The sequence below is a fragment of the Corythoichthys intestinalis genome, chromosome 11 (genome assembly GCF_030265065.1).
Source record: "Corythoichthys intestinalis isolate RoL2023-P3 chromosome 11, ASM3026506v1, whole genome shotgun sequence".
In the NCBI taxonomy this organism is placed as follows: domain Eukaryota; kingdom Metazoa; phylum Chordata; class Actinopteri; order Syngnathiformes; family Syngnathidae; genus Corythoichthys; species Corythoichthys intestinalis.
Genome location: NC_080405.1, coordinates 31,004,961 through 31,128,401, shown reverse-complemented (window position 1 = coordinate 31,128,401; position 123,441 = coordinate 31,004,961). Strand labels below are relative to the sequence as shown.

General features: G+C 38.7%; 4 protein-coding genes and 1 long non-coding RNA gene across 11 annotated transcripts; 2 read left to right on the top strand and 3 right to left on the bottom strand.

The window, feature by feature from the left end:
* Positions 1-40,638: 40,638 nt before the first annotated feature.
* On the bottom strand, positions 40,639-61,847 carry thoc3 (THO complex 3). Of its 2 annotated transcripts, none has more exons than XM_057849898.1 (6): positions 61,604-61,847; positions 46,787-46,943; positions 46,507-46,711; positions 43,222-43,383; positions 43,047-43,147; positions 40,639-40,945 (listed from the first exon to the last, which is right to left on the bottom strand). In XM_057849898.1, exons 1-6 carry the CDS (start codon positions 61,697-61,699, stop codon positions 40,785-40,787), a joined length of 882 nt encoding a protein of 293 aa, XP_057705881.1. In that variant the 5' UTR covers positions 61,700-61,847; the 3' UTR covers positions 40,639-40,784. The 2 variants fall into 2 exon arrangements, with proteins under 2 accessions (XP_057705881.1, XP_057705880.1); XM_057849897.1 differs by lacking the exon at positions 61,604-61,847 and adding an exon at positions 49,096-49,306 and having other exon boundaries at positions 40,642-40,945.
* shtn3 (shootin 3) lies at positions 52,898-101,042 on the top strand. Of its 6 annotated transcripts, none has more exons than XM_057849893.1 (17): positions 52,898-53,161; positions 61,411-61,471; positions 76,216-76,310; positions 78,517-78,682; positions 79,178-79,275; positions 79,347-79,428; positions 79,491-79,585; positions 79,668-79,814; positions 79,924-80,077; positions 80,219-80,378; positions 82,713-82,783; positions 83,252-83,349; positions 83,451-83,465; positions 83,537-83,596; positions 83,658-83,784; positions 92,026-92,302; positions 97,412-101,042. In XM_057849893.1, exons 1-17 carry the CDS (start codon positions 53,090-53,092, stop codon positions 97,545-97,547), a joined length of 1,914 nt encoding a protein of 637 aa, XP_057705876.1. In that variant the 5' UTR covers positions 52,898-53,089; the 3' UTR covers positions 97,548-101,042. The 6 variants fall into 6 exon arrangements, with proteins under 6 accessions (XP_057705876.1, XP_057705875.1, XP_057705874.1 ...); XM_057849892.1 differs by having other exon boundaries at positions 83,534-83,596; XM_057849891.1 differs by having other exon boundaries at positions 83,442-83,465.
* On the bottom strand, positions 76,308-80,286 carry LOC130923835 (uncharacterized). The gene is made up of 3 exons (XR_009064792.1): positions 79,471-80,286; positions 79,200-79,386; positions 76,308-78,687 (listed from the first exon to the last, which is right to left on the bottom strand). It is a non-coding gene; the product is annotated as an uncharacterized LOC130923835 (long non-coding RNA).
* Positions 100,203-108,105, bottom strand: LOC130923833 (E3 ubiquitin-protein ligase TRIM35-like). Its single transcript, XM_057849896.1, has one exon. It carries the CDS (start codon positions 105,229-105,231, stop codon positions 103,660-103,662), a length of 1,572 nt encoding a protein of 523 aa, XP_057705879.1. The 5' UTR covers positions 105,232-108,105; the 3' UTR covers positions 100,203-103,659.
* A 4,967-nt stretch (positions 108,106-113,072) lies between these two features.
* gm2a (ganglioside GM2 activator) lies at positions 113,073-122,480 on the top strand. Its single transcript, XM_057849389.1, has 4 exons — positions 113,073-113,301; positions 118,961-119,113; positions 121,173-121,355; positions 122,060-122,480. Exons 1-4 carry the CDS (start codon positions 113,209-113,211, stop codon positions 122,213-122,215), a joined length of 585 nt encoding a protein of 194 aa, XP_057705372.1. The 5' UTR covers positions 113,073-113,208; the 3' UTR covers positions 122,216-122,480.
* The last annotated feature ends 961 nt before the right edge of the window (positions 122,481-123,441 follow it).

Genomic DNA, 123,441 nt, shown 5'->3' with positions numbered 1-123,441 from the left:
CCTGCCTATTACCATTAGGGGTGTTACAAAATATTGAAATGGTGATATATCATGATACTTTGTATATCAAAAGGTTACTGATATGTGCCTGCCAAGAATCGAGATATCGTTTTAAAAAGGTGTCAATGTCTGAATTAAAAAAAAAAAAAAAAGTAACCAACAAGTTACTACTAAAATCTTCCCCCATAATAGTGTCTCAGTTAACTCTAAGCCTGCATTGACGGTGCTCGACGCCCAATCCATTTAGACTGGGAATATTCGTTCATTCGAAACCAGAGCATTCACAGTCATTCTGTCTGATTTTCAGGGCATTTACAGGTCACTTGCTGTTTATTTTAGGGCATTTACAGGTCATTTCCTGTTGAGTTTGAGTCACTGCCTATTTATTTGGGTGATTCTCAGGTCACTTCCTGTTCTGTACCTCAAAATAAACAGGAAGTGACCCATAAAATACCTCAAAATCAACAGGAAGTAACTGAAAATCAACAGGTAAATGACCTCAAATGGCCCAAAATTACCTCATTGCCTGGCACTGGCTGCCACTGACAGCCATAGACGTTCAATCCATTTGAAGTGGGAGGGATGGACCCTCCCGGTTCAAATGGATTGGACGTCTGCTAGTGCTAAACTCATGCTAATTCACAGCAGAAGCATGTTTTTCTGTTTATTAGTTGTTTGTAGAATATCCTAGAATGATTTCCTGACCAATGTATCGATAATCGTTGTATCACCATATCGTCATATCATCGTTATCGTGAGCTTTGTTTCGCAAATCGTATCGTATCGTGAGGTACCAAGAGGTTCCCACTCTTAATTCCCATAGTCAACTGGGTTAGACTCCAGCACCCGGCCTTATGAATCTATTTATTTAAGAATACATACCTTTTTTTTTTTTAACTTTTATTTTTTTACTTATTTATGATTTCTTTTTAATGTTAAGATTTTCCAATTTTTAGCTGTATTTTTCTGTTTAAAGCAACACTATGTAACTTTTCAGTTTTGGTCGATTTTTGAGACGCCGGTGGGCAAAAGCAGCAGTATTTTGCCTTAAGGAAGACTGCGTTTCCCATGAGGACAAGTGCACACCCGCAAAGTGTCGTAAAATCATCAATCAATCTCCTGGTCGCCTGCAAATGGATTACACAACATTCATGTTTCCAGCGGCTGTGTGAAGGATGAATAGTAATAAGGTAATGAATCCAGTTGTGGCTATAGAATAGCATATGACGGTAGGCAACTGTGTCCCAGATAGGAAAATATAACTGGAGCGGACATGGGGCAGATGTACTGCAAATTTCGGCCCAACTTGCTGAAATGGATTTGTCCCAGTGTCCTTTTGAACAATGGGCCAAACTCAGTAAAGAGTCACTTGCCGGATCAGCAACTAGTTTTGGGTCAGAACTTTTCCAAAGTAGCAGACATGACATTAATGTATGGCCCGGATATGGCACACTTTACCCAATCTGGGCCAGATTTGTATCAAAACCGTTTTCAGTATTAAATTTGGAGTCCATTTTGTTCAATGTATCATACTGTAATGCAGGGATCTCCAAACCGGTCCTCGAGAGCCGCTGTGGGCCTTGGTTCTTGTTCATACCGATCAAGCAAAGAACTTTCAACCAATGTTGTTTGTACTAAAACCAACACCTAACTGCAATAATCTGATTACACTTATAAAACACCAGATTGGTGATAAGGTGTGGTCTTGGTTTGTTGGAGTGAAATCCTGCACCCACTGCGGCCCTATGTGGAATAGTCTGTAGAGCACTGCTGTAATATGTTTATATTGCAAATTAAATTTGTCTATTAAAAGCAATAATGACAACACTTCGTTTTCATGCCAGTTAATCCTGCTAACATATGAATGCAATATACAACAAAATAACAGTATAACATTGTTTTTTCACAAAATATTTTAATTGGAACCATTAAGTCAACATTAAAGATGACCCATTGTTAGATTGTAAACAGCATATTGTATTTGTTAAGGTTCTGGGGTAACAGGGGACCTAATTCATTAAAGATGAGAGGGAGTGTTAGATAGTGTCCGAAGAATCCAGTGGACAGTTTGGTGATAGAACAGGTGAATGAGCAGGCAGGCATTTTGCCAGGCAAGCAGTACATGATCTAGGGGGGAAAAACACAAAAATGAGCTCAGTATCAGGATTACAAGATTTTTTGTTAGCTGAAAGTCACATACCTGTAGGTGAGTTGTTGATCTGGCGATGATGTGAGGCCAAGGACCGGTTTAAGTAAGCTGTTGACGATAGTCCCAGGTGCAATCAAGGCGACAATTAAGTCAAAGCTGTCATAGTGCTGAACTGGTCCGCATCTGGCGCACTGACGTTAAGTGGGAGTTTGAGCACGTCCGGTCTGCAAGGTCCACCCCGGAACAGTGCGTAACCTGTCATTTGGACTGTCATAGTGCTGATCCGGGCCGCATCTGGTGCACTGACGTTAAGCGGGTGTGATTGTTACGCGGATATGGTGAGTTGAGGCCGGATCCGGCACGCAGTCGCCTGCTATTGGGGCAGCGAGTGAAAGGCGGGCCAATGTTGATACTGTAGCCTCCCTTTCTTTTTCCTCCTTAGACAAAACTTTTTGTCTCTTTTGTTGCATTGCCATATTTGCAGAATTCGCGCAAAAGCGTTAGCATCGACTTCCGTCTTTATAATGAATGGGGCAAGGGGGAAGTGACATATGGCGTAAAGCAGTCAGCACATTTGTAGTTTTTGTTTTGTGTGGGGCATGGTTCATGCCACCCTCCTCAAAGTAATTAGTGCCGTTGAAAGCGATACAGACCCCCTCAAGATATAAAAGGTGTCATTCAACTAGTTGTCAGTCGACATATCACCACAAATGTTATGAAAATATTTTATAAAGGTTGAAAAGTTACATAGTTTTGCTTTAATTGCTGTGAATAAATATTTTTCTTACATCATTCTTGGTTTTTAAGTGGTACGTTTGTTAAATTTAGATTCAGGCATCAAGGGGTTTAATCAAGATGGTCATAATATTATGACATTAAAGTAAAGAAATACATCTTGAACATCATGGATTTAGATACCAGGATTTCATCCTCCTCATTTTATAACACTCTTGTACTCAAACTACCATTTAATTGCTACATGAGTTTAAAAAGTCCCCCAAAATTGTTCTATATGTCAAAATAATACATTTGAAATTTAATATTGAGGAAATCATAATATTAACAAGAAAGGCAAATTTTACTCAAAAGTTGTAATCTTAGAAGAACAAAACTTGCATTTTTCAAGAAAGTCACAAAATGGAAAAAAAAATGTACACAACTACCATGTGTACTACCAAATGCCAAGTTTTCCAGCATTTTTTGTAGCCATTCATAGAACACAGCAAAAACTTTGTATTCAAAGACTGGTTGTACAAATGTTATGACACATTTGAGCCGTCACGGAATCCCGCCAAGCGGATGAGACGGCAACAAGAAGGACTAATCCTTCAGAAAGTCAAACAAGCTGACGTTTAGTTTCCGCGTGCGCTTGAACTTATTGGCGGCGTTTGAGGGTGATAGACAAACCAGAATTGCTTTTAAAAAAGATCTGTTTTTATATTAAATTCACAATTTACAACACTGAAACTAAGAAAACAGATCATCAACCTTCCTACTGTCGGATCAGCTTTAATCTTATTCAAAGAATTAATATTAACTGTGCTGGACGTCCGATACATTTCGACCCAGTCGAAGTGAATCGGACATCTAGCGCCATCATTGGCAGCAAATGAGCTAACAAGAAAATATCTTCCACTACTATCAACAGTAGTTCAAATCTAATTTTACACATAACAACAACAAATTTCTGTTGACCTGTGGTAGTGCAAAAACAAAGCCACATGATGGCCTTAAGATTTTTTTTATATACAATGTGCAGTTTATGGCTGTGAACTGAACTGCAATTCTTTGACGTCTGTTGACAAGTCAGCCAAAACAGGTGAAAGAAATGTGGAGGGAAAATGTGGAACACATGCCAGGTCTCTGGCCTCGAGTTTTCTCCGACACGTGGCTAACACGCTCACACTTTCCAGCGTGATTGAAAAAAATGAGAAAGTTGTGGCGCGACGGCCTCACGAGAGGAAATGGCTGTCCTCTATGTTAACTCATTCACTGACACTGACGATCATGTTTCAGTGCTTTTTCAGTCCATTTTGGGGCGTTCCCGGGTCACTTCCTGTACATTTTGGATCATTTCTTGTTGATTTTAGGACATTTCCAGGTCACATATGTTAATTGATACAGTGCCCTCCATAATTATTGGCACCCCTGGTTAAGATGTGTTTTTTAGCTTCTAATAATTTTTTAAAAAATTCAAATAATATGGGACCTTAATGGAAAAAAAGAGAAAAATCCAACCTTCAATACAAGTGCATTTATTAAGTGGGGGAAAAATCCCACATAAAGAAATAATTATTTGACATCAAATAATGTGTGTCACAATTATTAGCACCCCTGGTGTTAATACTTGTACAACCCCCTTTTGCCAACAAAACAAGGTCTGGGGACCGTCCCAGTTGAAGCCTTGGGACCGTGTGCTTTGGTCAGATGAGACCAAGATTGAGCTTTTTGGCAACAAACACTCTAAGTGGGTCTGGCGTGCCACAAAAGATGCGCATGCTGAAAAGCACCTCATACCCACTGTGAAGTATGGGGGTGGGTCAGTGATGCTGTGGGGCTGTTTCGCTTCCAAAGGCCCTGGGAACCTTGTTAGGGTGCATGGCATCACGAATGCTTTGAAATACTAGGACACTTTAAATCAAAAGCTGTTGCCCTCTGCCCGAAAGCTGAAGATGGGTCGTCACTGGGTCTTTCAGCAAGACAATGACCCTAAACATATGGCCAAATCTACACAGAAATGGTTCACCAGACACAAAATCAAGCTCCTCCCATGGCCATCTCAGTCCCCAGACCTTGTTTTGTTGGCAAAAGGGGGTTGTACAAAGTATCAAAACCAGGGGTGCTAATAATTGTGACACACATTATTTGATATCAAATATTTATTTCTTTATGTGGGATTTTTCCCCACTGAATCAATGAACTTGTATTGAAGGTTGGATTTTTCTCTTTTTTTCCATAAGGTCCCATATTATTTGAATTAAAAAAAAAAATATTAGAAGCTAAAAAACACATCTTAACCAGGGGTGCCAATAATTATGGAGGGCACTGTAACTTCCTGTTGATTTTAAGGCATTTCTGGTTCACTTCTTGTTGATTTAAGGTCACTTATTGTTTTTTGGGGTTACTTTCTGATGATTTTGGGGGCATTTTCAAGGTCACATCTGATATAGAGGAGCAGAAATATTAGGTATAAGTTCACCCACTTAGAAAATAGGTAGAGGTCTGAAATTTCAATCATAGATTCATTTCCACTCATAGAGACATAATCTAAAAAAAAAAACAAAAAAAAACAAGAAATCAGATTGTATGATTTTTAAAATAGTTTAAAATATTTGTAATTTACTGGGGTTCATAAGTATTTGTACCCCTGAGAATCAGCTATAATTATGACACTCAAAGAGTTGGCACTGTGCATCCCACAGTCAGTCATAATCCAACTGCTACGAGGGGCAAGACCAGAGAGCTTTTAAAAGACATCAGAGAAAAATATGTTGAGCTCCACAAAGCTGGAAAGGGCTACAGGACAATTGGAAAACAGCTTAGTGAGAATAAATCAACAGTTGCAGCACTTGTTAGAAAATGGAAAAGGCTAAGTATGACTGATAATCTACCTCAGACTTGGGGTCCATGTAAAATCTCTCTTCATTGGGCATCACTCATGATGAGAAAAGTGAGGGCTCAGCCTAGAACTACACGGCAGGAGCTGACCTGAAGAGAGCTGGATGCACACTTTCAAAGGCTCCTGCCAGTAGAACACTACGTTGCAATGGTTTAATATCATGCATTGCTCAAAAGGTTCCCCTGTTTAAGCCAGTGCACTTGAAGGCCCGTCTGATGTTTGCCAGGGACCATCTGAGTGATGCAGAAGGTCATAGGAGAAAGTCGTGTAGTCAGATGAGACCAAAGTAGAGCTTTTTGGTGCAAACTTTACTTGTCGTGTGTGGAATAAAAAGAAGGATGAGTACAACCCCAAGAACACCATCCCCACTGTGAAGTATGAAGGGTGGAAACCTCATGCTTTGGGGCTGTTTTTTCGGCAAAGAGGACAGGAAAAATACTGTATAAACCAGAGGATGAATGGTGAAATGTATCGTCAAATTTTGAGCCACAACCTCCTTCCGTCAGTCAGAGACTTGAAGATGAGTCGTGGCTGGATCTTCCAACATGACAATGATCTGAAACACACAGTCAAGCTGACCAAGGAGTGGCTGCTTAAAAAAAAGCATATCAAGGTTGAGTGGCCTAGCAAGTCTCCAGACCTCAAATCAATAGAAAATCTTTGGATGGAGCTGATGGAGTTGTTTCTTAACAACAGCCTGACAGATCTAGAGAAGATTTGTGTGGAGGAATGGGCCAAAATCCTTGTTTCCATATGTGAAAACCTGGTGAAGAACTACAGAAAGCGTCTGACCTCTATAATTGCAAACAAAGGCTTTTGCACTAAATATTAGCACTGATTTTCTCAAGGGTACAAATATTTATGAACCCCATTAAATTACGAATTAATTTATTGAAAAATCATACAATGTGAGTTCTGGATTTTTTAAAATCATGTCTCTAAGTAATGGTGAGAGGCATTTATCTCCCAGCAATATCACTGTTAGAACCTCGGAGGGCCCCGGTCATACTCATCAAACCCGGGCTCTGGTTAGCAGTATTGGGAAAGTTAATTTTTCCACATGAACTAGTACAAATTGCAAATTACAAATTTTAAAATGAACTGTTATATTCATAGTTCATAATTAAAAATTTGGAACTAAAGTTCATGATTAAAAAAACAAAACTTTTGTAGTTCTGTTCTTTCTTAGCACCAATATTTGCTACAAGCTATTATTGACAGCGTCGATATGGAACCACAGATAGCAATTGCAGTGATCCCTCGCTACTTCGCGATTCAAACTTCGCGCCCTCAGTCCATCGCGGATTTTTTTTCACTTAAAAAAAAAACAACAAAAAACATATATATATATATATATATATATATATATATATATATATATATATATACTGGACTGTCTCAGAAAATTAGAATACACAATATTCTAATTTTCTGAGACAGTCCTGTATATTGTTCTATGTAAAGGACGTCAGCCAAGGTCGGGCCCCCACATTTTTACCACGCCAAATCTGGTCCCCTTTGCAAAAAGTTTGGACACCCCTGCTTTAAATGGTGGATTAATGTACAGGACTGTCTCAGAAAATTAGAATATTGTGTATTCTAATTTTCTGAGACAGTCCAGTATATATATATACAGTAGTGCTGTCAAATTTATCGCGTTAACGGGCGGTAATTAATTTTTAAAACTATTCACGTTAAAATATTTGACGCAATTAACGCATGCACGGAATGACCCGTTCATGCGTTGCCTCAAATAGTTTACAATGACGCCGTTTTATCACATTGAGAGCGAAAAGGTAGAGAAATGCGAGTGGACACAGGCGTTCATTGGACCATGCCTTTTATTGGCTTGAGCTTTGGCAACTCTTTCATAACAAATATAATGTATTGTGGTGAATGACGTGAGGAAGAATGACAGGAGATGATCTTTTTTCTTAACATGCTTAATTGAACACAACGCAGAACATACTGTATACCATTTGCAGCCACCACTGACAGTCATGGTTGCCCAACTTTCCATTATGCCTTTGGGTGGAACAGTTAGTGGCTGCAGTATCATTTAGTGAAAGCACAACAATAAAAATATTCCTATCTCTCACAGGAGACGATCATTTTCTTAACACGCATCATTGAACATAGCGCAGAACACACTGTATACCATTTGCAGCCACCACTGACAGTCATTGTTGCCCAACTTCCCATTATGCTTTTAGGCAAAACAGTTAAGTTGCTACGCGCAGAGGTCACGGAACCGCGGACCTTGGTCCGGTTCCGGACCCCCAAGTCGTCTGGACCGGATCTCAAGCTGTCCGGACTAATACACGTTGCAACAACAAAAATCATTTTTTTCTTCGGGTTTGCAGAGCGGAGGTGGGCAACAAACAAAAACCTTAGGGGTGATGCCTGTGAACCAGCCAATGGGAGTGAAGCATTTGAAAGTTATTTTTAGAACAGCATGTCTCACACTCGCTTTCCAGACTCCGCGGAGTGACAGCCCAAAACTAAGCCGCATGAAGTTGGAGGAAGAGACGAAAAGGTACGGCAAATGACGTGCTCAAAACTACGCAAGATTGATGCAGAAAACAGTGTTTAAGGAGGAGTAGACCAAACATTTTTGTTCATTTTACCTGAGGGCAGCACAAGACCGCTATGCCTCATCTGTTCAGAGACGGTGTTCTGCCAAAATCTGCTACATCGGCGAAACGTCCTACATTAGTCGAATTTGAAACCCAAATTAATACCGTGCATGCTAAACTTGTTTTGTTTGGATGCATACAGGCAGAACGTACTAAAAAATGCCTTAAGAAAATACTTAAATGGAGTTATACCAAATAAGGACGGTTTAAATACGCTACGTGACTAATGTGGTCAACTGCTTCAAAGCTAACACAAAAAAACCACAATGGTTAAAAGTATGAGAGGGTAATACATGCAAAACGTGTTTTTAAGGCAATGAAAAGGTTCTAAAAAACTAAATAAAAACAAAAATAGTGAGTACTCGCCGCTTCTAACCGATGCGCGCATGCGTGCGGATGCTTGCGCAATTGCACCGAGCGTTGTGTAGACGTATCGCCGCGTAGTAAGGAATGGCCGAACAACAGAAGCGCTTGTAAAAAGCAGCCATTTGAAAAGGCACTATGAAACGAAGCACGCAGCTTTTTCGCAAAGTTTCCCTATGAACTCTGCCATCCGTTCTAAAAAAATAGCGGAATTGAGGGCCCAATATGATCGCTTCATTATTTATTACTAATTAATTATTATTAAATATTATTTATTACTTGCTATAAATTTATTTTTTATATTTTATTTACGTTTTTGAATGTTGTAATTATCAGCATGGCCATGTAAAGATCCGTTTGTATATTTTGGAAAAAAGAAGCATTAAAAATATTTCCGGACCCGAGATTGTTGTAATTGTTAAATTTCGGACCCAGAGGATTTTTAATTCATGACCCCTGCGCTACGGTATCATTTAGTGAAAGCACAACGAAAGACATGAACGCCTCTCACAAACGCTAGAATGAGCGTGTTCACCGTAACGTTCATGTGACGGAAATATGATGCGTTCATTCACGTTCGGCCAAAATACGAACTTGCTCCTGAACGATCGTTCATTGAACGCAGCCATGCACAACGCTGCTGATCAGAATTGTTCCGAAGCTGCCTTCAGCAACATGTGCTCCGACTTGTTTTTCCATCCTGCTTCTTCACCTTTCATCACCCTCATCCATTTGTCTGTCCGCAAATCCGACATTTTCCACTTTGGCGCGCGTCGGATAAATAAGCGTCTCAATTTGCCGCCGCCGGTCCCAGGTTCTCCTGCGGGGCCTTGAGGGTATTCCGCCGCAACGCATGATGATGTCATTCCAAGCGGACTTGGAAGAAGAAAATGGAAAAAAAGAGACTTAGCGAAAACAGAAGCGAGGAATGCAAACTAAGTGAGTGGAAATGTATTTGAGAAGCGGGGAACGCGTCCGGTCAAATGTCACATTCGTCTGACTGACTGGAGCGCCACCAAAATGTTCTGTCTGTGCACATACCAGACTAGCGCCGAGGCGAAATAGAGCCATAAGGAAAGAGGCTAAAGAAAAAGAATGACCTTCAAGTGCTTCCAAAAGAAAATTGTTGTTGTTGGGCTTGCTTGGTGAAGACATTTGAATTTGACCTTTTTCATCTAAAAGAAATGTGATATTAAAGAAATATAACAAAACTCGTTTTAAAGGGAACCACGGACAAATAAAGACTTGTAGTTCTTAAAAGATAAATGTTAGTAAAAGTTATAATAATTTGATATTCAAACCCCTCTTAATGTTTTCGTTTGGATAAAATTTGAAAAATTTGTTTGACTAGTAGATCGCCATTGTTGTGGACGACGCAATGCACTCTGGGCGGTGACGTCACTGGGCAGCGCTGCCGTACTTCCACAGTGACACCTGTTAGCTACATAAACACGTCGTCGGTTCTGCCTTTCCAATTTGAACCCGAGCGGAAAAATGATGAGCAGGACAGCACTTTCGATGTTTCGCAAAACGAGCAGCAAAAGCAATCCAATGAAAGTCTCCAGTGGGATTCGAAACAACGATTTCCATGCGACAGACGAGTGCGTGGACCACAGGACTGTATTTCCGCGTGATAGTTGAGTCATGATTTTTCCCTATAAAGCAACCGCAACCCACATGCTTTGTCTGTCTGTGCGGTAAAACCTGAAAGGGAAACAGAACTGAAAAGAAAGTGCGGCTGGCTTGACCACAGAATTACAAAACGCGGCTCACTTCAGGCAGCAACCAGACAACAATAACAGGGATTGCGTAAAAAGGTTTATTGAACACACAACAAAACACGCCATCACGAAAAGGTAGACACAAAGAGGGTCTGTCACAGTAAGTCGGGATCAATAACAAAAACAACAACAAAAAAACACGAGGGAACTGCGGTGAGAGGTAGACAAACAAAAAAAAAAATAAGGCAATGATGCAACTAGTAACGAAGGGATAGACATACTGTCAAATAGCAGCAAGTCAACATCTCGGCAAGCCGCCTAGGATCGGTTTAAAGACACTGCTAATGAGCTGGAATTGGATACAGGTACAACTTTGGGAACTCATCCCACAGCTCTGTAACAAAACAATCTGACCAGCAGCAGAATGTGACAAAATCATGCCAGTCGTCATAAAGGCCCGCTTGCTAGCTAGCACTGCTATTCTCCCAGTCTAGGTCAACTGCGTCATCACCCCAAGCGTGCATTACGTGCATAAAACATGGCGTCCTCCGTAGGTCAAAACATGTACTAAATATTATAGATTTTTAAATCAATGGCAATAATATATGTTTCGAATAACATATTATAGTAAAAGAGAACAATTGTGGGTTATTAGAGTCTTTAAGTCCGAGGTTCCCTTTAAAATGATTTTTTTTTTCAACAAAATATTGTATATTTAAAACGTGTTTTTTAAAATACTGTATGTGACTTTTTTACGCAAATATTTTAATTTTTTTTGCTCACTTTTAACATTGGTCTATAAAAATTACTACAATACAGAGATTAAAAAAAAAAAAAAAAAAAGATTAAAAAATGGCTAAATTGTACTTGCTGCGGTGACATGGATTGGAAAATAAAATATTTTAGACCTTGTTGGCTAAAGTATTCAAGATATTTTTAATGGTAAAGTTTGATTGCAAAACTACATTGGTGCAATTATATAATATCCGTTTTATAAGTTGCTACATTTGACATGAGATGGATATATCAATGCATGCCAAAATATGTATACATGTCCAATTCCAGGACACCAGGATTTATGCAATACATTAAAAACAGCATATTATGTCAAAGTTCAAAGTTGGTCAAGAATTTTTTTAAGTAGATATGTTTACCCAGGAAGAACCATTTCCATTTCAATTTCAATTACTATCAATTTTCACCTAAATTGCTTGGATTTTAACATTTCAGCCTGATACTATATCTAAAAAACTATAGCTAATTGACACTTTTGACCTCATTTTTCTTTTTCAGTGACAGTTGAATAAAATCTACTTATATCAAGAAAGCATTTTGCTTATTGACCAGTGTAATTTGGACTTTCATCTCAAAAGCTAAAAATATAGCATTATTATTAATATTTATTATGATTGTTTTTATTATTGTTTTTAAAATTATTGTAACTTGAAAATATACAAGGTTTTTCTTCACTATGCAACTTTTTTTTCTCAAAAATATTGTTCTCCTTTTACTATTTTGTGGTGTCTTTTTATCTGGACTTGTCTTAGAAGATAAGAGTATTTTCCCTGTACAATGTGCAATAATTCTTAAAATATATATAAAACCAAAAAGATTTTTCTTTTCTTTTTTGTTTTTATAAAATGTTGTATATTAAAATAAATACAAGTCTTTTCTTGGAATTTTGACTTTTCTTTCCTCTAAATTTAGACTTTTCTTTCCTCTAAATTTGGACTTTTCTTTGCTCCAAAATCTTGTTTTATTTGAATTTTTGTCACTTTTAAGTTGGACTTTCATTCCACAAAAAATGTTCCCCTTAGAATCTATACTTGTTGACTTAAAAAGAAAAAAATGCCCCTTCTCAATATGCAATTTTTACTTTTTTTTTTTCTTTAAATTGAACTTTTTTTCTAAGACCAATTTAAAATAGAATATATATCTATTTTTTAAATATACTTTATATTTTGACAACAAGGTTTTCCATTAAAATATGACTTTTTAAAATGTCCAAAATCCCCCAAATATTTTTTTTCCTTTTCTCCTTTTTTCCCCTTTTTAATTTGGATTTTCATCTCACAAGATAAGAGCAACATAAAGTCTCCATCCCAAATATGGTATTTTAACTCAATGACTGCCATTGACGCTCATAGACGTCCAATCCATTTGTACTGGGAGTGTCGGCAGCAAATGAACAAATGCTCAGTATCTCAGGTCAAATGGATTGGATGTCTACTGGTGACAAACTCATTTTAATTCACAGCAGAAGACTGATTGACTGACTGACTGACAGCTCTGTTATTCAAATGATTTGGACGTCTATTGCCACAAATATGAGAATTTCTGCTGTTCTGCACTAATCCTTTCCATTTTTGCATGAATAAAAAACCTTCACAAAAGTTGCATGTAAAGATCATACTTCCAGGTATGAGTGCTTGAATATTTGCCCGCTTTCAAGTGCTTCCAGTTTTCACATTGGCCGAGATTGAACAAAAGCGTGTGTGGGAAGAAAAATGTGGTGAGGGCAAAGTCAAAGCTGCTTTAAGCAAGGGTTGTCAAAAGTAGCGAAGTATTGATACTGAAATGTTGCATCCGGATATGATATTTAATTGCAAACGTATCGATTAGGGTTGTTCCGATCATGTTTTTTTGCTCCCCATCCGATCCCGATCCTTTTAGTTTGAGTATCTGCTGATCCCGATATTTCCCGATCTGATTGCTTTTTTTTTTTTTTTGCTCCAGATTCAATTCCAATCATTCCCGATAATTTTTCCTGATCATATACATTTTTGCAATGCATTAAGAAAAAAATGAATAAAACTCGGACGAATATATACATTCAACATACAGTACATAAGTACTGTATTTGTTTATTATGACAGTAATCCTCAAGATAGCATTTACATTATTAACATTCTTTCTGTGAGAGGGATCCACGGATAGAAAGACTTGTAATTCTTAAAGGATAAATGTGACTTTGTATATTGTGACTAAATATTGCCATCTAGTGTATTTGTTGAGCTTTCAGTAAATGATACTGTAGCCATTTAACTGTTCTGCCCAAATGCATGATGGGAAGTGCAACCATGACTGTGCAAAGTGGCACCAATTGATATATCTTCTCTGCATTGGGAAATAACATAGGGTGTTAAGAAAAAGATCAACTAGTACCTTTATTCCCCACATTGCATCCCATGATATTTCTAATTGTTGAGAGAGGGATAGTAAGGCTTTAGCCAATTAAAAAAGGCTGTAAAAGCCGCCAAAATTCACTCTACTCATTTTACGCTGCCTTTTAGCTCTATATATAGGTAAAACGGCGCCATTATAGATCGAACGCGACATTGCGTGAGTGGGTCGTGCAGCGCATGCGTTGATTGCGTTAAATACTTTAATGTGATAAATTTAAAAGAAAATAATTACCGCCGTTAACTCGATAAATGTGATAACCCTACTTTAAGCCAAAACTAAAGACTCTGGATGAGTGTAAGACATTTTGTCTGTAACATTAATACAATTAGAAAACGATTTAATCAAAAAAAATATATATTTAAAAAAGGCATGTCCGATATTTTTTTGCCAATTCCAATACTTTGAAAATGACGTGACATCTTTAGTATCGATCCTTATTTACGGTACTTACTTGGCTGCCATTGACAGTGCTCCGTGGACTGGGAGGGACGTTGACTGCCGTCAATGGCACTGAGATGTGCATTCGAAACCAATTCACACAGTTTAAACGAATTGGATTTTAAACGTTCTCAAAGGCAAGCAATGAGTTACTTTTCGGGCTCTCCCTGTATATTTATTTATTTTTGTAATCAATAATGACCACCAATGGAGAAACACTGAAAGAGTTAACATAACATTTCATTTTGGGTTTTATATTCATGAAGTATTGTAAATGTTACTGAATATTTTTTTTGAATATTGATACCAAGTTGAAAATTAGTTAGTGTCGTGACAAAAATTCTTTGTGCTGCAGTCAAAAATGCACAAAAAAATGATAACTCTGCAGCCAAGAAGACAAAATGTGGATGGCAGTGACATGAATCACGCTTGCTGGTCTCCATGGATGACGCAAAAGCACGGAGGACGCAAACAGGCTTAGCAAACATCAGCAAATATTTGCGAGCTCACACTCAGCATTCTCTGCGCTAACAACGAATATTGCCGCAGCTTAACCGTCGTCGTCCTCTGGCTTAGAATGATCACATTTTTAAGTGCTTTGACAGAAATAGGAATCCATTTGGATTAGCAGCAAAGCCTTGTGTTGTGTTCAAATCTCATAGGAGAAAGATGACTCCACTCCATGTAACTGCAGTGGTATGAAAACATTTGTGCACCCCTGACAGTTTCCATTATTTTCATTTGTACCATAATTTTCGGACTATAAACCGCTACTTTTTTCCCTCATTCGAATCCTGTGGCTGATTGTCCAGTGTGGCTTATTTGTTGATTTATAGTATTTGGGTTAATAGGTAACACTTTATTTGACAGCGGTGTTATTAGACTGCCATAAAACTATCATAATTATGACATGACACTATCATGGGCATTTATGAATGCTTATGACGGTTGTCATTCAGTGCAGGGGACTAATTTCTTAACGACTGCATTCTGGCAAAATTAACTTTGGCCTGTGCTCTTTAACACACTAATATCCCTGTCTACTCTAGATATGATACTAGAGGATAGAATGTCATCATAGAAATCCTTTGATCGGACTGCTAGCAGTACATCTTGTTTTGTATATCTATGTGTGCTTGTCCTCGATAATATTATGACGTAGGGTGGGTACATCACATTTGTTCCCGAAAATAATTTGCCCACACACTAGAATGACTGAAAAACAGACGCCTTTGGACGGATTTTTTGCAGGGAAAAGGGTACCTGACGAGCCAGAAGATTAGCCTACAACCTCAAAGAAAACCAAATCTACGCTACTTCCCAATCACTAAAGACACACGAACTGCGAAGGAGTGGATTCGTGACCCGTTTGTGAATAAACCGAGTGATTCGAGCGTGCCTGTGCAACAGGAGGATCAACTTGTAGAGATCGCAAATGACGGCGACCTTAAACGTACATTTGAGACAGCAACTCTACCGAGGTTCTGGACTAACTGGATTGACAAGGAGAGCACTGAAAACCGTGCTACAATTTCCAACATCATGTCTTTGTGAAGTGGGCTCCTCTCACTCTCCCATCATACCATAGATGGGACCATTTCGTCCCAACGAAACAAGCTCAGACCTCCCACTGCTTAAGCGAGTGAGTTATATTTTCCCTGCACCTAACACGACGGGGCTAAAAACAAATGTTATTTTGTATTTGCTGTATTTTTCTGCCGCACATTGCTGGTGTTCTGACAAATTTTGCATGTGCGTAACGTTAAAAATGGCCGTGAATGCAGCGATTCCAAAGTAAACACTACAAACTTTCTTTAAAAAAAGGAATAATAACTTACGTTTGCCATGTTCGTTGTACAAAACTGCACGCAGCTCTCTCACATAACGATTTCGTGTTGCACATGTATGTTTATGATTTAAATAGTTTTTTAGCACTGTTGGATAACATTGAGAGTCCAACTGAATATAAAAGAGGGCTTTTTCACCGCCACAAAAGCTCTGGGAGCAAAATTTTATAAAGGTGCAAAATTTCTCTGAACAGCAGTCGATAAAAAAAAAAACCCAAATCATACTGGTCCGTGGTGCAAAAAAGGTTGGGGACCCCTGATTTAGTCTCATCCAGCAAATTATGTCACTAACTCCATTTATGTCCAGCTCAGATCTTTTACATCCATTCAAAAGTGAGATAATTTGACACAAAATAACATCCGTCATAAGCATTCATTAATGCTCATGGCGGTGTCATGTCATAGTTATGATGGTCGTTTATGACAGTCTTATGGCGCCACTGCCAAATATAGTGTTACCAAGTACCATAACTAGCAACTAATGAAACAACAGTAACTGAAGAAATAATTAGCACAGAACCTGAATTTTGATTGTAATTTACATCTGTAGCGCTGCAATGCATGCTAGGACACATGTTGGACAACAACAGTTTTGACAGCAGGTGGCTGTGGAAATACATCTAGCTGTTGATAGCACCAACATATTCATAGTTAGTGTAGGCGTTCAATGTATTTCTTGTTGTTGTTTGTGCTTCTTTTCTTTCTTTTCTTGTGTTTCTTTTCTTTTCCTCTGTTTCCCCATAACCCCTTCCTGTTTGCTGCTTTGTCATAATAAACGAGGTATGATGATTGATCACAATGGGAGTATATCATACTCTCAATGTGAAACATTAAAACTGTTCAGACCAACCGGACATTTAGACTTCCATTCTCCACGTCAAAAAGCTGAACAGGACAGGTTTAAAAAAACAAAAAGTGTACGTGCAGGTTATGCTGTTATATCGTCCGTAACAATGTCGAGACCTAACCTACTCCCTTGCAGCTTCATAAATAAATTAGGGCTGTCAAAATTACCGCGTTAACGGGCGTTAATTAATTTTTTAAACTAATCACGTTAAAATATTTGACGCAATTAACGCAGATGTCCCGCTCAGACAGATTTAAATGACAGTACACTGAAACGCTCACTTGTTGTTATGGAGTTTTTCCGCCCTCTGCTGGCGCTTGGGTGAATGACCATCTCGAATATTGCCTCAAACAGATTTCAATGAGGCCGTTTATGGACATTAAGAGTGAAGGGAATGCCACCGGCCGCTTGGGGGCAGCGCCGTTCCATACTCATGTTATTTCTTCTAAACGTGGGAGAATTAGTAGTTGTGAGACGTTTATGCTGTATTCACAATGCAATGCTAATTGCTATTTGTGCTCCACACATATTTCGGTAAGTTTCTTTCTTTTAGTGGCAATAATGTGTCTCTTGTTGTATTTTGGGTAAGATATGTACAGATATATGTTATACAGTAGAGGCGAGTGGACACAGGCGTTCTTTGGACCGCGCCGTTTATTGGCAACTCCTTCACAACAAACATACAGTGGGGAGAACAAGCATTTGATACAAATACTTGTTCTCCCCACTGTAAGTATCGTTTAGTGAAAGCACAACAAAAATAATACTCCTATCTCTCCCCGAAAAAATAATGTTGACAAAAAGAAAAGCACTTCAGTCTATAATAATGAGGGCCTATTCTGACACAAAGTTAAACAACAATGCAAAATGAACTGGCATTCCATATCCAAGTAGCTCTGCAAAATACACGTAAAACTTAGACTTTGGTCACTCTATTTTTATTATTGTTATTTTTATTCTTCCTCTTATTATTATTATTATTATTATTATTATATTAACTCTACTTTTGATTGAAAATTTTACAAATGTTATTAAAACAAAAACATGAAGAGGGGTTTTAATATAAAATTACTATAACTTGTAACTATAACATTTATCGTTTAAGAACTACAAGTCTTTCTATCCGTGGATCACTTTAACAGAAAGAATGTTAATGCCATTTGTGGATTTATTGTTACAATAAACAAATACAGTACTTATGTACAGTATGTTGTTTGTATATATCCGTTGTGTGTCTTATCTTTCCATTCCAACAATAATTTACAGAAAAATATGGCATATTTTAGAGATGGTTTGAATTGCGATTAATTAATTTTTAAGCTGTAATTAACTCGATTAAACATTTTAATCGTTTGACAGCCCTAAAATAAATGTATATTTTTATCACTGAAACATAAAATGTATTTCTGTCGGGATGCCTAATCTTTTGTATTAGTGTGTTTTGATGTATTTTGCAGATTTCTGTTAGTCCAACTAACTTAGTTTCACTTCTGAAATATTACTCCGTCCATCATTTTTTGACATATGAAAATGAAGTTGCTGATTTAAACACCCAATCATTTATAATAGGAATTGTCTGAGGTGCCCAAACCTTTTCATACTACTGTATGTACAAACACGTATGCAAATGTTGAGTGGGCACCTGAGTCCAGCGTGGAATGCGCCAGAATGTTATCTTAGACCACCCAGAGAGGCAACTTGGTTGCCGTGCAACAGGGAACAATTGATAAAAGCCACTGTGATATCTGAGCTCTGTGTGTGTACAGCTGGCTTAGCAGTGACAGTGTTAATCAAAGTTTATTTCATTTTTTTAGCCTTGGGAACACATTGTGCTCATGATGTCATCCAATAACGCGAGTTCCATCTATCTTCCAACCAAACTGCTTAGGAAAATAATCCGTTTTAAAAAAGCAATGACTCATCTTGGGGAGAAAAGAAGCTTCAGTGTCAAGTTGACTTGGGACATGTCCTTATTTGGATGATTCTTAGTAATTTTGGCAGTGGAGCTCGTCACAGATTATTAAGTGATCATTTTTCATAGGTTGTAAACAGAGTAGACAGTTGGGATGACTTCTGCTAGGAGAAAATGCAACGTAATTAAAAGTGAGAAGAAGAGAAAAGGTGTTTTGTATCACAGTACTATCAATGTTAACCTCCTTTAGCTTTTCTAGGACATTCTGCATTATCATAGTTTTCACTATCAGTTGAGGGGAAATGAGCGCGGGGCCGCTCAGTAGGAGGCCTATTTTCAGAAAATTAAAATTCAAATATTTGCAAAATTAAAGCCGCTAGCGACCTAAAACCAAAACAGGCACCTCCCCATAGACCCTACTCACCTACGTCACAAAATGGGCGTGTCGCTGTTTCCGGCCGCCATATTGTACCTCTTTTTCAGACCTATTCTCATTGTTTTCAATTAGTCGAGCAAGTTATAGAGCAATTCATGGAAGCCCCGGTGTTATCTGACGCTGTAAACTCATTGGATCCGTTGCATAAAAGGCGTTACGTGGAAAAGCTTCAGTTTATCCATTCGCCAGATCCGTATTTGATGCCTAAATCGATGTTTTTCGACCCGCTGGCTTCGCCTGACATCTGATATCCTGATATTTACAACTATCTTGTCCACACAAAATCAGCCTATTCTCACGAAAGTTTGAAAAACTTTAAGAGCTTGGAGGCTTATAAATGCTACGTTGCTGGTTGGGTGAAACATGTCCTCGTACACGAAAATTCGGCAGGAATCTTGTGCTCGGAAGGTGAGTTACGAAATTTTCAATTCAAAATCTTTTGTTCTTGCTAACATCCACTGTCAAGTCTAATGTATTTCATATCATTTGTCAATGGAGCTAGGGCTTTTAATGTTTATATGGTTTAGCGATAGCACTCTCACTATATACATATATAATACGTAATAAATATGAAGTGCGATAGCACTACTCCAGATTGTCCCTAGTTGAATTTATTTTTTGGCTTTTGACCTCAATAGTGAAATTGTAAATTAATTGTATGACAACTGTCTGATTATCCCCTTATAATTATATATTTTCAGGTAGTTCATTCACAACGTCTGAGTGTATGTTGTCGGCGATTAGCCTAGCAATGATCTTAATTGTGGTTGTCAGCCCAAAACCCTCTAAATATATACTAAATGCATCTTACCAGATATAAAATGACTACTACATAATCTGTGGTAGTCGTTTGGAGCCCAGTTTTCTCGTCGAATTGCAGCAGTCAATCTCTGTCTCCTCTTCAGGTCTCTCGGAATACGGTAAAAATTCAAGTCTCTCCGTCTATCTTCTCTGTTTTTGCAACCGACCGCCACACACGACTTCACCATTTTGATTATTAATGTTAACGAGCAAAAAAACACGCCATAATAGGAGGAATTTACGAAGCGCTAATGCATTAACATGACTAGTATCCGGACAACATGGCGCGGGGGCGTGGCTGTGACGTCACGTGAGTAGGGTCTATAGGATATATATGAGTCTCCATGAGCAGCGGCATCAAAAAATTCAAAGTCGCTCCCTAATAAAATCCCGATTAATTATTTTTTTAAGTATAACAAAACTTAAAATGGCTATAAAATTCTCAGATTTTACGCTAGATGCACAAAAATCACCAAATGCACAGATAATCACCCATATTTTCAGGTTCAGTTGCAATATTTCACATATCATTTAAGTTTTTGCCCAAAATGGCGACTTAAAAAAAAAAAAAAAAATTTAGTCCAATTTTGTCATAATTTTTTAACAGCTATTAAATCACTCAATTTTTACATCAGAAATTTAATACTTGAGGAAAGCATGCAAAGTCATCTTAATTTTACTCAACAAAAGCAACTTTTGCATTTTTCTATATACAATCACAATTTATTTAGGTGGACTTCTGATGTCACTAGTGCCTCAGCACATCTTGCCGGCTATCTGGCCTTCGTCCTTTTTAGATTGAAATGTTACAAAATAAAACGCGTAAAAGTAACTTTTTATGTGAATTTTTTTGTATGGATGCAGAAATGTCTAACTTACTAGTTTTTTGCCCCAAAAACGGGCAGTTGGCTGAAAATTACCTGATTATTTGAATGTAAAGTTATTATTTTTTATTTTTTTTTTATTACGCTATTGTGTATGGATACAAAATTCAACATGGCGGCCATCACAAACAAAGAGCTTAAATTGAAAATTCTTGTAAATAAAAGCATAAATTCCGGAATTTCTATCTATATGAACGTAAAATAGTGTAGATTATTGGTTAAAAGCAACAACAAAAAAAAAAAAAAAAAAAAAAAAAAACGGGCAGTTATTATTCATTTTACAGAAATATTTCCAGCTAAAGTTACGCAAATTTTTTCCATTAATTTTTTTTCACGTTTGAAAGTGCATGCATGGTCCTATTTTATATAATAGTTATCACAAATTCTCGACTAACTCACTTGTGAGACACTCCTGCCTGCTTGCATTCACTAAAAGTTTCGTCCTGTTTCCACCTAAGTCCAGTGTTGGAACGCAGCGTTTTTGAGTTTATCGCCGTGAAAGCAGCCAAGACGCTCTGCCTGGCCCGGCCCCATATGGGAAGCCGTATTGCAACGTCTGTAGGAGCCGTCTCGTTAACCGATCGTGAAGTCTATGGCATTATTGTATCACCTGCTTACAAACATTGATTTCCAACTCTCACTTGAAATGAACAGGATTTGACTTTTAAATGCTTCAAAATCAGCAAGAAGTGAGCCAAATTCCCACCATCAACTGCGACAAACCTCTAATTCAGCAGGCAGTGATCCCAAAATATAAAAAAACCCCAACATTTTTTATTTATTTTAAATAAACTCATTGGCTGCCATTGACGGCGATAGACGTCACTGCCAGCCTCTCCCAATTAAAATGGCTTAGACATCTGTTGCTGTCAATGGCAGTGATTGAGCTAAATATTAGGTTGTCAAGGTTATTACATTCTTTGGTTTCTGGAAACAAAGCATGCTATAATTAATGCCAGACCAGTGAAATATGAACTGTCATTTTTGTCCATCAAACATGTAACACTTTGATGCTATTTGCCACATTTGTATGACGTTAGCAAGGAAGCAGCTCGAACAAATGTCTGATCTTTGTCATCGACACGTGCCCTTTTTTGTGATGCTAGCACGTTTGAAGAACAGAAAGGAGCTCAGCTGCGTGGCGCGTAATAAAAAAAAAAAGAGAAAAGCAACAAAACGTGGGTTCTCTTTACATTCCTTCCATTATCAGGAATTCGAGGTTTGGATCCGGGCCTTGCCTGTCGATGAGCGGTAGCTACTCCTTGCTCATGAATCAACCTTGTTGTGTGTACCTTCACGAAAGTGTCCTGAGAGTTGGCAGGAAGTCACATATGTACAAGCCATTGGAAATACTTGAGAACCTTATTGAGTTCCAAGTCAGAGTGCCAAAATTCCAGTCCCTGCTAGATTTGGCAATATAACTACATAGAAAACTCAAACTGACACATGTTGATGATTTTTATATAAACTAATAATAAACACATGAAAACAGTTTACATAAAAAGGAAAATCCACAAAATGCTTTGACAGACTGTCTGCCACGCGATTTAACAATAAATTGAGCTAACATGCTAATGTTAGCGAGCTGATGAACTACTTAAAGCAACACTTGGTAACTTTCAGTTTTGGTCAATTTTAGTGACGCCGGAGGACAAAAGCGGTAGTGTTTTGTCTTAAGGAAGGCTGCGTTTCCCATGAGGACCAGCGCACACCCGCACAGTGTCGTAAAATCATGATGGTCGCCTGCAGATGGGTTAAACTACTGCTTTCCTCGGATTTTCTGTTTCCAGCGGCTTCATGAAGGATGAAAAAAACTAATAAGATAATGAATCCAGTTGTGGCTATACAATAGCATATGACGGTTAGCAACCGTGTGGCTTAGTGTGTCAAAACCCCCGGCCCCACCCGAACGTGTCAGCACTGACGAGTTCGCCAGTATTTCGCCCAGTGAGAGCCCAGTATTTATTCTATATATCCTGGTAGACTGTTGGTCTCTGTTGTGCTGACATCTTTGCAGAATTCACGCAAAAGCGTTGGCATCGACTTTCGTCTTTATAATGAATAGGGAATGGGGGAAGTGACATATGCCGTAGAGCGGTCAGCACAATCGTAGTTTTTTGTGTGTGGCAGGGTTCCTGCCACCCTCTTCAAAGTTAATTACGGTAGTGTCGGTGAAAGCGATACAGACCCCTCCAAGATATAAAAGAGGTGTCATTCAGCTAGTTGTCAGTCACCATAGACTAGACGAGACGAGAATAGAATAGCTTTTTATTGTCATTATAAAGTTGTAGAATGAAATTGTGGAGCATCTCCCTTTACAGTGCAGGACAAGTAATAAATCTGGAAAGTGGCTTGAATAAAAGTATAAAATCTAAATAAATATAAAATATATATGAGATAGTCCTATGTTCAGGCAATGCAAATAACTGAAGTAGCAGCAGTTGACAGTGAATGCATTGAATATTGCACATTAATATTGCATGCAAATAAGCATAGCACATAGAATATTTGTGAATAGAAGATTTAGTCAACCACTAATTGTGCAAGTTCGCCCACTTGAAAATATTAGAGAGGCCTGTAATTGTCAACATGGCTAAACCTCAACCATGAGAGACAGAATGTGGAAAAAACCCAGAAAAATCACATTATTTGATTTTTAAAGAATTTATTTGCAAATCATGGTGGAAAAAAAGTATTTGGTAAATACCAAAAGTTCATCTCAATACTTTGTTATGCACCCTTTGTTGGCAATAACGGAGGCCAAACGTTTTCTGTAACTCTTCACAAGCTTTTCACACACTGCTGCTGGTATTTTGGCCCATTTCTTTATGCAGATCTCCTCTAGAGCAGTGATGTTTTGGGGCTGTCGTTGGGCAACACGGACTTTCAACTCCCTCCACAGATTTTCTATGGTGTTGAGGTACCCCCGTGTGGTTATGGGATTTTTGGTCACCGTTCTTGTTATCATTTTGACACCATGGGGTGAGATCAGTGGTCTTGTACGTCTTCCATTTTCTAATAATTGCTCCCACAGTTGATTTCTTTACACCAAGTGTTTTACCTATTGCAGATTCAGTCTTCCCAGCCTGGTGCAGGTCTACAATTTTGTCTCTGGTGTCCTTCGACAGCTCTTTGGTCTGGGCCATAGTGGAGTTTGGAGCGTGACTGACTGAGGTTGTGGACAGGTGTCTTTTATACTGGTAATGAGTTAAAACAGGTGCCATTAATACAGGTAACGAGTGGAGCCTCGTTAGACCTCGTTAGAAGTTAGACCTCTTTGACAGCCAGAAATCTTGCTTGTTGGTAGGTGACCAAATACTTATTTTCCACTGTAATTTGGAAATAAATTCTTTAAAAATCAAACAATGTGATTTTCTGTTTTTTTTCCTCCACATTCTGTCTCTGATGGTTGAGGTTTACCCATGTTGACAATTACAGGCCTCTGTAATCTTTTCAAGTAGGATAACTTGCACAATTGGTGGTTGACTAAATACTTATTTGCCCCACTGTAAGTAGCAGAAGTGGACAGTGAGGCGTTGAATATTGCACTTTGTAAGTATTGCACATAGTACATTGCATGTAAATGAATGTTGGACCTTGGGTGATGTTGTGTTAAATATGGCTGTTCAGGGTGGAGATGGCTTTAGCAAAGAAACTATTCCTCAGTCTGTTTGTTCTTGCTTTTAAACACCTATAGCGTCTCCCAGAGGGGAGCAGTTCAAACAGCTGGGAACCAGGATGTGAGCTGTCCTTGATGAGGTTTAGAGCTCTGCTGAGGCATCGAGAGGAGTAGATATCCATCAGGGAGCGGAGAGGACAGTCAATGATCCTCTGTGCCATCTTGCTTGCCTCTGAAGCCGCTCCCTGTCTGCAACAGTGCAGCACCTGTACCAGGTGGAAATGCAGTATGTAAGCAGGCTCTCAATGGATGAGTGGTAGAAGGCCAGTAGCAGCTTCCTATCCAGCTTGTTCTTCCTGAGGACTCGCAGGAAGAGCAGATGCTGCTGAGCTTTCTTTATGATAGCTGTTATGTTTGCTGTTCATGAGAGGTCATTTGAGATCTGGACTCCCAGGAACCTGAAGGTGTGGACCCTCTCAACACACTCACCGTTGATGTACAGGGGTGGCGGGTCGCTACCGTTCCTCCTGAAGTCTATGATGACCTCTTTGGTTTTTGTGGTGTTCAAGGCCAGGTTGTTGTCTGAGCAACCGGCTGAGAGTTTGTGGACTTTCTCTCTCTAGGGTGCCTCATCTTCCTGTGAGATTCAGTCCAACCACTGTGGTGTCACCAGCAATCATCAATATCATCACAAATATGAAAATTACGGTTACCTAGTGTTGATTTAAAATGCTAATCGTCAGCGCTTAATGTTAATCTCTAGCTAGCACCAATGCCAGGAGCATGTAAAACATTTAGTGTTATTTGTATATGCTAATTTATATTAATGCTAAACATAACAAGATTTATACATAATACTGGCTGTTTTTTTTGGGCAAGATGCTAGACAGAAGGTGCATAATAATGGTGCATAACATATGATGTAACTTTATACTTCTGAAATAAAATAGCTCTGTAACCATAGCGACAAAAAAAAAAGAATCTTAAATAGAGTTCTGTCAGAACATTAAAATGAAGTATTAGAGCCACAAAAAACAAAGAAAAAAAATAGGCCCATGAGAATAAAGAGAATTATACGAGATTTAAGTCATACATCTTAATATTACGAGATTTATTATGATATTATTTTTGTCCAAAAACTGCATTTGTACAGGGGGAAAAATCCCATATCCTTGGAGATCAAAGTCTAAATCCCAGTTCAAATGGAATGGACGTCAGTCTCGGTCAATGGCAGCCAATGATTTAAGTTGAACTGATAGTGATGAGATGGAAGCATTTTGCAGTGAGCTCCTGTTAAAAGACGTGTGTGTGTGTGGGGGTCGGGGTGTGTTGTGTGTGTGTTTTGGGCCCGTCACTCTGTGAAAAGCTGTTCTGGTCCAGCTGGCTGGCCTTTGCTCACCCATAACAAACACAGCAAAAGGTTTGAGCCCGGGCCACGGCGCCATTACGACACGTCCGCCACCATTAAGATCCCTTTGACTGGCCCACTGGCAAACATTCAGGACAGGCGAGCAAAAAAAGAAACGAAAGGTCAAGCGGACCCAAACATGGCCGTCACCACACAGTACTAGATGTTTTTGATTGTCTGGCTGATTGAATGTGACTTTTATGTATAATAAAAAAAAAAAAAGTCTTTATTTTTAATTGTGTCTTGCTGATTTTTATGTGATGTGACGGATGTTGAATCACCTTATGTTGAATTGTGCTATACATATAAATTAGCCTTGCCTATAAAGATTTAAACTGCAGTCATTCAGCGAAACACAAACTAGAGTAGGCCTATCTGTGCGTTGCTGTGGGAACTACGTACATCCCTAAATGCCCAAATTGAGTACTGCTTGTCATTTTCCCCTCCAAAATGTCATGCGGCTCGTAACAGGAGTGCCGTCAGCATTGCTGCAGAGATTGAAGAGGTGTGTGTGTGTGTGTGTGGGGGGGGGGGGGGGGGGTCATCCCCACCACCATGGTTGACTGTAAGCATGACACACTCATCTTTGTATTCCTCAAAGAATACAGACATTGCAACAGCAATCACATGACCTCATTTCACCAAACGTGGCTGTCACCACACATTACTAGAAGTTTTATCATGAGAACAGTAATGGAGAAATTGTTTTGCTCTCCCATGGGTCCTATTTCTATAAATTTTGGGGCACGTTCAGTTGACTTCGTCATTCACTGTTACGGTCCTTGTCAATGGCTGCCATTGATAGGGCTAGACATCCTATCTATGGAGGACATAAGCTGCACAAAATAGGTCTCAACATTGGTAGGGACGATATAACAGCATAACTTGCATATGAAAAACTATGTATTTTGGTCCAAGGCCAGTATTGAATGATTTATTAACCAGTGTAATGTGGTCAAATTTCCATGTATTTGTGAGGACTCTGGCGGCAGCATTCTGGATTAGCTGCAGCATCCTGATTGATTTTTTGTTAAAATCTGTAAATATGCTATTGCAATAATCCAATACTGTATACCAAAAATGAATGCATGGATAAATTTAAATGAACGTTCATTCACCCAATCCAGGCGGATAGCTTCTGGAACCGGTCTGCTGTGTGTTTCAATTATGCTCCTCACCTCTGAACAAATTACCCTAGGATCTGAGGTGTTATCTCCCTTAAATGAGAGCTGAAACCACTATTGTTTACGACAGAGCATTAATAATTTCCTGTTTGTTCAAACATCCAATTGTATGACTTTTGTTTTTCATGCATTTGATTCCTATTTCCTGTTTAAATTCCTTTTGTTTTTGATTGTCTTGCTGATTGAATGTGACTTTTATGTATAATTAAAAAAAAAAAATTCTTAATTGTGTCTTGTTGATTTTCATGTGATGTAAAGCATGTTGAATTACCTTATGTTGAATTGTGCTTTACAAATGCCTATAAAGATGTAAACTGCCGATGCTGTGTGGGTTTAAGGGGTGTGGCCTAGGGAAGGAAGGTCAGCAAATATTTACAAGAGGAATGGGCTTAGGCCGGGTCACGCCGCGGTGTCACTGAGCAATAATCCTTCACGACGTCAACATCGCCCAGCTTTCTCACTTTAATGATGTGAGCAGGTGTCGGAGCGTGAAAACGCAGGAAACACCTGAATGACACTCAAACGCTTAGGCCACAACATAAGCCAAATATTATCCCGTCCGAGCCGGGAGAAGGTCACATATGTGCAAGTCATAAGGAAGTCCTAAGTCAGAATTCCCAAGTTGCTAGCAAAAACCAAGTGTCATCACGGTCATCACTTTTAAAGGGATCCATGGATAGAAAACATGTACTTATTAAAAAAATAAACGTTCTTCTGAATTTAAATAATTTGATACGGTGTTGTTTTTGGCAACCATTTAATTGTTTGTCTTAGTCTTATGGACGATAATACTTATTAGTCTTGGTCACATTTTAGTCATTTCAAAATGTTGTCTTTGCCTAGTTTTTGTTGACATTTACTCTTCATCTTCGTCTGTAAAATTTTAAAGTTTCACCCCAAAAATAAATATAAAAAGTTTCCAACTATTTTGAATGAACATTGACAGATGAGCACATATTATTGCATCTCCAAATCTATCACGTGATGATACACACTCAGCAGGAAAGCAGTATATTATTTTCAATTAATTATTCCCACCTGGACGCCACGAACTGTATGTAAAAAAAACAAAACAAAAAAAAAAAAAAACTATCCGAGAGTTTAAAAGGACGCTCGCCGTTAGCAATAGCCTAATGCTAACGCAAACGTGAATGATATGCTAATGCTATAAGTTACATTTGGTGTGTGAGGATCAATCAGCACAGCATATTCTCTCTTGCCAAAATAAGAAGACAAATCCTACCGTGTGTGTCTCAAAACAAGCAATCGGGAGGCCGGAGAGTACACTTGTGGGTGAGTTGGAGGAGAGCAGTACGTCACATGAGTGACACAACCAGACACTGCTACGACGTAGGCTAACTACACATAAAATGTCAGTCATTGTGAACTTGTGACAAAAACTAGGGCGCATTTTCGTCTCGTCAGACAAAAACTGGCATTCATGTCATTATGTTTTAGTCTCCCAAGACGCGTTATTAGCTCGTTATCATCTCATCATTGTCATGAAAAAATTGTTCGTCGGCTAAATATTGTCGTTTTAGTCATGGTTGACGAAAACAACACTGATTTGATATTGAAACCCCTCTTGATGTTTACATTTTTATACAATTTGTAAAATTAGTTTAATGAGTAGGTCGCCATTGTTGTTGACGTCGCAGGGCGGTGATGTCACATGGTTACACTGCCGAGCTTCCAGAGTATGACTCTAGTGACATAAACATGTAATTTGGTCAACCCTTTCAATTTGAACCCAAGAGGAACATTAATGAGCATGACAGCACTGTCGATATTTCACAAAACGAGCAGAAAAAGCAAAATGAAAGAGGGAAGACGGGATGAGACATGACATTAGTAAGAAAAAAAACTGTGTTCTGCCAAAATGTGCTACGCTGCCGAAACGTCAAAAAGAGGCGAATTTGACACCCAAAGTGCTACCATGCGCTTTCAGCTTGTTTTGTTTAGATGCATACAGAGAGAACATACTAAAGATTACTAAGAAAATACTTAAACAGAGTAATATCAAATAAGGGTGGTTTTAATATGCTACGTGACTAATGTGGCCCACAGATCAACAATCTGCTTTAAAGCTACCACAAGAAAATACGACACTTAAAAGCAGTGTTGTCACAGATTACTTGAAAAAGTAATTTAATTACTGATTATGCCTCAAAAAAGTAATCTAGTTACTTTACTGATTACTTCATTATCAAAGTAACTAAGTTACTTTAAAAGTAATCTATCAGTTACTTTTTACCCGTTTTTCTCCCTTTGCCTCCTCAACAAAAGGATGACAACAGAAAAATGTCATCACATGTAATTGACTTTCCGATGATTGAATTTAAAGGGGAATATCAGAATTTCGCGCTAGTTTAGCCACTCCGTAGCCCTGAAACTAACAAATATCTGACAAACTGCTTGGAATTTGTTGAAATCAACTCCACCCACCAATTAAACCCCGCTAACTCTAAGATTAGGCCTATTGTCAAAACTTCTGAATTTCGGGTTATGGTTAACAGCATATCAGTGCCAATGTAAAACAATGCAAAGTGACTGCACAAAATTGCAAAGGTGGTGGCGGGCGGGGATGCGCGTGCACAACCCGGAAGTACTCCTCTCAACACACACGCGGTCAATTTGGCCACAAAACATGGCGGCAACTAAGCACGTTACACTCAATCGGACTTACAACACATCCCACAGATGCTAAACGAACACATCACCTCACGGCATAAATGCCACACGCATATGATGCAAACAAAGCTTGCCAACTTGGAGCGATGACTGCCCATCATTGCTACGGCAAAGCTACGAAACGGCCGCGCATGTAGGGGGTCCAACCTTTTGCTGATACCCTCCAGAATGAAGGAAAAATACTCGCCTTCATTCATGGATATACGGATCAACATTCCCTCGCAACGTTTCAACACTCGGCTCGAATGTCCACCCGCCTGGCCCACGCCTTCAGTCCCACAACACATGTGACGTGAGACCGAAACAGGAAATAGCTAAGAGGTTGTCAAGGAAACACGTACCAGGAACCTTTTATTTTAGCATTTTCTATTCAAAATGCTCTCGTACATGACTACAATATTCTTCATTCTACATACGTTATGAGGCAATGAAAAAATAGTAACGCAGAGACACTAAGGAAACTAACTTTAATCAGATTACTGGTGTAGAAAAATGAACCCGTTAGATTACTCGTCACTGAAAAAAGTAATCAGATTACAGTAACGCGTTACTGACAACTCTGCTTAAAAGTATATGAGAGGGAAACACATGCAAAAAGTATTTTGAGGCAATGAAAAGGTAACGAAATACTCAATAAAAACACACATAGTACAGTGTATCATAAAAGTGAGTACACCCCTCGCATTTCTGCTATTCTATTTACTGTAAGTATATCTTTTCATGGGACAACACTGACAAAATGACATTTTGACACAATGAAAAGTAGTCTGTATGCAGCTTATATAAAAGAGTTACCGGTAATTTGTATTCCCCTCAAAATAACTCAAAATATAGCCATTAATATATAAACCCCTGGCAACAAAAGTGAGACAAATTAATCTTTGTCTCATCAGACCATAGGACATGGTTCCAGAAATCCATGTGCTTTGTTGACTTGTCTTCAGCAAACTGTTTGTGCGCTTTCTTTTGTACCGTCTTCAGAAGAGGCTTTCTCCTGGGGTGACAGTCATGCACACCAATTTGATGTAGAGTACGGCGTATGGTCTAATTTACTTAACTTTTTGAGAAAAATGTACCTTTAAGAATTGTTTTACCATGCCATACTTTTTACTTGAGTAGATTTGTGAAGAAACACTACTCCTGCTTACTTTTGGCTACACTACATTTTTGTTCTTTGTTCTAAATATTAGATTTTACTTTATTTTTGCCAGAGATGCCGACAATGGCCCTACCAGTTGATAGTACGATCAGACATCGCAACAACAATCACATGACTCTATTACACCAATCACACATAACAATAGTCACATGACCACACACAAGCATGCAGCCGGAAGTCCTATGATCACTCAGTGAAAAGATAACATTACTCAAAAGCGCAGATTTCAACCTCTCTCCCAGTTTTTATTTGGCACCGATAGACCACGGAAAACGATATAATATAATGGATATGATCGTTTTAATTTCAAGGTAGGAAATATGTTTTCTCTACTAGGGCACTCACTCTTTGGATGGCTGATGATTCATTTCTGTAGATTTTTCTCATCGGAATTCGACGGTTTTGTGCGAGTTTTTGGCCTAATAGGTTATAGTACTGGATATTAGCAACAGTTCATGACATTGTGCTGAGAAAAAAAGTACCGTTGTTTAAAAAACAAGCAAAATGAAATTGTAAGCAGTTACTCGAGTATTCTTTGCACCGAATACTTTTTTGCTTGTACTTGAGTAAATTTTTGGATGACTATTACTTTTGATTTAAGATATGAAATGCTACTTCAATAAAATTCTTGGCTAGTCTACCCACCTCTGGTTTTTACTCCGGAAGAGTTGCTGGAATTCCTCACTTTATCATCAATTGGGGCGTGATGCAAAAAAGGCGAGCAGCTGCCGACGCCGTCACCCTGCCAAAGATGATGTTATTGTGCGCCGCCGTAAATGAAACCAGTACACAAAGTCCACGACAAAACCTTTTGAAGAGACTTAAGGGGAAGAAACAAAATGACTGTGTTTTGTCACATTTTGGCAACCCATTACTTTAACACAGACTTTTCTCCCCTCATGGGGTTCTTTTGTAAGGCTAACACATTTTTTCAAAATTTCAAGAATAATCAAAAAACACTTTTAGGCCAGGGAGCGCCAGGAAACGTTCCGAAAACCAGTCAGGACTCTTGGCACAGCCAAATATGCCAAAAAAGTGCACTTTTAGGAGGGGGCAATTTTTGGTTCTTTTGTAAGGTACGGGCTTACGCATTTTTTCAAAATTTAAAAAATGGTCAAAAAACACTTTAGGGCCAAGGAGCGCCGGGAAAGGTTCCAAAAAATCGTTAGGACTCTTGGTATAGCCCAAATATGCCAAAAAAGTGCACTTTTGGGGAGGGTTAAATTTTGTATCTTTTGTAGGGTCCGGGGCTTCCTCATTTTTCCAAAATTTAAAAAATGATCATAAAACACTTTTGGGCCACAGAGCACCGGAAAACATTCCGAAAACCCGTCAGTACTCTTGGCGCAGCCCAAATATGCCAAAAAAGTACACTTTTGGGCGTGAGTCAATTTTTGTTTTTTTTGGGCTGACGCATTTGTTCAAAATTTCAAAAATGATCAAAAAACACTCTTGGGCCAGGGAGTGACGGAAAACGCTCCAAAAACCCGTCAGGACTCTTGGCACAGCCCAAATATGCCAAAAAAGTACACTTTGGGGGGGCGTGGTGTCAAAAAGACTCCTCCCAAAAGTACACTTTTTTGGCATATTCGGGCTCTGCCAGGAATCCTCACGGCTTTCCTGGTGCTCCCTGGCCCAAAAGTGCTTTGTGATCATTTTTGAAATTTTTTAAAAGTCCGTAAGCCCCGGACCTTACAAAAAAACAAATTGACCCCCCCCCCCCCCCCCCCCCCAAAGTACACTTTTTGGCATATTTGTGCTGTGCCAAGAGTCCTGACGGGTTTTTGGAACGTTTTCCGGCGCTTCCTGGCCCAAAAATTGCGGACCTTTTCTTTGCACATAAGGAAATAGGGATTTATGCCCATTCCTCCACACAAATCTTCTCTAGATCAGTCAGGTTTCGGGATTGTCGTTGAGAAACTTGACTCCATCCAAGGATTTTCTATTATATTGAGGTCTGGAGACTTGCTGGGCCAGTCCAGAACCTTGATATGCTTTTTTTTTTAACGCAGCCACTCCTTGGTCAGCTTGGCTGTGTGTTTCATATCATCGTCATGTTGGAAGATCCAACCACGACTCCTCTTCAAGTCTCTGACTGAGGTAAGGAGGTTGTGGTTCAAACTCTGATAATATATTTCACCATTCATCCTCTCCTTCTTCAGTACAGTCGTCCTGTCCCCTTTGCCAAAAAGCAGCCCCAAAGCATGAGGTTTCAACCCCCATACTTCACAGTGGGGATGGTGTTCTTGGGATTGTACTCATCCTTCTTTTTCCTCTACATATAGTACGATGAGTAAAGACTTTCTACCATAACCCCTCTGCATCATTCAGATAGTCCCTGGCAAACTTCACACGGGCCTTCACACTCAACAGGGGAACCTTCTGAGCAATGCATGATCTTAAACCATTACACCGTAGTGTTCTACTGACAGTAGCCTTTGAAACTGTGCATCCAGCTCTTTTCAGGTCATTGACCAGCTCCTGCAGTGTAGTTCTAGGCAGCGCCTTCACTTTTCTCATCATGAGTGATGCCCCATGAGGAGAGATTTTACAAAAAGCCCCAGTCCGAGCTAGATTATCAGTCATGTTTAGCCTGTTTCCATTTTCTAACAATTGCTGTCAAATCATACAATGTGAGTTCCGGATATATTTTTTTAAAGATTATGTCACAATGAGTGGAAATGCATCTATGATTAAATTTCAGACTTCTATTTTCTAAGTGGGTTAACTTGCAAAATCACAAGGGGTGCACATACTTCTGCTCCTCAATGTATGTTTTATCTGCCATTCGGTTGTACTGCGTTCACATTACACAAACCAGAGCAACACCAGGCCATACTGCTAGTTTGTAGATAATTTGATATCTTTATATTTGAGCAAAAATTATGTATGCTACCATGCTTCTTCTGTTTACACTGGATAGTTTTAGGTTGCAGTACTACTTGATACATTTTACATTTGTGGCAGGTCAGCTTACTGTCAATTCAAAAATAAAGTGAGCAGGTGAAAAGCTGTCATAATTGCTGTAAAATTTTGTGCCAAATAATTACAAATGTAATTTATTGTGGCATATCGATATCGTGATACAAAATGGCCCAAAAAGACAATTTTCCATATGGCACAGCACTAATTTCAAGAGGTTTCCAGTCACAATATTGGACTTCCACATTCTGTCACGCTCACTTGATTATACGGACACAAAACAAACCCTACACCAAAATGTCTCCCCTTATTACCAACACCCTGATGGGTTAATTGGGCCCAACTTGAGCGTTGTGTATTTTGGATTGTACCGTTTCAATAGATAAGTCATTTTCCATCACGGGTGGCCAGAGAGAGGTAGTTCCGCGAGTGTGTTCACAGCTGCTTTTCATATCTGCCAGATAAGAAAATGTTCAGAAGCAGAGAAGAAGAAAAACATCAATCTTAATCCCGTGAAGAATTCCCCTCTGTTCTGCGCTAAATCGAACACCGTCTGATTATCATTCTTCTCGGTGTCCGCTAAACACAAAAATGTGTCTTGCATGACTCGATTTATGTTTTGAATGCACTTTTTTAAGTTCCGAGAATTCTTTTGTTTAATGTTCCGACTATGTGAAAATGATCAAGGGGAGATTTTATCATCCTTGAGTTGTGTAATCAACTACAGTCACAGCACATACTGCAAAATACTTTCGCGAATAAAGGCAGCCAAAATGCTTCTTTTTTTTTTTAAAGCTTAGCTTAACCCTTTGATGCCAGAATTGACATTTAACTGCTTCAGTGCCATTGACCTTGCTAGACGTCCAATCATATAGCGTCAAATCATCCGTCTGGTGTGAATTGAGTTTATCATTAGTAGACTTCCAATCATAGGTTGAGTTTGACTTTTGGGGAGGGGGGGGGGGGGGGGCACATGTTGATGACCCCGAAACGCAGTGTCAACAATAAAATTAATTTACAAGAATATATGTAAAAATAATTTGAAAATGAGTGTTTTTTTGTTCCCCTTCATTCTTGAGGGGAATTCTAAATCAGGCTGCTTAGGGCTGCTATACTTTTTGCCAAGATTGTCATCTATTGAATATGGTATGCCCGCCAGTGTCGTGCCAATGTAGTTGCCCCCGTCAAAAATTGTATCCCCTGGGTGGAGCCACTACGCTGCACTGATTTGCTTGATTTCCGTGTTTTGGTGATGTAGTTATCTACGAGGTTTCAAAACATGGCCCATCCACCCCCCCCCCCAAAAAAAAAAAAAAAAAAAAAAAAAAAAAAATTCCAGACGTATAACGTAACTTTACTAAATGTAAAAAAAAGGCAATGTTTCACTGTTTTACTCATTGGATGACCTATAACCGTTATTACTGTAATTCAAGTCCTTTATGGAGTTTCTCCATTTTAATAAACGTCGGTGTCCAAAATATATAACTGTGGTTCTTTTCTGGCTTCAATAAAATGTTTGTCGACATAATTAAGGGGACACAATTTCTGAGGGGGGTAACTACATTGGCAAGACACCAGGGGTGGCTCTTGTACAATTAGTGTCTTTTAGTGGGGCTAACTGAAACTCTGCTCACCATTTTGACAGTGGTCTCTGGCGTTTCATGGTCCACATTTTCAATCCTTGTTCTTGCTCAATTGTTATTGTCGTCTTTGAAAGCTTAGGTTTGAAAAAATTACGTATGTCCATTTTGCCTCTTCGGACCTCGGGTGGTTTTGGCTAAGTAAAGCAAATGACCGTCTAAAGTGCTAGTCACATGATCTGTTCGAAAAATAATTTTGACCCATTATAAAAATATCTTTTTTTGTTCATTTCATTCATTTTTGTTGTTTATTGCTTTTCAACTTTTATAGACAATATTTTACTGGAACATTCTTGATTTTAAAATCATACTGTACAGAAAAGTAAATTACATGCTTAAATTGCATGCCCTCCTGCCCCCCCCCCCCCCAAACCCCGCTTATGCTTCCAATTCTTCTTCAAAAGAATTGGATGCCTACAGGCGTCAATGGCAGCCAAAATGTTAAAAATCTACATTTAAGATAGGTGGAAATACATAAAAAAGTGTTCTTAAAAATAAAAAAAATAAAAAAATAAAAAAAAACATATAGAAAATATATTGGAAAATACAGCTAAATATGAGAAAATCCTAAAATAAAAAATATAAGATTTCTAAATATAGAAAATTAATGAAAAAGAAAAACATGTATATTAATTTAACAAACAAAATTTTATTAATATTATTTTCCCCCCAAAACATTTTGTTTTCCTTTTTTTTTTTTTAATTCAAATTTGTATTGAATATATTTTCTTTTCCAATCATTAAAAAAAATCGATATAATTTTGCTACTTTGTTTCATTTTTGTTTTTATTTTTAGTTAATTGTCCATATTGGCTTCCATTTCTTTAATTTTTAAATCTTTTAATTGGGGATTTTCTCATTTATTTTTCAATTAATTTTTTTTTACTAACCCCCCCCCCCCCCCCCATGTAGTTTTATGTACCGTAATGTTCAGACTATAAGCTGCTACTTTTTTCCTTTATTTTGAATCCTGCACGTTAATAGGTAACACTTTATTTGACAACGGCGTCATAAGACCGTCATAATTATGACATGACACTATCATGGGCATTACTGAATGCTTATGACAGATGGTCATAAGCTTGGTTCGAAGCTTCATGGTGGTTCATTTTGTCGTATAACAGTCGTATGATGTCGCTGTCAAATAAAGTGTTACCGTTTAATAACTTTTGGTGTAAATATCCCATTATACAGTGAGGACAGCTGTGGCTTATACTCCAGTGCGGCTTATCTATGAACAAAAGTCGTTTTCGTGTCAAATTTGGTGGGTGGCGGCTTATAGTCAGGTGCGCTTTATAGTGTGAAAATTATGGTACAGAGTTTAAAAAAAAAAAAAAAAAAAAAAAAAAACAGGCCCCAAGTTTGGATAAGCATCATTTCCACTGTATTTAATTTTTTCCCCACATCATACATCATATTAAAATACTTTTAGCTGCAGGCACTTTTTTATTGTGAAAAAAATATATCTCAATTTGGGGCCTGTTTCATCCTGCCTATTCTTTTTGCTGTATATTTGTTCAATGTAAATTCAGGCTTCAGGGGTTAACACTAACATTTGACACATTTTCTAAACATGTCAGGGATTAGCGGGTCCATTAGCACACCTGCTAGAGAGTGAGCGAAGGCCATTTGACGGAATGTTCAACTCACACGTGCAACGATCCCAACAGGCCGCTTGTCGAAGGCGCGTAAATTGACTTTTGGCACGTACACGCGTGCTTCGTGTCAAGTTCGGCCCAGAAAACATTTTATCTGTTGCGCCGCGGGCTGAGTAGCGACTCATTTCAACACATTTCCTGTTGAATTCTTTCAAAAGTTACCACGAGGCCGTGTGGAAACTGTTTACAGGGATGAAGTTAAGTTTGGCTCAAGAATTTGGATGAGCAAGCAGTGAAAACAGGAATTTTTTAACAAGTACTTTATGTGTTTTTTTAGGTTTGATTTAAGAGGGACACTGCCATCTTCAGGAAATATGAAAACTACAAATGAAAAAAATAAAAAAGCCACTCGGAGCACAACATATCCACACTAGAGGTGGGCTGTAACGCGTTACATTTACTTATGTAACTTTATCCCCACTATAAGGCGCACCTAAAAGCCTTAAATTTTCTCAAAAGACGACAGTGCGCCTTATATATGAATCAATATTGAGCCGCAACAGTTTTTTGTTGTTGTTGACAGATGTATACAAATTTGCAAACAAAAACGGGTTTACAAAATTGCACCATTATAATAAAAAAAAACACAAATAACACTCTCCATCATTTTCTTCACTGACCAATTATAAATCAACATTTTGAGACCAAAAAGACAAAAAATTCCCCCCAAAATTTGAATAAATAGTTTTATATTTGATAATTCAACATAAGCAGCAGGTATAGTCATAGGCGTTTTTGGCCTTTATACATGCTCTGGTCAAATACAGTGCATACATTACGAAACAGTAAGAAAATTATAACCCATCTAACACATAAAGGGTGACTGTGGAAAAGAAAAAAGTTCCCCTCCACTATGTGATATAAATGTTGCACTACATGTTTTAACTTGCTGTTGTGTTTGTTTTGTTGACATTCCCTTTAGCGCAACACCGTGTAATGGGTACATAAAATAAGCCCAGCCTCTACTGTACTGTTTATTCTATGCCCCTTATAATTCGGTGCGCCTTATATATGGAAAAAGTTTTAAAATATGTCATTCATTGAAGGTGCGCCTTATAATCCGGTGCGCCTAATAGTGAGGAAAATACGGTACTCCTAAGAATAGTTTTACTAAGCTTTTACTCTAGTACAGTGGTATAAAAAGGTATCCGAACCTTCTGGAATTTCTCGCATTTCTGCATAAAATCCGCATCAAATGTGATCGGATCTTTGTCAGAATCGTACAGATGTAAAAACAGTGTTGGCTTCAACTAAAAACCCCCAAACATTTATAGGTTTTCATATTTTAATGAGGATAGCATGCAAACAATGACAGCAGGGTGGGAAATAAGTAAGTGAACCCTCTGCCTAAGGAGACTTAAAGAGCAATTGAAGGCAATTTTTACCAAACAATTTAAGTCAGGTGTGTGCCCAATCACTAATGAGTGGTTTAAAGCTGCCCTGCCCACTATAAAACACACACCTGGTAAGAATTATCTTGATGAGAAGCATTGTCTGATGTGCATCATGGCTCGGTCAAAAGAGCTGTCTGAAGACCTGCGATCAAGGATTCTTGATTTGTATAAAGCTTGGAAAGGGTACAAAACCATCTGTAAAAGTCTGGACGTTCATCAATCGACAGTCAGAGAAGTTGTCTACAAATGGAGTTTGGCAATGTTGCTTCTTTCCCAAGGAGTGGCAATCCACCAAAGATGACATCAAGAGTTCAGCGCAGAATACTCAGAGTGGTAAAAAAAGAACCCCACAGTGTTTGCTAAAGACTTACAGAAATCACTGGCGCAGTCCAATATCTCTGTGCACACATCAACTATATGTAAAACTATGGCCAAGAATGGTGTTCATGGGAGGACGGAGGAAGCCACTGCTGTCTACAAAAAAAAAAAAAAACATTGTTGCTAGTTTAATGTTCGCAAAAAGGCACTTGGACACTACACAGATGTTTTGGGAAAATATTTTGTGGACTGATGAAACCAAAGTTGAATTGTTTGGGAGTAACACACAACTTCATGTGTGGAGGAAAAATGGAACAGCTCACCAACATCAACACCTCATCCCCACCGTGAAGCATGGTGGAGGGAGCATCGTGATTTGGGGCTGTTTTGCTGCCTTAAGGCCTGGACAACTTGCAATCATTAATAGAAGAATGAATTCAAAAGTTCAGCATGTTTCGCAGGAAAACCTGACGCCGTCTGTCAGACAGTCGAAGCTAATAATAGCATGGATGTTGCAACAAGGATCCAAAACACAGAAGTAAATCAACTTCAGAATGGTTTCAGAAGAACAACATACACATTCTGGAGTGGCCAAGTCAAAGTCTAGACTTTACCCCATTGAGATGTTGTGGCCTTAAGTCAGCGATTCATGCCAGACATCCCAGGAATCTGGCTGAACTACAGCAGTTTTTTGAGAAGAATGGACCAAGATTAGTCCTGATCGATGTGTCAGATGGATCTGCAGCTACAGGGAGCGTCTGGTTAAGTTATTGATACCAAAGGGGGTCGGGAACAAAATATTAAATGTGATTGTGCAATTACCCCCCCTTCTTTCATTGTTTGCATACTATCCTCATTAAAATATGAAAAGCTATAGATGTTTGGGTTGTTTTAGTTAAAGCAGAAACTGTGTTTCCATCTGTGTGAGTTTGACAAAGATCAGATCACATTTAATGGTGATTTTATACAGAAATGTGAGAGATTCCAATAGGTTCGGATACTTTTTCATACCACTGTAGATTTGTAAGAAGAAACACTACTCTTCCTTCGCTACTTTGGGCTACAATAGCAGTTATATTTTTCCTCTTTATTCTACATATTAGATTTTACTTTACTATTTTTTGCCAGTGATGCCAACAATGGCTCTACCAGTTTCACCAATGAGACATCGCATCAATATTCACAAGACTCTATTAACCCAATCAGGCTCAAGCTTGCCATTCTCTGATCACGCCGGCCTCTTCAATCACGTGGAGTCTTTAAAGCACCGTAGAAAAATGTGTTCCTTGACCGTAACGCACCAGGTTTGACTACGGGCTGCTCCTGTTGAAGTATGTTTCAAACTGAAGCTAGTTCAATAATTTTGTGGACATATTTGGTAGTACTCCAGTTTAAAATTAAGGTGCGTACGTAGTACATATGTACAGTACAGTGCATAGAATATGGCAATGATGTAGTGAGTAATAAATTCATAACTTGTTAATTGTAACTCACAATTTTGAAAAATATATATGAATTTACAAATTGAATTTATTATTTTTGTCATTTTAAAATTATAATCAACCATTGGACATAAAAGTTCAAATATACTGGACTACAATGGCGACGACCGAACGAAAGTGTTGCTACTTTCCCATTTCCCAGGAGGAAAACGCAAAATCAAAATGAAAAGTGACCTATCAGAAACAAATCCCGCCCCCACTCTCACGTGACATGACAGATCTTCTGTCCATCAAGAACAGAGACAATGGAAAACTGAGATGTAACAAAATCAGGTTTAATAGTAAAAGTAGTAAAAGTTTTTTTTTTTTTTTACAAGAAAAACAATACTTTACAAAAGCCCCGTTGTGATGACATCATCAAGACGTGCCAATGAAATGTTTCATCACTTATACTTGCAGCACGAGTACTGGGGGAAAAAAAGCTTTCTTGTAGAGCCCTCGGCTCTGAGCTCAGGAGTCATTGGGAAGGCCGAAGAGTTTGACGGTGCCCGCCTCTCGGTTGTTGTCGTACTTGTCATCCTTGTCGTCGCAGGCATAGGCCAGCAGGTGGCGCTTGGGGTGCCAGGCCACCGTAAACGTGGGCAAGCACTGAACCTCCCAAAGCTTCTCGCCTGCCAAAGCAACAGTGAGCTTTTGTCACTCCAGCTCCTAATTCCATTTACTCAATTAATTTACTCCAAGAGCATCTTCGTCTATATTAAGGTTGCAAGGCTGAAAAAGCAGTTTCAGCTCTTGCTCCCACTCTTCAAAATGAACTGCTGTACTTTAAGCCATAAGAAATGTTGTGTTCGATAGAACAATACAGTATGTCTATATGCTGACATAGCAGTTTCATGACACATTAAGCCCTCAACTATTTTTAATTTGTCTGTTTTACCCTGGAGACCTCCGTTTACAGACACCACGCAACCGCTTGTTTCAACCCAGCTATAAAAAGAAATTATTCGTAATGTCTGTCATGTTTAACTTAGAATCGTTAATTGATGTTTAAAAAAGAAAAAACGACTTTAAAAATTATTCACTCGCATACTTTAAACTTTTAAACAAATTACGTCACAATGAAAAAAATTGTGTCTGTAAATAGGTCATGGATATGCACCTCATAACCAGTGTTGTCAATAACGGCGTTACAATATAACGGCTTAATTTTTTTCAGTAGTGGGTAATCTAATTAATTACTTTTCTCATCTTGGCAACGCCGTTACCGTTACTGAGGACGGAAAGGCATGCGTTACTATGCGTTATTATATTGGTCGAAAAGTCTGAGGGAGACTGACTCACCGAGATGACAGAGCAGAGCAGGAGTGGGGAGGAGGCAAGAAAGTTGTGACGCCGAGCAAACGCGATGCTAGGTAGCTCCAATAATACATGTTGTAGCCGATAGCCTACAAACTACGCCCGCATGTTATGGTAGATATGGTAGACATGGTAGACATCACATATACTGTATATAGATATAACTAGATGCAAAATGACAGACACGGCACGAGATGCGTTTGTAAACAGCCGCCATCTTAAAGCAGTAGACTTTTTAGGACGGCTCTGTTGTAGAGAACCTTCCTAGCGAACCTGAGTAACCTTTTTATCTAAAATACTTCTAAATCGGCAAAATCTTGACTTGAATCTATCTTTAAATGATGAAACAGTTTTAAAACTTTCATATGTCGAAAGTAGAGAGAAGGGAACTAATGCACTAATGGGAGCAATTTTAACAACTTTTAACAGTTGATTCAGGGTAAAGGGTAAATTAGGGTAAAGAATTGGGCTCGGGCCAATTGTACAAAAAACCTTCACAAAAAAATTCACATAGTGTGGCCAATGTTTTTTTTTTTTTTTTTTTTTTTTTTGAGGGAAAAAAAAAAAAAAAGTAATTATCACCAATTACTTTGCCAAGTAACTAATTACTCTTACATTCAGGTAATTGAGTTACTAACGCAATTACTTTTTGGGAGAAGTAATTTGTAACTATAATTAATTACCTTTTTTCAGTAAGATTAACAACACTGCTCATAACTATCGCTTAATTGTATTTTTTTTGTTACTGTCGCATTTTCCCCAATATACTAGATGATAAATAATCCAAACAAAGAAAATTTGGAAAAAATTAAAAAAAAAAGTGTTAAAAACGGTAAATATATAAAAAAGAAAATCTCACCCCTTGATGCCTGAGATTTCTGCATCGCAACCCTTGATATATTACCATGTTTCACCCATAAAATCCCCCAAAAGTCCAGCTGTGGCCATACATGCTACACGGACTTTTGTATCGAAACAAGGTATGTACGCGATAATATCTCGTTAAAATCTTTCGTCTTTAATTATGCTCTTATGCTAGGGGTTTATTTATTTTTTAAAATGCCCTCCTGTTCAAAATTTTTCTAAAATGATTTTTGACTTCACGGGTATGCCTTTTAGGGTTATTAATGGAATCTATTGCTTTATCAGTGGGTTTGGGACCTTCATTTTGTGTTGCATTGAATGAGGTGAGTCCAAACTTTTGGCCTGTATTGTATATCCCACTTACTGACAGCTAATCATTTATCAAATAAATTAACAACTATTAATTGTCTTGAGACAGTATTAACCTAAAAATTATCCAAATCCTTTTCGGGCCTTTTAATAGCAAATATTCTCTCACTTATTTATGCTGCATTTTGTATTGTTTATATTATGACGATTATGATTAATAGACTCGTTTGGGGGCCATTCTACCTGTTTCAACTTCGGCGATGTCGATGAAGTGGTCCTCTGATGCCGACGCCAACATCTTCCCATCGTGACTGAAGCTCAACGTCCGCACGGGCCAGTCCAACCTGCAGCACCGTGTGTTACGTCACGTCAGATTACTATCAGGTTCACGTGGAGCCGAGCTCTGAAGGGCATTTACCTGGAGAAGCAACGCACGCACACCAGCTCGTCTAAGTCCCAAAGGCTGACCAGGGCGTCCGTGCTTCCCGTGGCAAAGTATTTGCCCGTCGGGTCGAACTTGATGCAGATGCAGTTGGACGGGTGAGCGTTGATGGACTGGATGGTCTTAAGCTCCGGGTAACTAAAACAATTTGACAAATGCTATGTTTTAGTGCGATTAGTGGCAATAGACATCCAATACATTTAGACTGAGATGGAGGGACAGAGATCGCGATCATTAGCTTATTTTTTTTAAAGTTAGCCATTACAGCAATCAGGGCTTCCCCTACATTCAAAAGATTGTGGCGCACCGCCACACCAAAATATAAGCTGCCACGCCTTGCAAATTACATTTTTTTTTTTTTTAATTTAAAGATGCATTCTTTATAATTTGTAAAATTTAACAATACGTCTGTGCTGCTATATGCACCAGTGTGGGAAATGCGCAGTATATGCATACCTCTGTGGAGAAAAGTCATATGTACAAAACTTCTTAAGTCTTGTTGTATTATAGTGGCCTGCCTATACTTAAGGCTAGTGGTAGCTCAAGCAAGTTGTGACATCTATATGATAGTTGTGTATGTGATAATGTGTGTTGTACAGTTTGTAGTGTATAGAATATTGAAAAAGTGTATATTTCTGTGTTATAGTTTCATAATATAAAAACAAGTGACTTCACATAAAGGCAAGAAAAGACCAAGCCTTGTGGTTTATTGAAGAACATTTTGTGTTAGCTGGCTGTCGGGCACCGTTTTGGGCAGTATAATGTCTAAATAAATATATATAGTTCATTATTTACGCACTATTTGCCAGAAGTCGTCTGAAATAGCACGTCAAATAAAAATTGTTCCTTTACAAGCTTTATTATGAAAATCACATTGGTTCTCCTGTTGCAAGCTTGTGCCTGACTATGTTGGTGCGGAGTTGGAAATTGGGAGAAAAATCCACAGAAAGGTATTTCAAGTTAAAGAATATAATTCTGCTTTATACCAATGAAAACGACCTTAATATGGACATTGACATAACGTTTAAGTTCATTATGGCGTGTGTTTGACCCAAATTTTTCCATACTAGCATAGCATTTGTTCGTTGCTAATATCACAAGTTGTAATTTCAGATGAGTATTTTGAAGTGTTAAGATCTAAGTTGTCAACAGATGAGAGTCCGTTAACAGACGAACTATTATTGCTGTGGTAATGGAGTATGTATTAGGGCCAAATAAAGACAAGAAAAAAAAGGACTATGAGATGTAGGTAGATGTAATAAACTACGCATTTTATCGTAGCTGAGAGCTATGACATTAGCCTGGTTAGTAAAATACAGTGGTACATCGACATACGATTGCTTCGACACGTGATCTTTTCGACATCCGACGTAAAATTTGACTCTCGATTTGTTTCGACATCCGACGACAGGCTCTAAATACGACGATCTATGACAGCACCGCAGTTTCTTTGTATTCCCACAAGACGGACGCAGGGCATATTTTCTTGTAAGCGAAATCAACATGGGTTCCAACAATGTTAGTGCAGGTGGTGAAAAAAAAAAGGAAAAAGGTGATGCTAACCATTGACATAAAGATGGATATGGTGGATATGATCCGTGATATGGCTCAACAATACAGCCGTAGACTGTATCTCGGCGGTCCCCCTCCGTTTGCCAGTCTTTATAGGTTAATTATTATGGCAATTATTATTGTGGTAACATCGCCAAAGAAATCGCCAGCTTTGTCAGGTTTCTAATCATTTCCATCAACTTGTGCAACACAACACACCTAGTGTCCCCCAGAGCAAGTAAACAAAATGAAAGTAAAAAGGCTCACTCCGTCAAGTCAGCCATGCGATGCGTTCAGGTACACCATGCAAACACATTTGCCACATTAAAACCAGTTTGTTACATTATTACAGGTATTATTATTCTGATTGTTATTCATAATGTATTTGTTTTGCTCTTTGTAATTGATATTTGCAATTAGAGGTGGGAATCTTTGGGCACCCAACGATTCGATTACCATTACGATTCAGAGGCTACGATTCGATTATAAATCGATTATTGATGACACCTCCCTCCCCCCGCTTTTAGCTGCTTTTAATGTTTTGTACGTTACAAAAAAAAAAAAAAAAAAAAAAAAAAAAAAAAAAAAAAAAAAAGCCTCGCATGCTTAAGTAAACGACTATTTCAGTATCAAGTTATCAGTTAAAAAAAATACTCAAATCCCCATTCTGTATCAGCAGCTTTAAACTACATTCAATTAATTTAATGTTGTGAATCAACCGTTAAAGTTGTTAAAATTGCTCCCGTTATTCCATAATTTCCCTTTTGTCTACTTTCGACATGTGAAAGTTTTAAAACTATTTTAAAGATAGATTCAAGTCAATATTCTACCGATTCAGGAGTATTTTAGATAAAAAGTTAATTAGGTTCGCTTGGAAGGTTCGCTACAACAGCCTTGCAGGGAAGTCTACTGCTTTAAGATGGCTGCCGTTTACTAACGCCCGCAACTAGCTTTCTGTACAAGTGCTGCTAACGCCACAGAGTCTATTTTGCATCTAGTCCTATATAAATATGATATCTACCGTACCATTATGTGGAGCTGTCGGCAGCAGTCAGGTATGTTTTTTTTTTCTTTCTTTTTTTTTTTTTTTAATCTCGCGGCATGAGTTGAGCTAGAGCCGTGAGTTGAGCATTGGCATTACACGAGGGGCCGGGTCATGACAAGCCTGATGTTTAGCTATTCTCGCTCCGTTCCTCATTGCGTCCCGAAGACCGCGCTGAGTGTGTTTTACTTCCGCTTTACTTGACATATTTCAATGATCGGAATTTGGATGTTTGTGAATCGTTCTCGAATCTTCCATGGCCAAATCACGAATAATCTAAAAATCGGAAATTTCGCACACCTCTATTTGCAATAGTAACATCAGTATTTATTAAGACTTTAGTGTAGGTTTTTGGCCTGTGGAACCAATTATAATGTATTCTTATGGGAAAATCCTGCTCGACATACGACCATTTCGACTTACAAACAAGGTCCTGGAACGAATTAACTTTGTATGTAGAGGTACCACGGTATTTCAAACAGATATTTTTTATAGTTCTTCTTGGAAAAAATAAATGAGAAAAAAAGATTCTCATTTGTCATAATATGAAAAAATTTCACCGCGGCACAACTTGTTGGGACTGTCCGACTCCGATGTAGCTCACCACCACAGCTTCAAGAAATCCTAGGGGAAAGGGAAACCCTGGCAATGTTGTTGGCATTTCTCACCTGAGTATGTTGATGCATCCATTGCCATTGGTGAGGAAAAACATGTCGTTGTCGTTGTTCCATGAGATCTCGTTGACCTCGAACTTGAACTTTTCTACAACCTTCGCCTTGTGCGTTTTGGCGTCGATGAAAGTGACCTCATCTTCCTTGTTGCCCACGGCGATCGTCTGCCCGTCCGGACTCCAGCAGATGTTGATGTTCTCTCCTGCGGCCGACATCGGAAATGGAAGTCGAGGTTAGGCTGCTGAATAAGGTTTTGAAGAAGAGTTACGGAGCCGACCTTTGGTGGTGACGACGGCCGTGCACTTGGTAGTGCGTACGTCCCATATTCGGACGCTTTTGTCGCCCGACGCAGTGACAAAGAGGTCTGGGTTGCTGGGGTGCCAGCAGAGCTGATCTACACTGTCGCTGTGGCCGCGGTAATTGTTCTCCTTCACCTGCAAACACGCACAACATTAGTTCCCCAGTCATATAGCGAGTAATTCAAATGGTTCAAATATTTTCATAATAAATTGATCACCAGTAAATTTTGATACTAGTCGACTCATCGGCTTGAATATATATATATATATATATATATATATATATATATATATATATATATATATATATATATATATATATATATATATATATATATATATATATATATATATATATGGCGGAAAACACTCAGGTGACTTGAAGTTCCGCTGTGAGATTTGGCAATTTGGCCAAATTTCAGAAATTTCCTATATGCATGTGTGATACATCATTGGAAAGCCAAAAATCTCAATTTTCTGGGGGAAAGAAAAATTTTGAACAGGGGGGCAATTTATAAATATATAAATATATAAAATTTAAACAGCGAAACCCTAACTGTATGTGAGAGCATGAGAGAGCATAATTAAAGACGCCATGATTTTAACGAGATATTATCGCATAATTACCTTGTTACAATCCCAAAACTCCATGTAGCATGTATCAACGAGTGTCAAGACACAGCTGTGAATGGCCACAGCCGGATTTTGGGGGGATTTTATGGGTGAAACATTGTAATATAACAAGGGTCGCAATGCAGAAATCACAGACATCAAGGAGTGGTCGAGATTTTCTTTTTCATATATTTACCCTTGTTAACGTTTTTTTTTTCCAATTTTTCTTTTTTTGGATCGATTACAATCATCTAAAATATTGGGGAAAATGCGACAGTAACAAAAAAAATACAATCAATAGATAGTTATGAGGTAGATATCCATTACTTATTCACAGACATTATTTTTTTCATCACAACGTAATTTGTTAAAAAGTTCAAAATATGCGAGTGAATAATCTTTTTAAAGTTTTTTTAAAAGTAAATATTAGACATCAATGAATGATTCTAAGCTAAAAATGATAGACATTTCGCATAATAAGTACTAGGGCTGCAGTTATTAATTTAGTAGTCTATTAATCTATCAACTAGTTAGTTTGAATAATTGAGTAATCGGATTAGGAATATTTAATGTGTTGCAGAATATATTTTAGGAGATGTAAAATTAACATCCTCAAACTATGCAGAATTGCACATTCATTTAGAAATAAAATACACGAGCTTAGCGTAAAATGGTATAAAAAATTAATAAATGAGGAGCTAAGTGCAACAAAAGAACAATTGACTACCTTGGTTAGCAAAAGTCTGCTATCTTAAATGATATAAAATGCTAATTTTTTTTTTTTTTTTTGCAATGCTCTCAATTAAACATTCAAACTCATATTCCCACAAAAACAGTTAAACACGTCTATAAACTAAATTACGAATGCATAAAAAAAATATTAGCTCAAACAAAAACTTAAAACCATATGTGGTCTTAACAGGGAGCAGCTGGATTCAGCCATGTATGTTACATGAGTTATGTCATATTCACTGTTATCACTACAGGGCAGTGTATCCACCCAAATCAATCAAACTTAAGGCACTTTCAAAACAAACCATTGCAAAGCCACACTAATTAAAGGAATACTCGAAGCAGCAAACATTTGGCTTTTGTCTAATCGAATTACTCGAGTTAATCGATTAATCATTGCAGCACGAATAAATATAATTACCTTCTCTTTACGGCTGAGTAGAAACAAAAGCGGTTGCGCGGTGTCTGTAAACGAGGGTCTCCAGGGTAAAACAGACAAATTAAAAATAGTGCTATGGCAGCATACAGACATATTGTTCTAGCAAACACAACGGTTCCTTTGGCCTAAAATACAGCAGTTCATTTTAAAGTGGGGTGCAAGAGCAGAAAGTGCTTTTTCAGGCTTGTCTGTGTTTTCCGCTATATAATTTTGTTTACTAGACCAGAAGTAATTTCTCCCGAAATTGCAGTTTCTAGTTTTGTTTACTGTTATATTACTCTGGGCATTACATATTGGCTAGAAATGTGCATTAGAAGCACAACGTATGTATTGGGAAAAGTTGCAATATTGTGAATACTATGTAACTATTTGTCTGATTGTTTTTCAAAGCAAAGGCAAAGGTTAACAGATATCTCAGTTTGATTCATACTCCCAAGTAGTCAAGGCAGCTCATTCGACCCATTCATCAGGTCACGACATCTTGGAGACCGATCCCAAACTCACTAGTCTGTCTTTTTCCAGGACAAAAACGCTGGCAGTTTTGTCGAAGGATCCCGACGCGAGTCTCCTGCCGTCACAGCTCCACGCCACCGAGTGAACTTTTGCCGAATGCGCCGGGAACTCGCGACTTTTGTTGTTCGTTTTGAACGTCTCCTGCATCGTTTGGTAGTAGCGCGACGCCATTTTGGCTCGGCTGCGTCACAAGCCGGTGTAGGTCCCTCACTATCCATTCGCGGGGCCTGCGCTTGACAGTGACGTCACGCTATTCTCGCTATATGATTGGCCGATGAGTCGAAATGCTCTCCCGTGACCCTTGATGGTTGTAAAACAACCGCTCATCTATGTAACATGAAAACACAACATTAACTTAAAGAAAAAATGACTTCAAATTCTTACTGTTGGTTAAACTTAGTTTTGATTGAGTACTTTTTGGCTGCCCCACGAATGTGGGCCTTTCGGGCCTTGGGACATTTCGAGGAGCGAGTCCCGCTGCTGTATTCTCCTGTCTTTAAGTAGTGGAAAATTTCCTCATAAAAGTCGTCCATGGTTATACAAAGAAAGAACACAATAGTTCGTGCAACAAGCGTTGTTGTGATGATGACCGATGTTTCGTTTTTAAACAGGCATTTCACGGGAGAGCATTTCGACTCATCGGCCAATCATATAGCGAGAATAGCGTGACGTCACTGTCAAGCGCAGGCCCCGCGAATGGATAGTGAGGGGATCGGGATAGTGAACCTACACCGGAAGTGGCTACGAGCTGACCTATTCATATATTTTCATCTTGATATGATAGATGTAGGAGATTATTTATGTAAATACAATTCGAATCGTAATTTTAGTGTTTCTAATAGGGATTTCTATGCAACAAAATGCAAGCATTCAATGTTTGTTGGATTGCACTTTTAAATAAAGCTTTTATTAAATGTTCGCTAAAATGAGAGTTCATCACGAGCGCCCCCTGCTGCAACGGAGATTCAACGCTCACATACATCCGTATTTTGAACGTAACTAACTAATATTTAGAATATCTATAAATGTTCGAATAAGAGTTAGGACAACATAACGCTTAAGATATATTTTTTAAAAATCCTACCGTTAACTGTAATCTTAAAAAAAAGAAAAGAAAATTGCCATAACATAATATGACTACGATATGTGAATCCAGACGGTCACTATAGCTCGTCAATGTTAAAAAATATCTATATTCATATATATTTATATTTTAATAATCATGTTTCTGTGCCTTTGAGTGAACAAGATAAGACAAAGTGTTATATATTTATTGTTGATACAAGAAGTAAATATAATGTCAATAAAAATATACTAGTCTATATATTAGTATATATTAGTACATTGACATGCAAAAATAATATTATTAGTAATATTAGGGCTTTTTTTTTTTTTAATTGAACGACAGAACATAAAATAACAAATAACAACAATACATAAAAAACAGTTCACATAAAATATAACCTTATTAACATTTTTTCTTCAACATAGTAAGACATACAAAAATTAAAAATAAGTTATTTTCCAAAAAATGCATGTTATGCGAAACAATTTTGCATGAGCTTCTGGAGTCTAGACAGACTTGCATTGTTTTGTATCATATTAAGTGATGTGAAATTTAATTCAATTTGAACAAAGAACAATTTAAAGTTCAGATTTACGTTTTGAAACTTAGATTAATGAATATGATATGTCATGAAATGCCATGGAAATAGCCAATCTTACCTAGCTTTCTAAATAAATCCTAATGTGATTGCAGGGGAACCAGCTTATGAAATGATGGAGACTGACCCAGACTGGGCACCATCCCTACATCTTTGACACACATCTGTTACACCGACAAACACTGCGCGCTCTGCAAGACGAAGTAGGCGTGAGCAGCTATGGAAAGAGACGCTGCAAGCACCAGAGATGAGGGTCCAGCAGGATGCAAACATTAAAGAGCTGCAGACCAAGGAGGGGCCATCTGAGCCTGGTGAAATAAACAGTCACTAACAGAATGAGGAGGGGACACCTGATGCTGGAGAAGAAAGTGGTCAGCTACAGACGGAAGAGGGGACACATGAAGCTGGAGAAGAAGGTGATCAGCTAATCACAGAGGATGAGACGCACAACACCAATCAGGATGTGACACAGACTGTGATTATTGACCGTTTTGAAATTTTCACAGAAAACCCATCAAATCTAAAAGCACGTGCCCAAATGTTTTCCAGCTACAAGCTCCACCACACTATGAAGTATTTAATATGTATTACACCCAAGGGAGCCATTTGTTTCTTATCAAAAGGCTGGGGAGGTCATACAAGTGAAAAACATATAACCCTGAACAGTGATTTTCTTGATAATTTGTTACCTGGGGACATTGTCTTGGCTGACAGAGGTTTTGACATACAGGAATGTGTGGGCATGTAGTGTTCAGATGTCAAACTCCCAGCATTTACAAAAGGCCGCTGTCAGTTAGCAGCTAGAGATGTGGCGGAAACTAGGAAAACACATTTGAGAATCCATGTTGAAAGGGTCATCGGAAATGTTTGTCAGAAGTATAAGATCTTAGCAGGAACCATACCCATAAACATGATTCTTCATGTGAAGGTGAAGAAACCACAATGTTGGATAAGGTTGTCACTGTCTGCTGTGCCCTGACAAGCCAGTGCCCAACAGTAGTTTAGTACAATTAGTTTTCTTTTTGTAGTGTTTGTACAAGCAAAGTTTTTTTTATACGTTTGCAGATGACTTAAACCTGTTTAATAAAGTATGTCAGTGACGATTTTGAAGTCTTCTTGACTCTTTGCCTCTCTTAGGTACATAAAGAACTAGTGTTGGTGTTGATAATGAAAAGTACTTTTTTTTTTACTATTTACATTCAAACAATTTTGTGGAGATAAACACTGAATAGGAAATATGATGTTTGCTAACTAAACGAGAAGTTTGACAGTTTTACTTTTTTAGATACTGTATATAATTTTTACTAAAATTCTCAATCAAAACAGCAGCACCACAATGGTAAACAAAAAATAGCAATACAAGGGAATATAAAATATGCATTTGAAGTAAAATAAATAACACTAGTTGTAGAATAACGTGTTCAAGTAAATTTGTCCCACTTCACATGGTAAGTCCTGCATTGAGAGAATTGCACATCTTTGCATGGCAATGTCGACACTGAAACAATATATTGTGCAATCTACATGAATTTGCATGTCATTGTGACAGTTCCTTCACCTGTTTTAGTCATGCGATGTTTAAGATGATATTCAAGGTACAATTCAAGTTCAACAATGTTTCAAGTAAGAGCTGTATCATGTTTCTGAGAGGAGCAACTAGAGTGACGACTGTGTTGTCGCAGTCCTGCGGTCGAAATGCGGAGATTCTGCAGCGAGCCATTCGTTAAATGTCCGTGAGCTTCGAGAGATTTATAGTTTTTAAAATGTAAGCGCTGATACCGTAAACGAGGGAGTTTTTTTTATTTTTTATATCCAGCGATGAAGTTGGAGGCAGTAATGTGGCGTCGGAGCTACTCCTGTTCTGGTTTGTTTACATCCGTGGTACACTCAAAATGGCGCATGGGGCGTGTACGCTCGTTTGGGCACGTGACTGACAAAGACCGATATCTAAAGATTTAATATTGTAAATATTTTTTTTCATCTTTGGATTCAAATACGGTAATAATTGTTTTTCCCTTTAATTCAATCTTTTGTTTGGTTTGACATAATATATTTTTGAAGATCAGTAATTTTAGGGCTATTATTGCCGCTTCAGCATTTTTGACGTCACTTTGGGTGACGTCAGAGAAAGGTGGGGGGCCGTGTTTGCCGGTTGCAGCGGTCCTCCGAGTGCCTCTTCATCCGTCCTCCACAGGAAAAAAAAGATTGACAGGACCGGCGAAAACGAGCTCCTTTTAACCCATTCACACCCTTTCCGCTTTAATAGTTCAATTTCCTACTGATGAAATTCCAATTTTATCCAAGTCCAAAGTGAATCGAAAATGCTTCCGTGTTCTTCGTCCTCACCGAGCGAAGGATGTGAAGAGGAGAAGGACGCGCACATGCACACGGAGGTAAAAACCGGCATTTCCTTCATTTAATCTCTTACGCTTTTATTTAGCACGTCAAAATCACATCCGTTCAACATAGCAAGGCAATGGTGCATGTGGTGTGAATATACAACAATGAGATGGAAGATAGTAATTTATTGTTGTGATTTATGAGCGCACCCGCTTTTTCGGGCTTTCAGGACCCCTCCCTAAATTCATCTGTGCACTCACCATAATTGCACATTTGCATATAAACAAAATATGTGATGTCTTCATTTCATTATACATTATTTTAACCTTTCATACTGTATTAAAATAAACGTTTATAAGCCAAAGCATTCCATATCGTACATGTCAAATCTTATGAAGAACGGGAGAAAAGATTTGTTTGTGGAGATCAAGGGTGTCAAAGTCATTTTTGTCATTGGCCACATTGTAGTTATGGTTTCCTTCAAAAGCCAACTAGGGCTGAAGCACTCAATCGATGAAAATTGACTGTAATGAATCCACATCTATTTTGATAGGCAATCAATGATTTAGAAAAATTGTTTACCCAAAAATGGTCTGAATCCTCTTTTTTGAGCCTCTTATTGACAACTAATCAATTAGCAAATTAATTGATAACTATTTTCATAACAGATTAATCATTTAGGATCTTCTTCACCCATAAACTTGTCTAAATTCTTGAAATTATCACATACATATAACTTTTCAGTTGTGAAGTTAACAAAAATATAATTAAAAAAATCTGATAAGTCAAAGTATAGGATATGAACAAAAATCTGCTTTTACTTTGGAAAACAGCAATTCACATTTTTGCCAATTTTTGAACGTCTTACTGTCTAAATATAGCTTCTTAATAAAGATGCAACAACTAATCGATTAAATCGATTAATAAATTAGTTTCCAATGAATTTGATAATCGATACAGTTGTAGACAACAGTTAAGTCAGGAAGCTGAAATAAAATATTATTTTTGAAGGAAAAAGTCATCCATTTTGTCTTCATTGTAACTAACAGCATGGCTAAAACAACTTCAATGTAAATTGTGCAGGCAATTGAAAAAAGTGACATTTATCCGATTAATCGTTTAATTTATCGTCCGATTAATCGATTATGAAAATAATCGTTAGTTGCAGCCTGAGCCTTATATCAGCATTATAATGAAGGCAACAAATACTGTATGTACAGTATTAGTTATAGGCTATTAGCTTACTATCAAAATGACTAAGTCGGCTACAAATACAGTCCCTGACAAGAGTCTTGTCGCTTATCCATTTTGTAGAAACAATTGCAAATAACCTGACTTTTAATTATTCAATTGGTGTCAGAAATGGCTCATATGAAAGCTAAGACCCTCCCAAATGATGTTGAATGTACAAAAATATATGTGTTTCACTGAAAATAGATTTATCATTCAATGAAAACATAAAAGGTCAAATTTTGGCAAAACAAAAGTTTTTTTCGCCTACAGAAAGTAGTGTGAAAATTGAACAAAAAATGTACTTCAAATACAAAATTATGTTACATAACATAAGCGAATTAAGTAATGGTGCTGTGAGATCCAAATTTAATATTTTGTGTGACTTCCATGGGCTTCGGCAAGGATTCATACAATTTATTGATCAAGTCATCAGGAACATCAATGAAAGCATTCTTGCATGCCTCCCAGAGTTCATCAACGTTCTTGGGTTTCGTCTTCCACGCTTCCTCTTTCATCCTACCCCAGACATGCTCAATGATGTTCATGTCTGGTGACTGGGCTGACCAGTCCTGGAGGATCTTTGCCTTGAGGAACTTTGAGGTAGAGATTGAAGTATGCAATGGAGCACCATCCTGCTGCAGAATTTGTCCCTTTTTATGGTTAGGAATGTAAGAGACTGCTAAGATTTGTTGATATTTCAGACTATTTATCTCTCATGGTGCAAACAATTAAAAAAACATGTGGCATTTGCCAAGGCCCACAGCCTGTCAAAAGGATGGACGCTGGAAAAGTGGCAAAAGGTGGATTTTTCAGATGAATCTTCCATTGAATTACACCACAGTTGGCACAAATATTGCAGGAGACCTACAGGAGCCAGCATGGATCCAAGATTCACTCAGAAAACAGTGAAGTTCGGTGGTTACATCATTACCAAAATCATGGTCTGGGGTTACATCCAGTATGGGGTGTGCGAGAGATCTGCAGGGTGGAAGGCAACATAAATAGTCTGAAATATCATCGATCTTAGCTTCCTTTTACATTCCTAACAATAAAAAGGGACAAATTCTGCAGCAGGATGGTGCTCCATCGCATACTTCAATCTCTACCTCAAAGTTTCTCAAGGCAAAGAAGATCAAGATCCTCCAGAACTGGCCGGCCCAGTCACCAGATATGAACATCATTGAGCATGTCTGGGGTAGGATGAAAGAGGAAGCATCGAAGACAAAACCCAAGAATGTTGATGAACTCTGGGAGGCATGCAAGACTGCTTTCTTTAATGTTCCTAATGACTTGATCAATAAATTGTATGAATCCTTGCCGGAGCCCATGGAAGTAATACAAAATATTAAATTTGGATCTCACAGCACCACTACTTAATTCGCTTATGTTACGTAACATATTTTTGTATTTGAAGTACATTTTTTGTTCAATTTTCACACTACTTTCTGTAGGCGAAAAAGCTTTTGTTTTGCCAAAATTTGACTTTTTATGTTTTCATTGAATACATCTATTTTCAGTGAAACAAATATATTTTTGTACATTGAACATCATTTGGGAGGGTCTTAGCTTTCATATGAGCCATTTCTGAAACCAATTGAATCATTAAAAGTCAGGTTATTAGCAATTGTTTCTACAAAATGGATAAGCGACAAGACTTTTGTCAGGGACTGTACATACTGAACCTTCATGATTAAAAGTTTATGAACACAAAGCCTGACAGGAATCTTCTTTAACAGCTCTCTCCCTCACTGTTTTTATATTTTTTATAGCAGTTAGGCTTGAAAAGCTCAGAATTATCTGGGGGACTTTGGCAATGTCTTTAACTGCATAAGGGCCGAGCATCTCGCTGACAATGGCGTTGCAGACAGGTAGTATTAATGGCCCTGCCAAAGTTTAGGACTTTTTGGATTTAGCAACAAGCTAACTTACCTTGAGAGCTTTCTCATTTACCTTTGTAGTTTTTCTCAAAAAAGTTGCCTGTTTCTCTGTGTTTTCACGAAGGCAAACAAAATAGTCCATAGTTTGAAGAGAAGGTTGTTTCGTTTGGAGATGACGTTTAAGCTTGCATGACCCATGGCGTTGTTGCATAGACGCTCGTGTCGTATTTTAGAATTGCTCGGATTTCTAGCCATCAGCCAGCCACCTTGCTGTCCTCGACAATGTGTTGGAATGAAAAACAAAGCGAGGATGGAGGGTCGTCACATATGGATAAATTGGAAATGACAGTTTCGTGTTTATCGACACTTGACACGTCTAATCAAATGATGTACAGTAGATGTGCGGGGTCACATTGTCGAGGACAGCAAGGTGGCTGATGGCTGAAAATCCGAGCAGTTCTTGAACGTGACCCGAGCAATACTTTGCTCAACTGCACACGACCGCAACCTTCTACCTAATCTTTCCTTCCTACTGCAACTCCGCCCAATGACCTAAAAAAAAAAAAAAAAAAAAAAAAGCGATATTGGATAATTTCTTGCGGCACACCTGACGATCCCTCACGGCACACTAGTGCGGTTGAAAAACACTGCTATAAAGAATGACGCACCACGTGACTACTCTGTTGAACGATGCCGCCTCAAGTTTAACTTCATTCCAATATTAATGAATTGGAAGAATGTTTTACGTTTGTTCTCCTACAGAAACCATATTAAAGTGATCCTCTAACTTAAATACATGTAGGCTCTAATAAACCACAATTGTTCTCTTGTACTAAAATATGTTGTTAGAAACACATAAAAGGTTAAATCAATGGCAATATTTTATAATATTTAGTACATATTTTGACCGTTAGTTGACGCCATGGTTTGCGGGCTCGCAGTGATGACGTCAATGGCATCTTTCCAAATGTGTAGCGTGTTCAACAATTGCTTATTGCTGTCTAAACTCGCGAAGTAAAATGCCACGATGTGCTGCTTTTGGATGCAATTTCCAGTCAAATGGAAACAAGGGGAGTGAAGTGAGTGGTCAAGGTGGAATTATTATTTTTAGTGAATAAATGTGCATAAGTGGAAGGTTCTCCCCCTTTTTGGTCCCTGTATGCACGTATCCAACCCACCACGCGTTGCAACTGGCGCCCGAACATGTATCCTGGATCCTCAGTCAAGTTAGGTCCCACCGCGTCTGCAATATTGGTTTCGGATCGGTCCATTGTTTTGATTCGTCGGTCCCACCGCGGCTTTTCGGATTAGTCTATTTTGTGGAATCGACGGCCTGATCGCGGCTGGAACATTGTCATGGGATCGGTCTAATTCCTGGATCTTCGAGTGAGTAAAAAACGCAGATTTGGATGACGATTGCGATCTTTTTTGTTGACTATTCTTCGTTGGAGTTTTCCCCAAATCATACTCATTAATTAAAGCACTATGGCACGCTACAGTGACGACAGTGACTGACGTGGACCTTACAACAATGTTGGAGTTCGTCAGGGAACACGGGTTTGCGTACTGCTGAGCTCCCCAGTGAAGAGTGGTCAAGGTGGAAATATTATTTTTTGTGAATAAATGTGCATAAGTGGACGCTTCTCCCCTTTTTGGTACTTATATACACGTATCCTACCTACCACGCGTTACAATGTACTAGACAAGGATTACACAAGGTGTGCTCTTTGGCCTGTACTGTATGTAAAGCACACGACAGCTCTGGATGCTAACAATCTACATACAGTGGGGAGAACAAGTATGTGATACACTGCCAGTGTATCACATACTTGTTCTCCCCACTGTAATTATAGTGGGTTGTTTGAAAACGCAATATGCTTACCTTGAATATCTGCTAATAAAACCGGAGTTCCCAACACTCTCGCTCCCAACCCGACTTCCCAATAGCACTCTGTCGCTCTGTTGCCATTGAGACAGCGAGTGCATCACCAGTTTTGCCCAACTTTTGTCTGATCAGGTTATTTGCTGCACGCATTTTTCCCTGAAGCTCGTCTTGTGAACGACCGACAGTGCTGTCCTGCTCTTCACTTTTCAGATCTGGTTCAAATAGGAAGGGTAGAACTGACGACATGCTGGGAAAGCTAACTATTGACACGCTGGAATTTTGGCATCGGGACCAGTGACGTCACGCACTGCGACGTAACAAGAATGGTGACCTATCACTTAAAATAATTTTACAAACTTTATTAAAACAAAAACATTAAGAGGGGTTTTAATATCAAATTATGATAACTCATACTAACATTTATCTTATAATAATTACTTGTCTTAAAAATAGAGGATCCCTTTAAAACAAAAAATATGATTCCAATTTTTTTCCATTTTCAAACATTTTTGAAGAAGCTCCAGGGAGCCGCTAGGGCAGCGCTAAAGAGCCACATGCAGCTCTAGAGCCGCAGGTTGCTGACCCTCGCTTGAACTCTTTTAGCGACGATAGCGGCAGCAATCGACGTCTTAATTGAATCTCTAAAACTGACCATGAATGCTCAATAATGTTGAAGTCTGGGGATTGTGCCGACCATACAAGATGGTCAACCTCATTAAAATGTTCCTAATGCCATTTATGTTCAATGATTATGATGCCAAAATGTTAGGTGTTTCCATTATTTTGTCGAACCCCTGTAGCACTGTCAACGGTACAGAAAGAGTTAAATATAAACTCATGCATCGAGGGCTTAATTGTAACAATAAAATTAGTAGTTTTTGTAATGTTAAATGTTTGTAAAACAGAATGTTGAAATTTCATAACATTAAATGTTCATATATTGTTACATTTTCACATAAAATGTTGGTTATGTTTGCACCATGCAAAAGCTAAATGTCTCTAATGTTGAACGATTCTAACATTGAATTCTTCTAACAAAAAATGGTTGTAGTATAAATGCCCAAAATTAAAAGCTTTCCATGTTCATAAATGTTTTTTACGGACGTGCCATGCTCTTGACATTTTGAACGAAACACTGAATGTTGTTACTACGATGCAAGAGGTTCATGCATGTCCCTGCCGCCTCCTCAGGGGTTGGCTAATGTTAGCTATTAGTGTGAGAGGCTGCAGGTAGATGAGTCCCAAAAAGTGGGCCAAGTGCTTCTTGCTGCTGCTGGGGGGGGCCTAGTGAGGATGTTTCACCTTGCCATGATGCTGTCAGCTCGGTGTAGCGTCACACTGACACGCTTGCACTCGCTAGCTAGGTTTTACAATGAGAATGGTTTCCATGAAGTACTGTAGTTTTCGGACTATAAGCCGCTACTTTTACCCCTCATTTTTAATTCTGCGGCTTATAGTCAAGTGCAGCTTTTTTGTTGATTTATTTGCGCTAGCAGGTAAAACAGCGGCGTCATAAGAATGCCATAAGACCGCCTTAATTATGACATGACACTATCCTGGGCATTAATGAATACCGTATTGGCCCGAATATAAGATGGTGTTTTTTGCATTGAAGTAAGACTGAAAAAGTGGGAGTCGTCTTATGTTCGGGGTCTCGACATTATACCCATTCACGACGCTGGATGGCACCAGATATCATATAAGCGAATGCTGAACTCGAGGAGTAATGTTCTGTCATGACAGATCTCAGCTACTCTCAAGTTTAACCAGTTTGCATTATTTTATTGCAATGTAGGGCTGCAGGTATCGAATATTTTAGTAATCGAGTACTCGACTGAAAATTCTATCGATTAATTGAGTAATCGGATAAAACATTTTTTTTAGGTAAAAATAAGTGCTAACAACTGCTTTAAGTGTCCATCAATTAGTTAATTACAATGCTCTGCTGGAATTTTAGACTATTGTTCTTTGGCCAACTGCTCCAAGTCTCTGAGATTTGAAGGGTGCCTTCTCCAAACTGCCATTTTCAGATCTCTCCGCATGTGTTCCATGGGATTCAGGTCTGGACTCATTGCTGGCCACTTTAGAAGTCTCCAGTGCTTTCTCTCAAACCATTTCTAGTGTTTTGGGTGATTATCCTGCTTGAAGAGCCATGACCTCTGAAGGAAACCCAGCTTTCTCACACTGGGCCCTACATTATGCTGCAAAATTTGTTGGGAGTCTTCAGACTTTGTAATTCCATGCACACGGTCAAGCAGTCCAGTGCCAGAGGCAGAAAGCAACCCCAAAACATCAGGGAACCTCCGACATGTTTGACCGTGGGGACTGTGTTCTTTCTTTAAAGGCCACGTTTTTTTCCCCCTGTGAACTCTGTGTTGATGCCTTTTCCCCAAAAGCTCTACTTTTGTCTCATCTGACCAGAGAACATTCTTCAAAAATGTTTTTGGCTTTCTCAGGTAAGTTTTGGCAAATTCAAGCCTGGCTTTTTTTTTTGGTCTCTGGGTCAGAAGCGGGGTCTTCCTGGGTATCCTACCATAGAGTCCCCTTTTATACAGACGCCGACGGATAGTACGGGTTGACACTGTTGAACCCTCGGACTGCAGGACAGCTTGAACTTGTTTGGATGTTAGTCGAGGCTCTTTAGCTGCCATCCGCACAATCTCTTGTTAATTTTTCTTTTTCGTCTACACCTAGGGAGATTAGCCACAGTGCCATGGGCATTACACTTATTGATGACACTGCGCACGGTAGACACAGGAACATTCAGGTCTTTGGAGATGGAGTTGTAGCTTTGAGACTGCCCATGCTTCCTCACAATTTTGCTTCTCAAGTCCTCAGACAGTTCTTTGGTCTCCTTTCTTTTCTCCATGCTCAATGTAGTACACATAAGGACAAAGGACAGGGGTTGAGTCAACTTTAATCCATTTTAATTGGCTGCACGTGTGATTTAGTTATTGCCACCACCTGTTATGTGCCACAGGTAAGTTAAAGGTGCTGTTAATTACACAAATTAGACAGGGATCACATGATTTTTCATAGGGTGCCAATACTTTTGTCCGGCCCATTTTTGGAGTTTTGTGCAAAATGATAATGATTTTTTTTTTTCCATTATCTTTTGTGTTTTTTCATTGCAAGCAAAATAAATGAAGATATTACTACCAAAACATTTGTCGTTGCAATAATTTTCTTGGAGAAATTGAGCATTATCTGACAGAATTGCATGGAAGCCAATACTTTTGGCCAGCAGTGTAAGTTTGTGTAATTTTGTGTAACATTTTTGAATGTTGTCTAATGTTGCATCTTGCAGTGCAGCAGACTGACGGAGCAGAGGGACGAAGCCGAGAGACAACTCAAGCACATCAAGAGGGGTGAGTTGGCAGTTGGCGCCCTTTTCTGCTGTACTTCTGATGATAACAATGCTATGCTAATAGCTACAAATAAAACACATGCGTACATACACACACATTCAGTGTACAATAGACCAGTGGACACCCACACACCTGCAATGTGGGCGTGTGCCAGGGGAGGGCAAGGTGCGGTTGCCATGGCGACGGTGGCTTTAACTGAGGCTTTGGCGAGGAGTCAGTCGCAGGCATCCGCTCGTTCCCTTGCCTGTCATGACGATCCGCACAGGTAAGGATTTAGGATTTAGTTAGGTATTTATTTAGATTCATTTGACATTGGCAAATTTTATCTTAATATTTGATTTATGTCATTTTTCAACCTGTGTACAGTATCCTTTTTTGTTAGGATGAGTTGATGACTCAGTGATAAACTAGTAAAAAAAACTTAGAAGAATAAAAAGAACAGCAACATTGTTAGTGGCACTGAAAGAAAATTAATTTGTCATTTAAATTTTACTTTTTTGTCGCAAGGAGACTTTTCTCAACTTATCTTGGATGGCCTATTGTACATATTGTTTTAGTTTATACTTGCTCAAATAGGATTTAATTCTTTTTAAACATCACAGAGTGACCTTTTCCTAACTGGCATGAGAAGTTAAAAGGTCAGTTATAAAAGTGTGTCATAAGACACTTACCCCTTTTTTTCTCCCCCTTCAGTGCAGCTCCCTTTCTCACCTCTCGCGCTGAATTATTGAGGTTGCAAGAGTTGAATAATTGACTGCACTAACAGCAGCGCATGAATAAATGACGCAAAATGAACTCATGACACCGCACGTCAGCACTACTTCATTTTTGTCACACAACAAAAACTGTTTGACAATGTTTTTTCTAATCACACAGGAAGTTTTTTTTCTTTGTATTTTTGGTGAACCTTCTTATTAGAAGTGTGAAAAAAAACCATGGGCTGGCATTGACGGTGTTAGACGTCGGATTCATTTTGACTGGTAGTGATGAATAAACAAATGTGGACGCGACGTCAATTGCCGGTAAACCATGGGTGCCACAAATTGTTGACTAATCGATTAGCAAAACTATTTTGACAGTCAATAAACTGTTGTCCAAATCCTTTTTGAGCTTCTTAATATTTTCTTCCCTAATTGTATTTTTTTTTAAAAATTTATTTTATTTTATTTTTTATATATTTATTTATTTTTATATTTATTTTATTTGTTTTATTTATTTTTATTTTTTTTATTTCTATTAAAAATGTGTGGAAACAACAAACTATGGTTCATTTTTATTTTTAATTTGAAAAAGATAAATGTAAATATTCTGATTTTATTAGGGCTGTCAAACGATTAAAGTTTTTATTCATGTTGATTACAGCTTAAAAATTAATTAATCGTAATTAATCACAATTCAAACCATCTATAAAATATGCCATGTTTTTTCTGTAAATTATTGTTGAAATGGAAAGATAAGACACATGACGAATATATACATTCAACATACGGTACATAAGTAACGTATTTGTTTATTATAACAATAAATCAACAAGATGGCATTAACATTATTAACATTCTGTTAAAGCGATCCATGGATAGAAAGACTTGTAGTTCTTAAAAGATAAATGTTAGTACAAGTTATAGAAATTTTATATTAAAACCCCCTCTTAGTGTTTTCATTTTAATAAAATTTGTAAAATTTTAAATAAAAAAATAAACTATTAGCTCGCCATTGTTGATTTCAATAATTACAAAATGCTCACTCATGGTGCTGAAACCCATAAAATCAGTCGGACCCAAACGCCAGCAGAGGGCGACAAAACACCAAAAAACACAAGTCACAAGTGGACATTCCACTGTGCTGTCATTTTAATCTGTTTGAGCGGGGCATGTGCGTTAAATGCGTCAAATATTTTAACGTGATTAATTTAATAAATTAATTACCGCCTGTTAACGCGATAATTTTGACAGCCCTAGATTTTATACATTTATTTATTCATCTATCCATCTATTTTTCATCTTATATTTATTTACATTTGTGAATAAACAAAAAGGGGGAAAATTTGGTACACATTCTCTTACTTTCATTTTTGGATTTAACCATACACTTCATAATGATATGGACGGGACACGGGGCGCGGTCAAAGCTGACCGAATAGAATCACGGACAAAGAGCATTTTTCGTTGAAAATTCTAGTGAATAAATGCTGAAATCCCTGAATTCTTTGTAGATATGGAAATAAAAGAGTATTTGGGTAAAAGCAACGACAAAAAAAAAAACGTGCGGGTAGCATCTATTTTATGTAAATATTGCGAAGTATAATGCCAATGCTGTAGTGGCTAATTTCTCCCATTGATTTTTTTCACAACGTTTCAAAATGCATGCATGGTACGAAAAATATAATTATTACCTTGAATCCTCGAACAAATCACTCCTGAGACAATCCTTCCTGTATGCGGTACAGTTTTCGTACTTTTTCAACAGAAATCCGGCATTAGATAGCTGTGTGTGTGTGTTTGTGGATAGCTCCTCCTGATGTGGGTGGCCCCCTACTTGAATGAGAGGCGCAGTGCATGACCAATCTGACCCGTCAATACCATTAGGAAGTCTATGGCTAGACAAAACAAAAAGAGCAGAAGTCCATGTATTGTAGATAAAACATACAGCTTTGAAAATATCATGTACAACCATGTGAAATAAATGTAAATATATATATCCTCATTATACATTAAGTTTTTTTTTAATTACACTTCGGGGAAATTAAAAAAAAAAAAAAAAAAAAAAAGTCTTATACCGTATTGGCCAGAGTATAAGACGGCCCTGATTATAAAACGACCCCGTCTTTTTCAAGACTCAAGTTTGAAAAAAGACTTTTTGAACACCAAATTAATTTTTTTACAGAAAATAATTACAGTACATCTGAAACAAATAATTATAACAATATATTTGAGAGAAAAAGCATGTTATTTTGCCTCATTCAAATCTTAATATCTGAACATTTAAATATGAAAACTAAAGTGCAATCACATTCGGAAATGAATGGCTTCTGGTTTTTGAAATGTAAATAAACCAATCTTTTGTGATAAAACAACAAAATTGCAATAACTGCATTAACTATCAAAGTGAAGTCTAACTGTAACTGTAGTCTTGAAACAAATCTGAATAAGGAAAAACATTGCAATAAAATAATGCAAACTGGTTAAACTGGTAGCTGAGAGATGTCATGACAGAACATCGCTTCAATGATATCTGGCGTCATCTAGCGTCGTGAATGGGTATAATGTGTAGACCGCGAATATGAGACGATCCCCTCTTTTTCAATCTTATTTCAATGCAAAAACACAGTCTTATATTCGGGCCAATATGGTATGTATGTCTTTCCAATACTAAATCTGAATGAATACATTGAACACACAATTTTATGTATTTATTTATTTTATGTTGGGCGCTACTTCGCGGCTTTTCACTTATCGCGGCGGGTTCTGAGCCCCGTTAACAGCGAAAAACGAGGGATCACTGTAGTCTCCTTCGCTTGTGCTTGGTGTGTGCTGACTTCTGCTGCTACAGTTTCGCAATTACATACAAACAAATTATATACGAGGTGATCTAAAGTTCAAATGGATCCGAAAATATTCCCGTTCGTTTGCGCTGGTTTGTTCAGCAAATAATTTCGTTTGAACTGCTATCGTTTTCTAGGCAGAGATATTAGTTTCGAGCGATGACGTCACTTAGCATTCGCTCCGAGGCAAAATGGGCCCGGAGTTGTACAGTTTGGTTTTGCTACGTTTGTTCTGCAACGGTTTGGAGTTGTTGGAAATTTTTTTTTTTTTTTTTTTTTTTAAGGTTATCCTCCCAGACACCCGTCCCTCCTTACTCCAACTCGGTTTTATAAATGTTACTTTTTTTTTTTTTTTTACTTATGGCGTCACCACGACAAACAAAAGCTCTTTTTATCGATACTACACGTTTTTTATGTTGTAAAACATTCGCTTTTAACACAAACGCTTTGTGCCTGTGGTTGTGGTGACCATATGGCGCGGTGGTGACGCAGTCTTCATTTGTTTTGAATGCCGTTGAATAAGGAGGCTCATCTCGTACAACCACGCACAGTAAATCACTCATTTTGTTGTTTTTTTTAAATCCCAGGTTACATCCTGGGGATTGATTATAGGTGTCTTTTTTGTTTTGTTTTTTAAATATTTCTGCACATTTTACATGATTGAAGATTCTGGATATGCCTAACCTGGCACGCCAGATTGATTGTTCCATTTATCCACTATGAATATATTACTCACATCAATCTGGGTAAGCTCCAATTGAAACCTTTTTCATGGAAGGAACCTTAAAAAATATATAAATTATATGGCTGTTGACTGGATGATGACTCGCTCGTAACACTTGCGAGAACATCGTTTTCTTTAAAATAAAAAAATGCTTTTAGTGAGGTTCTTTAATGAGGACATTAAGTGTATTTCAGAGAAAATTGACCTATCTAAAGAACCGCTTTGCATTCCACCATATAGTCATAGACTTCATAATGTATTGACGTGGCCGATAAATAGGGGGCCTGCATTGTTGGCTGACCGTCAAAGCTGACCGATTGGAATCACAGACAAAGAGCTTTTTTTTTGTTGAAAATTCTTGTGAATAAATGCTTAAATCCCTGAATTCTTTAAAGATGTGGACTAAAACAGTCTCAATTCTTTGTTAAAAGTAAAAAAAAAACAAAAACGTGCAGTTAGCATTTATATGTCGAAGTACACTCTTTTAGTAAATTTAGCTAGCGGCCGCCTTATGTAAACAGCTTTTCCGGTGAAAATTCTTGTGAATAAATGCTGAAATCCCCTTATTCTTCATGGATATGGATGTAAAACAGTCTCGATTCTTGGTTAAAAGCACAAAAAAAACGTGCAGTTAGCATTTATTTTACATCAATATGTCGAAGTACGTTGCTAGTCTGTTAGTCAATGAGGCGGTCGCCGTATGTAAACAGAGCTTTTTCGTTGAAAATTCTTGTGAATAAATGCTTAAATCCCTGAATTCTTTATAGATATGGACGTAAAACCGTCTCGATTCTTGGTTAAAAGCAAAAAAAAGTGCAGTTAGCATTTATTTTACGTTACTATGTCAAAGAATGATGCTAGTCTCTTAGCTCTTTGTTGTGATAAGGGGGCTGTCACAATGACTTTTTCTGTTGAAAATTCTCGTGATTAAATGCTTAATTCCCTGAATTATTTATGGATATGGATGTAAAACCATCTCGATTCTTTGTTAAAAGGAAAATCCTGTGCTGTTAGCATCTATTTTACGTAAATATTGCGAACTACGAGGCTAATCTGTAAGGAAATTTGTAGCCGCCATATCTAAACAAAGAGCTTTTTCCGTTAAAAATTCTTGGGAATAAATGCTTAAATCCCTGAATTTTTTACAGATATGGACGTAAAAGAGTCTCGATTCTTGGTTAAAAGCAAAAAAAAAAAAAAGAGAAAACGGGCAGTTTGCATTTACTTTAACGTAAATACGTTGAAGAATGATGCTAGTCTGTAGCGGTTCATTTCTCCCATTGATTTGTTTCACAACGTTTCAAAATGCATGCATGGTACGAAAAATATAATAATTACCTTGAATCCTTGAACAAATCACTCCTGAGACAATCCTTCCTGTTTGTATGTGGTACAGCTTTCGTACTTTTTCAATCTTAAATCAGGCATTGGATCACTGCATGTGTTGACTCTGCGACTGACTGCGAATAACTGAAGTGGACGGTAGGGCGGCACCCAACTTAAAAGCGTTGCGCAGTGAAGCTGGAACCTGACCCGTCAATCATTATGACGTCTATGGTACAGTATTCAAGCAGACACTGGCTTCCTGTTAACGTCTGCATCAGAGGCGATTGCTCTAAGACCGCAAGGGAAGCTGAGCTTCCCCTAAAATGTCAAAATATGCGTGCTCAAATGCATACTGTTGCGTGTTGTCATTGGCGAAATATACGTTATAATGCGTTTAACTTTTGTTCAGCATCAGCTTCTTTATCACTGGTTACGATGCGGTTTACTTTTCGTTCATTCGTGCCATTTTTACAGTCCACTGTGGACGCTGTGCATTTCCAGAGTTTCGAGTGCATTGTTCGACTACTGCGAAACGAGACGAGTCATTTGTTAACTGCTGGGTTTGTCCCGCCCATCGGAAGCTGTGTGTTTTTGGAGGTCTATGGGCAGTGGGCGGGACTTGGTTGGCTCTGCATGATGATTGGATGGTCTGTCTGAGGCAGAATCCCTATTTGGTTGACAGCGAAATGAGCGAATCTTGTTGTTAAACATTTTGTTAAACATGGCATGGAAAATGAATGAATGAATGAATGTATGGAAAGAATTTTTTAATTTTCATTTTGTTGTTCTGAGTTGAACCGGAGACTTTCCTAATCATCCTAGCCACACTTTGTTAAAAACGCTTTCCTAATCATCCTAGCCACACTTTGTTAAAAACGACTAGCAAAAAAAATCAAGCTTCTATTTCTGGGTTGTTTTTTTTGTAAATACTTGTGTTTGTAGACTGATTTCTGTCACTCTAGTTTCTTTCCCTAAAGCACTCACAGACCGACACACTTTGAGCTTCCCCTCCTTGAAATACCAGCATCCACCACTGGTCTGCAGCTCCCGCTTCTTTCCCCAAATTGGTTCACCTTCAGACAGTGTTGTTAATAATGGCGTTACAATATAACGGTGTTACTAACGGCGTTATTTTTTTCAGTAATGAGTAATCTAATTAATTACTTTTCTCATCTTGGCAACGCCGTTACCGTTACTGAGGCGGGAAAGGCGTGCGTTACTATGCGTTACTAAGTTGGTTGAATAAAAAAAGTCTGAGAGAGACGGACTCATGAAGACGAGAGAGCAGAGCAGGAGTGGGGAAGACGCCGTTGCAAAGGCGATGCTAGGTGGCTCCAATAATACCTGAGTGTAGCCATAGCCTACAAACTACGCCCACATGATTACGGTAGATATCACGTATTATAGAACTAGATGCAAATGACAGACATATCTGCATTGGCAACATGTTTTAAGGACTACATGCGTTAGTAAACAGCCGCCATCTTAAAGCAGTAGACCTCGCAGGAAGGCTCTGATGTAGAGATCCTTCCTAACGAACCAAAGTAACTTTTTTATTTTATTTTAAAACGCTCCTAAATCGGCAAAATCTTGACTTAAATCTATTGTTAAATGATGAAACAGTTTTAAAACTTACACATGTTGATTGCTGAAAGTAGACAGAAGGGAACTAATGCAATAACGGGAGCGATTTTAACAACTTTAATGGTTGATTCACAACTTTAAATGACTTCCACACATAGCAAAGGTTACTATCTAGTTATCGCAATACCCTTGTGTCTAGTTAGTTGAAGGGTAAAGAATTGGGCTAGGGCCAATTGTCCCCAAAACCCTTTAATCTTCACATTGTGTGACCTTTTTTTGGGGGGGGGGGGGGGGGAACCCCATGAAAATTATCACTAGTTACTTTGCCAAGTAACTAATTACTCTTACATTCAGGTAACTGAGTTACTAACGCAATTACTTTTTGGGAGAAGTAATTTCTAACTGTAATTAATTACTTTTTTAAAGTAAAATTAACAACACTGCCTTCAGAAGCCAACCAATCCATAGCAAGCCAAAGTATGACATACTGGTTCTCGTTTCCTGTCAAAACTAGCTTTTGGCAGAGGAAATTAAATGTATTCCTGACAAAACTTCAGAAATTGACCTATCTACAAGAACCTGGTCATGTCTGCAGCTCCCGCCTCTTTCTCCTGATTTGCTGCGTCATCATCAAATGACTGAAGTGGTTACACACTTGAGTACTGTATGATGAATTTATGATTTAGATATGCCACTGTTTCAAGACAAACTTGCTGTTTTTTTTAGGCATCTAGTGTAAAGAATATAGTTAGGAATAATTGATAGGAATATTTTGTAATACTGTAACTGCAAAACTGTAACAGCACAAATGAAACAGACTGTTTCATGCAAATTTTACGTCATGCGGCCACCATTACGCAGGTACTGCAGTGACCATTACTTTCGCACACAGCGTATATACAAGTGGCTTTTTATTGCGGACAGCCAAAGATCAATTTTACCTTGTGCAATAACCCTTCTGTCTAATCAGCATGTTGACAAAGAGCACGTGTGAGTTGATTGATTAGTGCTGTGTTCTATTCTATACAAAACAACAACAAACAATGCGATCATTACAATGAACAACATATCAGCTGACATGAAGTACAGGGCAATAAAAATTGTTATTAGACAGGGGAAAATAATCTTAAAAAGGAATCAGCTCACACGGCGGATCAATGAGCTCGAAAAGCATCTCCACTCTGCCTATGTGTTGCATTAGGGTGAATCCAAGTCTTCTGTTAATGTTAGAATTCTCTTTCTGGGATGTTGGCCCTGTGTTGCACTAACGAGTGAGTTGAAAGGCTGTGAAATTATGAGTTGCTGCGTACTTGTTGAAAGTGGCACTTTTTTGTATTCATTCCATCCGTAATTACCTTTGTGCCATTGTTTTAAACCAACAATATTGTTTAAAAAAAAACTTTTGTTGACTTTTTTGCAGGGGCGCTCAAAGCCACTCACAGCAGGGGGTGCTGAGGATCTTATTTTGTTTTTTTCCCATCCAAAACCAGCCGTTTCAGTCAGAATTTGTCATGTTCGCGCTTTTTCTCCATACAAGGCATGCACAATGCCAATACACTCGCTTGCTGCATAGTTTACATACTACTACTAGGCTATGACAAAGACAGCGTTCTATTTCACCTACAGTGTGTTGGAGTTTTTATATTGGAAAGAAAAGCACCCGTGTATCATAAAGCAAATCCCCGCCGTTAGACGGTGCAAATACACACACATTTGAAAACTAAAAAGTCCAATGAGCCTTGATTTAACACACACTTTCACAACACTCAAATAAATTGCACACGAATATATAACAGCGCTCTGCACGGCGACAGATTAACAGCAACAACAAACAATAATATGGCTACCATGCAAACTGTGAAGTTCTCCACGGTCTAAACCTGCAGCTAACTTTTTCTCGGTGGGCACTGGGCACTATTATAAACTATCATAATCATCTTGATTTTCAACCTCGAATTGAATTTTTGGAAAATTTCGCTGTGTTTGCTAAGAAAAAAATCGCAAATTCATTTTTGCGCCGCGTTAAACACGCCTCTGTCAACAGTTAACTTTTCTGTTCCAATAGCGCCTTTTCCAACGCGACCTGTTAGCAAGCAAGGTGTCAAGAACAAATAAAAAAGCCTTTTTCAACATATACGTACCGTAATTTTCAGACTATAAGCCACTGCTTTTTTCCCTCGTTGTGAAGCTTATTTGTTCATTAACCCTTGAGAGTCGAAGGACGCGCCGGCGCGTCCTCAGCGCACGTCGTCTTTGAAGCGCCCTCACGTTTTAATTACGTCACCCACATGCCGTTGGTTGGTCTCGTTTTAAAGTGCGGAAGTTGCGGTTTACTCTCGTTATTATTTGAAGTCAATCGACCAACTAAAACGTGAGATATTGTCATTTAAGTTTTATAGTTTTATTGTCCTCTCAAAAAAACATTAAAACGCTGCATGGATCATTTGTTTATGTCTATATTTCCATCATTTCTAGTCCTTTTTTCAAAACGGAAGCTCCATGAAAAAAACACAAATCAAACGAACCCTTTCGAAGTCACAGTGGAAGCACAATGCGTTTTTTTTTAAATAAATATAACTGCGGTGCGAGGTTCAACCGAACGAGAGGGAGGAGTGTTCTGAAGCAGCGAGGTGGCGAGCGACGGCCAGTTGGATACTGCTGGATCGAGCAGCGACTTTGTGTGACTTTGACAATGAACGGAAAACTAAATTTAGCGCAAGCAATTGTGCTTCTGATCAACTTGGGGAAGAGGATGGTCCAAATTCGTCATCATCGTCTTCTTCGGAAGAGTCCTCGAGTGAAGATAGTGACGGATTTGAACACGTGGGTGACGCCATCGACGAGCAGAGGTAAACCAACTCACTCTTTTTTTTCATGCTGAAAACGTTTCTTTTGAAAGTTTCTTTTGATATTGCAAGACAAAGTTAATTTTGATGCAATATAAGTGTGTGTTTGTGTATATAATAATAAAATGTGCATATCAGATCAAAGTCGTACGTGCACTGTGGGTATCCCAGGCAGGAATTTATAATTTGTGGTGTTCTTCTTTCTATATGAAGATTAGGGATGTAGCACATATTCAGCTATGGTATTCTTTCTATTGTCATACATATAGATTTCCATTATTATTTATTGCTGTATATATTTTTATTTTATACTTTATTATTTTCATAAATACTGACTTATTTTCATGTACATTTATAGTGACAATGAAAGTAAAGTGAAATGAAAATGGAAGGGTGGAAAGAGGACCGACACCCCATGGAAGTGTGAGCTGTGATGTAGCCGTGTCTAATTCCAGGACGAAACTGCTTTTCGGAGTGGCATGACTGAAAAAAATTTAACTTGTTTATTGTAAATATTTTTGAAAATGCTTTTTTCCCCCCAATTTTATATATACATTTTTTTCCCACATCAATCTTCTCAATTTGTGTATATAAATGTGTGTTCAAGAAGCTTGATTGTGTGTACATAGTTTTCATCAGGCGATGGGCCGCAATACCTAAACTCATAAAGAGATGGCCTCTAAACACTTTTTGTGTTAGATGGTATATATTTTTTCACTGTTCTTCACTGTTAGGTCTGCTGTATATAACCTGTTTTGACTGGAGCATGTATAAAGGCAAAAAACGCCTATGGCTATACCTGTTGTTTATGTTGAATTGTCAAATATAAGAGTATTTATTCTAAATTTTTTTGGTTGAATGTTCATCCTAACATGTTGAATAAATATTACAAAGTTTCAAAACGGTTCGTTACGCATGTTTGGTTGTCAATTGGACATTAATATTAAAAAATTTGACAAAACGATTTTGGAATTTTTGGTCTTTTTGGGCCCAAAATGATGATTTATAATTGATCAGTGAAGGAAACAACAATTTGGACATGAAGTTCAAGGTGTCACAAAAAAAGGGACCAAACCAGGCCATCGTAACCAATTCTTTCTTTGAAATATAAAGGCAACTTCAAAGGCATGCAAAATCAGACAAAATAGGCCCAGACCTTAAAGGGTTAATTGGGTTTATATGGAACACTTTATTTGACAGCAGCGTCATAAGACCGTCATAATTATGACATGACACTAACCATCTGTATTGTGAAATGACACTGCCGTGAGCATTAATGAATGCTTATGACAGTCAGTTAAGTGTCAGCCGGCAAATTATGTCACTAACTCCATTTATGCCCATCTCTGTTCTTTTACATCCATTCAAAAGTAAGATAATTTGCCGGATGACACAAAATGACATCTGTCATAAGCATTCAGTAATGCTCACGGCAGTGTCATTTCATAATATGGATGGTCTGATGACAGGCTTATGGCGCCACTGTCAAATAAAGTGTTATCAAACATAACTAGCAATTGATAAAACAGTAACTGAAAAAAGCAAAGAACATGAATTTTGATTGTTATTTACATCTGTAGCGCTGCAATGCATGCTAGGAGGTATGTTGGTTGACAACAGTGCTGACAGCAGGTGGCAGCAGAGGTTGACTGTCTTCCCCAAGGGAGCAGTGATGGCCAAATGAGCCTATCTGTTCAAAGGTTCATGGGGCTTCATTTGGTTTTATGACAGTCGTATGATGCCGCTGTCAAACAAAGCGTTACCGGTTAATATCTTTTGGTGTAAATATCGCATAATACAGTGAGGACAGCTGCGGCCTATAGTCCAGTGCGGCTTATCTAAGAACAAATGCCGTTTTAGTACCAAATTTGGTGGGTGGCTGCTTATAGTCAGGTGCGTCTTATAGTGTGAAAATTACGGCATATTTAATGCCCAATGTTAAATATGCTATTGTTTCAATATGTTTTATTTATTGATTTATTTAAAAAAAAACATCTACCCAATACCAGGGGCTGCTGCAGCACCCTCAGCACGCCACTTCCCGCACCACTGCTTTTTTGTATTAATTTCAGCACCTCAAAAAGTCAAAAATTGATTTAGACTGAAGGAATCTGACCGTCTAGCCAGACCGCCGGAATCGCGCCAACCGAACCGCTGGACCCGCGCTGGTACAGATTTAACGAGCCGGGCTGGCGGGACCCCGGCCAGAAGCCAAACTCCGTGCATTCACCAGAGTCCTAACCAGGGGTCGCGTTAACCGAATATTTTCCGTCGTTGACCAGTTTTTTAAAACGGTGACGGAAAAAACTGAAGTCCATCCGTCATTTTGACAGGTTGCAATTCACACCCCAGACCACAGGATGGCGAGTGAGCATATTAATAAGCTATTGTCTCTCTTGATGCATGACGTCGCTGGCCTTACTTGGAAAAATGTCCGAACTAGCATTCAGGTGTAGCAAACACGGAAACGTTAGGAAGCTTTGGAGAGCATTGTCTAAGGCTACGTTCATTCTACAGGTCTTAATGCACGAATCTAATTTTTTCGTGTTTTTCCGACTCGAGTCAGGCATTAACTTGACGGTCTGAACGGGACAAGTCGCATAGAAGTGGACCATTTCAAATCCGATCTGGGTCATTTTTTTATGTGGTTCAAATCCGATCTGGGCCACATTTTTCCAGACTCGGTCTGAACGGGACAAGTCGCATAGAAGTGGACCATTTCAAATCCGATCTGGGTCATTTTTTTATGTGGTTCAAATCCGATCTGGGCCACATTTTTCCAGACTGTCGCGGAGGTCTGTACCGTCCAGTGTCCCAAATCCGATTTCAGTTGTGCGTTATTAGCGCCTAGCTTGCAGTGAACACGGCTTTTGGGGAAGGGCCGGGCTTGACAACAGTCATAAAAAAATAAAAATGGGTTGAGGATAAGCATGAGAATGATCGGTTTTCTCTCTGTTCTATGTGAGCTATATTTCAACATATCCTACACGGCCAAGAGTCGGGAGAGGGGTCTGGCTGCAGCTCGACTTGGAGAGTCAGGGCAAACTGCCCGTATGTGTGTGTGACATGCACGGACAGTGTGTGCTTGCTATCGATCCATATAAACTGTGAATATAAGCCTAAACGGGGATTATTTATGTCTGTTATTTGTGTCCTCCTTTTGAAAAGCAAAATATGATAGCCCTGGAATGACGGATGACTTGTCATTTGTTTTGATGCTTCTGCGCACCGGTGCGTGTCGGACTGCGAATTAGGGCGCATGTGTAATACTTGAATGGTCTCAATGGACAAAGGCAGTCTGAACGGGCACGCCAAAAAAACGGATATGACAAAAAAATCGGATTTGTGCATTAAGACCTGTAGTATGAACGTAGCCTAATTGAATGAGCAGGGACAAACAGCTAGGAGTCAGAAGTACGTGCGCTATTCTCAAACCTAAACGCACCCCGAGTCTTGGATGACAAATCAACAGAGCAGAGAGTAGACACAACATGGCTGGTAGTTTCTTCAATTTATTCAGAGTTGAGTAAGTAGCGCACCACTTTTGACCAACACTGCTATCGAATATGTCATTATTATCATTTTAAAAATTTAAGTGACGGGTAAAAATAGATTATGACCGGATTTTTATGACCCTGTCAGTCAAAATGACAGACAACGAAAAAGTCTAGCGCAACCTCTGGTCCTAACCCTTTGTACTGACTCAATTTTAATAGGTTTAAAGAAGGCTCACCGAGATCAAGTTGACTCCGGTCGACAGCGATCAAACAAAAAGGCTAAACAGACTCAGGCGAGGAGGCAAACTTGTTCCAAGGTCACCATATCACACATCAACAAAAGGATCCCGAGAAAAATGACCACGCTTAGTTAAACATTCAGTCTTTTGAAGGCTCTCGCGGGGCAGGCCGTGGGCAGAAGGAAGGGTGTGTTTGGGATTATTGTCTGTTTGTGGATTGGACAGGAGGATTCGGGAGTTACTGTTGTCCGGGCAACAAGTGTTGTGGATTTTGCCACCCTGGCGTCAAAGGGGCTCTTCTAGTCTTGTCAGTCGTGTTATCAGTTGGATATCGGGCATTCTTCGGTGTTCTTCCTGTTGGGACAGAGCGTCCCGCCATTTGTTCTGGACTGTCCGGGAGTACTGATTGCGAGAGTTGGTGCGTCAATCTTGCTCATAACGCACACGTTGGGCTTCCGTGATAAGAAGGTGTCGTGTATCTTTTGTGCCCTATATTCTGCTTGTTTTCCTTAAACTATGGTATAAGTGCTATTCATTTTATATTGGGTGTGTTACAGTGATACAAACAGTAAATATACGAGAATTGATACTATTCCCTGATTGGTTATATTAAGTGTGTTAGAGTAATGCAAACAGTGAGATGGTGGTGCCTACGAGAAAAGGTACTATGTCCTTCAAGACCATCTGTAGTTCGCAGTGGATCAATCCTTGACGTGAATAACACCACTTTTTCCTGATTTTCCGTATGTATGTGTGTCTATATTTTGGGTGAAGTGTGAAAGTGTATAAAGTTGCTAAGTGCGACAGTGATCCAAACATCCTTCAAATCTATCAACTTTTCATAAGAGACACTTTTGTTGACTTTTTTGTATTCAATAGTTTTTCTAAATGATAATGCAGTTAGCCCACTAATTCTCAGTTGCTGTATTAATCCTTCACGCGAATAATACTTTTTTTCCCCCAATGTTCTGTGTGCTTGCGTGTCAGTGTCTCAGATGGTGATCGAGGAGGTGAGCGTTCTGCAGACTCAGCTGGAGATCGAAAAGTCATGCCGGGAGAACGCCGAGGCGCTCGCCACAAAGGTCGGCCTGCAAGTTTGCACGTTCAGCATGACTCGGCACGACGCTGATGACATCTTTTGTCGCATCAGCAAAAAAAAAAATTAAAAAAAAAAGCAAAAGGGAGACTTAGAAATCCAGGGAGAGATGGAGAATCTTATTGGACTAAGTCCAGGGTTTCGCAAGGATTTTTTGAAGATGTGGTGTTGGGCTGCATCGAAGTCAGACAGCGTCACCATATCGCGCCACGGCAAAATTGCGTCATAGCATGACTAATGAGATTTTTTTTTCATGTTTATTTTCCCAAGAAGAACCATAACAAAGATCTATTTGAACTATTTCATTAGCCAGGCTAATTTCGTAGCTCTCAGCTACGGTACATATATGTAAAATGCGTGGGTGATTACAGGTACATTACCCTACGTAATAATCTGACTTATTTTCTCTTAGCAATAGTACAACTTACATCTCGTAGTCATTTTCCTTTTATTTGGCCCAAATATGTACTACATTACCACAACAATAATAACCCTTCTGTTAATGGACCAATGACGTAGGTTTGCATAGGGACATTAGGGACATAACACTAGCAACTTTTCAGGATGCTCAAACTATCCCCACCAACTTTTAAGCAACCTTATTTGCATTGTATAATAAAACAGATTTAAGTACGCCTGCCCCTCTGCTATATAATGCGTTGTTGACGTTTAGGCCCCGCCTCTCAGCACAAATTAATTCAAACTTGCCGTTTCGTCCAAGACGGCCGTCCATCGCTCACTTTTTGCCAAAAAGTCCGATCCAAAATACTGTAATGCCCCGGATGGGGGGAAGAAGGCGACGAGTCGGTATTAGCTTACCCACTTTCTCGTGGCAACAATAATAAATAGGGTTGTTCCGATCATGTTTTTTTGCTCCCGATCCGATCCCGATCGTTTTAGTTTGAGTATCTGCCGATCCCGATATTTCCCGATCCGATTGCTTTTTTTTTTTTTTGCTCCCGATTCAATTCCAATCATTTCCGATAATTTTTCCCGATCATATACATTTTGGCAATGCATTAAGAAAAAAATTGAATAAAATTCAGACTAATATATACATTCAACATACATACTGTATTTGTTTATTATGACAATAAATCCTCAAGATGGCATTTACATTATTAACATTCTTTCTGTGAGAGGGATCCACGGATAGAAAGACTTGTAATTCTTAAAGGATATATGTGACTTTGTATATTGTGACTAAATATTGCCATCTAGTGTATTTGTTGAGCTTTCAGTAAATGATACTGTAGCCATATAACTTGTGCCCAAATGCATGATGGGAAGTGCAACCATGACTGTGCGTAGTGGTATCAATTGATATATCTTCTCTGGGTTGGGAAATAACATAGAGTGTTAAGAAAAAGATCAACTACTACCTTTCTTCCCCACATTGCTTCCCACGATATTTCTAATTGTTGTGAGAGGGATTGTAAGGCTTTAGCCAATTAAAAAAAGGCTTCAAAGGCTGCCAAAATTCTCTCTACTCATTTTACGTTGCCTTTTAGCTCTATGTATACGTAAAACGGTGCCATTATAGATTGAACGCGACAATGCGTGAGTGGGTAGCGCAGCGCATGCGTTAATTGCGTTAAATATTTTAATGTTATTACCGCCGTTAACGCGATAAATTTGATAGCCCTACTTTAAGCCAAAACTAAAGACTCTGGTTGAGTGTAAGACATTTTGTCTGTAACGTTAAATACAATTAGAAAACAATTTAATTAAAAAAATATATACGTATATGTATATATATTAAAAAAGGCATGTCCGATATTTTTTTGCCGATTCTGATACTTTGAAAATGACGTGACCAGTATCTCTAATAATAAAGAAAAACAATAACAACATAACAGCGGGCTGCCGCGACAAGATATCTCTCATTTTCTTGCCTGTTCTCCTTTTGGCTTCCTTCTACGTCACAGCTCGTCTCTTAAGGGGGCCGCGCTTAGTTACGGACATTATGATACATAATGAATAGGTTGCCGCCGAACCCTTCACACTAGGCTGCTGCTAGTTTGAAACGGCCTTAAAAAAAAAAAAAACAGAAAAAAAACCACATCTCTTTTGCAAGGCGTGGCGGGTTTTATTTTGGTGTGGCGGTGCGCCACAATGTTTTATATGTAGGAGAAACCCTGAACTCCATGAGTGCTTTTGATTGAAACCTGTGATGCTCCGCTCCCTGGCAGCTGAACAGCGAAAACCGGAAGTTGAAATACCTGAGCTTGTCATCACGGCCATCGTGCTTGGACGAGCTGCTTCCCAGCATCTCGGACTGTGTCGCCATGGAAACGGTGGCGGCCCCGGAAGACGCCTCGCCCGATGCCTTTGCGCAGTGCCAGCAGCAGGTCAAAGGTAAACTAAAACAAAAGAAGTGGAAAGAAAATGGGAGGGATTAATAGGACAGGAAATGAAAATTACATATGCACAAAAGTATTGGGACAAATAGGACATAGAAAATGTAGGCAATGGGGCATGCAGGAAGTGTTTAAAGGAACTGGGAAACATTTAGTACATGAAAGTACGGAGTTTGGTAATGGGACAAACAGGAAATGGAAAAATAATTATGTGACTTTACTAATGAGACATTGGAAATGGGAGGAACAAGTAGACAAAAGTACTGGGATACACAGAAAGGAAAAAAATGAAATGCGGGCGAAGGTACTGGGACACACATGAAATGAAAATAAAAGGTGGACAAACGTTTGGGACATAGGAAGTGAAAAAATTTCAATGGAACAAACAGAAAATGTAAGCCCAATTCTTGCGTCACACAGGAAGTAAAAAGATGGATACAAAAGTATTGGGACATCTTTACATCTTTAATGTACAATTTGTGTGTGTTTTCAGAGCTGCGTGAGGCTGTGAGCACCTTGTTGGAAGAAAAGAAGAGCTTCCTGTGTCAGATTCATGACCAGCAGAGAAGAATCGAGGAGCTGAGCGAAAAGGTTACCCTTTTTCATTAGCATTGTCATCATGTCGTTTGTTCCCATGTTGACACCGTTGACGCTGATTCCAGGCCGAACGAGATGAGAGAGAAATGGAGAAACTTCGAAACGCTGTCGAGGAACACGGCAAAACCATTAAGAGGTTCAACAGAGGTTAGAGATGGAAACCTGTCATTTGTTGAGATGTTTCCTAACCGTCTCAATCTGCGCGCCAGTGTCCATGATGGCGACGCAGGAGTACGAGGGCATGAAGGAGCAGCTGGACCTGGAGCAGAGCCTTCGAATCAAAGCTGAGACGTACGCCCACGAGGTCTGACAGCACCAAAGAACACAAAAAAAGGGGAAAAAAAAGTACATTTTTGACAGCTTAAGGCATCGGGTATGTGTGGCAGATGCTGGTGAAGCAGAAGGAGGCCAATCGTCAGAGCGCGCTTCTGCTGCAGAATGCCGAGCCCAGTTTGCAGCTGCTCAGCGCCTTGGAGGAGGTCGCCGTCCTCACCAAAACGCTGGAGGGTGAGCGACTGCAGCATCAGAAACGGGTAACGCTTCGAATTCCATCTTCTTGATGACTTCTTTCCAAAAATTGACAACTCTAAATGTGATTGACTGGCGACTAATCCTATGGACATATCTATGTGTCTAAACCAGGTGTGCGAGCTCCAGGCTGAGCTGGATGACAGTTTAGCAAAAAAGAATCTAGAGCGTCTACGTCGACAAGTGGAGCTTCTGGAGGAGGAGAAAAAAGACGTAGAGGGACGTCTGGAACGCATGGAGAAGGACAACCAGCAGATGCGAACACAGCGTACGTACAAATGTGCAAAAGGTCAAGGTTTGATCTACCTAATGGTCCATGTTCTATAGACTGGGTACCGTATTCTATGGTCTCTGGTGTTTTTTATCGCCAAACCAACTACAGATGTCTTCTTGCTGTTCTCGTCCACAGTCCAGCTGCTCCCGAAGGTCGCCATGACAACCGACACCCCACCTCCTCCGCCTCCCGGTCTGGCCCCACCCCCGGCTCCCCTCCCCCAGCCACCACCGCCGCCTCCTCCGCCGCCACCGCCCCCACCTCCGCCTCCCCCATCCAGATGCAATCCCCTCAGGTAATCAGCTTAAAAGTGTCTTGTTTCTGTCACTCTCAAGTGGCTGAGAAGTGCAAAACACTTAAAATCAGAAAACCAATGAACAAAAGCCAAAAATGTACATTTCAGAAAAACAAATGAACAAAAACAAAACAAATCACAAGTTACAGAAAACAAACCACCAATTACAAAAAAGAAATCAGGATCACTAGTCACAAAAACAAATCACCAGTCACAAAAAAACAAAACAAATCAGGAGACACCAAAACATCACAAGTCCTGCTAAACACACAGGGGCATTCCTTTGTGTGACTGGTGATTTGTTTTTTTGTGGTTTGTGATTTGTTTTCTGTGACTTATTTTTTTTATTTTTATTTTTTTGTGATTTTTTTTTCATGACTCATGTTGGTTTTTTGATTTGTGAATGCGACTGTGATTTACTTTCTGTGACTTGTGATTTGTTTTCTGTGATTTTTTTTTTTTTTTGAGACTGGTGATTCGTATTTTGTGACTTGTCATATGTTTGGTCTTTAGTTAATTTGGTTTCTGAAATGTATCGTGGGGCAAATAAGTATTTAGTCAACCACCAATTGTACAAGTTCTCCTACTTGAAAAGATTAGAGAGGCCTGTAATTGTCAACATGGGTAAACCTCAACCATGAGAGACAATATAGAAAAAAACCCAACAGAAAATCACATTGTTTGATTTTTAAAGAATTTATTTCCAAATTAGAGTGGAAAATAAGTATTTGGTCACCTACAAACAAGCAAGATTTCTGGCCGTCAAAGATGTCTAACTTCTTCTAACGAGGTCTAACGAGGCTCCACTCGTTACCTGTATTAATGGCACCTGTTTTAACTCATTATCGGTATAAAAGACACCTGTCCACAAGCTCAGTCAGTCACACTCCAAACTCCACTATGGCCAAAACCAACAAGCTCAGTCAGTCACACTCCAAACTCCACTATGGCCAAAACCAAAGAGCTGTCGAAGGACACCAGAGACAAAATTGTAGACCTGCACCAGGCTGAGAAGACTGAATCTGCTATATGTAAAACACTTGGTGTAAAGAAATCAACTGAGGGAGCAATTATTAGAAAATGGAAGACATACAAGACCACTGATAATACCCCTCGATCTGGGGCTCCATGCAAGATCTCACCCCGTGGCGTCAAAATGATAACAAGAACGGTGAGCAAAAATCCCAGAACCACACGGGGGGACCTAGTGAATGACCTACAGAGAGCTGGGACCACAGTAACAAAGGCTACTATCAGTAACACAATGCGCCGCCAGGGACTCAAATCCTGCACTGCCAGACGTGTCCCCCTGCTGAAGCCAGTACACATCCAGGCCCGTCCGCCAAAGAGGACTGGGAGAATGTGTTACGGTCAGATGAAACCAAAATAGAACTTTTTGGTAGAAACACAGGTTCTCGTGTTTGGAGGAGAGAGAACACTGAATTGCATCCGAAGAACACCATACCTACTGTGAAGCATGGGGGTGGAAACATCATGCTTTGGGGCTGTTTTTCTGCAAAGGGACCAGGACGATTGATCTGTGTAGAGGAAAGAATGAACGGGGCCATGTATTGAGAAATTTTGAGTGAAAATCCTTCCATCACCAAGGGCATTGAAGATGAGACGTGGCTGGGTCTTTCAGTATGACAATGACCCCAAACACACAGCCAGAGCAACAAAGGAGTAGCTTCGTAAGAAGCATTTCTAGGCCCTGAAGTGGCCAAGCCAGTCTCCAGATCTCAACCCCATAGAAAATCTGTGGAGGGAGTTGAAAGTCCGTGTTGCCCAACGACAGCCCCAAAACATCACTACTCTCGAGGAGATCTGCAAGGAGGAATGGGCCAAAATACCAGCAACAGTGTGTGAAAAGCTTGTGTAGAGTTACAGAAAACGTTTGGCCTCCGTTATTGCCAACAAAGGGTACATAACAAAGTATTGAGATGAACTTTTGGTATTGACCAGATACTTATTTTCCACCATGATTTGCAAAAAATTCTTTCAAAATCAAACAATGTAAATTTCTGTTTTTTTCCCCCCACATTCTGTCTCTTATGGTTGAGGTTTACCCATGTTGACAATTGCAGGCCTCTCTAATATTTTCAAGTGGGAGAACTTGCACAATTAGTGGTTGACTAAATACTTATTTGCCCCACTGTAGTTTCTTGTCTAAAAAAAAAAATCATAAAGCCAATTTAAAAAGCCAAAACAAATTTTTGAGCTTTTAAAATCTGTTTTCTGATTTGTAATTTGCTTTACACTTTTTAGCTTTATAGATAACAGATGAAGTGACGTAATTGTATTGAATTGTTCAGTAAAATGCCTTCACTTGTTCAGTTCTTTGATCGCCATCATGAGGAAGACATCCAAAGGTTCCAAAACGTCTCTGAAGGCAGAGCAGCCCGCAGGTAACGCCCGTTTTTGTTTAGCTAACCGGCTAGCACATACAGTGTTATACAAAAGTTTGGGCACCCCTGATAATTTTTAAGAATTTCCTTTTTGAAAATTTCAGTATTATAGCAGATGAACACAGCAATGTTTGTCTCATCCAGTCTTTCCTGTTCATTTTGCTTTTGCTGCTCGTTTTGACATGTTTATGTCGCTAGAGTCATACTCTGAAAGCCTGGCAGCGTAACCATGTGACGTCACCGCCCTGCGACGTCAACAACAATGGCGACATACTAGTTAAACAAATTTTACAAATTGTATAAAAACGAAAACATCAAAATGATTTTCAATATTAAATTATTTCAACTCATAATGTTTATCTTTTAAGAACTACAAGCCTTTCTATCCGTGGATCCCTTTAAAAATTATTAGGGGTGCCCAAACTTTTGCACACCACTGTACTAACTAACACCCAAATACATTTTTAGCCTCTGATGATGCGGTTAAGGTAAAGGCTGTGAATGAGATGATGGAGCGTATCAAACTCGGCGTGGTGCTACGGCCTGTCAAGAGTCAGGAAAGCAAGGTCGGCATTTTTTCTTATGATGCTGTCATTCCCTGTCCATCAGTTAGGTAAAACTATTTTGTCTTCCTTTACTCCTGCATCAAACTTGTACGACGCCACAGAGAGTCGCTGTCAAAGTGAGTACAGAGACAACAACATACTTTAGGTAAGTTAAATCGTAATCTGTTTTTGTTGTGGTGTTCAGCAGCCTCCGACCAGTGAGGAAAAATCTCAGGAGAGCGCCATGGATGAACTCAAAGGCATCCTGGTACGACACACGCATGCAAATTTTAGCGCCAATGAAAAACACGCTATGTTTTTGCCGATAGGAGACGGTGAAGCGCAGTCCCAGCCGAGGTTCCCAGGAGGTGCCGTCGCCGACGGGAAAGAAAGACAGCGAGCTGGAGGTTATCCTGAGAAGACGACGCAACAGAGCCGGGGAGGCCGGTTCTGGAGGTGCAATAGATTCTCATTTGTACTTGACTCTTTTGGCTCTGTTATCAGATTATAATCTGTTTTTTAAAATGGTTTAAAGCAGGGGTCCCCAAACTTTTTCCTGTGAGGGCCACATAACCTTTCCCTTCACTGATGAGGGGCCGGGGTCAGTTTGTAACAGAAAAAGTGTGACGATTGCAGGAGTGCCTAAATGTCAAAATTTATTGTTTTTCAGAAAGCCACAATCAAATAACCCTTTCTGGATTCTTCACCGAACAAAAGTAAATAAAATAATAATATAATACAATTAGGGCAGTCAAAATTATCGCGTTAACGCGCGGTAATAAATTTTTTAAATTAATCATGTTAAAATATTTGACGCAATTAACGCACATGTCCCGCTCAGACAGTATTCTGCCTTTTGGTAAGTTTCACAGCAAGGCTTTTTGTGCTGTCTAACAGCGAACTCTTGTGGTCGCTTTGCGACATGGTTTATTGTTGTCTTGCCAGTTCAATATGGCTGCACGACGTCTCGGGCTGACGCCTACGTTGTAATGTTGTGCCTATATGATCCTTGGACAAGATTTGTCCGTAAGCATGGTTGTTGTAAATAATGTACATATTATGTTCGTAAGCGAAATGTTATATTTTTTGTATGAGATGCTTTTTGTTTATGTTTAGTGAACCTGTATAGTGTGCTAAGCTAACGTTGTTGCTAATGCAATGCTTCTATACTTTTTTTTTGTAGTTTTACGAAGGTCTAAAGAGGACAATGGTTTGAGGCCATTTTATTAATAAATCAGATGAAAAAGAAAGAAGTCTGATTATTATGGCGTCGTTCACTAGCTGTCTAGCTTTGGAAAAAGTAGACGCTTCGGATTGAGGACAGCATAGACTGATTTAAATGACAGTAGAGTGAAATGCCCACTACAGTCCTTATGTACCGTATGTTGAATGTATATATCCATCTTGTGTCTTATCTTTCCATTCCAACAATTTATTTTACAGAATATACTGTATATATATAATTTACAGAAAAATATGGCATATTTTATTGATGGTTTGACTTGCGATTAATTGCGATTAACTACGATTAATTAATTTTTAAGCTGTAATTAACTCGATTAAAAAATTTTATCATTTGACAGCCCTAACTATAATATAATATAATATAATATAATATAATATAATATAATATAATATATAGGGCTGTCAAAATTATCGCGTTAACGGGCGGTAATTAATTTTTTAAATTAATCACGTTAAAATATTTGACGCAATTAACGCACATGCCCCGCTCAGACAGATTTAAATGACAGTACAGTGAAATGCCCACTTGTTAATTGTGTTTTATGGAGTTTTGCCGCCCTCTGCTAGCGCTTGGGTGCGACTGATTTTATAGGCTTCAGCAACCCTTGAGCATTGTGTAAGTAATTATTGACATCAACAATGGCGGGCTACTAGTTTATTTTTTGATTGAAAATTTTACAAATTAAAACAGAAACATTAACGAGGGGTTTTAATATAAAATTTCTATAACTTGTACTAATAAAATTTCTATAACTTGTACTAACATTTATCTTTTAAGAACTACAAGTCTTTCTATCCATGGATCGCTTTAACAGAATGTTAATAATGTTAATGCCATCTTGTTGATTTATTGTTATAATAAACAAATACAGTCCTTAAGTACCGTATGTTGAATGTATATATCCATCTTGTGTCTTCTCTTTCCATTCCAACAATAATTTACAGAAAAATATGGCATATTTTATAGATGGTTTGAATTGCGATTAATTACGATTAATTAATTTTTAAGCTGTAATTAACTTGATTAAAAATTTTAATCGTTTGACAGCCCTAATTAATATAATATAATATAATAATAACACTATTAAATAAATAGATAATAACCAAATAACCCTCTCTGGGTTCTTCACAGAAAAAAGCCAGGAAATAACACTATTGGAGAAAAAAAAAAAAAAAAATCAAAATGCTCAGGGGGCTGGACCAAATGTGGAGGCGGGCCACATATGGCCCGCGGGCCGTAGTTTAGGGACCCCTGGTGTAAAGGGTACTACGGATAGGATGACAAATAGTTCTTAAAAGATAAATGTTAGTACGCAGTGGTGTTACCAGGATGCCAGGTGTGGGTGGGCATCAGTCTTACCTGGGGGGACAAAAAAAAAACTACAATGCTCAAGTAGGTCGAAATCCAGCATAGGGCTACTGCACCTTAAAACATGTTTTGTTTTCTCCTTGAGATAACTGTTGTTAGGGTTGTGACAAAATATCGAAATGGTGATATATCGTGATACTTTTTATCCCAAAAGGTTATCGATATGCTCCTGCCAAGAATCGAGATATTGTTTTAAAAATGTTTCACTGTTTTTAAAAAAAAAAAAAAAAAAAAAAAGGGACCAACAAGTTACTACCAAAATCTTCCACCATAATAGTGTCTCAGGTAACTCTAAGGCTGCCATTGCCGTTTCATTCGAAATAGGGGTGCAGCTATCGATTATTTTAGGAGCCAATTAATCGATGAACTATTTATTTCAAATAATCGAGTAATCGGATAAGGAACATAAAAAATTAAAATACCTGAGCTGAGCCTCACACGATATATTTAAAAAAAGAGGATCTATGTACAACAAAAGAACAATTGGCTAACTTACATAGCAAAAGTCCGCTAGCATAAATGCTATAAAATGCTGTTACTCCCGTTCAATTTTCAGGGCATTTGCAGGTCATTTCCTGTTGAGTTTGAGTCATTGCCTATTCATTTGGATGATTCCTAGGTCACTTTCTGTTTTGTAACTCAAAATAAACAGGGAGTGACCCATAAAATACCCCAAAATCAACAGGAAGTAACAGAAAATCAAGTGGCCCAAAATTACAAACCATTACAACGCCACTTTAATGAAACGAATACTCAAAGCAGCAAAACTTAATTTGAATCTTTTTTTCTAATCGAATACTCGAGTTAATCGATTAATCGTTGCAGCACTAATTCGACACCAGAACATTCGCAGTTCTTCTGTCTGATTTTTCGGGGCATTTACAGGTCACTTGCTGTTCATTTACAGGTTATTTCCTGTTGAATTTGAGTCACTACCTAATCATTTGGGTGATTCTCAGGTCACTTCCTGTTCTTTAACTCAAAATAAACAGGAAGTGACCCATAAAATACGCCCAAAACAACAGGGAGTAACTGAATTTCAACAGGTAATTGACCTTAAATGGCCCAAAATTACCTCATTGCCCGGCATTGGCTGTCACTGACAGCCATAGACGTCCAATCCGTTTGAAGTGGGAGGGATGGAATGGAATATAATATAATATAATATAATATAATATAATATAATATAATATAATATAATATAATATAATATAATATAATATAATATAATATAATATAATATAATATAATATAATAATAACACTATTAATTTAATAGATAATAACCAAATAACCCTCTCTGGGTTCTTCACAGAAAAAGCCAGGACATAAATAACACAAGTAAAAAATTTTAAAAAATATACAGGGGGTCGGACCAAATGTGGAGGCGGGCCTTATCCGGCCCACGGGCTGTAGTTTGGGGACCCCTGCCATACGCGTCATGCGGTTAGTGCCCTGTTAACGCCCCTGTTAGTACGATTTATGATAATTTGATATTAAAACCCTTCGTAATGTTTTCTTTTTAATAATATTTGTAAAATTAGTTTAACCAGTACGCCACCATTTTTGTTGATGTGGCAGGGCGGTGACGTCACATGGCCACGCTGTCGAAATTCCACAGTGTCACTCTTTAACTACATAAACATGTCGTCAGTTCTGCCCTTCCAGTTTGAACCCGAGCGGAACATCAGTGGGTAGGACAGCCCTGTCGATATTTCCCAAAACGAGCAGCAAAAGCAAAATGAACAGGAAAGGCGGGCTTTAAGAATCTTGCTTCCCGGTGTTACCAATTTGCACTTTTGGTAAAGCGGTGCTCTCAACCGCAAACCGTGGTAGAAAGTGGATCGGCGATTCTTGTGGCTTGTTCATTGTTCCTTTGTCCGGTTCTTTCTTCGATTATTCGATCCTTCATTCATTCATTCATTTTCCGTGTTGCTTATTCACTGGGAAACAAGCTTCGGGAGCAACTTCTGATATGTCTGATAAATCTGAGAACACCGGCTGGATGATCAACAATATGGGCAGCGCTTTTACGTGACAAAAATAAGGTAAGACGTCAATAGACACCATTAGACGTCTCAGTAGAGGCTAACTGCATCAACGGTTTTATGTGTTGTGATGCACGGGCTATCTACAAAAATAATCAAACTGCTGTGTTTCACTGTATACTCTAATATGTAAAACGTGAGAACTCTGGATGATAACTATCTCCACAATAATACTGGAATAAGTTGAATCACACAATAGTTTACCGTAAAGATCTGCAAACATTTTTTGACATCAAACACTCCTGCTCCATCACTAGAGCAGGAGGAGATTGCTGTCACTAGTGAATTTGACACATGAACGCTACTCTCGTCTCATGACACGTCTTTCCTGTTTATTTTGCTTTTTGCTGCTCGTTTTGTGAAATATTGACAGGACTGTCCTACTCATTAATGTTCCGCTCGGGTTCAAATTGGAAGCGCAGAACCAACGGCATGTTTATGTAGTTAAAGAGTGACACTGTGGAAATCCAGCAGCATGGCTATGTGACGTCACCAACATGCGACGTCAACAATGGCAACCTACTAGTTACACTAATTTTACAGCCTTTATTAAAATGAAAACTTTAAGAGGGGCTCTTATACTTTTACTAACATTTATCTTTTAAGAACTACATGTCTTTCTATCTGTGGTTCCCTTTAAATTCTAGTTTTGAACCCTTTCAGGGTTTTTACTTTAAAATTTTTAATTCATTTTCTATATCGACTTCCAATTCTTTTTATTTATATTTTTTTGTTTTTTTTTTAATTTTGGGATTTTCCCATTTTTTGTTGTATTTTCAATTAAATTTTCTATGTTTTGTGTTATTATTATTATTAACGTTCTTATGTATTCCCCAATGCTTTTTGATGTATATTTGTCAAGCGTATATTCAGGCATGAAGGGGTAAATCTGACTATGTGTTTGAGTGTCGACTCTCTGTTGAGTCCCTCGAACTCAATCTCATCTCATTCCATTTGAAATGAGTGATGTTCAATAAGTTGATTGATGGTCATTAAGTTTTAGAAGGACCTCATTGACCCGGCTGGCTGGTTGATATTAAGTCCAGCCATAAAACACGGCAGCGTCACAATAACGTCAAGCTTCAGGCCATGTCATGTGACCTGCAGTGTTAGCGTGTCGTCAGTAGAGGGCGGTCACAGTCGGGTCATGTCATTGGTTGATTGATGTTTCCATCGGGAATGTTGAAATGGACCCCAGTTTGACCTCATCCTTTCTACAAATCATTGGATTAGTACACGCAAACATGACTGTATTATGATTGTACTCTTTAGGCCATAAGTATCAATTTTAGGCCAGATTCGGCCCGCGATCATTTTGTGTGGACCGCCAAAGTAAACGTGTGTCATTTTTATTTCCCACCAAATTAAGATTGAAACAAAATTTGTGTTCCTTAATGAAAGTTTGAGGACGATAGACATCAGAGAACCTTAAGGGTTAAAAAAAAAAGTTTTTACAGAAAAAAAAAATTAAGAATAAATAAAAGTGAATACTTAGTTGTTTTGACATTTTTAAGAATTTATTAGATTTTTAATAAAAAAAAACAGCATATCAAAAGGGAGAATATGACTTTTAAAAAAAAATTAAATTATGTAAATAAAAAAATTAGGGCTGTCAAAATTATCGCGTTAATGCGCGGTAATTATTTTTTTTAAATTAATCACGTTAAAATATTTGACGCAATTAACGCACATGTCCCGCTCAGAAAGTATTCTGCCTTTTGGTAAATTTTACAGCAAGACTTTTTGTGCTGTCCAACAGCGAACTCTTGTGGTCGCTTTGCGACATGGTTTATTGTTTTATTTCCAGTTCATTATGGGTGCACGACGTCTCGGGCTGATAATGTTGTGCTTATATGATCCTTGGACAAGATTTGTCCGTAAGTATGGTTGTTGTAAAGAATGTACATATTATGTTAGTAAGCGAAATGTTATATTTTTTGTATGAGACGCTTTTTGTTTATGTTTAGTGAACCTGTATAGCGTGCTAAGCTAACGTTGTTGCTAATGCAATGCTTGTGTACTTTTTTTTGTAGTTTTACGACGGTCTAAAGAGGACAATGGTTTGAGGCCATTTTATTAATAAATCAGATGAAAAAGGAAGAAGTCTAATTACTAAGGCGTCGTTCACTAGCTGTCTAGCTTTGGAAAAAGTAGACGCTTCGGAGTGAGGACAGCATAGACAGATTTAAATGACAATAGAGTGAAATGCCCACTACAGTCCTTTTGTACCGTATGTTGAATGTATGTATCCATCTTGTGTCTTATCTTTCCATTCCAACAATTTATTTTACAGAATATATATATAATTTACAGAAAAATATGGCATATTTTATAGATGGTTTGAATTGCGATTAATTGCGATTAATTACGATTAATTAATTTTTAAGCTGTAATTAACTCGATTAAAAATTTTAATCGTTTGACAGCCCTAAAAAAAATACAGTGGTACCTCGACATACAATCGCATCGACATACGATCCTTCCGACATCCGACGTAAGATTTGACTCTGTATCCGATGATGTTGGTGAGTCTTGTTGCTCGTGAGTTGAGTTCGTGTTGTCATGTTCGGCCCCTCGTGTCTCTAGCTCGCCTCAAAGAGTTCCCCTCTGGAACACAACATCCCCCACATTAGTTACCTGGGTGAATTATGTACGAAAAATGTAGAGTCACAACAACTCGTCATTTGTCTCGACATATGACGACATAAGATCCTTCCGACATTCGACGTAAAATTTGACTCGCCATTTGTCTCGCCTCATGATGACATGCTCGAAATACGACGATTTATTTCATTGTTTTCCCGCAAGAGGGATACACATCGGATTTTCTAGTGAGAGAAATCAACTTTGGTTCCAAGGAGGTTAGTGCAGGTGGTGAAAAAAGGGATAAAGGTGACACAGAGCTTTGAAATTAAAATGGAAATTATATAAAAATATGAGGGTGTGGTGCTCGTCAGTGAACTGGCTCGCCAAAATATGTCTACGATCTTGACGGTCCTCCTCCGACCTTCGTTCGCCAACCTTTATAAGTTTAAGTGAAAATTATTATTATTGTAACATTGGCAAGGAAGTCGCCAGCTTCGTCAGTTTTTTAATCATTCATATCAGAACTTATGCGTGTTGCATAAACACCGCTACTGTCCGACGTAGCAGACGCCAACAACAACAACATGAAAAGAGAAAGCTAAAACTCTTCCGCACCTCTCTCACTCTGTGTTCAGGGACAGCATGCAAAACACAACAGCTACATTAGGACCCGGTTCGTTACATTATTATATTCCGTTTTGTTTGTAATTTATTTGCTCTGCTATGCGTAATTGCTATTTTTAAATATACCAGTTGTATTTATTAAATATTTAGCATATTTTGTTTGGGCTGTGGAAAGAATTAATGGAATTATAATGTATTATTATGGGAAAATCCTGCGCGACATATGGCCATTTCTACTTACAAACCAGGTCCTAGAACGAATTAAATTCGTATGTAGAGGTACCACTGTATAAGAGAATATTTGCTTTTACAGTGCTCAGAAAATAGGATTTGAAAAATATTTAGGTCTAGTATGACTAAATGATTCATCAGCTATCAAAATAGTTATTGATTTGTTTTATAACTGAATAGCATTCCTGCTTGGCAGACAAAATGGCCCTCTCAAAGAAACCAGAACTCTAGATTTGTGCCTTAGGAGTTTGAATACTACATTCTAACGCAGATTTTTTTCAGAATCAAAATATTGTCAGTATCAAACGTGAGACACACAAAACAAAACAAAGAAATAGTCACAAAAATGTAACCGCAAAATTAATCAGTAGCGAAAGTTCAGGACAAAAAAATTGTCGCCAAAAAAATTCAGTCACAAACGGAAACGGGGATCGATTGCTTCTCCCTGGTTTGTTAATGTTTTTTCAGCTGAATTTTGATCCTGAAAAGAATGGCACAGATGTACTTCCATATAATTACAAAGTGGCATGCAACAAACATGACTTTGACTCCCCTGCTGTAAGCTAACGTGTTGTATTTTTTTTTCTTTAATCAGACGAGCGCGACGGTCATCTGAGTCACGTGTCGTCCTCTGACAGCCTGAACGGTAGACGCGCCAGCAGCGAGTCGGGCAAGGATCCGGATGGATCCGTTACACCGTGCAACCCTGTACCGGCTCCGCGGGCGGTCGGGGAGCGCAGAGGATCCGGGCCGGGACCCGTCGTGGCTAGGAGGAAGAGCTCGGATAAATCGGGAAGCTGGCAGGAAAGACGATCCGGCTGTTCGGAAAAAGACAGGGCTGATTCTCCTGTCGGAAACGGGTGCGAGCACAGGTGGTTCTTTAAAAACTCTTCTTTTTCAATGAACAAAAATACTAGTCATTCTCAAAAAATTTGCATATTGTGATAAACATTAGACTTTCATATATTTTAGATTCATTACGTACAACTGAAGTAACTTTAAGTCTTTTATTGTTTTAATACTGATGATTTTGGCAAAAAAGTAAAAAAAAAACAAAGATCCCTATCTCAAAAAATTAGCATATCATGAAAAGGTACTCTAAAGAAGCTACTAACCTAATCATCTGAATCAACGAATTAACTGCGAAAGATTCCTGAGGCTTTTAAAAACTCCCAGCCTCGTTCATTACTCAAAACCGCAAGACTGCCGACCTGACTGCTGTCCAGAAGGCCATCATTGACACCCTCAAATAAGAAGCTAAGACACAGAAAGAAATTTCTGAGCAAATAGGCTGTTCCCAGAGTGCTGTATCAAGGCACCTCAATGGGAAGTCTGTGGGAAGGAAAGAGGGTGGCAGGAAACGCTGCATAACCAGAAGAGGTGACCGCACCCTGAGAAAGACTGTGGAGAAGGGCTGATTCCAGACCTTGGGGGACCTGCAGAAACAGTGGACTGACTCTGGAGTAGAAACATCCAGAGCCACCGTGTACAGGCGTGTGCTGGAAATGGGCTACAGGTGCCGGATTCCCCAGGTCCAGCCACTTTTGAACCTGAAACAGCGGCAGAAGCGCCTGGACTGTTGCTCAGTGGTCCAAAGTACTTTTTTCAGATGAAAGCAAATTTTGCATGTCATTCGGAAATCAAGGTGCCTGAGTTTGGAGCAAGACTGGGGAGAAGGAAATGCCAAAATGCCTGATGTCCAGTGTCAAGTACCCACAGTCAGTGATGATCTGGGGTGCCATGTCAGCTGTTGGTGTTGGTCTACTGCGTTTTATCAAGGGCTGGGTCAATGCAGCTAGGTATCAGGAGATTTTGGAGCACTCCATGCTTCCATCTGCTGAAAAGCTTTATGGAGATGAAGATTTCATTTTTCAGCACGACCTGGCAACTGCTCACAGTTCCAAAACCACTGGTAAATGGTTTACTGACCATGGCATTACTGTGCTCAATTGGCCTGCCAACTCTCCTGACCTGAATCCCTTGGAGAATCTGTGGGATATTCTGAGTGACACCAGACCCAACACTGTGGATGAGCTTAAGGCCGCTATCGAAGCATCCTGGGCCTCCATAACACCAGTGCAACAGGCTGATTACGAAGCAGTCATTTCTGCAAAAGGATTCCCGACCAAGTATTGAGTGCATAGCTGATATACACTCACCGGCCATTTTATTAGGTACACCATGCTTGTAACGGGTTGGACCCCCTTTTGCCTTCAGAACTGCCTCAATTCTTCGTGGCATAGATTCAACAAGGTGCTGGAAGCATTCCTCAGAGAGTTTGGTCCATATTGACATGATGGCATCACAGAGTTGGTGCAGATTTGTCGGCTGCACATCCATGATGCGAATCTCCCGTTCCACCACATCCCAAAGATGCTCTATTGGATCGAGATCTGGTGACTGTGGAGGCCATTTGAGTACAGTGAACTCATTGTCATGTTTAAGAAACCAGTCTGAGATGATTCCAGCTTTATGATATGGCACATTATCCTTCTGAAAGTAGCCATCAGAAGTTGGGTACATTGTGGTCATAAAGGGATGGACATGGTCAGCAACAATACTCAGGTTGGCTGTGGCGTTCCAACGATGCTCAATTGGTACCAAGAGGCCCAAAGAGTGCTAAGAAAATATTCCCCACACCATTACACCACCACCACCAGCCTGAACCGTTGATACAAGGCAGGATGGATCCATGCTTTCATGGTTTTGACGCCAAATTCTGACCCTACCATCCGAATGTCGCAGCAGAAATTGAGACTCATCAGACCAGGCAACGTTTTTCCAATCTTCTATTGTCCAATTTCGATGAGCTTGTGCAAATGGTGTACCGCAAGCAACACGTCACTTCCGCTCATTAATATTCATGACATTAGCTACTGTTGCTAAGTAGGGACAAGCCACCGTTTGTCCCTGATAGGAAATGAATGGAAATCGTGTACGAAGGAGATGTTTAAAGAGCTAAACCTACCAATTCTCTCCGAAAATGATGTGCCTGGGGCCAAAATTGACTGGCAAAGATGTGGAAGAACATAAAAATGTTCAGGTAAAGAGATGGCTTTAGTGTCGAAGGCTGAAAAAGACGAAAAAAATGAGCCGACCTAAGCATAGCTTTAGCTTTTTTATCGACGCGATGGACAATGACATTCTCCTCTTTCAACAAGCTATCCTTTACCATCAGCCATGTCTTTCTTATGCAGTGGGGAGAACATGTATTTGATACACTGCCAGTGGGTTTTCCCATTGACAGTGTATCAAATACTTGTTCTCCCCACTGTATATCCTCTGGTTGTGCTACGTCTCTTACCGTTCTTGGGGGTAATTTAGTTAGCTTTGTGTAGCGATCGCAAATGCTACTCAGTGACAGCCAACAAACATACGGCACAACGTTATGCTAAAAAAACAAGTTAAAAATATAAAAATGGCTTACCTCTTTGTCCTCTGAAAGACCATGCCAACCCAACATAATGTTTACTGCATATGAAACGTGAATGGATTCGCCGAGCTGGTGTTAAAGTCCGCGCAAGTTGATTCGGTCTTCACATTTTTTCCTCCCGAGTTTTTGGTTTCCGGAAACGTATGAAGAAAACATTCTTCATGTGTCGTAATGTCTAGAGTCGTTTCTACAAGTTCCAAAAAAGCAATGCGTGATCAGCATGTTCGTTTTTGAAAGATTAGCGGAGAAAAGTAGCACTAATTACTAGAGCTGGGAATCTTTGGGCACCTAACGATTCGATTACGATTACGATTCAGAGGCTCAGATTCGATTATAAAACGATTATTGATGCACCCCCCTTTTTTTTTTCTCTTTTTTTTTTTTTTTTTAAATGTTTTGTACATTAGTTCCAAAATTGTTCAAAAATACTCTCAGGCTAAACTACACTACTATTTCAGTATCAAGTTAACATATAGCAGTAAACAAACATACAAAAATAACATTAAATAAAAAAACTCCAGTCCCCATTCTGTATCAGCAGCTTTAAACTGCATTCAATTGATTTAATGTTGTGAATCAACCGTTAAATTTGTTAAAATTGCTCCCGTTATTCCATAATTTCCCTTTTGTCTACTACTTTCGACATATAAAAGTTTTTAAACTATTTTAAAGATAGATTCAAGTCAATATTTTACCGATTTAGGAGTATTTTAGATAAAAAGTTAATTAGGTTTGCTTGGAAGGTTCGCTACAAAAGCCTTGCAGGGAAGTGTACTGCTTTAAGATGGCGGCCGTTTATAACGTCCGCATCTAGCTTTTTGTAAATGTGCTGCTAACACTGCCGAATCAATGTTGCATCTAGTCCTATATAAATGATATCCACCGTAACATTATATGGATGTACAGCTTTTCGGCAGCAGTCAGGTATGTTGTTGTGTTTATTTATCTTGTTGCATGAGTTGAGCTAGAGCCGTGAGTTGAACATTGGCATTACCCGAGGGGCCGGGTAATGGGAAGCATGATGTTTAGCTACTCTCGCTCCGTTCCGTCCCGAGACCGCGCGGCGCGCTGAGTGTTGTGTACTTCCGCTTTACTTCGCATATTTCAATAATCGGAATTTGGATGTTTGTGAATCGTTCTCGAATCTTCCACAGCCGAATCGCGAATAATCTAAGAATCGGAAATTTTGCACTCCTCTACTAATTACGTTGGGTCTATGCGAGGGCGGGTCTATAATGTCCCACTTCCGCTTTACTTCCGCTTTACGATGCGATATCACGGTCTAAAAATAGCCTGCGTGCGGTACGCCATTGTAGCCTCAGTTTCCTGTTCTTAGCTGAAAGGATTGGCACCTGGCATGGTCTTCTGCTGCTATAGCCCATCTGCCTAAAAGTTCGACGTACTGTGCGTTCAGAGATGCTCTTCTGCCTACCTTGGTGGTAACGGGTGGTTATTTGAGTCACTGTTGCCTTTCTATCAGCTCGAACCAGTCTGGCCATTCTCCTCTGACCTCTGGCATCATCAGGGCACTTCCGCTCACAGAACTGCCGCTTACTGGATATTTTTTCTTTTTCGGACCATTCTCTGTAAACCCTAGAGATGGTTGTGCGTGAAAATCCCAGTAGATCAGCAGTTTCTGAAATACTCAGACCAGCCCTTCTGGCACCAACAACCATGCCACGTTCAAAGTCACTCACATCACCTTTCTTCCCCACACTGATGCTCGGTTTGAACTGCAGGAGATTGTCTTAAACCATGCCTACATGCCTAAATGCACTGAGTTGCCGCCATGTGATTGGCTGATTAGAAATCAAGTGTGAACGAGCAGTTGGACCGGTGTACCTAATAAAGTGGCCGGTGAGTGGAATTAAATGAAGCTTGAATTTTTTTCTGTATTAAAAAGCACTTTTTTGTATTGGTCAGATGAAATATGCTATTTTTTTGAGATTATTGGTTTTTCTTGACTTTTTTTTGCAAAAATCATCAATATTAAAACAATAAAAGGCTTGAACTACTTCAGTTGTGTGTAATGAATCTAAAATATATGAAAGTCTAATGTTTATCAGCACATTACAGAAAATAATGAACTTTATCACAATATGCTAATTTTTTTTAGAAGGACTAGTAGTCTCGCGGCACGATATAGGCAAATGAGGTATCATGCGTTAGGGCCCGTAGTAGTCAAAGAACATCACTTTCATTTTCTTTAACCACTGACGATGATATATGTCCAATCAAATGGCTCTACTCATCCCGCTGCTGTGAATTTAAATGAGTTTTATTACTTGTAGATGTGATAGCCGCCACACTTCCAGTTAAAATGGATTGGACGTCTATCACTGTCAATGACAGCCAATGAGTTAAGAAGCTGAATAGTTTTAGGTTGCAGCACTACTTAATATGTTTAACATTTGCGGCAGGTCAGGTTTTAGCCAATTCAAAAAAAGTGAAGGAACGGAATTTATGTCATTGTATCATATCGATATTGTGATATAAAATGGCCCGTATTATGATATCTGTTCCCCTTTAATTCGTCTCCGATCCGCAGTGTCAACGAGGACGCCGCCGCGAAGACACCCGTGCAAACCAACGGCGTTAACCACGGGGAGGCACCGAACACTGCCATCTTTGTCGTGGGCGACATGAACGGTGACGCCGAGGGTGACACCCAGGGGGCGCTATGAGGACGTTTGCCTAATATGCGCGCTAGATCACAATGCAGAGACGCTGTACTGTTTTTTTTTTTTTTTTTTTGTAATACAAAAAATGTTAGGTTTTCTGCTACTGTACTAACCCTCATACATTTTTTTATTGTCAGATTGAAGCTGACTTCCTATTTAGTTTCACAAATGATGCCTGGTGAAACAATAATCACATTTCATGTATGATAAGAGTATGGTATCAAACATTGTATGTTTAACCCATTGATGCCTGAAGTTACATTGAACAAATAGATATAAAAAAGCATTGGGGATACATAAGTACATGAAAATGACAATAAAGCCAATCATCCTTCAACTTTCAGTTGAAATTTGTCACTAGTAGATGTACAATCCATATGAAGTGGGAGGGTATGGCAGCGAATGATGGAATACTACTTTTTATGTACTTATGTATTCCTCCAATGCTGTAAGTATATTTGTTAACCCTGGCATGATTGGACATCTACCATCATCAAAGGCACTGAAAAAGTTAAATGTCAATACAGGCATCAAGGGCTTAGAAGCAAATAAGCAAAAGTTGTTAAAATATGCATTCAACACTAAATGTTTAGTTAACACTTGATTAGGTACACGTGCAACAGTTCATATTTACCATCAATTTGTACATCCTGATGCCCGATTGGCACAGAATTAGTATTACCTGTGGACCTTTGGTGAATTGTAATAATGGAATTGCAGAGGACTCAAGGCAGAGCTACCTCAGGGACCTCCAGATGGAACTCCCGGGACTCTGCTATTATAAAACCCCCAAACCAATTCTAAATCCCAACGTGCTTGCAAAGCTTAGTTTTCTAACCCTGCTGTGAAACTTTAGCTTTGCTGTATTGATACTGTAACAATGGTGTACCTAATAGGGTTGTTGAAAATATCGAAAAGTATCAAAATGTTGTATCAGAATACTATATTTGATTTCAAAATTAACGACACTTGGTTATTTCCTCTGCCAAGGCTGCCCTTTGTCACCGATTCTGTTCATAATTTTTATGGACAGAATTTCTAGGCGCAGCTGAAGCGTTGCGGGGGTCCGGTTTGGTGGCCTCAGCATTGCATCTGTTTTTTGCAGATGATGTGGTGCTGTTGGCTTCATCAAGCCGTGACCTCCAACTCTCACTGGGGCAGTTCGCAGTCTAGTGTGAAGCGGTTGGGATGAAGGTCAGCACCTCCAAATCCGAGACCATGGTGCTCGGTTGGAAAACAGGTGGAGTGCCTTCTCTGGATAGGGATGAGATCCTGCCCCAAGTGGAGGAGTTAAAATACCGTATTGGCCCGAATATAAGACAGCTCTGATTATAAGACGACCCGCTCTTTTTCAAGACTCAAGTTTGAAAAAAGACTTTTTTAACACTAAATTAATTTTCATACAGAAAAAAATTTCATTACATCCGGAACAAATATATTTGAGAGAAAAAGCATGTAATTTTGCCTCATTCAAAACTTAATATCTGAACATTTAAATATGTAAACTAAAATGCAATCACATTCGTAAATGAATGTTTTTGAAATGTAAATTTACACATTCTATTATGGTAAAAAAAAAAACAAAATTGTAATAACTGCATTAACCATTAAAAAGTGAAGTCTAACTGTAACTGTAGTCTTGAAACATATCTGAATAAGGAAAAACATTGCAATAAAAGAATGCAAACTGGTTAAACTTGAGAGTAGCTGAGCTTTGTCATGACAGAACATCACTTCAATGATATCTGGCGCCATCTAGCGTCGTGAATGGGGATAACATCTAGACCGCGAATATTGGACGACCCCCTCTTTTTCAGTCTATTTCAATGCAAAAAAACACCGTCTTATATTCGGGCCAATACGGTATCTTGGGGTCTTGTTCACGAGTAAGGGTAGGAGGGAGCAGGAGATCGACAGGCAGATCGGTGCAGCGTCTGCAGTAATGCGGACTCTGCACTGGTCCGTAGTGCTGAAGACGGAGCTGAGCCGAAAGGCCAAGCTCTCGATTTACCAGTCGATTTACTTTCCTACCCTCACCTATGGTCATGAGCTGTGGGTCGTGACCGAAAGAACAAGATCCCGGATACAAGCGGCCGAAATTAGTTTCCTCCGCAGGGTGTCCGGGCTCTCCCTTAGAGATAGGATGAGAAGCTCGGACATCCGTCGAGCCGGTACTCCTCTGCGTTGAGAGGAGCCAGCTGAGGTGGCTCGGGCATCTTGCCCCCTGGACGCCTCCCAGGAGAAGTGTTCCGGGCATGTCCCATCCCCGGTAGGCCTTGGGGACTGTCTCTAGGCTGGCCTGGCACGCCTTGGGATCCTGCCGAAGGAGCTGGTTTAAGTGGCTGGAAAGAGGGAAGTCTAGGCTTCCCTGTTAAAGCTGTTGCCCCCCCGACCCTACCCCAAAGTAAGTGGTAGACCAATCAGATGATGAGATGGTTATTTCCTTTTGCACTACCACAGATCACCATAAGTTTGTTGTCCAGGGGTAAATTTGATTTTGAATTTTTCTTCATACTAATAGGATATTTTTGTTTTTCCGTTGCTAGACATTTCATTCATTTTGAATGGGAATGAATGAACATTCTGAAAGATGAGCATTCTCAGCCAGTCCTCCCAGTTTAAATGAATTGGAAGTCTTTCGTTGTCAATAACTTCGTTGTCAATGGCAGGAAGTTATTAAGTTTTGGGTCACTTCCAGTTTATATTGGTCCATTCCGGGGTCACTTCCTGTAGATTTTTTAACTTACCCTGTTGATTTTACGGTACTTCTGGCTCACTTCCTGTTCATTGATCCCTTCCTGTTAATTTTGGGGCATTTCCGAGCCTCAGTTCCTTTTGATTTTGGGTCACTTTCTTTTTGGGGCATTTACAGGTCAGTTTTTGTTGTTAATTTTGGATTACTTTCTAATGATATTGGGGCATTTCTTCCTGTACAGGCCACTTCCTATTAATTTTGGGTCAATTCAAGGAAGTTGTTTTTTCTCAAAAATAATAACCACCAATGGAGAAACACTGAAAATAAGGTTTTTGTTTGTCTTATGAATGTTGTATGAAAAATGGTTTCGAGATTTTTTTTTTTACAGTATTGCTATCAAGTTGAAAATGTTTGTATCGTGACAACAGTACCTAATGAAGTGTTTACTTTTTCGAGGGGACTTCCATGTGACCTCTCAATGCAAACCTTCTCCGCCACGACTAATCTGAGAAGTGAAGACGTCTTCCTGCCGGGAACTCAAAATTCCCTGACTTTCATTTAGTTTTGTTTGAAATCATTTGACAGCATCTAGCAAAAAAAAAAAAAAACTTTTATGAACTCTTGAGAGCCTCTTTTTCCCATTTCTGCATATCGAGGCCTCCCCTAAGTTTTCCATCAATACTTTACACCGGGTGTTGTGTGTGTGTGTGTGTGTGTGATATATAAACATCCATTCATATAACTATGCTGTGTTTTTTTTAAAAGAATCATTTTCATGTAACCATCACTTGAAATAAACTGCAAGACAATGTATAATGTGTGTTTCTTGTATTTTAAAGGCGAAATTAAATATGTGGAGACAATAGTCAAGGCAAATTTAATCATTTTAAATTAGCAAAAAAGATGCAAAAGCACTTCACACTATTAGCAAACAGTAAACAAAACATTAAGGAAATAATGAACAGAAAATCTGATGTGACTTTTAAAAGTATAAATCTATAGTAAAAAATACGTTCTTTTGAACATAGAAGAATAGTTACGGTTTTTCAAGTTAATTAAATGATTGCCATTAGCAGCACTAGATGTGAATGCTTCGCTGCCAAACTCATTTCAATTTACAGCAGAAGGATGACGACGCAACATGATTAGACGTCTATTGGACGTCAATCATCGTCACTGGCAGTCAGGGCCGGCCCAGGCCATTTGGGGTCCCTAAGCAAAAAAATGCAAAGGGGCCCATATTTTTGGCCCGTCAAGTCGTCACAGTGTACTGTGAAACCCATACATGCAATCCAACCCATACGTCCATATTTTGTATTTTAATCAGATTTTGTTGCACGGCATACTTCAAACTTCTCACCCCAAATGATTGTCATTACTTACAGTAGATTGCGCCAAACCTTTTTCTAAAAGAGGAAAGAAAGAGGTTAAGGAAGAACTTTTATTTTTTTAAGCTTGTAATCAAGTATCAAAACTCACAAAAGTCAAATAAAGCAAACTGCAGTAAACAAAATAGAATATCAATTAAACAATTGCCAGATTGGGGGCCCCCTAGTGGTCAGGGGCCCTAAGCAGCTGCATAGTCTGCGTATAGGCTGGTCCGGCCCTGCTGGCAGTGAAAGAGTTAAAAATGAGACTGACAATTTTGACTGAAAAATTGACAAGAATTAAAAAAAAAAAAAACATTTCCAGACTTTATTAGATGACTTAAAATTATAAATATTGAAAAAATAAAATTATTATCCTCAATTACATTTGTAACCACTTCAGACCCGCGTTTTTACTGCTGGGCAAAAAAAAAAAAAAAAATCCTTGATTTTTACTCTACTCAAACGCCAGAACAAAGTGCAATTTTTTGGTCGGGAATATTTCATGCTTTCATTTGTTATTTTTAATGTTAAGTGATAATGTGTTTTTAATAAGAAATGAGCACTTAGGTTTGGCTTTTTGAAGTTGCATTTTTGCTTCAGCCATTTTAAAAGAGCCAAAAATATCAAAGATGCGTGCTAAACCTCATGATTTGATGTTGATAGGAAAGTTTCATCCAATCATCTCCGAGAAGTGGCAATAGTAACTAAATTTAGTGTATTTATTGGTTTAGAGACGAGAACATGTCCTTCAGCAGCATGCTCAGGTCTGAAAAGGTTAAAAACTGAATTTCAAAATCCTCTTACGAACAATTCTACTTCTGAAAATTATTTTAAATTTTGCGTGCGGTATAATTCATTTATTAATTATCCTGTATTTTGAAGTAGTAGCTGTTGCTGCATGTGAAACAATTTTGAGAACTAAAGGCCGAGTTATGCTTCCGCGTCAGACCTGCGCCGTCAAGGAAGACCCGATTTGCGACCCTGCGCCATAGCCTGACGTTTTCCTATTGAATTTTCAAACCCTAGCGTCACGGCGACGCATATGACGTGGCGGAAATGGACTGTGATTGGTCCGCTCAGGCTGTTATTTCCGGTTCAGCGCAAAATCACCGCCATTGTAGAATAGAATCAAACATTATTTTTCTACACGTAAAACTGGACCAAGCCGACAGGAGTATCATCAAAGAGCAAGTCTTGTCAAGACATCATAAAAATTGCTAAATGTCAAGGTCAGCGACTGAGTAAAAAAAAATGGAAGAACCACCTAAATGTGTTCGGAATCGAGTGGCCACACGAAGCGGTGACCCAGTTGGCCAAAAACTGCCAGCTTTTTATCACTTTATGTTGTATTTTTGGTTGGGGCACTTCATCATTTATTGTGAACATGTTTGCTGTCAGTCTGTGACTTATGTATTTACGCGTCACACTTCAAGTATCTGAAGAATAAAGCACAAGTTTGGTGCTAAAAGAGTTGTTTCGATGTTTAATTTTCAACAACTGACAGTTCACACACGATACATCATCACTGATTGAGAGTGCCTCAGTGCTTTTATGATAACGTTAACATCAAGGCTTCAAACGCAGTTTGGGAAGTTTCATAGACGCCAGAAATCTGCTATGGCTTCCCACTGGCTGGTTGTAGAGCAAGGCAAACAAATCGGGCTGGAGGGCTTTGCAGACTTCGGACAAAACGCTGGACGCAGTGCTCGACGCCAGTTTGAAGCAAGCAGCCACAGCTAGCTGGTTTCCACCCGAGGCTAGAACTCTCTATGCGGCATCAAAAGTTGGACAGACCGCCTCGCCTGCGCCTCAACATTTGTAGGATCAACATTTATTCTATGTTGATAAACTGACGATCCACATTCAATCTTGCATTGTTTATTTTTTCTCTGTTAAACTAAACAAGAGGAAGTCAATAAGCATGCCCCAAAACCGTACAAACATAACTTGGCGGTGAATTACAGAGCAACATGTCACCTGGCCGGAGAACCATCAAATGTCGAATGACGCCGTAGTTGCTGCGCTGTCGACGCGGGAGCATAACTCAGGCTTAATTCTCTTCAACACCTGGAGTCGTAACGTGACGTGAACATGGGATTATTCTCAGTGGGCGTTCATCTTTTGTGAAAAAATAAGGCAACAATTTTCTGTTACCGGACAAATCAATATTTGTTTTTGTGCATATTTTGGTGTTTCTCAGAGATTCTGATATTGAAAGCCGTCGTTTGTTCATATCCACACAAACTCGGATTTTCTGCGGTTTCGCAGGCGGATTCCACAATCCAGACGAGTCTCCGAGAATTTTGTATTCACCATCACGTAATCGAATAACACAGCGGTCCTTGATATTAAATGGCGAACAAGGGTCCCCCCATGCCACTCCTACACACCAGTATGCATTGTCTCCGACCTCAACTTCCCACTCATGTGTTCCCAAGACCAAAGCAGAGCCAAGCACGTGGTGGCGCCCACCTCTTTCCAGATTCCTTGGACGCTGCGCTTCTCCTTCCTGACAGCTCAGAACGGTCAGATCTTCAGACAGACGAAGTCCTTGACCAGCCGTGTTTGGGTCCAGAATGATGGGACTGAAGGAGACTGACTCCTTCATTCTCTCCCACACGCTGAACTTGAGGTTGCCCACGTGCTTGGATTCATCCAGCAGTGCCCCTCGGGGCAGCTCGGGCTTATTGGGCAGCTTTCGGATTCTGGTCATCTCTGTCTGGTAGTTCTTCAAGAAGGAAACGTGGTCAGTTGCCAGCTGCTCCTCTGCGCTGTTGATCGCGTCTGAGAGAACGGCCATTTCTCTGCCGAGAGCCACAATCTTCTCTTTTAGCACCTGACTCTTCTTCTCCTCTTCCTCCCTGACAGCAGCCAACATGGCCTCCTCTTCAATGTCAAGGAAGTGACGGAGCTCCTCAAAATCCTTCTTAATCTTGCTTTCAACCTTCTCCCGCTGGACCTTGATATACGCTGCTTGTTCATTGCAGTTGTCTCTACAAACGTTGAAATCTTTTAGACATTTTTGTGCATCCTGCAGGCGATCCTGGAGTTTCTCTTTGTGACCTTTTGCAGCTTCATCAACCTGACAGAAATGGTGGCCGGCGTGGATTTCATCATTGATGCACTCAATGCTTACAAGCTCCTGGTGGTCCAAACAGAAGAGTTTGAACTCCTCCTTGTTAACGATGTCCTCCAACTTCACTGAAGCGAGAGAAAGGTTTTCACAAACATTCTTCAGTGCCAAGTTCAGAGGTAGATCGATCGAGCTAAACTCGGTCCTACACAGTGGACACGATTGCTGTCCTTTGTCCTTCCACTGCTGCAGACACACACGACAGAGGTTGTGACCGCACGACAGCATGACAGGATCTTTAAAGATATCCAAACAAGTCGGGCATTGGAGATTGTCCTCCACTCTTGCGGCAAAGGATCTACTGAGGTTAATAAGTCCCTCCAGCGAACTAAACTCTGTCCCACATACTTGACACAATTGCTCTCCTTTGTCCTTTAACTGCTGGAGACACGAATGACAGAACCTGTGACTGCACGGCAGCACGACAAGATCGTTACAGACATCCAAACAGGTCAGACATTGGAGATTGTCCTCCATTCTTCCTGCCATGGTCCTTGTTAATACACGTCTCGATCTCCAAGCTTTGAATGTTCACTCTCAGGAGAGCTACAGTTTTTTCACATGAATCACGAGTGATAGATCATTTAGTCCCCAACAAGTCCAAAAGTTCACTCGACACTTGCTGAGCTGGCCTTTTATTGTTTGACTTTATTGGATGACATTTGGATTTTTTATGAGCCTTCTTTTAAACCTTTATGGATTACTTATTTTAGTAGAACTATTCGAGGTATTAAAGTTCATCATGAGATAGAGGCTCAGCTCAACAACAAGTTGAAGTTTATAATCATAAATAACACTGACTTTATCATCTCAACTGCAGAATATGAGTGTATATTCATTTCAATGCCATCTTAAAGTGCATGTGACACGAAAAAGCATGTTTATTTCATAATACATGCGGTATTTTATGCTCCTGAATGATATGGACCGCTTGGATGTGTGTGGAAGCGATCGCTATATTTATATAGTTTTTTGAATCCCGCGCCATGAAAATGAGTGACTTCCGATTCGCGGTTGTATTGAGGAGGAGGGCGCTGTGACATGTACGGTTGAAGGCGTCCTCTTCACTTTCCAGCCTTACTGTTGTGTATGAGGACTAAAGATTCAGCTGATTTTGCGGATTAATACGTTTATTTTTTGCATCACGCCAGCCAAACGGCTGCAGAAAAATCTTGCTGTATTAGGGAGTGGCGTGTGCGCCTTTTTGGAGTTTCAAAAGGTTCCCATTCACCGTGGATATTGGCCAAAACAAGCCCCACTACTGTGGGACCATTGGACTTACGAGGAAGTGAGTAAACATCTTGTTTTGTATTATGTCAAATACGAATACAGCGATTACAAAGTAAACACTACAAACTTTCTTTAAATAAATGACAACTTACGTTTGATCATTGATAGGCATGTAAAAAGCTCTCCTCAGGCACATTAGCTGCACGTTAGCTGCACCACAACTGCAGCCGCCCTCCTCCGGGGAACGAGCTGTAAATTGCTCTCCGCTGGGCGGTTTGCCGGTCCGAGAAGACAATCGACAACCCAGTCGTCATGTCAAATAATCCGGGCTAGTTATGTGTGATTTTCCGCTTCGAAGACTTTGAAACATCACTCGGTTCGGGTTAGCATGTCGGCTAGCTGTCACTCCTTCTGGTTTGTTTACATTCTCCGAAGCCGGGGAAGGGAAATGACATGTCCGATTTAGGTGTCATAAAATATCGTTCGGGAGGTGCGACAGTAAAGGTGAAGTTGACAGTTTTGACCATTATGGAGTAATTTTGCCATGTCGTCCTGAATAAGTGCATTTTTATGATTTCATATTCCATTTAGCACAAGACTGTTATTTGTCATGACCATGCCATTTATTTAGCAATTGAGGAAAATACTTGGATAAAAAGAATATCCTGTATAAATATTGAAGAGACAGAAACGATGACATTTTGCAGCTCTCTTTGTAGTGTTTCCCTCGTTGTGAATACTTCCCCCTCGACGGACTGACTGGTCCTTCTCAAGCCATTTATTTAGCTATTGTGGAAAAGTACTTGGATAAAAAGAATATCCTGTAAAAATACTGGAGTAGAGAGACTGAAACAATGACATTTTGCGGCTCTCTTCGTCGCGTTTTCCTCGTTATGAATAATTCCCCCTCAATGGGCTGAATAGTAAAACCGATGAGCCCAGTCTCCCGCTGATGTCATCCACCTGTTGGGGACGCTCGAGCCCTATAACGGTAGGCGTGGCTAACCAGCAGATTAAAAGACTAGTTTCTCGTCATCTGCGCTTTGCTAAATTGTTGTATATCGTCGAATCGTCTCAAAATATGATTCTAATTCACATAATAATGCTATTTAAGACTTTTTTTCTCCTGTCGTATGCTCTTTAACTGTAGAGTATGAATGTGTATTCATTTCAGAAGAACGTGGAAGAGATTATTTTTTTTATCCAAAAAGTCCCAAAAGTTCTCTTTTGCTGAGCTGTGCTTTTCATGGTCAGACTTGAATGGATGATCCTTGGGCTTATTATGAGCAAACCTTTATGAATTTATCATTTTAGTGAAACGGAGATGTTCCAGGTGCTAAAGTTCAATGTAAAATGAAGGGTGTGTCCACTCTTGAAGATGTTTACAATAGGTTTACAATCACATTTGGTGGAAACACTCTTTGTCGCATGACTTTTTGGAGACATTCGACTAAAGTGTTTGCAAGAATCCAATAAGGCTGCGATAGCTGCCATAGTACACTAGTTGGAGGAGATGAAACAAAAGATGAAAATCAGCCAATTGTAGGGCTGAAGGAGACGAACAAGCTTTCACAAACGCTCATACATAAGGACAATTTGGAGTATTCAATTAGCCTACCATGCATGATGGGATGGGGAAGAACCAGAGTACCTGGAGAAAACCTTCGGGGAAGACATGTTAACTCCACACAAAGGATTCATACTGGGATTGAACCCTTTATCTTAGAACTGTGAATCAGATGTGGTAACCACTCATTCAGAGTGGCGCCCCAAATAAAACATTACATTCAAAAAAGAAAAAAGTGTGGTTTGCAAATGAAAAATATTATTAAAAAAACAAATGCATTTTGTTTTACAAATACAAAACGTACGTATCAAACAAACAAAAGTGTCTGCGAGTGCTCTCATAGATCTGATGGCATTTGCATACAGATCGGTTAGAGATCAATTTGCACTTGTGCACAAATCAATTTGAATTTGCTTACAGATTGAAGTACATTCTCATGTGGCTCAGCAACATAGAAAATTACTTAAAAGTCACGTGACGGTGCCACAAATTCACATCTAAATGGAATGATTCCACCTTCATATACAATGGGGCAAATAAGTATTTAGTCAACCACTAATTGTGCAAGTTTTCCCACTTGAAAATATTAGAGAGGCCTGTAATTGTCAACATGGGTAAACCTCAGCCATAGGAAACATAATGTGGAAAAAAACAGAAAATCACATTGTTTGATTTTTAAAGAATTTGCAAATCATGGTGGAAAATAAGTATTTGGTCAATACCAAAAGTTCATCTCAGTACTTTATTATGTACCTTTGTTGGCAATAACAGAGGCCAAACGTTTTCTTTAACTCTCCACAAGCTTTTCACACACTATTGCTGGTATTTTGGCCCATTCCTTCATGCAGATCTCCTCTAGAGCAGTGATGTTTTGGGGCTGTCGTTGGGCAACACAGACTTTCAACTCCCTCCACAGATTTTCTATGGGGTTAAGATCAGGAGACTGGCTAGCCCACTCCAGGACCTTGAAATGCTTTTTACGAAGCCGCTCCTTTGTTGCCCTGGCTGTGTGTTTGGTATCATTGTCATGCTGAAAGACCCAGCCACGTCTCATCTTCAATGCCCTTGCTGATGGAAGGAGATTTTCACTCAAAATCTTTCGATACATGGCCCCATTCATTCTTTCCTTTACACAGATCAGTCGTCCTGGTCCCTTATCAGAAAAACAGCCCCAAAGCATGATGTTTCCACCCCCATGCTTCACAGTGGGTATGGTGTTCTTCGGATGCAATTCAGTGTTCTTTCTCCTCCAAACACGAGAACCTGTGTTTCTACCAAAAAGTTCTATTTTGGTTTCATCTGACCGTAACACATTCTCCCAGTCCTCTTCTGGATCATCCAAATGCTCTCTAGCGAACCGCAGATGGGCCTGGACGTGTACTTTCTTCAGCAGGGGGACACGTCTGGCAGTGCAGGATTTGAGTCCCTGGCGGCGCATTGTGTTACTGATAGTAGCCTTTGTTACTGTGGTCCCAGCTCTCTGTAGGTCATTCACTAGGTCCCCCCGTGTGGTTCTGGGATTTTTGCTCACCATTCTTGTTATCATTTTGACGCCACGGGGTGAGATCTTGCATGGAGCCCCAGATGGAGGGAGATTATCAGTGGTCTTGTATGTCTTCCATTTTCTAATAATTGCTCCCACAGTTGATTTCTTTCCACCAAGCGTTTTACCTATTGCAGATTCAGTCTGTTGCAGGTCTACAATTTTGTCTCTGGTGTCCTTCGACAGCTCTTTGGTCTTGGCCATAGTGGAGTTTGGAGTGTGACTGACTGAGGTTGTGGACAGGTGTCTTTTATACCGATAATGAGTTAAAACAGGTGCCATTAATACAGGTAACGAGTGGAGCCTCGTTAGACCTCTTTGGAAGAAGTTAGACCTCTTTGACAGCCAGAAATCTTGATTGTTTGTAGGTGGCCAAATACTTATTTTCCACTCGAATTTGGAAATAAATTCTTTAAAAATCAAACAATGATTTTCTGTTTTTTTTCCCACATTCTGTCTCTCATGGTTGAGGTTTACCCATGTTGACAATTACAGGCCTCTCTAATCTTTTCAAGTAGGAGAACTTGCACAATTGGTGGTTGACTAAATACTTATTTGCCCCACTGTAGCTAGAGCAAAACCAGCGTTGCACTGTATACCTTTCCTGGGGCTGTCAAACCTTCTGTCTAGTAGTTTCTACAGTTGCTAAGCAACTCGGTACGAATATATCGTTCAGGTGAGATAGCACCTGTCAATTCGTCAGTGATGCGTTATGTGAAAATTGATTTCTTCTGAGGTGAAGGGGTTTTCTTGTTTGTAAAGTTCAAGTGCACATTGTACTGCAGATTGGGGTAATTTTGAAATCCATTCATCAGGGTTCTTGCACTGTTTTAAAGTTCAAATCTTTTTTAAGACCTCAAAAATATAATTTAAGACCAAAACATGTCGGAACAATTTCTGATGAAAAAAAGAACTAATTTCATTTCTGGTGTTCTTCTCCTCTCATGTGTGACTCGGCACGGCGGCTTTAACCGCCATTTGTCTCTAACGAAAAAGTATATTTGCAGACTTTTGCACTAGGGGTGGGAACCTCTTGATACATCACGATACGATTTGCAATACTAGGCTCCCGATAACAATGATGTCACGATATGGCGGAACAACAATTATCGATATACATTATGGGTCAGGAAATCATTCTACAAATAACAATAATAAACAGAAAAACAAGCTCTTTTAATCCTTCCACTGTGAATTGGAATGAGTTTATCACTAGTAGACATCCATTCCGTTTGAAGTGGGAGGGATGGTAGCGAATTAATGCCAGGCAACGAGTTAATTTTGGGGCATTTGACATAATTTCCGGTTGATTTACAGTCAATTCCTTTCCCTGTTGAGGCATTTATGGATCATCTTCTGTTGATTTTCGGGAAACACACAGGTCACCTCCTATTGATTTTGGGTTACTGAAAAGGAAGAGACTCAAGAATGTCCCCAAATGAATAGGAAGTGACTCAAAATGAACAGGAAGCGACCTGTAAATACCCAGAAAACACTGGCCGTGAATGCTCTGGTTTCAGTGTCATTGAAGCCACTCGACATCCAATCCAGTCAAAATGGCAGCAGGTGAGTGAACTCTATTCTAATGGAGGATTTTGGTAGCAACACTGGCATTAAACACATCTTCTTGAAATTCAATACCTACTGCAATCTTCCCATTACATTTAAGACCTTGATTATCCTGATTTTAAATTTAAGACTTTTTAAGGACCCAAACTAAGCCATGAATCATTATTTAGTTCGAAGGGTTAGTCTGTTTTTAAGAATAGTAAAGATGCGGTTTAGCTAAGCATACTTATCACTGTTTTCAAGTAACTGCTTGTTTTCAAGCAGTGGTTACAGGAAGATGACAAGATGAGGTATTTTCTGCAATATATGCATTTATAGAATGACCAGGCATTGTCCAGGATGGTCTAGAAGCTTGTCTCAGTATGTAGATAGTATTGTATCAAGGGCGTAGACTTGCATAGGGACGGTAGGGACAAAACACTACCAACTTTTCAGGGTGTTCAAATTGTCCCAACCAACTTTTAAGCAACCTTATTTGCATTACATAATGACTTCAGTTATACAAGTAATTTAGATTGTCTTCCCATATGTTGTAAGGATAGAATTGACCCTACCATTATTAAGTGAATTATTTTCTTTATGTTAAGACTTACATTGACCCCCTTTCGCTTGCTGAATGTGCCAGTCCCAGTTTGTGTTTTCCTCAAACACACGTTTGATTGGCTGATGACTTGACACCCCCCAAAAAGCAGTAGTGTTTCATCTGAAGGAAAGCTCCATTTTTGTTTTGATATTCCCTAAGATTTTTTTTTTTTTTTTAATATTCAATTTATTTAGACAGACAATTTTGCATGGTCTTAAGAAAAAAGCTTTTTTTTTTTTGCATTCCTGGATAGTTAAGAAATTACTAACATGGTTTGAATTTCTTGTGTAAGTTTTCATATATTTTATGTTCAAATATTGTAATTTAAATTTGCTAATAAAATCCAGACATTTATTCTGGAAGATTCCAAAATGTTTAATTAGTAGTTTTTTAAAACAAAGATTTGAATCGAACGATGTATCACCTGAACCAATACATATGCATTCCAAAAACATACCTACTTAAAACTAGCTGGATTCCCTTGTTTTCAGTGTAAATTTATGAGAAATAAGTGAAATTATCTGCTAGTGCTTCAAGTACATTTTACTCACTTAGATTTTTTTTTTAAATAAGAAAAATAACTATCTGAAAAGAATCTAAACACTTATTTTAAGCCAAAAAAAAAAAAAAAAAAAAATCTGAAATGTTCTTAATTCAAGAATAAATATTGTTCTAAACATTATTTGAAGCATTTTTTTCTTGATTTAGGTGAAAAATGACCAACTTTTAGATGTATGGGTTTAATAAGAACAAATGGTAATGTTTACTTAAAGTAAATGGAATAATCTGAGTCTGACCCATTAATCTGTTAACTAGTCATTAACACTCAAAAGAAAACGGAGGAAATTATTCAACTAGATTTAAAAAAAGTGATCAGATTAAGACGTTATAAATTTGCAGTGTGAAAGTCAATACAGATTTATTTTTGCAATGATCATTTAGCCTATCCATTAATTAGATTCATATTCGTGAGAAAGGTAGCCCTGACCCCCTTCACCCCATCTGTTTGGTCTTATAATGTCCCGAGCCTAACACAAAGTTGTATGTTATATATGTTATAACAATGTTATAACAAAAATGTTATATCGTCCCTACCAAACCTACGCCCTTGGAATGGAGTCGACTATGAGATTTCTCGGAGCTGTCATTACCCGAGCGTTAAAGATAAAAAAAAAAAAAAAAAAAAAAAAAAAAAAAAAAAAAAAAAAACTCTCCTTTTTTTTAACAAACTTTATTTACACAAAAACAAATACAAACATAGATTGAACAATTCACATACGATAAACATATATACATCAACAACAACAAAACAATAAATTAAAAAATGGGGGTTAATTTTAACACAAGCTGTACTGTTTGCAAAGTCTCTCGGTCCTTATAACCTTGGGGTTTAAACAGGAACTTAAATCGGCCAAATATAAAGAAAACATCCCAAAAACTTGAAAATTTGGTCTTTGATTAGTATATTTAAAACAATAAATGTGAAATTTTGCCAATATTAAAATAAGATTCATCACATATCTTTTATCCATTTCTGGTTCTTCTCTCCTTCTTCTTCTTGTTGGGTTTATCCCTTGAATCATGGTTCGTTACCGCCACCTTCGGGGTTGCCATCAGATCCGTAAGACTGCAATGGCAGCTACTTTTATTTGATTGATAGGTACGTTTTGTATTTGCAAACCACTTTTCTTTTTTTTTTTTTAATGATATGTTTCATTTTACAACTGCGAACCACTTTTTTCTTCTTAGTTTTGGCATGATTCTGCTTTATAAAAATTTAACAGTAAGAATGCTTGCGAAAGCCTTCAACCACATCACGTGAGTGGTCATATGACTTATAGCTATATGATGACATCGGACACGGAAGTAAACAGAAGTGGAAGTTGACCATTCGAGAGCGGACCGGTGTCTTTTTTTTTTAACCGCCTTTGATTCTATTTCTTTAATTTTATTTTTCGCCGAAACCAAGCAAACATGAAAGCCATCACGACGTTGGCGCTGAGCATGCTCGGAGTTGTAGTGTTGGGTCAAAGTCAGGACGGCTGGAAAAGAATCAATAAAGTCAAGGTAAGGAGGACTCAGGAATGACACGAAAAGAAATGTGCAAGAAGTTGATTAAAAATATATATATAACAATTGACCCTTTAACATCTCAGCCTATTTTGACCGAATTTGCTTGCCTATTATATTTCAAAGATTAAAAATGTTCACAATGGCCAGGTTGGGTCCCTTTTTACACACGATAACAACCTTCATGTCCAAACTGTTGTTTTCTTCACTGACCAGTTATACTCAACATTTTGGACCTAAAAGACAAAATTGTCAAAAATGTCACGGTGACAACCAAACATGCTTGACGAAATGTTTTGAAGCATGATAATATTTATTCAGCTTGTCAGGATCAACATCAAACAGAAAAAAATGAGACAGAATTCGGGCTGTCCCAAACGACTAATTTTCTCCCGATTAGTCAGCCGACTATTTTTACGATTAGTCGACTAATCTAATAATTAAATTTTTTTTTTTTTTTTTTTTTTACTAATCTAGTAATGAAATTTTTATTGACGCTTATCAATTCACAAAAAACATATTGGAACACTCAAATTATTTATTAAAGTACAAAGAAACACGTAAATAACAATAATAAATCACAAATAAACAATGAGTTCAAATGCTGATAGAATTAACTAGTGTAGCCTCCCGATTGAAAAGATGGTCTCTTAAACTGATGGTTTACAACTTTTATTCCATCCTTGGATGTAAACACACTGTAAGAGCTACGGTGCACACAAATAAAGCAACATAATTAGAAATTAACAAAAACTTTTCACCTTTTTCCTTTTAAACCTTATTTATATATCAATGAATTGCCTATATGAATTGCATTTACCTTAATTTATTACCTTATCATTGACAATCTCTCCCTTGAGTGCAATCACTGTATATACTGTATATATTTATGACCTTTTAACCTTATATAATTTTCTATACCATAAAATAAACCATAACATGAAATAAACCTTTCAATTAGCATTTAGAACAATAGTAATAGCACTTATAGGCCCATTGTCAATGAAACATTATTATTTAGTAAAGCGACAGCACCCTCTGGTGTACAAAAAATGAAAAAAAAAAAAATTACAAACTGCGTGAAGGCTCTTGAGGTTTTTATTCACGGCCGACGTGCAGCCAAGCTTGGCATTGAAGAGACAGGACAGAAGAGTGTACTCTCCTTTGTTTCTTTGAAATAAGGCAATGTTTTGGACACTCTGGTGCGCTTTTTTTTTGGCTTTGTGCCGCTTTCCCCGCTTGCAAACAGAGCATCCGACATTCTAACTTTCCACGCATATATTTTTTTAACCCTTCATTAACCGTCGACGGGATGTTGTGCTCGTCGACGGATTTACGTCATCGATGACGTCGACTATGTCGACTAGTCGGGACAGCTCTAGACTGAATAGTTTTATATTTGATGATTCAACCAAAACAGAAGGTATGGTCATAGGCGTTTTTGCAGGTTATATACAGGAGATGAATAGTAGGCCTGTCGCGATAACAAATTTTAGTGTGCGATAATTATTCTCATAAATTCTTGCGATATGTGATATTATTGCGCCCCCCCCCCCCAATTTTTAAAAACAATTTACAATACCACAGTGAGAATACAGTATATATTAATAGATCAAGTACACCCATTTAAACGCGATATTTACTCTTAAATTCAAAAATACTTTTGAAGAAATCACAACTAAAAACAATAGACCATGCCTCTTAAGTAAAAAAAAATATATTGATACCGCACAGAAACGCAGAATAAATAAAATGTGTTTAAAAAAAAAAAAAAAAATTGCACTTAATAACTTAAGCATTTAGGCAAATGAAAACTTTTCCCGTCATAGCTTCTGCAGTGGTGTTCCATAGGGATGCAACTAGTGCTGCAACGATTAATCGATTAACTCGAGTATTCGATTAGAAAAAAAGATTTGAATTAAATTTTGCTGCTTCGAGTATTCGTTTAATTAAAGTGGCGTTGTAATGGTTTATTTTTAAAGTGTTTGGATTTAGTTTGATTGACTTGGGTGGATACACTGCCCTCTAGTCTGCCTCATTTCACATGGCTAAATCCAGCTGCTCCACGTTAAGACCAACATAAGCCAAGTTTTTGTTTGAGCAAATTTTTTTTTAATGCATTCGTAATTTAGTTTACTGGTATATTTAGCAGTTTTTTGGGGGAATATGTGTCTGAACCATTTGTTAAGAGCATTGTAAAAAAAAAAAAAAGCGTTAGAGATTTATAGCATCTAAGCTAGCGGACTTTTGCTTTGTAATTTTTTTGTTGTACATAGATCCTTTTTCTTTTTTTTTTTTTTTTTAATAGCGTTTGAGGCTCAGCTAAGATATTTTAAAAAATGTTCATGTTCCTTATCCGATTACTCAATTATCTGAATTAAATAGTTCATCGATTAATCGACTACTTAAATAATCGATAGCTGCAGCCCTAGACGCAACGATACAGTTAAGTCACGGTTCGGTACGATTTTTGATACGGGGGACCTGATTTTCGATCCGATTCAATACATTTAATGCTCTGTAAAAAAAAAAAAAAAAAAAAAATTTTTTTTTTTTTTTTTTTTGCTAACGAGCAAAAATTAAATTGCCATCATATAAACATGCATTTTAGTGCATAATATTTATGTGCTTACTTCTTACTGATCTGAAATAATCACTGAAATAGTCACTGGTATGGATTGATTTAGCCTGCTTAACTTCCATTCAGTCATGACAGTTTAGAATTAATCAATGTTGTATATGGACTGCGTGTCCCATAATCACTCTGGGCTCACGTAGCCAATGGCATGGGACGTAGCACATCTAGTTTGCCATTTCATGATATCTCGTGTGTGGGCGCATTAAAAAAGTTAGCAAGCGCCGCTGAAGTCACGTCTGCTCATTACTACACAACACCAGCATATGACAATCGACTTTTATAAAAAGGACGAGTTTGAAGCACAGCGCTCTTAATTTCATTCAGTGGTTTGTTGTCAAAGCGAGGTTGTTCGTAGCAGCCAAGTCGGTAACAATGTTTTGGCGGACTTCGTTGTAAATATCCGGCGTTGTGCCGAAAAATAGCCGCCCCGCGTGAAATGTCCCTCCTGACGGGAGCGCCCACACGTCAACAACAACAGCGTGCCGTAGATGGTCCACAGTCACTCCGGAGCACTGACGCGGCCGGTATACGTTGAACAATAGGATATAATCGGAACGATTTGCTCCGGCGCTAGTTTTTGCCGGACCTGGAACGAAGATGCATTTTGCCCAGTTGGTAACGAGGAATCCGAACTTTTAACAGCACATCTGCCGCACGCGCGACCGCGATAAATCGCAGCGGAAAAATTACCGCCTTGATTTTTATTTATCGTGCGATAAATGGAATTATTGCATATTGCGACAGGCTTAATGAATGAATAGTGCAAAATAGTGAATATATAAACTTCATTATACTTTTCCTCTAAATGTGCAAAACAGGCCATAAAATGAAAACTATATACATTTTTTTGGTTTGAGGTTCCTCAGAGGCCTTGGTGGAACTGCCAGGAACAGTTCCTCTACGGCTGGAGACGCAGGCCCACATTGCATGTCTCACACATCCAAGCAGTGCTCCTTTGACAGAGTTTTTATCGTTGGCGCCCTGCAGCGATTTCAATCTATGACCACGCTGATCAGTGTGTGCATCAAAGCAAAAAAAAAAAAAAAAAACTTTTTCGGTATTGGATCGGGACGCTGCATATTGTCAAAATCAGGTGACTCAGACTCTGGTGCAAAAATATGCAATCGAGACATTCCAAGTATTCATCTAATACTGTTTAATCCAGGCTAAGGAGGTTTATCTGTGAATGATGAAAATTGATGTATATAAAAAGGATCCAGGAAGCCATGTCTCTGCACAATTGCTACCGTATTTTTCGAAGTACAAGTCGCACCAGCAATAAAATGCCCAACGAAGAGAAAAAAAACATATACAAGTCGCACCGGAGTATAAGTGGCATTTTTGGGGGAAATTTACTTGATAAAATCCAACACACAGAACAGACATGTCATCTAGAAAGGAAATGTAATATATAAAAATACAATACAGAACAACATGCTGAATAAGTGTATAGTCTACGGTGCATGAACAACGAAATACGAATATACTGTCCTCACCAGGACGCTACGGCTCGGTCCTGGCTATTCAGCGGGCTAAACTCCCAAATGACGATGCTGGACGTCCGTATAATTTGCTGAATCAATTTCGTCCTCGATACCAAACAGGTTCGCATCAACGTAAATAAATGATAATTAGGTGCTTTTACAGCAATGACATGACACAAACGGTTAGCATGCGTTCGCTAGCATTAGCGCATCGTTCAAACAACCACACAACTGGCTCTAAGTGTCCGATCGCGGGGGGAAAACACAACAACACAAAAGATGATATACAGAGTCGTTGTCTCTATAGAGGTATTTTACAAGCATAAACAATGAACGTAGGTTCGCAGCCGTGTTTCTCTCTCGCTAACTCACCCACTCACTCAGAGCTACGTAGCTGTCGGTCTTCTTCTAGCGTGTGAGCGCTCTTCTTCACGTAAACAAGTGCGAGTGCGCCCCCACGTGGGCGTGAAAGCGCCACAAACTAAAAGCATGCATTTCAATATAAAAAAGCCAATAATACAATTGAACACATATTGCCAAAGGCAGAACGCGAACGTGGCCATAGCTATTGTAATTCAGATAACTATAGCATAAAGAACATGCTAACAAGTTTACCAAACCATCAGTGTCACTCCAAAACACCAAAATAACATGTGAAATGATATCATAATGTGTTAATAATTTCACACATAAGTCGCTCTTAAGTCACACCCCCAGCCAGACTATGAAAAAAAAAAACTGCGACTTATAGTCCGAAAAATACGGTACTTTGATGAAGAAAAACCAAGTTAAAAAAAAACAAAAAAAAACGTCGTACGTCGTGCGATGGGACTATTGCGCATGCACACATTTCAATGGCTATGTTCAAACAATATATTGTGCGGGTCTAATAAACACTAGATTGCAGTGCGCACATTTGCGCATTTACACACTGTATATTGTAATGCAAGTTAACACACAATACGAGCATGTTTTATACATAAAGTACCGAGAACAAAGTAAAAATGAGCTTTGAGAAACGTACAGAGAGAGGGTCAACTACAGAGAAACAATCGATACCTTTCTTTATCAAAAGTTACTCCTCCCGTTGCGCCAGTGATCCCCAACTCTTCTCTCAACCTCAGTAGAGGTTTTATTGTCCAGAATGACCGTCATGCTGGCAAAAAAATCATAAAACCTATCGTTCTTCGCTGTTTTTTTACCGCTCCCTTGACCTCTCGTCCCGTGTGTGTATCACGGGTCGCATGTGTAAATGTGCCACTGCCAGCACATCAGAGAATAAAGGAGCTGATTCGCTGGTTACCTGGTGGTAGGAGAGCGAGATCACAGCAATGACACCAGGATCCGTTGAAATTTTTTCGATAGGACAAACCGTTTAAAAGTTGAGGTAGTTCAAAGTACGCATGCAGAAATGTGTATCCGGGTACACATCTGTCGTTAGAGGGTTGAATACATTTAGTATGTTTACAGCATCTATAACTAACATATGTTATTCTTTCTTTTTTTAAAGTGTATTTTGACATTGCCTGTGCAGGTTTCTGGCTTTGCGTGGAAGAACTGTGGTAAACCGGAAGCGGCGGCAGTGCTGGAGACCCTCAGCGTGTCCCCGGACCCCATCAGCATTCCCGGAGATCTGACGGCGTCTGCCTCGGGCTCTACATCCGTGGAGCTCCGCGCCCCTCTAAATGTCAGTTTTGCTACCACAATTGATTACTTTCAGTGTTGATTGATCACTGTTTATTTTTGTCCATAAGTTGATATAGTGGCCAATGTTAATGTTATATATGATACAATAGTTGAGTTATATTACTGTACTCCGGTTTTAACCATCACTCTGCTGATACTGAAGACTACAAAAGTCAAGGAACATTTAGTGTTTTTCCTTTAATGTGAAATTTCTTTTAAAAAAAAAAACAAAAAAAAATAAAATGAGAATGTTTACTGTTTGAATACTAAGCTTGAGAACGATAAACCGATACGAGCGGATATCCGGTTTTACAGGTGAGAGATACAGCTGTAACGATAGTAAAGTTACCATTCGACAGTAATTAGCCATTAAATATTCAATGAACCGATAGTAGAGATAGAATTCGGCTATCGCGAGCACAAGAATCGGCTTCTAATGCCTCGTTCAATGCATTGCTTAATGGGATAATAATTTAGCTTTTACTTCACATGCTGCGCTTGTGTCATTCACCACACAGCGCACTTAGATTGAGACCACAAGCATGATATAATATGGACAAGCACAACTCACGGTCGTGGTTGCCTCAGAAGAACCGCTACTAGTCGCCGTCATTACCTGATCGTCACGTGCGTGTCATAACAACGCGAGAGCTAACAAAACCACTGTAACGCACACTCCGTAGCGTTTTCTTCACAGCCCAAAACGAAACTAGTAGTGGCAACGAAGCAACATGCTAAAACAATGGACAGTTTGAGCACCGACGCCAGCGACGTGCAGCGATTGATTTTCAACGCACCCAGGAAAACAAAGTCGGACTTTGAAGTGAGGATGGCAGCCAGATCTGTTCGCATGGGACAGAGCAAGTGTGGAGCGGTACAGAGATCGTGAGTTTTTAACCCTGAAAAATAACCCACTACAATGGCGGAAAGGGCAGCACGACCCTCTGGAGATTTTTTTTTTCTGCGAAACGCAGTCTACTTAACCATGAACATGTGGATTAGTTGATCTTCCTCAAGAAAAAAATCTGCCCTTGAAAAAAGATATGGACAGTGATGAGGAGTACAAAATGTGGAAACACAGGCATAAGTGAAAGACTTTGCTGTGTATAAGGTTAAAGTAATGATTATTGACCTGTCTGTCTAAAATGCCATATTTTTATTTCCCCAATTATGCATTCAAAACACCAGGAAATACAGTAATTGAATTACTGCACTTTATTGTTGTCTGTCACTGGAGTTTTATTATCAATCCTATCCAACAAAATGACGGCCATATAGTAAGCCTTAATTTTTTTTTTTCATAAAAAAATAAAACATAACATTGGTATGACATTTTGTTGTCTAATTTTGCTATTAGAAATGTGGTCTTTTTTTTATAAGTTTAAAATACTGTATGAACACACACAACAAATGATTACTATCGTATCGTTTTCACTCTGTATTGAACCGTATTGTTCTTAAACTGTATCGAATCGTATCGAATCGCTCGGCCATAAAAATGTATCGTTTTTTAATCGAATCGTAACCTGTGTATCTAGGTACATATCGAATCGGCTTCATGCCAGAAATTCCCAACCCTATTGAATACCCCCCTTTATGTCTATTTATTTTTTTAAATACAAAAATTAGAGGAATTAAAATAATAAAGACAGAAATATTAGTTTACTTTTTTGTTTTAAAATTAAAAAAAATATTTCATATAAAGAAATTTAAAATGTTTTTTTGTTTTATTGATTAGAACAAGTAAAATGAAATTAAAAGGAATATTTACTCTTAAGAGGCTTCACAAAAGGATTTGAACAATATTGAGGTTAACTATCAAAATCTATTCTTTTTATAATCGATTAGTGGTCATTTAACTAATTCACTGCCAGTGAAACATTAAAACTGGGATCGCTGGCATTTAGTGACCACATTTCACAGCCACTGACTGGTGGGCTTGCAGCGATCATATGCTCTTTGCCAGGCCCAACAGTCAAAATAGATTTGACGTGTAGCACCGTTAATGGCAATCAATGAGTTAAAGCGATACCAAACATGAAACATCTATTTGGTTTCAGGTCAACGTCACTCTGGAGAAGGAAGTGGCGGGCTTTTGGGTGAAGATCCCGTGTTTAGACGATCTGGGAAGTTGTCACTATCCCAACGTCTGCGACATTTTGACGCAGCTGATCCCACCCGGACAGGACTGCCCGGAGCCGCTACACACGTACGGTCTGCCCTGTCGCTGTCCCTTTAAGAGCGTAAGTGGTCCTGCACTCCACACCCACACACACACACACACAAAAAAGGAAAAATTTTAGTATCCTCACTTGTTGCTTGGCAGAATTCAACACAATGAAAAAAAATGCAGGCAAAACAAAATAAATGAAAAAATGATAGTGATTAAGGTTTGAAACAAGTTAGAAAATGGGCCAATGAATAATTCTGGTGGCTTGTGTCACTTGTTGCTTGGCGGAATGTAAAATATCTCAAACCATTTTCTGGTCAATCACGTTCTGTCGAGCACAAAGTGTGGAAAGACTAGAACAATTAGCGAGTTAAATTGAATGACAACTTTGTATTCGAGCTGTCATGAAAAATCGACTAATCAGAAACTACTTGATTATCAAACTAATCAACTATTGTGATGATCGATTAATCGATTAGAAACATTATAGAACAAACATTTGTCCAAATCCTCTTCTTTTGAGCGTCTTAATAGCTGGAATCTTTTTATTTTCATTTTTATTTTTTTAAACACAAAAAATATAAAGCTGAACATTTTTTTTTTTAAATCAAAAAGAGCACTTTTTTTGTTTGTTTTTTCCTCAATAAAACCAAAAAAATCTAAAAAATGATTTCCAAAATCATGTAGTCTGATGAAAACAGGTCATCAAAATTTCTATCGCAAAAGTAATACTTATTGACTTACGCAGTATTAACTACAAATGTTTGTTTTTTCAAGGGCTCATACGCACTGCCGCAGTCTGACTTCTTCCTTCCCTTCATGGACGTTCCGTCTTGGCTCAGTAACGGTGATTATCGTGTTCAGGGGATCTTGGGGGACGGCGCTGAAGAGCTGGGCTGCCTCAAGGTGGCGCTGTCCCTACACTCAGAATGAACGCATTCATTAGCGCTCCTTTTTACTGCATAAAGACATCCTGACTGATTCTGAAATATGCTTCTATAAAACGTGATAACCTGTCATGTTATTTTTAAAAACTTATTTTACAATGATATACATTTTCATAAAGGAAATGCCTTTTATTATTTTTTTTTACTGAATAAGCTTTTTGGAATGAAATTTTGTGAATGCTTAAAAAAATATGAGTGGACAGTTTTGCAATAAATGTGATCACATTGAAACATTTTTTATGGTTAATTTCATGGGGAAAAAAGTGATTACCAACACAAACAAGTATCACATTTTCTGTCCACTAGGGGGCAGAAAAGTTCATATGGATGAATGAAAACCATGACAAAGTTGAAACAATGTCCATATTTGACCTGGTTTTACAATCAGGTCACTTTTGATTACAATGACAGGAAATAACAACGATAAATACGCACAACTTACTTCATTGTGCTTTTTAACTCATTCGCTACCATTGACTCAGCCTTCACAGGTAAAATACATCCATTGAATTCAATGTAAGACTCAAATCATGTGACATGAGCAACATAAAATATATCCTGATAAGCACATTAACTCTTCGGTTGCCATTGACGATGATAGACGTCTTAACCATTTGCGAACGAATGATTGCTGCCAGCCCCTTCCAGTCCAAATGCTAATCCCTTAACAAACATCAAAAAGCATTGGGGGAATACATGAGTACATGATAATAATAAGTTAAAATATAAACGAAAAAAGAGAAAATAAAAAATATAAAGAAATAGAATAAAATCTTAAAAGTAAAAAAAAATTTTTGACTTTTTTTTTTAAAAAACGTTTTTCAAATATTTACATCTTGTTAGTTCTTCATCCTAATAGTTTCTTTAATTCTAGGATCTCACTGTAAACTATATTTTTCCAATTTAATTTTCTTCATTTAGTTTTTTGTTTTTACCAATATTTATGTACTTGTATTTTGTATTTTATTAGGATCCCCATTAGCTGATGAACACATCCGCTACTCTTCCTGGGGTCCACACAAAACATAAAACTGACAATACATAGACATAGTACCGTAATCAATATAGGCTATATATAAAAAGAAAAAAAAAATTCATATCTTGAAAATTTACACACTGAAACAGACATAATTCAACATACTAACAAAAAGAAGAAAGATAGTAAGGAGGTAAATAGACAATATAAAAGGTAATATATAAGTAGACAACAAC

Excerpts from the sequence above, each read along its gene's own strand:
- thoc3 (XM_057849897.1), bottom strand. The coding sequence starts at position 49,275 with ATGGCGTCGCGCTACTACCAAACGATGCAGGAGACGTTCAAAACGAAC. Across the intron at positions 43,148-43,221 it reads TGCGTGCGTTGCTTCTCCAG|GTTGGACTGGCCCGTGCGGA; the intron begins GTAAATGCCCTT and ends ACGGTGCTGCAG. Across the intron at positions 40,946-43,046 it reads CATCGCCGAAGTTGAAACAG|GCGAGAAGCTTTGGGAGGTT; the intron begins GTAGAATGGCCC and ends TTGCTTTGGCAG.
- shtn3 (XM_057849890.1), top strand. The coding sequence starts at position 53,090 with ATGCTTCCGTGTTCTTCGTCCTCACCGAGCGAAGGATGTGAAGAGGAG. Across the intron at positions 78,683-79,177 it reads GTGCCAGCAGCAGGTCAAAG|AGCTGCGTGAGGCTGTGAGC; the intron begins GTAAACTAAAAC and ends GTGTGTTTTCAG. Across the intron at positions 79,429-79,490 it reads CATTAAGAGGTTCAACAGAG|TGTCCATGATGGCGACGCAG; the intron begins GTTAGAGATGGA and ends TCTGCGCGCCAG.
- LOC130923833 (XM_057849896.1), bottom strand. The coding sequence starts at position 105,231 with ATGGCAGGAAGAATGGAGGACAATCTCCAATGTCTGACCTGTTTGGAT.
- gm2a (XM_057849389.1), top strand. The coding sequence starts at position 113,209 with ATGAAAGCCATCACGACGTTGGCGCTGAGCATGCTCGGAGTTGTAGTG. Across the intron at positions 119,114-121,172 it reads AGCTCCGCGCCCCTCTAAAT|GTCAACGTCACTCTGGAGAA; the intron begins GTCAGTTTTGCT and ends ATTTGGTTTCAG. Across the intron at positions 121,356-122,059 it reads GTCGCTGTCCCTTTAAGAGC|GGCTCATACGCACTGCCGCA; the intron begins GTAAGTGGTCCT and ends TGTTTTTTCAAG.